Source organism: Tyto alba, unplaced genomic scaffold (assembly GCF_018691265.1).
Source record: "Tyto alba isolate M040663 unplaced genomic scaffold, T.alba_DEE_v4.0 Super-Scaffold_49, whole genome shotgun sequence".
Taxonomy (NCBI): domain Eukaryota; kingdom Metazoa; phylum Chordata; class Aves; order Strigiformes; family Tytonidae; genus Tyto; species Tyto alba.
In genome coordinates this window covers 3430352-3547368 of record NW_024881325.1, presented here as the reverse complement: position 1 = coordinate 3547368, position 117017 = coordinate 3430352, and the positions used below count along the sequence as shown (strand labels likewise).

The 117017-nt window shown below is 44.2% G+C and overlaps 1 protein-coding gene and 1 long non-coding RNA gene across 3 annotated transcripts; one reads left to right on the top strand and one right to left on the bottom strand.

Annotated features, from left to right (window-relative positions):
* Window positions 1-7986: 7986 nt before the first annotated feature.
* On the bottom strand, window positions 7987-12285 carry LOC116964370. Its single transcript, XR_004408728.2, has 3 exons — window positions 12041-12285; window positions 8785-9005; window positions 7987-8498 (listed from the first exon to the last, which is right to left on the bottom strand). It is a non-coding gene; the product is annotated as an uncharacterized LOC116964370 (long non-coding RNA).
* Window positions 12286-12844: 559 nt separating this feature from the next.
* On the top strand, window positions 12845-98573 carry PHF2 (PHD finger protein 2). 2 transcript variants are annotated; one of them, XM_033003864.2, is made up of 22 exons: window positions 12845-13113; window positions 54756-54841; window positions 59893-60007; window positions 62938-63098; window positions 65308-65449; window positions 68341-68527; window positions 69124-69286; window positions 70754-70841; window positions 71436-71542; window positions 72523-72614; window positions 73918-74007; window positions 75347-75718; window positions 76664-76783; window positions 78047-78165; window positions 78817-78995; window positions 79201-79274; window positions 80057-80214; window positions 90061-90338; window positions 92080-92175; window positions 93077-93186; window positions 94370-94631; window positions 97330-98573. In XM_033003864.2, exons 1-22 carry the CDS (start codon window positions 13016-13018, stop codon window positions 97416-97418), a joined length of 3186 nt encoding a protein of 1061 aa, XP_032859755.2. In that variant the 5' UTR covers window positions 12845-13015; the 3' UTR covers window positions 97419-98573. The 2 variants fall into 2 exon arrangements, with proteins under 2 accessions (XP_032859755.2, XP_032859754.2); XM_033003863.2 differs by lacking the exon at window positions 94370-94631 and having other exon boundaries at window positions 12905-13113.
* Window positions 98574-117017: the final 18444 nt, after the last annotated feature.

Here is a 117017-nt window from a genome sequence, read left to right as displayed (position 1 = left end):
TCAGATGTTGACGTTTAAGTACTAGGTGGTTAGTAAGATGCAAGTAAGACAAAACTAACAGAGGCAGTTGTTTAAAGAAGAAAAAGACCAACCACAGGTGCTTGCAGGGTTTGAAATACAAGATGATCGACCATGCCTGTATCTTAGCTCCTCGTGGCTGAGAATAAATTATTTCATTATGCAGGAGTTTTCTCTAGCTCATGGATCATACTGACATAACATCAGGAGTGAGAAATTTATACCTTGGTTGATAGCAGGAGAGAATTTTTTGTCTGGGCACGCCCTTATTGTCTGCTGCCTCTATCTGAATGTTCATCTCTTTACTCCAGTGCCTGACACAGGTTGTTAAAAACGGGTTTGCCCTGAGCGGTTTTGATCTCGTGTTGTGTCGACAGGAGTGGTGTTAGCAGCTCTGCGCTCTTGGTGCAGATGCAGTTTATAGCAGCATGGCTGTGTTTTGTGCAGATGGCAGCGATGGCTCTTCCTCGCCCCTTCCAAAGTCCAGAGGGCTGGAGAGGAGCGGCTGTGCTGGTGTCGTGGCAGCTACCCGGGAGATCCCGCTGCGGAATTGCCGTGGGATTGTGTCGCTTCCTACCCTGCACTGATGCAGTGTTATTCACCTCATCTAAGGGCTTGTCTTTTCTGGAAATAATATCCAACCTCTTGTTCTGGTGAAGGTCCGAGGCCCCGGCTGTTCTCTTTCCCAGCAGTTTCACTTTTCTAGCATAACCCGGTCACTGGCATTGAATAAACAGTCTCAACAAAAAATAAACATGCATGGGAGATTTCACCAATGTGCCCCATACTGGGAGCGTAAGGACTTCGCTCCTTTCCCCAATGTAACTACGCCAGCAACATTTTTTCACTGGCAGCCAAAGTGTGACTAAAATTTGGATGTGAAAGTGCAGCAAATTAGCTAGTTCGTTGGCCCAAATGTAAGGTTTCGGATTTACTTTTTCCAGAAATCACAGTGAAAAAGTTTGGCTTGGGTGACGTATGTGTACTTGACCTGGAGCACATATTTTCTTTGTGGCCCTTTTAAACCCCTGCTGTTACCCCAGGGAGGCTGAAATCCAGCTCCTTGGGCAGAAACTACACCAGGCTGGGAGGAGGATGAGCCTTCAGCTGGCGCTAGTGGAAGTAGCGGCAGGGACATCTTGCAGGTACCGGAGCTCCCTGGTTCCCTGGCTGGGAACACGGATGTCAAACCAAGAGCCAGCCCCGGGTTTGCTTTCTGCCCTCCGCGCCGGGTACGCGCCGCTCGGCAGCGGGGGGTGCGGGGGGGCTGGTGGGGCTGGGTGATCTCCTGTGAATCTGCACCTCTTAGGGGCAGGCACGGGGCCGCCTGTCTTCCCTCCAGTCCCGAGTAGCCTTCTGCAGGAAACAAGATGCATTTTGAATTACTTTAGCCCTCTTTCCGAAGGGTTAAATTGACTCTGGGATCAAGTGATCCAATGGAATGACCAGGTATTGCCTGGGCTTCCTCTTTGCACGTGTGTTTATACATCAGCCATTCCGTTCTGTCATGCGCTGCATTACCTGCACCTTTTAATGTGCTAATTAAAATAGTTAACACTTTTTAATAATTATTACCCATGTGGAGACAAGTGGCCTGCAACCCCCCCCCCCATAACACTACGGAGGACTGCGGGGTGACAGCCCCGGGCCCTGAGGGTGGAGGTGTGGGTGTTGCCACCACGCGTGGCGCTGCTCCTCGCTGTGGCCGGTCCCGGCCGGGGTCGGGGAGCTCGGGGGCCGCCGTGTGCCTGCTGTAGCAGGGGAACAGGGTGTTGGGTGTTGCCTGGAGGTTTCCCGTTAGCCACCCAGAAAAAGGTCTTGGGCACCGAGCGTGGAGGCTGGTCTTTGCATCTAAGCACGCCCCGGCGGGTACAGCGTCTGGAACAGGTGCCCAAGGACGGAGGGGCTTATTGTTAGTTACAAAGGCCAAAGGGCTCTACAAGAAGTGACCCTTTTTATTTCTAAAGTGAAAACATGCAAATGAAGATGATGGCTCTCAGACCTCTCAGCTTAGAATAGAAATTAGAATAGAATAGAATAGAATAGAATAGAATTAGAATAGAATAGAATAGAATACAATAGAATAGAATAGAATAGAATAGAATAGAATAGAATAGAATAGAATAGAATAGAATAGAATAGAATAGAGTAGAACAGAACAGAACAGAACATTACATTACACTTCAGTTGGAAGGGATCTACAATCATCATCCAGTCCAACTGCCTGACCGCTTCAGGGCTGACTAAAATTATTAAAGGCATTGTCCAAATGCCTCTTAAACACTCACAGGCATGGGGCATCCACCACTTCTCCAGGAAGCCTGTTCTGGGGTTTGACCATCCTCTCAGTAAAGAAGTGCTTCCTATGTGACCAATATTTCATTATTCATCCCCAAGACAAGAGTTAAACTGGGAGAATTTGCTATTTGGGTGGGGGCATGTGGCCACTGTCCATCCCATCACGATGGTCTTGGCTGTCAGCTGAGGGCAGAGCATCAACGATCCTTCCTAGGCTGGCCTTGCTAACTGTTTAACTGTGTTGTGTGTGCCACAGTCAGTCCCTTTTAGTGCATTTTTTACATCCAAGCATCAATGAGTCCTTAAACACAGGCATGTAGGTAATTACTGACAGTGGAGAAGATTTAGGGGTCTGGCAGCGTTGGTGCAGGGGGAGCCCAGCACAGGCATCCCAGAGTGTTTTCCGTTCCTGGCTCTCACATGTGAAGTGCAGCATTGTGTTACAGACAGGGGAAAATGAGATTTAAGCAATCTGCTAGACGGTAAGCGGCCACGCAGCCCCGTCCCAGCAGGAATGGCAAGCAGCGGGGGGGTGAGGAAGCACCGCGACCATTTTATTTCCTGCACTTGCAGTTGTGCTATTTAAGGTGGTTGTGTCACTGGATGGCTGCGTCACGGGCCGGCGGGGCGTGCGCTTGCCTGAGAGAGCAGCAGCTGCCGCTCTGTGTTCCGGATCCTCGTTCGGAAATCTTGAAGGTGCCAGTTTTCCAGGGTTGCGGAAAGCCCTGCGACCCGCAGAGTCCTGCGGCGGCAGGCGGCTCAGGAGGCTGTTCTCACACCCCTCAGCAAGAGGCTCGAACGAGCCCTCAGGAGCAGGGGCCCTCGGGCTGATGCGCGGGATGGAGACCCGGAGCCTGGTCACAGCGAGGACGGGGAAGGGGACGGTGCAGCCATAGCTCCTGTGCTGTGAAGAGCTTGAAAGTGAGATGGCGGGCGTGTTTTTCAATGCAGTCAGTGCTTAAGAGCATAATTCTCCAGACCCAAAGGAGGTGACAGGTCCCTCGGTGAAAGTCTGTATAATCCTTTTTATTGCACCGAAAGCCCATAAAACAACCAGAGCTGGGGTAGGCGGGTGCTGGCGGATGCACAGCCCCAGGGCAAGGTGAGACCTCCAGCATCTGTTGCCCCCTCTCCTGGGGAAGCCCTGTCCCCACCAGGTACTGCTCCCCCCTGGGAACTGGCGGTGTCGCACAGTGGGTTGGAGTGGGATGGTTCCCAGTGCCCCACTGGTGGCCCCCCCATCCCTTAAGACATCCAACCCACCCGTGGGTGAAGGCCTTGGCAACAGCAGCTCTCCCGGGGGTGGTGTGAAGGGCCAGGGCCACGCCAGCAGCAGGGACGCACCTCCACGGCCACCTGAGCCCTCGGGGTGAGTTTTGCAGGATTTAGTAGCCCCCCATCTCTAACTGTAACGACTACAAATTAATAAAAAGAAAGAGGTAGGTTTGCATTAATCATTCCCTAAAAGACTGTTGTTTAAAAGAAAATACGTTGCTTAAATCTGCTTGATGACTTCAGCAAAGCCAGTGGCAGTATCCATGCGGAGCAAGTGTGTAATTCCTGCCCGTGGTTACAGCAGGTTTTGTTCTGCTCCCCTCTGGGCATTGCCTCAGCCCTGGGGGTTTCCTTGTGACCCCTTTTTCCTCCGTAACTGATGAGTTACAGGGGCAACTCCCTCCGTTTCTCTGGGCCAGTGTGAGTGCCTGCAGCTGCTCCTGCAGTTGCCTCCTCCAAACCTGGAGCGGCCGTGACAGCTCAGCTGCTGCCTGATCCTCACTGGAGCCTCGTCCTAGACCTTCACCTGAACCAGGGGCCTGTGCTCTGCTCAACCTGCCATGGCCTGGGCCAGCACGCCGCGGCAGGAGGGGACGTCACGGCCGGAGGGGACACTGCGGCAGCACGCGGAGGATGCAGCACGTGCCAGTGCAGCCCAGCTGAGGGCAAACCCCTGGCCTCTGCATGGCACAGAGCCCTCATCCTGAATTTTGCCCCAAGCCACCTCTCCTCGAACCAGATGGAAGAGAGTGAGAAGCCCCTGAGCCCTTCCCCGGGGGCTTTGCCTTCCAGTGGCAAAGCAGCAAGATCTAAACGCTATTTATTTTTATTTAATACTCAAGTAGAGGATGCTAATGCTGCGAGGAATTCAGGGATTTTAGCAGGAAAAGGTGTTTTTCTGAAAGTACTATGGGATTGTAATCTGTCCTTGGGTTGGCATTTAGGGCTGAGGGCTCACTGGTGTATTTTGTGAGATAAATGACTGAAGGTGTGCCATGGTTTCTGGTTGAAATCTCAGCTGTTCACACACAGCTATGTGGACTAATGCAGCAATCTTAAAAAATCATGAGTGAAGGATGAAAACAATACTATTAAGTAAAAGTTGGGCAAGGTACTACAGAAAAGCAGGGACATCAAAAAGTGCTGACAAAATTCAGCTTAATTCATAGTGGTTGTATTCCAGTATTTGTAATAAAATGTAACCTTTAGTGACATGCTATCAGACATTAAATATCTGCTGGGTGCAGCTGGTGAGCTCAAAGGGTGAAAGACGCTGGTGAAGAGCTAAATAGAGGGAAAGGGAGAGGGAGATGAATGAAGACCTGTGTGACTGCCACTGCGGGGATGGGGTGGGGTGGGGTGGGGTGGGATGGGACAGGACGGGATGGGGTGGGATGGGATGGGATGGAATGGGATGGGATGGGATGGGGTGGGATGGGATGGGATGGGATGGGGTGGGATGGGATGGGGTGGGACAGGGTGGGATGGGATGGGGTGGGACGGGATGGGATGGGGTGGGATGGGATGGGATGGGACGGGATGGGATGGGGTGGGGTGGGATGGGGTGGGACGGGATGGGGTGGGGTGGGACGGGATGGGATGGGATGGCTGGCAGGATGCTGACTGGCTGCTGGAGGGTCGCACTGGAGCCAGGCGCTTCTGGGGGTGCTGGCTCAGAGGCACAGCACCCATGGGTGCCCAGAGCCTCTGGGAGGGTACAGTGGTAAGGACAGAAACCCCAGCCTGTGGGTTAGGCCGGGTGAGCTCGCTCACTGCTGCTGGGCTGGAGGTGTGCAGATCACACTGGGGTTTCATCTGCCTTTTCAGGTGATGCAGCGAGGTTGTGTCTTGGGGTGAAGTCTCAGTGGGTCTGCGGCCAGCAGCAGACTTTGCCATTCATTTCAGGCCAGGCAGCACCTTCCCTGCAAAGCTTCAAGAAGCATGCCCCCCATGTGTCAGTTCTAGTAAACCTCATCAATGCAAACATCCTTCTGCTTTGTGTATCTCTGTCAGTCATGTTCGCCTAACATTTAATTCTGCTTTATTTATATTCCCTCTTCTGTTCTGTAACAGGCTCTCGGCAAATCAAAAGAGAAATGTTATAAACACTTTGAAACTCTTTTACTTGGTAAACCTCTGTCTGCTGTGGCTTCGTAAAAAATGAGCTTCCCGATCCCTAATAAAACACAGCGATGAGGGGTGAAATAAATGTGAATTGGATTGACAACAGTGATAGGCTCATGCACACCTTCCTCCTTTATGAAGTTGCAGACTAGAAAATGTTTACGGTCCCGCTTGGACTATGCTGTGTGAGAGATGTAGACAGAAGGCAGCTCCCAGCACGGCAGCAAGTTCTGGGTAGAAAATAACAAAAATTGAGTCCGACTGCCAAGTTATGAAACCTTGTTTACAAATGGTTTAAATGTTTATAAAAAACATTTTGCATGAGGCTCCATGGTGGCCACATAACTTGAGTAACCGTGGCCAAAATCCTTTTTTAAATAGCATTTTTTGAAAGCTGCTGCCTGGGTTGGCAGCCTGTGTATGCTGGGGAGAGCTGTGGCAGTTGAGCCAGCGACGATGCTCCTGTGCCCAGAGCTGCAGCACAAGCCCTGGAGGAGCCTAGTATTTTCCCCCAAAAATGTGCCTTTTTCCCACAAAATGTGGCGACCAAGTACTGACTTCCAGCGATTGCGACTGAATCTCTTCTAGCAGTTTTCCCACTTGCTGCATCTCAGCCCTCAGACTTGGTCGGTGACTCCTGGTCTTACAATGGCAGTGATGAGCAGTCTGCCTGGCCCCGCTCCAAGAACCAACCAGAAAAAGAAAGGATTATTAAAACACATTTTAATAAATATTAACGTATTTTCCCTTTCTTTCCGCCTTTCGATTCTTTCTTTCTGCAGCGCTGCCCGCGGACTTCGTTCTGGGTTTAACTTTGCACTGGTGCTGGTGTGTTCAGGCCATTGTTCCGGGGGGCTCAGGCGTGGTTTGGGGGCTCAGGCGTGGTTGGGGGTCTCAGGTGTGGCGGAGGGGCTCAGACATACTGTGCAGCAGATGAAGGAGGGCCTTCGTGGGGAAGGAGGGGAAGGGATCCCTCCTGCTCTCCCCCAGCAGGTTAGTTTTGAGGGAGGTCTCCTTTTCGGTGCTGCCGGGGGGAACGCCGCCGCAGTCCCTCTCTCTGCCTGCGAGCTCAGTCATGCTGGTGGCGGAGGTTATTATGGTTTGCCGGGGGGTTATTGTATCTGCTAATCTGGATTTACAGCTGCTGTGTACTTCCCTAATGGGCCGTTGCTATAGAAAACAGAAGAATTTAACCAGGACTTAAGAAAGAGTCAGTAACTGGGGGTGGCATGAGAGGGATGTGTTGGAATATCACGTTTTGAGGAGTTTTAATTTTTTTGATGTAAATTAATGTGAATACCAGTGCTTCAGATGTTACATTTGCTCACAGAGCCTGAAGAGGGCTGCCGAGCCTAACCCGATTGTGCTTGATGGGGAGGGTATGGTGGTGATGGGCAGCATTCCTGGAGACAGGGTCAGGAGGGTGGAACATGTACACATCCTCCTTTTTTCTTTTTTTCTTTTTTTTTTTTATTTTCCCTACAACCTCTATCGAAACACTTCCTAAGCACCGAGGATCTCCTAGTGCGTATGAAACTTGGACACTGAGCAAACGATGAGGCCAGTATAATATCCATGCTGGGAAACCGCGTAACTCTTGGAGCACAAATTCAAACTCTAGCGCAGGAGCACCCTGTGTGAAGTAGAGCGGATTCGGCAGCATCCTTACACTGAAAGGCTCCGAGCACTGCAGCCATGGGTGCCACATGGGTGCTGATTTCCATGATTACAAGGGATTCTCAGGGCGTGTTTCCCGCCAGACGCCACCCAGTGCAGGTGATTAGGGCTGATGCAGGTTAAGGAGAGTGAGGGGTGGGCCCTGCCGGCAGTCCTGGGGTCCCTCCACTCCAGCCCCCTGCCGTGATGGTCCCGCAGGGAGGACCCCAAAAGTAACAGTGGTCCCATCGATCCACTCCCTAACCACAGGCTGTGGTGTAAACTGGCACCGACCCCAGCCACATTGTGGGGCGCCCTGAGGCAAGCAGCCCGAGGCTGTGGGTGGCCCTGGCCTCGCCGGGGGCTGAGCTGGGCTGCTGGCTCACAGGCATGCCCCATCTCCCCTCCATCCCCGCTAGCCCATGTCTGCTGCTCCCTGCTGCTCCCTGCTGCTAGCATCACCAAAGCAAACCTCCCACCCGTCCTACTCCTGCTCGTTTTTGCTCTTCCAAGGGAGGCTCCACAGCCCTTTTAACTCCCTGGGCGCAGCGTACAGAGGGTTTGCTTTTTAACCTGACACCCAGCACAGAGGGCATGGGGCACTCCTCAAGTCTATTTTTAAAATTTATTTTATTTAAGTTGTTCTCCTGAAGGCTACAATTCAGTGAAGAACTGCACACGTAACTTGAATGGTGAGTGAGAGGACGTAGCCGGCACGATGCCTCCTGCCACGGGGGCTTTGAACTTCAGGACCACATTTAATGGAAATATTTCTGCTGCTGAAATAAGCGTTTGCTTCTGTTGCTGACCTTGGTAAAATCTGACATTCATTTCACTGCTTTGCAGCCTGCTGTAAAATACAGGCAAAAACCACTTCAGAAATATTTCTGTACCCAATGTTCATTGAATTGTAGGAGGCTTTGGTTGCCGGGTTTTGGCAGTATCGTGCCCAGCCCCTGCACGAGGCAGCGCGGGGCGGCGGAACGGGCTGGCTTTGCTCAGCCACTGTGGAAAGCAATGACAGAGGTTTCTGCCGCCGCAGACCCGAAAGGCTGCAGGGCATGGTCTGGGAGATGCTTCGAGGCCTCCAAAAGCTTCCGTACGCGGCCGCTTAATCACCTATGCAGCTGTGGAACAAATAGCACATTACTTGCTTTCAATATTAAACGCAACATTCATGCTTTAGACCTGTCTGGCCTCTTCCTCCAGGTGCCTGCTCAGGTGCAGTGAACTAGCAGTAAGGTGCGTCTCCGCACACCGCGAGGAAGTGTTCTTCCACCGCCGTAACACAAAGAAGTGTAGACGTCATTCTCAGTCCTTTTCCCCCCCAAATACAGAAACATAATGACAAAGAAGTACCATGAAGGAACAATGAGTCCGCTAGCAGAGAGGACTTCTGGCCTGCTTGCTTACCTCTAAGAGTTACCCCGGCTGATCTCCACCGAGTAGAACTGGTGCCCAGATGGAGTGACCGACACTGCTCTCTACTGCGCTGCCAGCTGCTTCCCAAGGGCAGGCTCCTGCCCCGTGCTCCTGCCTCCTCGTGTGCCCCCTCGCCACACGTGTCCCCAGGGCTGCGGCACGGCAGCATGGGGGGCTACTGTGGATTTTCTGGGTTGTTACAATTGTTTTCCCTAAAAAAATAAAAAATAAAATAATAAAAATAAAATAAAATAAAACTAAACAAAACAAAATAAAACAAAACAAAACAAAACAAAATAAAATAAAATAAAATAAAATAAAATAAAATAAAATAAAATAAAATAAAATAAAATAAAATAAAATAAAATAAAATAAAATAAAATAAAATAAAATAAAATAAAATAAAATAATGTCTGAAAATTCAAAATCTTATAAGAGAGACTGATATATTTTTCATGACACCTGATAGGATGGTCAAAGTTCAGATTTTTGTCTATGTACCCTGTACAGCTCCTGGTGACCAAGAATAAATACAAAATGTTAATGTCAGTATGACACTGATGGTGCAGAAATATAAGGCAAGAGAGAAGTGTTTAGGTGAGAAGGTGCATGTATGGACTGCTAAATGCAAACTGCATTGAGAGTTATGGTTACAAAATAAATTCTTTAACTAGGTCTTTAAACTAATTTGTGACATGAAAGGACCTTTTAAACCAGTCTCCTTTTATGCCTTTAACTATTTTAAATAAAAAAAATGCTGTTTACATCCTTGAACGCCTTGCTTCAAACTGCACATCTGATTATTCCTCCTGGTTTGGTGTTTGGGCTTATTTGGGTATTTTTATTACAGATTTGAACTGCCACTTCTGGCTGGCAGGTATTGCTCACCCATTTGTGCCAACTGAAATGGGACCAAAATAGGACAGTACGGTGTGGTGTGAAATCAAACCAGTTACCAGGAAATCTGGTGTCAGAGGGGAAAACTGGAAGGGATATATGCTGTCATCTGCTGACCCCTCTCTTGCTGCAGCTCAGTGATCCCTGCTGTTTCAAGGCTGGTTTCACAGACTGCTTCTTTGCAAACATTTATTTAGAGTAGATAGACACTACTACCTGACTTGGTTTACTTCTCTACAGTGGCATGGAAATAACTATGGGGACGATGTGTTTAAAGCTACGGGGCATTGTAAAATAGAGGGACCTTTTACATACCACTGCAAAGGAAAACTAGGTGAAGAAAACTACAAAACGGTAAGAAAAAACAGGAAGCTCAAAAAATGATAGCAACCTTTCCCTCTGTGCTGATGTTCACGCCTGAACCCTTTTTGAGCACCACACCAGATGTGGGACCTGAGGGCTCAGTATTGTGAGCCATTACCGTTCAAAGTGAAGGAGCAGATGGAGGCTCTTCCAAAGTACCCAATTCAGGATATCACCGTCAGTGAGACTTCTGCTTCCAGGTCATTTAAATACTCCTGAGAAATCCCATCCTCTTCCGTGAGCTCCAGGATAGCAGCAGATCCCTTTGTGCGACGTAATCCCTGGTCTCAAGCGTTGTGTCTGCCAGTGTGGACGTCCAGCTGCTTACTGCCCACAGGGTCTTTGACCACCACACAGATGTTTTCTGGGTATCTATTTGGGCCCATGACGCTGATTTTTTGTTCCAAGTTGTTTAAAAGTAATTCTTAAAAACTCACTTCAAAATTTCAAAAAAGTCAGCTCAATGATCACATTACGTTTTGCTGAGGCATCGTAGCACAGCTCCACCACTCACTCCTCCCTACCCGAGAGCAGCCAAACACCCTCCTTGCACGGCTTCTGGGTGGAAACACTCATGGAAAAGTCAAGACAATGAGAAAACTTCACCATACCAAAGGGCATTAAAAATCTCTGCATGCTCTGTTTAAAGCCGGAGCTGAGAAATGCTGGTAGATGCACGAGGCATTGCTGAGCACTGAGTAGACTCTGTAAAGCCGTGCGCACCTCTCGTGATGGTTCTCAGGCCTTTCCTCCTCATCCTGCTTTACTCCCAAGACTTGCTCTTCTACTTTCTGGTTGAAGCTCCAAGCAATTAAAATCATGATAGATCACTTCAAACTTAAAAGATGTCTGATTTTTAGAGGGCGGATACTTATGCCGCTCAGCACAATGAATAAAATAGGCCCCAAATGTGTCATTCAAAACAACTGAGTCACGATTTAAAATATAGGCCTATAATCTTCCCCACACACACATTACCACACCTTGAGGTATGTCAGAAATTTAATTTCACTCTCATAAACATCCATGGTGGACCAGAGCGTGCCATTTCTGACGCTAGTTCAAAGGTAGCTCTGCATGAACACCAGCTGAAAGTCATTTCTGTGGCATGTAAATTCAGTGGGCAAGGCAAATAATTTTGACAGTCCCGCCTCAGCTGTCCTAGGCAGGTTCTGCCTATACCTACAATGTATATCTGTTTGGACCCTTGAATTTCCCATGTCACCCATAGATGATTTCTGAGGATTTTTGGAGACTGATGAAAAAAGGCAGAGAGATGTTCATTTTCTCTTTTTGCTCTACAATAAATATTTTCTTTTTCCCCTCAAATGAGATGGATTCAAGACGCTGAATCTGTTGTAACTGGAATTAAAATCACACCTCAGCTGGTATTCCCCTTGTGAAGACTTTGTAGGAAGCTTTCGTGCTTCTCAGCGAAGCGTACCAGCGGCTATTGAACACTCTTGGGACACAGATCCCTGCAGAACGCCCCACAGGACGAGCATTTTAACCACCTTCAGAGTCTTGGTGTTGAGGGGGGAGTGAGATTCTGCATCCTCAATCTTGGTCCAAGCTTGAGGGCTCCTCTGTTGCCTCCGCTGCTGCCGCTGACCCATCTCCGTCTGGGAGGAAGCCGGTGTCTGCGGGGATGTGCAGTCGTGGGGTACATGGACACGATGTGTCCAAGTGGCCCGTCACAGCACGTACCCAGCACCCTCACGCTTTCGTTTGGTCCATCGCAGGCACAAAGTATTTTCCCCTCTGGTGCAGCAGCCCCTACTTGCAGTGGTGAAAGGGCTGCCACAGGTGTAAGTGGGTAACTTTAAAAGCAGTAATATGATTCTACCAACTAAAAAGAAGGTAATATTTTTTTTTCTTTATGTAAATCAACACCCGTGCATGCTTATAGACCCTTACCCGCCATCACCTCCTAGACACCAGACCACCATGGTGTTATTTCTGCTGGTAGGGGCAGGACGATACTTACAGCTACTTTTAAGCGTGCCTGCTCCGTGATGGCTTGTCATTAAAAGAGGGCTTTTGTGCTCCGCTCTTGCAGACGCGCATTTCGCATCACCCCGCTCTGCCTTTGCGTGGAGAGGGGTGCGCAAACCGCGCTACCCCCGCGGGGTCCCTCCCGCATCGCTCCCTCTGCCAGGCACACACCCACCCCCCCACCCCCCCCCCGCCCTGAGGGGAACGGGGGTCAGAGCCCCGCCCGGGCCGCTTTCTTTAAAAAACTCCCTCTTGGCAGGCAGGGGGGATTAAAAAAAAATAAAATAAAAACAAACAAAAAAAAAAAACCCAAAAAACCCAAACCAAACCAAAACACCAACAAAAACCCCAAAGCCCCCCCAAAATCCCCCCGCGCCCGCGGCAGGCAGCGTTACCCGCCCCGCCGGGCCCCGCCGCCCGCCCGGCCCCAGCCCCGGCCCCGGCCCCGGCAGAGGAAATATTGCAATGTTGCAAGCTGACGTAAGGACATTACAAGGAAAGGGCTACATTTCGGAGTGTTTATGAAAAGCCTCGGTACTGTACTGTCACCAGGGGGCACGCAATAGAATGCATTTCGCCAAACATTTTGAATAATAATCATTTAACAACAACAACAACAAAAAAAATCCCCAGTCCGGTCGGCGCTCGCAGAGCCGAAGGAACCATGCAGCCAAACTTTGGGAAGCCCTTTATTATTTTTCTGACATTGATCGCCCGCCCTTGAGGAGCCGTAATTGCATTATCTGATTTTTTTTTTTTTTAATTTTTTTTTTTTTCCTCCTTTCCCCCCCCCCCCCCCCCCCCTTGCCCCCCCTTCTCCCTTCTCCCCCACCCCGTCTCCTCGACATCGCAAATTCGCTGCCGGTTCGCAGGAGCAGCCGCCGAGGCGACCCCGCGGCAGGAGCCGCCACCAGCCCCGCTCGCTCCGCTCCTCCGGGCGTCCAGCCTTGTTTTGAAGGGAGCTAACATGGCGACGGTGCCCGTCTATTGCATCTGTAGGCTGCCCTACGACGTAACCCGCTTCATGATCGAGTGCGATGCCTGCAAGGACTGGTTTCACGGCAGGTAACACAAAGAGATCGGGCCTTTCCCCCCCTTTCGCCGCGGTCCCGCCGCCTTTCGCCGCCTTTTCTCCGCCGCGCTGCGCGGGGAGCGGCGCTGCCGGAGCCGCCGCCGTGTGCAGTTTTCCAACAGGCCTTTTTGGAGAGGAGGAGGAGGAGGAGCCACTCTGCCCCCGTCTCTCGCTCGCTCTCTCCCCGTTGTATTTTTTTTGTGTTTTGTTTTGTAAATTTTGCTGGATTCCCCGCACAAAGCTCCCCACCCCCCCCACCCCCCCTCCGCCATCCCCGGGGCTCCGGTGTCACCGAGGCGGGGGGGGGGGGGGGGGGGCATTGTGCTTTCCTCGGGGAGGGGATCGCTCCCGCCGGGCGGCTGGGCGATGGCAGCGCGGCGCGGCGGCGGGCTCTTACAGCCGGGATGGTGCGTGTCCCGCGCCGCCCTCCCCTCGGCTCCACACTGCTTCCCCCACGGAGACGGGCCCCGGGGCGGCGGGGGGGGGGGGGGGGGGGGGGCTGGGGCGGCCCGGGGGGCCGCGGCGGCGGCCGGGGCTCCGGCGCCCTGTCATCGGGCTCCGGCGCCTGGCGCGGCGGGCCGGGCCGTCCTCTTAGCCGGGGAGGATTCCGGGCACCCCCCCCTCCCCAGCCCTCCGCGGCTCCCCGGGGCGGCGGGAGCGGGGAGGAGCGGGGGGGGCGCAGCCGGGGTGTTTCCCGGCTGACAGGGCTACCATCGCCGCGCCGGCCCTGCGGCTTAACCCTTGGCGGGGCGGGCGGCGCGGCGGGGCCCAGCTCCGCGCCCGCCCTGGCGGCGGGGCGGCAGGCGAGGGGAAGCCCTTCCGCGCCGGGAGCCGGGCGGGGCGGGAGAGCGCCTGCCCTGAGGCGGGGAGGGCCGGGCGGGGGAGACCCCGCTCGCCCAGAGCCCGCCCCTGAGCCCGGGCAGGGCACCCTCCCGCCCCGCCGGCCGGCGGGGACCGGCGCTGGTCGCGCTTCACGGTGCCTGACGGTGGGCGCCTGCGGGGCGGCCCGGGCAGGGAGCGGGCCCGCTGCCCCGGCCGCCGCCGCCGCCGCCCCCGGGCCGGCCCTGCCGAAGCGCCTGGGGCCGGGGCCTGCCGTGGCGGCGGGGGCCGCCGGGAGGGGGGAAGCGCCGGGCGGCGGCGGCGGCTGCGGCGGGGGAGGGGGAGCCTGAGCCTGGGCAGGGCGGACAGGGGCGGAGGAGTCTCCTTTTCGGCTCGTTTTCTCCCAAACCGCCCTCACGGAGCGCCGGTGCGGCAGACAATGGGCGGGCGGCCGCGCTGGAGTTGAGGCGGCCGGGCGCAACTTCAGCAGCGCGTATTATGATTTACTTCCTCCGTGAGAAATGGGGGGGAAGTTGGTGGCTGGAACGCCGAGAAGAGCCAAATTCACCGGTTTTCCCGGGAAGTCGCTTCAGCACCGTCCTGCGGGCGGGCGGGCGGGCGGCGGGCCCCGGAGCGCGGCGGCGGGGGCGAAGGGGAAGGTGCCGCGTCTGCCTGCGCGCTGCGGCGGGGGGGAGCGGGGGCTCGGAGGGGCTGGCGGGTGCGCGGGGTAACCGGGGCGGTACCGGCGGGCACCGTGCCGGAGGGGAGGGCAGCCGTGCGGGCAGGTTTCGCTTGCATCGGGTGTTACGACGGAGGAGGCTGGAGCGGTACTGGCTTTGCAGCAATTCTCCGTGAGTGATACAAGTGTAAAAAGTGAAATTAAAATCCGGTAAATCACCTGGATGAGCACTTTTTCTGACAGGTATTAAGTAAGGTTAAACTGTGACTCTTTCATCTTAACCAGCTCTGATAATTGCCTCAAAGTTGAGGACATGAAGGCGAGAGGCACGGCCTCCTCCCCTTGCAGCTCACAGGTGCCTGAGTAGGCCCTGGGTCAACTGCAGATCTTCCCCAAAACTACCCGTGAGCACAAAAGCTCCCCTTACTGTGGCATTATGAGGGTGTTCCGCCATTTGTTTAAAAAGCTGTGTAGAAACATGAAGCAGAATACTGAAATAAATAGTTCCAGTGCCAGCGTTGACAGTAGGGTGCTCTACACACGTGATTTGGGACATGAGCTTAAAGGCTGGGCACCTGTGTTGATTAAGACTTAGGCACAGATGGCAAGGTGAAGCTGATTTAGAGGCTGGAGAGAAGCTTTGAGTGTTGTGTGCTTGAAACTTAGAAAACTTAAGAACGTGAAAAAACAAAGGTTTTCATGCAAAGTGGTGACAGAGTGGATTTGTGAAAAGATAAACAGCAAAAGGAGTTAAGCTGCCTGCATACGATGGTGAATTTTGATTAAAACTGATGAAAAGAGATTAATTGTAACTGATCAATAAAATTATCATTTCATGGGCAGTTCAGGGGCAGTATCTCATGCACGCACAAAGAAGGGTATTTCATTTTGTGGTATAAAGGGACAGAATTGAATTGCAGCTCTTTTGCAGCGGTGTTGTACCCTTTTTGCTTAGCTTGCAGTGGCACCCAGAGATAGATTTTAAAGTAAAGAAAACTGAGAAGGAGGAGACTTCTCACCATGTCAAAACCTAAGATAATTGTATCGGAGAAGTTTGTGGAGTGATTTAACAGAAAACAGCTTTTATATGTACCTGTTTGCTTTTCTTGGTGTTATATGAACAAATACATCTTCAACAAAGAAAACTAAAAATCAGGATTTAGTTGTATAAAATCGTCCTGTCTCTCTCCTAGACACTCAAAGCATTCGTAGTGTTAATGTTTATATAGAAACTGTGCTGCAACCAAAAATAAGCAAGTATGCAAAGTTGCATACTGTTAAGGAGGCTTGCCCAGTTTTTTAATCATTTAATCATACTTGTATCTCTTTTTAACATGACAGACAGTGTGCATTTCAGAAAAAAAAAAAAAAAGTGTCATTTCTATTTTGATTTTGTAGAGGCAGATCAGGTGTTTTCATGCTTCCTTTCTGATGGTGGTTTCCAAATATTTAAAGAAATGCTTCCATCGTTTTATTCACATAGCAGTCATAGTCTCCCTCGCATCTGAAGCTGGGTAACATCTCTACAGCAACTTCATCAGTTCCAATGGTGAATTTATATTACAAAAATATCAAATGTATGTTAAACTTATTTAATGTGGTTTAGAAGTTGGAAGTGGGGAGATGGAGCCATCACCACATGTTGGATGAGCACTCTCCAGACCATTGCCGAGTACTTGGCACTTTGCTGATGTGCCACTGACTACAGTTTGGAAAGTACTGCTCTGTGCTGCTTCCCGATACAAGTGCCAGAGGGATGGATTTAGGGTTCTCTGGGGCTTTTAAATATCACCGATGCATTATTTTTATTGTCTTTTTCAGGGAGGATTTCTCTTGTGAAGCGATGCTAGATCTTTCTGTAGGGATCATTACTTAATCCTGAGACATATCAAGGTGGTCCCTTGCTGCTGGGTCTGAGCTTCTGTGTGGCAGAGAAGGCAGCACCTCTTGCAGGCTGCTCTTGCCCAGGCAGCTGTCATCATTGTGGTCTTAGGCCTGCATGCAGTGAAGCTGCTGCACTGGACTGTGTGGCTGAGTTGATATACATGCCTGATTGGTTTCTTCGGGTAGACAAAGATTAGGCATCCATGTGGATTTTGTAGGTCGGTAGATTGATAGTCTTGCTTGCGTGGTGTTGCCAGTCTATAGGAAGAAAGAGTAAAGAATTTACCATTGCTAGCTCTGTTCATTTCTTTCTGAAAGCTTTCTGAGCCCCTCTGTTACAACTCCATATGTTACCCATCATCAGAGACTCTTGGACGCTCTTTCTGAAGTGTGTTGAGGTATGGAGCCACCAGTATGTTCGCAGAACGCTGTTTGTGACTTCTTGTTAGGTTGAGTTTCAGTCATTTCTGTGCTTTCCGTTAGCCTGAGCAGCTTGAGACAAGCAGCTTCAAGCTCTGTCTGGAGAGGATGGAGATGATTTTGTAGGCAAAAAGACAATAACACTAAAGCAGACAGTGGGATTGTTCGACTCCTCTTTTTGTGAAGACAGTATGTTCTTTGATGTTGCTGTTTGGTCTAATGAAATCCCACATGCCTCAATTGCTTCTAGTCCTTTGCTGAAAAAGCCAACCTTGGTGCCCCATGCTTTCCTGGCTCCTCCATCGTTCTGTCACAGTACGTCTGTGTTATGTCCTCACCTCTCGCATCCCTTCCTGATGAGTTCCTGGTATGGTTCCACACGTTACCAGCAGCAGGACTGCAGGCAGTAGCAATAGCTGGGGATGTAGGTAGGTCTCTGCTGCAAAGGCCTGTTGGAATGGGAGATGGCTCTCTGGACTTTGAGAAGGCCAGGAGAGGAGGAGGGAATTGCATTGTGTACTCATAATGAAGCTGAGAATCAGCAGGTGCCCAGGTAGTCACTCGGCTACCTCATCTGTAGGCCTGGCCAGGCAAATGGCTTTGTGCAGGCAGTGCTGCAGGCTAAAGGAGATGTTTTCGGTGCCGTGGACTGTTCAGGCTTGTGTTAGGTGATGTGGGACAGGATGGTTCGCCAGCTCGGTGGAGTGGTTTGGCCAAAGCGTGTCACACCTGTGCTGTGTGAGGAGCACTGCCTTCTCCTCTGCCTCTCGGTAGTGATGCTGGTCGTGATCCCTGAAGCTGGATGTGGTTTGGGAGCTGCCTGCTTCACGGACACCCTCTGCTTGTTCCTAAGCGCCTTTGCTGAAAGCAGCAGGGGTAGGTGTGCTGACAGGTTGTGAACGTAAACTGCCGAGGGTTGGAAGAAGTCATATTTAACAAGTCTCTAAGTATCTCATCTATTATGGGCGTGTTACAGAACCTAATATTCAAGGCAAGGCAAGTCCTTTTGTACAAGTTTGTTCAACTAGAAATATGTACTGGGTTATTTATTACAGCTGTAGGTGAAGGAGGGTAAATTATTTATTTTCTCTGCAGTGGATATTTTGTTACAGGTTCTTATAACATGCACACAGTGTTGTAGGCTGTGATCATACAATCACTTGCTAAATAAAATAACAAGTATTTTTGTATTTATTTTTCTACCCCATGCATATTTAAACTTTGAAACTTATTGCCCCAGACAAGGCTGACGTAGTAACTTAGTAAAATGACAAAGGGTTTAGTTATCTAGAAGTAGTTCATGCGGTTACCATAGCAGCATAAAATTATGATGAGTGTTAATCAAGATGCCTTGATGCACAAAATGAACTCTGTCCAGGTTAAGAAAAGCACTGGTCTGTTACACAGCAAAACTAAAAACCCTGTGTATGGGGAGATTTTATTTTCCTGCTGGGGTGTTCAGCATTGTCCCTTTTAAAAATAGATCTAATTTTGCACGACAGTGTCTAGGTCCTCTTTTACATAGGCTTATCACTAGCTGTGGCCAAATTTGGGAATTTGGGTAAAATGTTAAGATTAGGATAATCCTTGCAATACAGTGCTGTTTGCCTTAGTATTATCACAGTGGAGGGAGTTACTAAGGTTAATTGTACCATTCACAGAATGATTTCCTTTAGTGTGTGGGGTTCAGATAGGAACAAGGTATGTAGGTTTTTCCAATAACTAAATAATAAAGATATTTCAAGTTTTCCTGAAGAGTTAGTCAACATTACAGCCTCAGTTATACTGGGAGGTTGACCAGAGCAGCTATCATGAGTAAGCCATGCTAACACCTATACCAGGATTCTCTCCCTTATGCTCTTTTCAAGCGAAAAAAAAAAGAAAAACAGGTTGTTTAGAAATTATTTTGTAGAGCACACAAAGCATGCTAATTATTCTGGATGAAGTGTTCACATGGACAGTGTAGTGGGTATTGCTTGCCTTAGAAGGTAAACGACCCAAACAAACCAAAGCACCTAGTTTTTTTTTTTTTTTGTTGTTGTTGTTTTTTTGTTGTTGTTTTTTTGTTGTTGTTGTGTTTTGTTTTTTTTTTTTTTTTTAAAAAAAAAGAGTTGTCAGTATGGAATGTGAAGAGGATTTGAACTTAAGAAAAAACTGTTAAAATCCTCCTTGTCTTCAGGTTGAAATCACTGTCATCTTAATCTTCCTTTCAGCAAACATAGCATTGTTTATTCTGTAAGTTGAAAGATGTTCAGAGAACATAAGAAGAGTTTTTAATTTCATATCCATTTTATAACTTTTTTAAAAATTCTTTTTAAATGTCCAGGGCTGCATAGAGGTGGAACCACGTGGCACACTTGTCCCAGTATGGATGCTGGGTTTATTGCCCTGTATTATTGTGTGGTCCCACAGTGATGATTAACACCAACTTCCAGAGCACCAGGAGTCTGCCCGGACGGTAAAGCCAGTCGGTTTTGCCTGTTGCCAATCAGTGTTGTGTTCTTGGCCCTTTGGCACAGTTAAATAAACTTCTTGTCTTACCATTTCACATCCATTTGTGCTCTGAGAAAAAGCCTGAGATTCAGAATGGAAAATATGTCAGAGTTCTAGTATGCCATTAAAACTTTCAGTTGACCTCAGAGAGTCTCCTGGGCCATTGCAGGATCAATCACAGCTGCAAGATTATTTTGCAAGTATTTGTTAAAAGTATAGTCTCAACTTGTGTAGCAGATTTCCAGATACAAAGTTTTATCTGCAGTTTTATTTTGTAGGGAAAATATGTTAGAGGGTTGAAAACCTGCATTTGGTATAAATTAAAAGAGTTGAATTCTTACTCAAAAAAAGAAGTTTGCATGGAAATTGAGGTTCACTCTTAACTTCTCCGTGGTGGTATTTTAATGCAGACAGCCCCAGCTCCATGTTTAGATATGCATGCAAAAAGCACATCAGCTTCCCCATTTCTGAGTCTTCTGTCTTCTTCTGGACCACTGCCTAGGGAGTGGATGCGTTTTCCGTGGATGCCCATGCAACATGTAGGTCTGCAAAGCTGGCTTTGAAGCAGAATGGACATTTCTCTTTTGATCAGTTCTTCACTGCAGGACTGAGCGTCAGTATTAGACACCTTTAGGTTTACACTGCCTGGGTGTCTTGTGTTTAAAGTTGCTCTTTAGAAGACCCCGAGGTTTCAGTTTGAGAAAGTGTTTAGCTGAGACATCAAGTCTAGTTGTGAAAAGAACTGATTATTCCAGTTTATGCAACTAGAAATTTAGGTATCATGAGTGCTTAGCTGGCCTGAACATCAAGATTTTGATGTGTCAGCTCAGAAATCATGGAGTTATTCTCCAAATTAAAGTAAGCTTTAGAAAATCCAAGTCTAAGTAATACTAAGTTTGGACAGTAATGTATGAAGAGCTGGCCTACAAGTAGGTTGTCTGGTACGCTGGTACCTGAGAGCAAGTATAGATCACAGAAGGGTGTTGTATATAAAGATTCTTTTAATTTCAGAGGGTTTTACGCAGATTTTACCTCTGGAAGGATAAAACGTTATGAATATTAAGTACAATTCATGTTTAATTAAAAGAAGAAAAATTTGAAAGACAGTATGAATTAACAAGTGCTCTTCAACATCCTGAACCTTTAGCTCAACTGTGTTTTGTGAGCAGTCCTGCAAGCACCCACATACCTGTGAAGTTCAGTAGTAGCAGGACTGCACCCTTACTGGGTGCTGGCTTTCAATTAGAAAAGTTAAAGCAATGTGAGAACAGAAAAATCAGTTCTGCAAGCAAAGGTCATTTTCCTCTTTTAGAAAAAAATTATGGTACATTTACCCTCAGGGAGAGCATTTTTCATTGAAGTTTTCATCTGGCAGACTGAAAGGATGTAGCAAGTGGAAAAAAAAAAAAAGTGAGATGTTTCTGCTAGGAGTCATTAGTTGTGATTTTTTGTTAAACCTTCTTTTTTGCTGTTAACATCCCAATGGAAGGTGATGGAAATGTGAAAATTGTCAGGAACACTCTTCGTATGTCGTATGTGCTATTCATTGGCCTAGGAAAGCTGGATTTGACATGGCCAAATTATAATGATTTGGAAAAAATCCTAGTTAATGCATACTCAGTATTTTTAAAAAATAATCTTCCTGTGTTCCTTTGGCACAATACCATCATGTCTATGCTCTGTGTGGATAGCAGAGCAATCTCGGTTGACCATATGATATCTTTGGTTTCATGGGATTTGCACATGGACTAGAAATTATTATAGTGTACATTTGTGATTGTTCATGTGTAGAAAAATACACTTATTAAATGTGAGCCATGTGGTTGTGATTTACCCTTTCAGCTCATATCTGTATTGTTACTGTTATGGTGCAAGAACAGTATCTCATTGTACATGCCTAGCGCTGGGCACTGCACAGCCCTCTGCCTTCTGATGCCAGATACAACAAAGACTGCAAATGGCTTTCATTATGTTTTTAGATGAATTCAGGATAATGTGGGAGCACATGGAGCAGCCAGTAATCGTTATTCAGTTATTCAATCCCCATAGCCAGAATATAAGCAATATTTAATCCGTTCTGTTGAACATCTCACCAGAGTCTCTGGACAGGGGCAGGAGGGAAAAGAGAAAGGGCCTAGACTTCTGTTGCTGTTTGGCCTCTGTCTGAACAAGGAGAGTGTCTTCTCTATCACTGTGCTATCTATTTGTGATTTTCTCTCTCTCCATTTGGATCACTAATACCTTAAATACAATTGCAGCAGTTGCGTATGAATGTAAAATTAGAGTGGATTGAGTGTACTTTTTTTTTTTTTTTTTAGCTAAAACATGTAGTTTATTGGTTGGAATTAACTGGTAGCAGGACCGCTTGAACATCTAGCTCCTTACAGACGGCTGTAGGTATAGCATATGAACTTCTATCCCAGAAATATTTTTGTAGAATTAAAGAATGCTGTCATGGTGAGGAATCCTGCTGGATACATGAATGAATACTGATTGAGCAAACAATGGTGAACTTGTAGGGCTATTAAGTTTTTTTTTCCATGGTCACTTCAGAAATCTAAGCCACAGAAGTAACATCAGAAGCAGCAAGACCCACAGGATGGCTAAATAACCTCAGGCTGCTTTCCCACTGTGCGTAATCTACCTAGAAAAGAAGTCCATAGGCAACCTCTTGGCAGTCTCAACTCGCTCATCCCTGCTCCTTGTGTATGGAACACTAAAGCTTCTACTCTACATTTAGTTGCTGACTAGGGATTAATCATTCTAAAGACTTGACTAGTTCCTGTCCTGGGGACAAGGCCTCTCAGTTAAGCGTTGCTATTGAAAGGCATAAAGATGGTAGAGAGCATTAGAGAAAGTCTGAAAAAGATGAGGATGCCATTTCCTTACAGCCAAACATGGGACTTTTGTTTTAAAATGGGTGGGCTTACGCTTGCTTGGATGGTTGAGATCTCGAAACGCTCAGGCTTGTTCTGAGTAGATCCTGTGAATTCACAGTTTTTATTGCCAAAATGGTGCTTGACAGCATTCTAAACTCTTACATAGATTAGCAGCCAACTTCTTTGCGTCAGAAGAAACACATCAGTCAAATGAAAGCACCTCTACTATTGAGGAAAAGTCAACAAATCCACTAATGAGCTGTCCTAATGGATTATTATTTCATTATTGAATAAGTCACACGTATTTCTAATCTAAGTTTGCTTATTTTCAGTTCCCAGGTATTTTCTCTTACTATTTTGTTAGTTGAGTTGAAGAGCCCTCTTTCTCATTCAGATTTTTTTTCTTTAATTGTGAGGTGATATAATTGTTCATTCGAGTTCTGCTGAGAAAGTAGTTGAACATTTCTTCTACAGTCAAAGAAATACACAGAATTTTCTAGTTTCATACAGAGACCTTTTAATTTTTGACCATATTTCAGTGAATGTTTCTCATGTATCTTCCACTCAGCATTAATGTTTCCCTTTTGCTTTGTCTGCATTTGTGGTAACTTAACGGGCATAGCCAGCAAATGTTTGTTATCTGCATTAAAATTATAAAGAAGCCAAATACAGGTTTACTAATTATTTTTTAAGCAACATGGTTCTGAAATTGGTTTTTGAATTAGTTCATGAATAATAACAGAAGACTGTGCTTTTCATAGAAAGAAAAACCCTCTCTAATATGGTGAACTAGCGCTGATATGTCAAAGTATGAGTATTTAAGAGAAGTATTTAAGCGTGGGCTCATGTTGGATTTAGTCACAACCATGGTGTGTAGCAGAGCTACAACCTGATAGCTTTCAGCGGTTGTTGGCTGTGGGAACAATGCATCATCAGTTCAGCAGGAAAGCTTGGTATTTCTCAGTCAGGCTGAGTAGGTATCATGACTCTAAAGCCATACCAAGCTGTCTGCATTTTTCAGGTGTAAAATGTTGTGGTAGTTGGGGAAAATTATTTGCTCTTACTACTACAAGGCATCATGTTCTCTAGCCAGTATGGTCTGATGTTTAAGAGAGGGTAAAACTTGATGATAAAACTTCAGAATACAGCGGGGCATTAATCAGTGCTGTAGGAGAGTAATCCTTCCTGAGCCCTGCAAAAGGCATGCTGGAATGGTGAAGGTGAAATGTCTCTGAAATACTTGCTTAATTTGTAAGACTCCTTTGTACGGAATTCTCTAGGTTTCAGAAGAATTAAGAGAAATAATGTGTTCAACTTCTTTGAAGCCTTCTTTATTCATTCAGAACAGAGTGTGTGTCCTGATGTACCATGCCTTCTGTACTGACTTTGTCTTCCAGTTTAAACTTTATAAACAGTATCAGAAATAGTAATGCTTTTTTATCCACAGCTGCATTTCACCCTGTGGTATTATTCATAGTCCCCTGCAGTTTTACTCCCACATCTTCAAGCAATCCTAGATTACTAATGGCATTGCTGTATTCATCAAAACCTACCCATTCCTTCCACAGCACCTGTAGCTATCATCTTCATAGATCCTGGGGATGAAATAATGAAGGCTGAGCAGTACTTGGATGAGAGACCCATAGTGTTGGTAAAACTAGTAATGAGGGTTCAGTGAATGACATGCTGCCTTTGGAGCGAGTATGAAACCAATTACCCAGCAGCATGCTAGAAGGAGCTGTGATGTCGAGCAGGTATCCTCCACAGTCAGCAGGAGGCTGGTGGTTTGGCCACAGCAGTCATTAGGGTGCTTTGTGGTGATTTGACCAGACTGGATTTTGTAATACTAAGTTCTGTTCAATGCAATAGCCTAAAAATTTATTCTGGGGAAAAGTTATGCATTTCTTTCTGCTTTCCTTGGTTCTTCAGCATTTTCATCTGTTGTTGCAGAGCGCCTGGTGTTCTGGTTGAAATGCACAGTGTGATGCAGCCCAGTGCTGATTTGCTGCAGCTGTCGCTGTGTATTTTGTAGAACTGTGGAGCATAAAGGTACTCTGGACTTAAAGCTGCTGTGTAAATTGTTATAGTCAGAACACTGTGTTAAATACTTGACATTTATATTTTCAGAGATGTTGGTTAAACACAGAGATTAAAGCAGAGGATAGAGAGACGGGACTACAAGGTTTTATTACTGGCTTTGCTCTTCCTTTCCTCCCAGTTTTTGTTAACTTTTAGTTAACTTTTCTGTGGTTGGCTTTGGTTTAACTCTCTCTCATGCATGCATGTTATTTAATGCATGATTATCTTAAAGGTAATACATCACATAATGAAGAAAATGAATGGCTTGTCTGTGGAAGAGGAAGGGGAGTGAAAGTTGTTCTGGAAGACAGAGTCAGAAGAGGACCAGAAAGGTTTGGTAGCAGTGCCGTGGTCTGTTTGCTGGATTTCCCATCCTGACCACTTGAGTTGCCTCTGAATCTGAATTTGCTATTACAGGCATCCCTTAGCTTCTCTTCTGTGTGACAGTGACCAACACCGTATGGCAAGTATGCATCAACAACCTTTGCAGTATTTCTACGTTGTAGAAGCCCAGCAAACTTGGAATTGCACAGAGTCTTCCTCTGTTATTTGGTATCTTAAGAAAATTACTCCTTTAGGGCAGAATGTTCGTCAAGAACATACTGCGCTCCTTTGCAGGTTGGCAGTGATATGGTGTAGCAGATAAGTGACGATCCACTGTCGTTTTTCTGAGTGTGTGTCAGAATGTTTAGCTCTTGTTCTATGTGCTATTTGAATCAACAAATCTGTGTACAAGTTGCAGTTTCTGGAATGCTGCTATCAAAAAGGCAGGTAATGTGATTTGCTCGCTTTTTTGGAGGTCTTTTAGATTTCATTTTGGGTTTCATTTTTTCTGAGCAAAATTTACCTAATTTTACTTCTTGTGTAACTCAAAGATTTGGTTTTGATCAGCTGTGTTTCCTCCTGCATGTTCACTGGTCACTGTAACTGGGAAAAATTACGTGAGCTGGTTCTCAGGTGATGTGGTTTTATTCTCTAGATTGTCAAGCTGAATGCAGTCCCCTGTCTTTGTTGGGTACTGTGGATATTACTACTATAAAGTAGATGTTTGTGTTTCAGATTCACTTTTGATGTTTGCAAGCTGTATCATGTGAGGAGAGTAGGTTAGAAAACTGGTGTCTGTAGAGTGGCAATGGTAGACATCCAGAGAAGCCGTGAGTTAAAATGTGCTGAGCAGTGATGGTGTAAAGCTCAGGCCTGTGCTGCGTTTGTTACTGGCAGTGTGCTCTGGTCCCACTTACAAACTGGGCCTGCTCTTCACTTGCATCAGCTGCCCACACCAGTCAAGGACGGCCCAAACACTGGGACATTCACTGTCTCTGTGCACTTTGCTGGAGGTGCCCTGGAGTGGTCCGGGGGGGTGAGATGCTCTCGCTGCCCAGCCAGGGTCCACCACGGGCATCGCGCTGTGCAGACGCTTCCCACGGGTGAGCACCCGTGGTGTGCAGAGTGCAGGAGTGGGAGAGGAGCAGAAGAGAAAGGAGCAAAACTGTTACACTGCGTGTGTAACTCATCTGCAAGATAACTACTAGGCTGCTCACCAACTCTCCAACTACTCATATACCTTTGATGTCGCTTTTTATAATGCTGCTAGATTTTTCCATTTTAAAAATGCTGAAATTAAGTAATTGCTGAAATTAAGTTACTTCAGTACTATTTGAAAAATACACAAGGGTCTGAAATAAGCAGTAGTTGGAGTTGCTCCCTTATGCTTCCGAAATACAGGACAGTGGGAAGTGATCAATTCAACATAGCAGTTGTAATCAGAGGTACTTCTACCCATTATGTTAAAGAAATGACAAGCCAAGCCTTGAAGTTTTTACTTTGTCAAGCCTCTGCTTTTTCTTGGCAGGCTTTCCTCAGGGAGGGGCTGACAGTTTTTTTTGTTTGGTTGCTTTTTTGGTTTGCTTGGTTTTTGTTTTTTAGGAGGCAGAACAAACAGAGTGATCATTTCATGCTTTGGTAAAAGGAAGTTTTTCACAGATACTAAGTCCTTGCTGCAAATGGTATTCAGAATAATTTTTTCTGCATTTTCATGGTGAGAGAGTTGGCAAATGGTGTTAACAAGAAAAGCAGGCTTCAAGGAGGTGTTTCTGAACAGCGCTTAAACTGAATTTAGCAGCGAGTGGGAATGTATTATGTTTTCAGAGCCCTTCTGACTGCTGACAGTCACAGTCTAAACCTGCCAGCTGCTGCTACTTTTTCTTTGTTCTTTCTGAATTTTCTGTTTCTTTGCATTTTTGGAGATCCTATAATTCTGATCAAAGCAGAACTTTTTGCTTTAAATGCAAACCACGGCTGGCAGGACTTGCTACAGGGGTGGTTCAGCCGCACTGGCCCTCTGCCTTCTCACCAAAGCCTGTGGCAAAGTGCCTGCAAGAGTGGTAAGCTCTGTCCTAGGTCTTGCTCATGCCACAGGTCTTCAGGGGGGACAGAAATTTCACAGAAAATGTCACAGACATTTAAGGAACACTTAAGGAGGAAGTATCTTAGAGGAACCCAGCCTGCGTGAACTGGAAGCTTTCACTCTGTAGGTAAGATCTTTCCCTTCAAGGAGAGCAAGGCTGAACTCTAATTTTGTGTTGATAAGCCACAAGCAGGGAAACATATTAACACTTTATGTCATGTTTGTAAAAAGGCATAAAAGCTGTCTGGAGAAAAAGAGCAAATTTATTACTTCCCATATAATAACTTAAATAGCTTTGGAAATAAGTGCCATCGATAACAGTTTGCATCTTCCTACTCCTTTTATAAATGACTTCCAGTAAATGTGCCATCTTGATATGTACAACATAATTTTTAAATTATGATTGTAAAGCATAATGTTAAACATAAATATGATGTTAATTGTGCTTAGAAATATGTATCAGAATGAAAACAATACTTCATCTAAGACTTTGCAGAAGCGTGGCTGAATCTCAGTACCATGTGCTAAGTATTGTAGACTGAAAGACCCAGAGGCTCCAGGTGTATGAACAATCAAAGCCATTCACTGTGTTTATGGAGACATTTAATCCACATCTCAAAATGTAACGTGATTACATTTTTTTACAGTTCTTTGGTAAATGGAAATCTGCTTCATAAATTGTGTGCAGTAAGTGTTTGTTGATTTGCAGACGTCTGAATCAGCTGAAGCAAATAGCAATTTACAACAGCATAACATTACACCCATAACAATGTGCAGTTTTGAGAGCACATTCAGTTACTAATGACACTGAATGTTGCTGTGTATTTTAGGTCCTGTTACTGCTCCGCCACGGTTCAAAATAATGCGTTATTAAGAAATATTTAGGGATTCCCATGTCAGTTTGGACCAAATTAGTTGCAAAAATACAAAGTTCCTAACACATTTGGAGTAATTTGAAAATAGACTAAAAATTACAGGAGACTGCAACATATGTTTCCTGTTGGAAGCAAATGAATGTCTCCATTCTATTCACTAGTAATGGCATCATATGACACTTAGGGAAATCAGTTTTAGACAGGTTACTTTGAATGTTACTGCTTATATTTGATTTCAAATTTACTTCTTAAACTTTTAAACATTTTGTGCTTTTAAATGGCAAAAACCCACATAAAAGATTTGATAAGAAGTGAGAAAAAAAGCATCATCTGAAATGTGTCCAGTTTGACTGCCAGAATAAGACCATTATGGCCCATGAGTGCAATTTAATAGCTACTTTTGAAGCTTCTGTGTTGCTTTCCCTCAGACTACAGAAAGTATTTCAACATTGTATCTGTTCTGGCTGGCCAAGACAGGCTTGTGCAACAATGTCAAAAAGGTAGCGATCAGAGAGATTAAAAAAAAAAAAAAAAAAAAAAAAAAAAAAAAAAGTCATAGGAGTACATTGGCACAGAGGAGCAGGGAATGAGGAGTAGGAAGATTCTATTTTAAGAGTTGATTAGAGCTTCATTGAAATACTGTTTTGTTTGTTCTTTTCAGCTGAATTACAGGGATATAGTTTTTGTTTGTTTGCTTTTTTAAATAGGGAAATGTTGAAGGTGTAAGCTGGGAAGTGCTGGTAGCAGCCAGTGCTGGGAGTGGTGGTCTTGGCTGCCAGGCCGGATTGCTGCTGCTGGGGCCATGTTTGCCACCCTGGGCAGAATGCCACGTGTTCCCAGAAAAGGAGCTGGGAACATGGTAACATTTAAAATGCCCGGTTAAATCAAATCCTGATACTTACTGGGTTTATGAATTCTTTCTTCCATGTATTCAGAGGAGGTTTGAGTCTGGCAGGTGTCTTGCCCAGAACCTTGAAAACCCATATCTGCTTCCTGCTGTTTCTCTGGTTTGGGTTACATTTCAGTTTAGGCAAACTTACCTTACAGAGTACTTGTGTGTTACTCTGTAAGTTTGTTTAAACTTCAGCTTTACATGGCATGCATGACTTTCACAAGTGTTCAGTATTGCCCTGCTTCTGTACAAGCAGCTATGAGACCAGCAATTCCTTATGGCTTTTGGTTAGACTATTGCGTGTTAAACAGTTTTGTAAATCCCACCACATGTCTTCCTAGGTTAAAATGAGCATGACCCTCTCTTCCCTCCTTGGGAAATCGAAATCCCCATTGCTGCAGTCACGTCTGCAGTCAAGCCATGATTCTCACATGAGTAAGCTCCAATTCACCTCCATGTCATGAGAATAATGCTGTGCGTTTGCTAAGTCAGGCTCTAAGACTTCATCCCAAAATAGGTCTTAAAAGAACAATTTTGTAAAATGTGATGTTAATTTCTAGTGAATTAATTTTCTAGGAATAGTTTATCAGGTCACTGAGAGCTTGTACTGTTTACAGTGCCTAATGGGCTACTTTTTTTTGCAAGGCATGATGTCTTTGGATGTTGGGAAAGCTCTAACAAACAACTTACTGCAATGCATGTTGATTTGATGTATAGCTCTAAAATTGCTGATGAACAGTAAACCCCAAACAATGCAGTACACAGAAGGAATCCTCTCAGCAGCGGTGCCTTGGGACCTATTTCGGTAAATAGAGGTTCTACTGAAGTCAAAAGGGAGAAGAGGGGCTCCAGGATCAAGCCCTGTTGACTGATCCATTATCAACAACATATTATGTCATACAGCTTGTAAAAGTGAAATCGACCCCTTTGCAGACCAGTAGTACCAGTTAGCCAGTGAAGTGTGTACATTCAGGGTTGAATTACCAGGTGGAACAAATCATTATGACTCCAGGGACATAAAGGATGCTACTTCATTTTGTATCAGCCTAATGATTAATCTGAATGCCTGGTCCTAGGAAACCTATGTAGTTTATGCTTCTGGATAGTATAAATATTACTACTGTATTTTTCTTTCTAAATGTGCAGGTGTGCTTTTTTTCCCAGTATCATGTATGTTATCCATCATTCTGAGACATATATGCTATCTGCAGTATCCAAGGAGAAGATGTGCCATCTGCACAGTGGCTGTCTTCAGCAATGGGACAATTCAGGGCACTGTGTGGGCAGAAGGATCATATATTGTCACACTGGTTAACTATGATTGAGGTGAGTCAGCCAGAGTTGGAGAGAACTGCATGGGAAAGACATTCAGACAGCAGTACGGATGTATATGTATAAAGCCGATTTACCAAGTTGGAATAGGAATAAAATGGGATAAAACTGTAATCAGATCATTTTAAATTTGGTGTTAATATTTTGAAAAATGTATTTGAAGTGCTGAAAGCTAATGAAATAAAGATAAAAAAGCAGGTTATGCAACTCAGCAACAGAAATAGTCAAGAGTGGCCTGGGGTTTCTGTTAATAATTTATCATTTAAAAATTGTATTGTTGTTGGTTTTAATGTAAGTTCTTAATAAACATGACAGTGAAAATCATTACCTTGCCTTCTTCCCTCCTCATTATACTATTGGTTCATTGTTGGAGCTTCCCCTGTGAGCATTACAGTTGGCTCAGATTACCTGACGTGCAAAATAGAGCATGAAAAGGTAATGTCAGTTTACTATCATGTCTGCTGTGTGTTGATAAATATATATAGATATGTATATAAAAAGAATACATAAAAGTAGTGTGAATGAAAAGGAGAACCAACCAAATGTTGATGTGTATTTTTAGTGAGATCTTAGCATAACAATGCCTGTGCAAATTACAATTATAAGTTACCTCAGATTTAAAGCTAAGTTCTATAAATGGACATTGCAATTAAAGCAAATCAGATGCGTGCCGTACTCAGAATTGTATTTATGTATATTTTGGTACAAGCGGTTATTGTTGTACAAAGTTAATGATGTTGCCTGGGGCTTTGTTGACGTTTAGTTTATTTATAATGTGTTTGTTTGCATTTATCTGTAGTTTAGTCATATACATATATCGCACATCTCCAGTGTGCTCTTGCAGTCCGTATGACTTTGTATGCACTATGCAGAATGACCAGACCCTTGATGTGGTGGATGGGTGGCTAGAGGGAAGATGGCAAACTCTGCCTTCCTGAAACAGTTTCCCCTGCATGTTACAGTGTATGGTAGCTGCTTGAGAAACGAGCACCTGATCACTTGTTTAAAGAGTGACTGACTTGAGGTTGGCAAAGTAAACTGTTCCTTTTTCTGGGGTTGTATCTGTGGACAAATGCTTGTGAAAACAGTCCTCTGGTCTCAGCAAGGAAGAAGTGCTTTCTGAGCCTTTTGAATGGTTTCTTTGGAGGGCAGAGCAGCTATGACAGTCATCAGTTGTTCTATTTTGAAGTATTTATGTAGCCGCAGTAACTGTAGTACTAAAACTTGGACTTGATGGTCGTTCCGTGTAGATGTTTAATCCAGAAGATTGTATACCAGTGTAACTTCAGCAGTAAAATTGCTCATACATTGCTCTACATAAATGAGCCCTCAGACTGATGTGCAGGAAGGCAAAGACATAATTTAATTTCAGTAAGCTAAAAACATCTGATTCAAATGTATTTCCCCTCTTCAGAGCTTGCTTATTTGCAAACCCGCCTTTATCAGTGTAAATGTAAGTGCAGCTGTGTCCATCCAGGTTGAAATCTGAACCTATTTTGTTATCTGTGCACAGGAAAAATATCTGAACTCTTTTATAGGAGCAGGAGAAAGCCCTGTTTCCTCTCTGATTCTTGATTCAAAAGGCATGGAGATTTTCTCTCAAATTATCCACAGAAACTGAAAATTATTCCCCAAAAGAAAACAAGAGTGAGGAAGATCAGCCCGAGGCACAGCTTTATGCTACTGAAAAGGTGGGTGTTGAAAATGATAGACAAGCATGGCAGTTTTTCATAAATCACGGTCTGTTGGATGTTTTTTAGCTGGGCCCAGGGAGCAAGTACACAGGCATGCCTGTGGCCACCTGGGCAGGTCCTTCTCTTTCCCCCCTCCTCCTCTTGCACACCCACAGCCGGCAGTCTAGGAAGAGTAAGACGCGTTTAAAATTCGGTAGTAGTGCTGTGCGTGGGCGGCCAGGGGTTCAGCGGCGGCACGGCGGGCCGGCTGGCTGCGTGGGACAGCCCTTGGCGTGGGGGGAGCCCGAGGCCACGGTGCGGCCTTCCCGCCGGGAGCAGGAGCCGCTGCTGGGCCCTGGGCAGCCGGGGGAAGGGCACGGGGGGGGTCGCGTGTGCCCGGCCGGGCCTGGGGGTAGGAAACGAAACAAGTGGGAAGGAAAAAGATACGGACTTGGTTTTTTATGGATGCAGGCTTCAGTGTGGCTGGGCCAATTTACGCTGGCTGGAGGTGTGATCCATGTGTCTTTCAAAGGAAACAGGTGTTTAGAGAAGAGAATGCAAGTTTTTCACTGCAAACGGTTGGATTTAGTAGTCTAAATTTTCTGTTAATTTCTCTTAGTCTTCAGGCTGCAAAATTACTTGCTTTCAACCGGTTGTATCAGAGGGCTGATAGTGCGGATATGCACAAGGGAAGGGACAGAGCAATTTAAGCACGGGTCCCTTGCTTACTGCTGGAAAGACAGGAATGTAAAATAGCTTTTGCACATGGTAATGATCATGTTAATAATTGTAAACATACTTAGTTTGCATAAGGTACCTTGTTTTTATAAATAAATAGCACTGTATCATGGTTCAATGTTTTGGCTGGAGTGTCTCAATGTATATTTTTCTAATTTTGTTTTCAGCTATATGGAGTTTGCCTTTAAATTCATACTGGTCTCTTAATCACTAAGCAGAGCTGATCAATTGGAAATTTTCCTGCTGTTTACCAAAGCTAGCAAGTTACTTTGAGACGCATCGCAGAGTACTAATGGAAACCTTCCAGCCACCCTGATTGCCCGCGTCCCTGAGTTCCAACGCCTGCCTATCCTGAGGTGCTGGAAGCCTCTCAGCTGAAAGCAGGAGCAAACGCTAAGCCCATGAGCAGTGAAACAGGCATCTCCAACAACAGTGGGTGTGATAATCCCTGTTGTTCTCATCTGGCTGAGCTGTGTCGTGGTCAGGTTTAGAGCCAGTATGGTCACAGTGTGAGGGAACGGTGTTGCTCTGAGCACTATAGCTTTTGGAGGACAAGTTACAAGATGAAAAATTACTGAGGGATCTACTGGATTGCAGATGTGAGTTTATAATAGGCCAGTGTTACAGATATTTTAGTAAGTTGTGGATATTGCGTGGCTGGTTTTACTGTGGGGCCAGGGCACAGTTGCAGTAGTGTTTGCAGTAACATTCCTGTTGGAAGGAGAAACGAAATGGCAGGGTCATAGCAAGACTGCGGTTGGTTTGTAAGCTTTTTACATAGTGGTTTATTTCCTGATATGTACTTGCTTATTTTTAAAAGTTAATTCCTAGAATCATAGAGGGCAAGAAGTAAGGAATATGTTTTACAAGGTGGTACTTACATGTTGCAGTGCTGCGTTACAGGGGAAATTAATTAGTTCAGCTGGCTCAGCTGAACCCTGCTCCCACTCCTTGATTCTTGATTTTAGCCCAGCTTTTGGTGTCCTTTCTGCCTCATGTCCTTGAGGGCAACCTCTGGGCTCTCCCAGGAAGGTGGTCTGCCTACTCAGCAACTTGTGAGGTGTCACCCCTGGTAGAGATGCTTTTCATCTTTGAATCCCTGGGACATCAAAGAAAGCCTGAGGCTGTCATCAAGGGTTGTTCCCAATGCTGTCTGCTGCGGTGGTGGGCTGGTGTCAGACCAGTCTTTCACTGGAGTCTGCTATGGTTGTCTGTGGGGTCTTGCATACATCATGGCTAGATAGCTGGAAGTGTCCATCCTCCTCGTCCATTGTTTGTGTGTGGTGTGTTATATTAAACCTTGAGACTGTGACCTTGGTCTGTGGGGTCTCAAGAAACCGAACAGTGTGGTATTGCTGATGGTTGGATTTCTGACTTTCAGCTTTGGAAAATATATTTGCTGGCATGCGCCAGTTCTAGGTAGGCCACTTAACAGTATGATGCTGGCAGAGATTTTGATTGTGCAGTAAGTTTAGGTTGCTGTGATCTAGAAACTTCATTTATTTTTGTTTGATTGATTTTCTTTTCTTCAAGATATGTAATATTACATTTATATAACAATACCAGTTTGTTTTTGCTGAGGAACAAAAGGCACTTGCCAATAATAGACACTTCTCTAAAGAAGTTTTGACCTGTACTCAGGCAGAAGGTGTCCTATTAATGAAAACAAATGAAGGCTAAATCGCCTTTGTGGAGAACAGTTTATGCTGGTTTTGTTATGTGGCTGTAATACAGGACTGTTTTGACAGTAACTTTCATATGGGCTGCATACTGAAGCTTTTTATGGAGCAGTGGTAAATAGCAGAGGTGACACGTCGAGTGAGGAAGAAGTGCCAAGACACTAGTATTATAGAATTTTGTTGATCATACAGTGTAGCAAGGATGATTTTTTTTCTCCCCAAGGCAGTTCCCTTTCCTTCCGGCTTCTGCACTGGACAGAATTTAGTCTATGGTATCCAATGTGTACATGAAAATGAGTACATTGCTATTGTTTTTTGTTTACTGTTGTGCTTGACTCTCAGGATCTATTAGAGAACACACTTCATCACTTGATTATTTGCAGCCAATAAATAATGACTTGTTTTGATCAGTACCCGATTTTGTATAGAAGTTTTGATGTGTGTGTGGAGATAGACAGGGGACTTGGAGATCTGTAGCCTGGTAGTGAGCTGGGAGCTGGAGGGAGGAAGGGTAAAGGACAATTTTATGTGTGAGTCCACGTTTTCATTTACTGCCACTAAAACAACAAAGAGTTTAAATCCAGACTGAGCCCCTTGACCAGTACTCAGCTTGCAAGTGCTCTTTACTCATGTAAAGTTCTCAGTGACTTCAGCAGGAGAGCTTTAGTATTTACCCCATGTGTTTTTTAGATCTCAGCCATCAAGAAACTTAGTGTGATCAGATATTCTGCTGACAAGAGGCTTTTATAGCAGTATCTTGTGAGGATGACAGGTTTGAAGGCATCGTGCCTGTAAGGTGAACATCAGACTAGTCTGTGTCGTAAACTGGTAACAACTACCAAAGCCACGTACTTCTCTGAAGAGTGGGAAGCTGCTGCTTTCCTGAAGACAAGGCAGAGGGGGTTGACTGTCATTTGAAGTGGCTGCCATTGCATGAAATGACCTGTCCTTGAAAGAGGCTCAGTCTCTCCTCCGTACACAACAGAAACACTCTTCAGATTCCAGGGTAAAACGCTCTACTTCAAGCATATTTTCTCTCTAAAAAATATTTTCTCAAGTGACTTCCTGTGCTCCTTTCTGCTCTGTCATTCTTGGGAGCTGAGTTGTTTCTGCTCAAACTCAACATGCATAACAGGATGTAGTTTGAAGTCTTGCACTGGTCCATGGTTTCTGCTGATTTGTAGGTCACAAATGAGGTGTCTGTACTGAAATGTGTGAAGAGCTTTATGAGACCCTGCAAATATGTGTAGTGTTTACTTTTTGCAGTCTTGCATCTAGTCTTCACCTGAGGTTGAGGTCTGCTGTGCTGAGGGTTTTTTGGACTAGAAGAAAGTCTGTCGTCAACAGTGCTTATCATCTGTAAGATAGAACCAAAATAGAAGATTTTAATGTCATTTTATGAAAATTACTTATACCTGGCCATTTTGTTGCAGATGAGGGTGTTTTACTCTTTCATAGTTTTCTTTTCTTCTTTCTATGTTTCCTGGAAGAATATATGCGTCACCGCTGCCAACAAGAGCCACTTGGTCCACATGTAGGAGACAAAGGCAAAAATGCTTTGGTTTTATATGTATTGAGCCAACAAAAGTTGGATTCAAACAGTATGAGCCATCACATGTGTAAACAAGTAGGCTAGGCCTATTGAGAAATAAATTTATTTGTGTTGACACAGGAGACATGACTGGTGCCTGCAGAAATAAACGGAAACACTTCAGTGCTTTCAGAGATTCCAGACCAGGAGAATGTTTTCATCCTATGGGATGCTCCTGGGCAATCATTAAGCTCTTTTACCTGAACAACCTGAAATGTGATGCAGAGATACAGATGAGTTTCTTGCTGCTTTAATCCTAGGTCTCACGGTGCTTGATGGCCTCTTCTCTAAGATCTTGGACAGGACTGTAAGGAACGAATTTACGTGAAGACCCATCCTTATGGTGTGGTTTTGGAAGCAGATTTAGTGATTGTGAATGCAAGTTTGATTAATAAAGATTGTATTTCACTACTACATCTGTCTTTAACACTCAGAGAAGCTTCCTGAGAGAACAAATACACTTGCAGAGATTTCGGCATTTTTTCACTATTAGAGGTACAAGTATGTGTGGGGGTTTCGTGCTCTACTTCTCTGTATTGCTTAACATACATTTTAAAAGATGTGAAAAGTCACATCTGAGAACATTTATGAAGAGTGATCATGTTAGGTGTTCATTCTGTTGCTGATCTGCGGGCCTTTGTCTAAAACTTGAGGTAATACTGACCTATTTATTTTAGTGGAAAATTCCTACTGATCTAATGGAGTTTGGACCAGGCCACTTTTGCTTATCTAAAAGGCGGTTCAGATTTTCCTTACTGGTTCCTGCCATGTTGCTGTTACTGAGGTTATTGCCTCTGTCTCTTGCCTACTGGGTCAAGAGACCTACATGGGTCCCTATGTGGAGGGAATGCTGTGCTGGTCACAGAGCTGAGTGCCACCAGGATGAAGAGATCATTTTTGGGGAAGGGACCCTGCACTGCACCTGGGCGTAGCTGGAGCATGTGTGCAAAGGGAGGTAGGAGGTATGCAGCCCATTTGCGTTGATTTACTTTTGAATTCTTCTTCCGAGTGCCCAAAATGGTCTGTTCAGGTATATCTCCTTCATATTTGGAACAGAGGAACTTAGATGCTGTTACGCAGTCAGACGGGTGTCTTGGCGGGTGTCTGTTTTGTGGTCATTAGCTAGCACCTGGCACATCAGTTGAAGATGAAATGGAAAACCGTATGTAAAGAACAGAAGGTAACTGGCAAAAGGAGTGGGAGAGAGAAAGAAAGCAACAGAGAAAAAACATGTGTGCAAACCAATTCTTTTTTCACACCTGCAAGCTATCAGCTTACACCCTGAAGCGGGGAGCTTTGTTGCCCTCATCAACATCTTTTGCTGCAGATCTCAGATACAGGGTGGTGCTTTTGAACAGTGGCGTAATGGTGCGGTCTGCCAGCCAGCACATTGGGTTCTGTAACCTTCCCCATCTACCAGGTCATGATGAGCACTTCTAGGCTCTCTGCAATTTCCTTATGTCCACATAGCCTGGAAAAAAAATGCAAGTTTTATTACTGTGTGTGGCCAGATTCTTTTGTGGAGCAGTGCCACTTCTTTCAGTTGAGTTACACAAGGAATAAATGAAAAAATAAGAGGGTGATTTTGAGAGAAGAGTTATTTTTGTGTTATTTTGTTTAATGTACTTCTTGACCTTTTTGTTTTAATTTGCTGTAGCTTTGCAAATTTTCCTTTTTTGTTTTGTTCCTGCTTTTTACCACTGACTCTCTCTGGTTCCTTCCCTCTTGGCTTATTTCCCGTCTGCCGTTGGGAAATCCAGTAAGGAGAAGGGGCAGAACAAGAATCAGAACAGCTGTAATCACACAGGGCCGAGCAGCTTCTCTGACAAACAGACTGCGTCTGGCAGAGCCCCGTTTTCAGCAGTGAATCCTTGGCACAGTAACAGGTTATCTCCGCAGATGTTCTGCGCCGAGTGCAAGTACTGCATGTGGCAGAGGGTGGAGCGTTCAATTCAGGCTGGCACTGCCAGAAGACAAGGCGAGAGGGCAACAGTCAGGCAAAGCAACTCAAGGACAAACTTTGTAACTAGGGCACAGATTTGGGAAAGAAACTGAAACAGTAAAATCTAAATTCTAATCCCAGTTGGATTTGGATGAGTCCCTTGATTTCCATTAGTATTGGCCTACATGGCAGCCTGGCGTTGCTGAAAACAGAATCAGGCTCTGATTATCCAGTCGTCATGGGAAGATGATGGATTTTGGATATAGATGGGAATATGTTGCTGTGCAAAAAATTGCGTAAGCCATTCTCCCTGTGTTGTCTCTGGTAAAGGTGACCTCTTCAAGGTGTTGCCTTTGGTGTCACCCAGATGACAGACATTGCAGTCAGCTGGAATTGCGTGACTAAACATCGGGGTCAATCTCTAGGCCTGTAATTATTTTAAATTATATGACAGTGATCTGAATTAGAATTTTGATTTGATATAAAATAACAAGGGGGGAAAAAGCCTAATCTGGCACTTTTCACGCCCACCCCCTATTTAGAAACCTTCTCAGCCTAAATTTACTTGTGGTTCATCTATTCTCATGAGACTGTTGTCTTTCAGCAGTAGGAATTGGGAGAGCTGGACTTGCTTCTTAAGTCTCCCACAGATTTTATGTATTTTCTGCTCAGTAAGCCCCACTGAGTGACTTTTCTATTCAAAGACTAAAACTGATCTGCGACTGCAGACAGTCTGGCCTAAAATGGCAGACATGGATGGCTTGTTGCACTACTGAGGTATCTCCACTGCACAACACAAAGGATGCTCTAGGACTGAATTAGCCCTTGGCTTGGAGCTATAACATCACTGGTGTACTTAATGTCTACCTTAGCTGATACCTCCTCAAGGCTGGTGTGTCTGACTAATGCGTCCTCAATGAGCCTCTGTTCCTAGAGAAATAAAATAAACTACAAGTGCTGTAACCTGGGCGACTTCTCATCAGAGTTGTGACGTTACATTTTGCTTCCCAAAATCACAACCATTTTTGTTACATGCAGCCCATGCTTCTTTGTTTTCCTTTCTTTCTTTACTGCTATCAGTGGAAAAAAATTTCATAGTAAACTCGATATTAATATAAGAGCTAATGAAAGATGTCATACCTCAGAGCATATGAAAAAAATGTCAACTGGAAAGAGTCAGTCTGTGGTGTATTTCCTTGGTCCATATGTTGCCTTACTGGGAAGAGGTTGTTGGAAAATGTCATTCATTTTAAACTAAACAGTAAGCCTCCTTCGAATTATATCTTAATAAAAAAGAGAACATCTTGGGTAGTCTTTGATTTAGATGTGCTGCATTTTAAATGTGTCCTAATTATAGTGCTCATCGCTTAACATTAATTTAATGAACATCCTCATTTATATGGACAAGGTTGGCAAATAGGAATTAATGCCATTAAAACCCGCAAGTCTCCCAAAGGAAAAAAATCAAAAGATCTATGAAGAAAACATAACCTTATTATTTATTACAAGGCAAAGCACAAAATCACCAGCCGTACATTTCTGTATGTGTCTCAGGGGCCCTTAGCACATGCAGTTTGGAAAGGACTGGTGCTGTGCTGCAAGCGGCTGCTGCCTGCCCGGCGCGTGGCTGGCAGGGACCTGCCCGTGGGCATCGCCCTTGCTCAAGCACAGCTTACTTTGAGGAACTTTCAGTCTAAGGTTCCAGACTTGCAGGTAGACCCTTGGCTTTGTTTTTGTCTCAGTTGTCTGGATCAAGACCAGAACTCCCCTAATCAGCTCCAGAATGATGAGAGGATTCACGGGGGCCCAAAAATAGGGACTGAAGGAAGACATCATTGTTTTCTTGGTGCATCTGGAAAAGCGTGGGTGATGCACGCCTCTGCTTTTGTCGTTTAATTGCATGCTGAGGTCAGAACTGCTTGATTTTAAGAAACACTAGCTGTCAGATTTTCTCCACAGGCATCGATTTCAACACACAGAAGGTGGATGGTCCACTCACTCCTTAAAAACTCTTGTCGTCCTGAACTGTTTTTCAGAGAAGTTATAGGAATTCAAATGTCAATGACAGTTATTTACGAACCAAAGAGACGTGAGGGTACATGATGTTAAAAAAGGGATAGTGTGGACCTACACAGACCCTGCAACGCTCACAGATCATCCTTTTACAGGAGGCTTGGGGTGTGGTAGTCGTCACAGCCACCTCATCCTATTGGCTTTAATGGGGTGTGGTTCATACCACAGTGGCTAAGCTTTCCACCTAGTCCAGCTTGATTGAATTACTATACTGCAGACTCATTTTTCTCCTTAAATATGATGGTGATCTGAAATATTTAGCCCTTTCTTACTGAGTGCGGTGAGGAAAACTTTCATCATCCTTTTCCAAGGTTGTTTAATATACAGTTGTTTAAGGGGTGGGGGAGCACAGCTGAGCTTTAAACAAAGACGTAAGCGTTGCCACTTGGAGAGTTATGCCTCATACAAGTGCTACTCTGTAGAAGAATGCTGTAATTGCAGGCCCAGATCGTGCAAAATTTTCTTACACAACTACAAGTACATGCTGAAGGACTGCTTGATATGGAGACTGAGTTTATCAATAACTGATGTATCTGGTGCTTTATTCTTAGATCTCCTTCATCTGCCACTTCTGCTTTGTCAATCTCTACCCCCAAACTGCAGCTAGCATTAATGTTAAACAATGAGCCATGGATGTAGCTAATATTTACAATCTTACTGACTGAAAATGAGAGGCTTACATTGATCTAGTATCTTCTGCCTCCAGGTCTTATCAGTGGTGCAGTTCAGTACGTGTTGGCGTGAACGTGAGAAGTCTTGTCCCTAGATGGGTCACAGCAAACAGTTTAATGTCTGTCCTCTACATATATAATTTTAGACTCTTAGGTTCCTCTTAAATATGGTAGACTCTGAGCATCTCCCAGATAAAATCAATAGTAATTTTCTGGTGAACTTCTTGGAGTTTATTTAGGGTTAAAACTGGTTACATGAAAATGTTTTTTATGTCTTTTTATGTAGTTTTATACAGGTATGGGTGTATCTGTGTCTACAGTGGTGGATAGATATAGAAGTGATTTTATTTATTTATTTATTTATTTTTAATTCTGAGAGGATAGGTGATAAAATTGACAAGTTCCACTATTGACACCAGAGGATCCAAGTTTATAGAGTTTTATTTTGGACACTGAAGTGCTTTGTAGTGAATTTAAAGAAAAAAATAAAATTATATAACTTAATAAGAAGCCAAACGGAAGGGAAAAGTTGATTTGAATATTACTATGATAAAAGGGACTGTAAGGTAGAATTTCCTCTGAAACCCAGGAAAATGTATTTGACGCAGAATAAAGCATCCAGTGATGAGAAGACATGGGGTAGATCTGTGTATGCTTTAAAACTAGATTTAGGATTACTAGCATACTTTTACCTTGTCTCAGTACAGATGCTTTTCCCTTTTTTGTTTCATTCGTATTTAGGTTTCTTTCTATTAATAAGACCTAAGTAGATCCAAATTCGGCTCCCCCATGCCATACAAGAGGATGTACTGTAAGAGCAGAAATTGACTCAGATTATTAAAATTTTTGTGTGAATTTACATTTTGCAAGGCATTTTAACTTAACAACTTTCTGGTACTTGGAAGTGTGTTGTTTCTATGGTGTCTAGAAGATAGAACACAATAGGAAATAAGCATCTCACATTCTTTATTTGAATAGTCATTTATGTTACTGCACCAGGAAATGTGCAATAAGGATGTTTCACAGTTTATTTATGTTAATATTTTGTCTTCTAGGTGGGCTTCGTCTCTCTTTGGTACTGTTTTCATTTTGTAAATTTACATGTTCTGCTTAAAGCAAAAGTGAGAGCGAGATTACATCTCAGCTTGTCTCATGACCTATTTATTGTTGCTTCAAAAAAGCAGAATTGTGTTTCTCTGCCTCTTAGCTTCTCATAGAGTTCAAAAGTAAGGAACTGCTCAGGTATTCAGCGGCAGGGGATGACAGCCAAGGTTGTGCCTCTGTTCCTTGCCACCCATTCCTAACATCAGAGCCAGTTGCACTGAAGAAGTTACCCGAATCCAAACTAAGCTGGGGCTTCAGAGTCAGCATGGGCTGCAAAGTGAAATGATTTATTGGCATGCACACCGAAACAGAGACCACTGCTTCCTTGGTGAATTGCTTGCCTTTATAAAAGGAATGTTTTGCAACTTAAAGCAGTAATTAGTGACCTGTATCATGTTGAAATGAGCACGGAGACACCTGTGACAGGACACTGAGTTTTATATTCGATAGCGGGCTTTTTATTCTGCTCATGATAAAGATTGTTGTTTCTCTGGAAGGACATCCACAGTGTTTATATTGCTGTCTGCAATTTAGCAAACATTCATCTTTAAAAAACTCTTATTTTCCTGATGAAATAGTAAGTTCCTGGGTACTATGAGAAAGGAATGGGTTAGCCTTTGGAAATCTAGAAACTTACCTCTGTCTCTGAGTACTAGGTTTTCGGAGCATGGACTCTCAGGAGGGGCTTCAGTCTGCCTGCACTACAGCCAGGCTGCAGCGTACGTGAGCTCAACAGCCCCAGTTTGAGTACCAGCATGAGTACCAAGTAGCACAGGTTTCGCCACAGCCCAGAGCCCTGTGTAGATAGATGCACAGGGTACCAGGTCAGTCTGGGACCCATTTGCAATGGAGTCATAGCCTCTGTTACTGTCAGGGCTGCAAAAGCTGAACTTAACCTTTTCAGTGAATGACTAGTGATTCTTTGAGCTCCTAACTTTGCAGGATAACTTTTGGACTGGTGGACTGGTGGATTTTGAACAGTTGTGTCAAACACATTCAATATTCAAAGTTAAATGTATCCTGGTTGGTTTGACCAAACTGTGACAGATGAGAAGACGATCTGCATTGATTTATTAAGAATCACTTTTAATAATTGCATGAATAAGTGAGAATTTATTGGATTATCAGAATTTTTCAACAGCTGTACTAATTTACCTTCAGAGAAAGGCTTTGGAAGAATAACCCAGGACACTCTGGCATGCCCCAATGTGCCCTTGAAAAATAAGAGGCAAGCTGTTTGCTCAAAGGATCCTTCTCTTTTCTCAGGCCATGTTTTGCCATCCGAGGACTTAGAGATCAGAACTTTAAACCCATTGAAACACCTTCTTAAGAGCAGAGGAGTGGTGGCTTTCAAGTTACTTAGGGAGAAAGCATTTCTAGGGTAGGAACGGTTAAGGAAAGATAGGTGTGCAGTCAGTTTGGAGGGAGGCTTATTTTAAATAAACAGTACTTGCTTTCAGGAGGTTATTTGGCCACTGCTTACAGTTTGTCATTGCTCCCAAGGGGAACAGAATTGCAGGTCTGAGCATGCATGAGGCTAGCTGAGCTAATTATGGCTCGCAGGGCAGTGCTGCCAAAGCGCGGGGGCTGAGCGCAGTGCCAGGTTCTTGTGCTGGCTTGGGTACTGCGAGGGGTGCAGCTGCACAGTGCCAGGTGCAGTTTCACCAAAGAGATAAGCAGGCTGCAGTTTCCTACTTTCTTCCACCCTTGCTTCAGGGTGCGGCGACGACCATTTGGCTGCTCCCCCTCCCCAGGAGCATGAACTTTAGGGCAGAGTTTGTCCCTAAATGCAGCGTTCCCCTGGTGTGATGGGTCCACTGGAGCAGGTTACGTGAGCATGGGCAGAGCGTTTGCTATTGAAGCTGTATTGTTCTAGCACGTGAACAAGCTCTGTGGCACCCTGTAAACAGACCTGAGAGAGTCATTTGATTCCAGCCTCGGCAGAGAAGCGGCAGGTAAAGCTCTTGTCTTGAAATCCAGTGCTCACAGAGGAGATCAGGAAGATGTCCAGATAACCACCTGGTAACTACAGCACCAAGACACTCTGTGGGTCATAAAGTCTCTTCATGTGTGTGTATATCATGACTGCACAAGTATAACTCCTGGATGTGGGCAAATTCTTAGAATCAGGTTGTACAAAACCTCTAGTCTACAAGTTAAAAATGCCTTTTCTGGGGACAGTCTCAAACATAAATCTAGAATCTGCTTTTTCCATGAGTTTCCCTGACACTAAACACCTCATGTAAAGATTTGTGGTTCCTAGGCACAGTGGGGGTTTAAATACAGAACCAGGAAGATTGAATTCTTATGCAAGCTGATATTTGTATAATAGTCTCTCCTTCCTGGAGGCTTTCTTGATAACTGAGTGAGAATAGTGATGTTGGCTGGCTCTTGCAACAAGGAAGAATTTGGCGTGCAAAGGATGGATAGCAAGGCCAGAAGGAAGGTGTGGACTGCATGTTGACTTGTGTTCAAATCCCAGACAGCTGCTGCAATAAAGAAACAGTTTTCCAGGAAGACACTTCACAATAAAACTAATACAGCAAAGTTATTAACATCAAACCTGGATAGTTTGTTAAGGGGGAAAATGGTATTACCATGTCAAGTTGTTATACCATCAAGTTGTTCACAACCATCAAGTTGTCAAGTTGTCAAGTAAGTGGGACACATTGTTGGTAATTGCTAAGTATTCATTTGGACAGGTAAATTTTATGCTACAATGGGGTCATGTTAGCACAACTGTGAATATCCAGATTGAGTAGCTGAGTGCATATTGACAGTGTTGTGTTCAGCCACTGACATCTCTGTAGCTGTGTTTGTGCCTTAATGCATGTGTCGGTATGGTTGTAATCACTGGTGGATCTCCTAATTAAAACAGTTTATGAGATGTTCCTTCTTTCTTATAAGATTGGGTGGTCATAGAGTGTTTCATAGCTTTTTGAGTTTCTCCAGTTGTCAGAAAGAAGAGTCTTCTAATTCAGTATGTTCCAGGAACCGCTTGAAATCATTGTCCATTTTTAACAGAGTTTTGATCTAAGCAAAATTAGCCTGATGTCAATAGGTTTAAATTTGCTTTACAGAGGACATCAGGAAAACATATGGGACTCCACAGACCAGCAAAGGTCGAGAAACCATTTTTAAGTAATTACATTAGCTAAACATGATTAAAAGAGATAAAGAGACCTTTTTGTTACAGCTTACCAGGGCTCCAGTCCTCTTTCTATATGGTAAATATGTTAAGATCATGGTTCTCTGCATTACTCCAGCTGGGAGAATTGTATGTTTTTAGGAAAGGAAAATTAAATTAGTCTTGTATTCGATACATTATTGAGCACTTTTGTTACCTGATATGAAATTAGTTAATGTGGGCTGGTTCTTTGGCACCCAGGCATTCCCATGTGCTGGAGGAATGCTCAGCTGAGCAATTATGGCAATTTTTTTATCCTTTGTGCCCCAAGAGCAGCCCAGAAAGACTAAAACAGCATCCAGAATCTGGCTCGTAGTTGAAATACAACTGCACAACTGCAGGAAAGAAAAATGCAGCCAAACCTGTGGTGCTTTGGAAGGAACTTGGCTCTGCAGAGCCTGGAAGGGGTCAGGAGTGAGACTGAGGGATGGAGAATTGTGGTCGGATGGCTGGATGGCAGAGCTCACTGTTCATTCACTAATAATATTAGTTCATTCACTAATAAGAATATGTGGTAACTATCATACGGCCCAGAGGCTTCTGAGTGTGAATACCACTAACAAAAATCAGACCTGGGCTTCCAAGTGGCTTCAGGGATGATTTTAAAAATCATAACTATTTCCTCAGCTTCATTCAGCTGCTTGCTTCAAGACAAAAAAATCCTTTCTCCTTTTTTTTTTTTTCCCCATCATATAATTTTTTACTGCTTTTTTGGGGGTGAAAAATTACAATTACTCTTCTAACATCTTCTTTCCTAAGGTGAAGTAGTGGCATAGTATGCAGTATATTTTAAGGACTCATCTTCTTACCATCAATTGAAAAGAATCTTACAGTATTTTGAATGTAGGTAGAGTCTGAATATGGGTTTTATGCATCTCAGACGCTGGAATAGTTTAGCATTTGAAGCCCATGACTAACAACAATTCAACCATGTAAAACCAGTAACTCTGCAGGTTGACAGGGTGATCTGAACTTTTGTATCCTTTGTAGTCTGTTGAGATTACAGAAATCACTGGGGGCTTCAGCGAGTGGACCAGAGATAAGGCCTTCAAAAAACAAGATGTCTTTTTCCACAACAACTAACCAGCTTACAAAAATAGCAACTGAGAACAGATTATCATTAACTGTGTTCAGTATAATAGAGACAAAACTATTATACTTTAGGGAAATATATCCCATAATAATAGCCTCAGTTGCTAGATATGATTTGTTTCTGGTGTTTTTAAACTTGTTTTATGACTCAGGCTTGAAGAATTGGGATATTGTTGATTACATAAAATATGTAATTCTCTGAATGTAATTTAAGTTCTCAGTGTCTGCATTTTGTTTCTGTGCTTACTTTTATTTTATCTTTTCTTGCAATTTGGGGTGCACCTTCTGAAAAATGTTTAGTCCAAATTTTTAAAACTCTGCCTGTGATTTTTGCTTTCTGGAGAAGCTCGGTGTGGATTGCCACTTTCAGCAAGGGCAGCAAGCCCCTGTCCCAAGCAGCTGATCATTTCACATCACTGGGGTTTGAGATTTATGTTAAGACCTTTGCCGATATGGGTCTCTGATAAACATGTAGGTGGACTGTACACTTGAATGACTACATACTGCAGAGATAGGTTCTTTACACCAGAAATAGGGCAGATTATTATCTCTTAATCAAGGAGGGGCCAAGCATCTGAATGGGCCAGTAACATCCATGCAGTCCTTCAGCCTTGCAATTACAGAAATACTCTACAGCTGGCTTAGTTGGCGGTAACATTTGTTTTTCAGGGAGGTCCCAATTTTGCTCACTTTTACAAATAGTTTTATAGAGGTCAAGTATTTCATGCTTTCTCCCAAAGGGCTAATTCTCAGCTGCATACCACAACTGCAAACAAGTTTAAAAAAAAAAAAAAATTGCAAAGTGTGGTTCAGTCAACGGAAGAGCAAAGTTTATTCAAGACAGCAAAACTTGTACAACTGGCTGAAGTGCAGGGATGTAGGAGCAGAGAGAGCAGCTCCTTGCTGTAATTCAATCCTGTTGGCATTTCTCAGCTGAACTGTAGCAAACAGACTTACTCTGTTCCTCTTTCTAAAAGGAAAGGGCACCTACTTTGTAAGTACAGTTGCAAACACCAAAAAGAGTGGGCAACATCCCCATGCCCCAAAGAATTCCCGAATAATAAATAAGGTAGAAATGGCGATACATCCCTGATACATGCCCCTGAGACAGCACAGCCCTCCCTCTGGGTGCTGGAAGGGGTGGTGGGACCAGGCTTTTCACATCAAAAGAGAAGCGTATTTGAAGAACAAGGAGAGCATCACTTGCAGTCCTCCCTGATTTTAGTGGTTCATGCCCTTTTCTTCATCGGACTTTGGAGGTGGGTTTTGGGAAAGGCTGGTTTGAAACTGCTCTGGGGTGCTACCACTGACCCCGCATCCCGCCTGGACACCGGGGCCAGCCAGGGCTGGGGCCCTCCGCATGCCCTCCTGATCTGGGGGGCTGGAGCATACCGCACCGCCCTCGTGCCCTGCGCCTGCTTTTAAGAACACACAGCCAGGAGGAAGCTGCAGGACTGGTAGTGTCGTACCTGTGTGCTGGAATAAAAGTTTTTTAATGCTGTGTCTCCAGCCCCCAAGTACTTGAATAATTTTGTGGGTTTAATGGGCATGGAACTATTCAGAAGCATGGGTGGTGGTCAAGTAACTTGATTACATGTCCTGTGTTAGCACAGTATTCCTGGTGCATGCTGTATGTACTTGTAGCCTGGTGGCAATAGTTGTGTGGACATTTCCCAGCTAACGCACAGTCTAGGGCTATTTGTCCATAGTTAGCATCCCTTAGACAGTATAAAATCACCAGGAGTCAGTCTCTGATAGCTGTAGCGCCTGCACCTTCTCCAGTTTTTTTCCTCTAATATCTTCACATTGAAGGAACATGGTCAAAATTGTGTAGAACAGGAAAGAAGCCTCTTAAAGATTTTTATAAGCTGGAGGAGAATAATTCTTCCTGTTTCAAATAAACAGCGTGTTTGCTTTAAACAAGATCCAGCCTATATTTCGGGCCTGTAATTGTGGAGACCCAAATGTAAATTTTAGTTTAAAAACGTAACTGAAAGTGCACGGGGTTGTGAAGCCCAGGAAAGGCTAATGTCACAAGGAAAACATTTGTTTGCAAATTCCCACACGAGAATTTACAGATGGTAGAGAAAAACCTCTAAAAGAAAACCTCTGTGTGTAGGTAGCACAACCCAGCACTTGCAGAGATTGTCATCTTCAAAGCACTGAGCAAATGTTTGTTAATTATACTACAGCAGCCTTTGAGGCTATCAGGCAGATATATATATTACTGCTTTATAACTGGAGAAATTAAGTCAAAGAAGTTACATAATTTTCTTGGGATTAGAGGCAAACATAAAAATCCGATGAATAGTGCAGGTTTTCCTTGCCTTTGTTTGCGTGTTTCTGAAGCTTCTGTGTTCCTAAGGGGGACCGCACAGATACAGTTTGGTTTGGAAAGGAGCTCTTTCCATCTAGATTTATGTTTCTAATGCACCGAGGGTGAGCATTATGTAAGGTGATGTGAAGTACTAGCTATCCAGTGTAGTTAGGGTTCTCTCTCATTTAGGCCATAATTCAGTGAGTCCCATGTACTGGACACTTGCACACATGCCCAAGCCAGTATACATAGGTTTTCTTCTACCATTGCTTGCTTTTGGGTCTCCTACTGAAGTGACACTGATGTGTGTGTCTTTCTGGTTTCCCAGACTTTTGAACTTGCTGTTTAGCTTTAACCATATCTGACAGCAGGCTTGAGGTCTCAGAAGTTCCTGTATGTTTTGTGAAAATATGTGGATGATTTGACAAGACAAATCCTTCTGCTTAGGGAAAGGCTTGTCTGTTTGTTCCTTAGGCACCAGAGAGTGTACATGGAAGAGCCTTGGTCAGAGTTCACTCTGTAACAGCCACCAGAAGAATAGCATGAGATGTAAATCCAAGGAACAGCTTGTTTCACTGCCCTTGAAATGGTTCTTTCTCTCCCTCTTTTGTCTTTTCTTAACATCTCTTGTGCCTGCAATGTTGGCTGTTGCATTTCTGGATGCTGTGATACGAACAGAAGAAACTGCTGTCACTTAACATTGGTCTGGCATCAAAATGTGAAGTGTGAGTCTCTCTGCTGCTGGGAAGTCCTGATTTTCCTGCAGTACCTGTAACTTTATTCAGACGGTGAAGGCTTCTGAAACTGGATGGGTATCTTTGTTACAAGCAGCACCTTGTTGTTAAGGAAGAGCGTTATTGTGCAATGCGTGATAAATGACACATCAAGAAAGTATACCAGTTGTTAAGGGATAGGGATGAGCTCAGGTTATTTACTAATTATGACCTTTATTACCTATAAAAATGCCATGAATACCTCTTCTGCACTGTGATAGCTGCCCCACCCAGAGCTTTGATGCTTTATCCTCACGTGCTGGGGTGGAGCAGCCACTTGCTGTTTGAGAGCCAGCAGCCGGCCTTGAGCATCCCTGCTGCCTGTATGCCTGCCAGACCCTGAGCGTGCTGGAAGAGGGGCCCATCACCACAGCCCTTTGCTCTCCTGGCTTAGAGACCGCTGGTACTACCTCCAGCTTCTGAGAGAAGAGAAAAAGGAGTGCGAAATCGATCACCGCTTTCTAAGACAATGCTGGTACCTCAGGTCTGTGCCTGGGAATAAAACATACTTGGATTTGGACTGATTCAAGGAGAGAGGCAAATACGTGGTTGTGTGAAATGGGTTGGAGTGTCATTTTTTACCAGCGTTAAAATTCCCTAAGGTTTCAGCATGCTTCTGGTAAAGTGGTACCAGGGGGGTGAGGTGGGAGTGAGGGTGTCCCTTCCTACCTGAAGACAGTCCATGGCTGTTCAGCAAAGAGCAAAGGATAGATACAGCATCACCCTCAGGAGCATGCAGGTGCAGAGCATCATGCCCATCTATGCTAGCTTGTAACCTGTCTTACAAACCCAATTGTCTATTTGAACACCTTATATTTCATGTTTGTGCTATATTTGAAGAGTGCTTTTCAGGACCAGGTTAAAAGTGTGGCTTTGGTTTGTTTTCAGAAGTTAAAATATTTGCTTATTTTTCCTTCTGCTCTATTTATATATTACTAAATTTTCTTTTCTTTCCCATAAAGTAGCCTTTTGTTTGATTGTTTTATTTTCTGATATTTTTCTAGTCTTGTCTTCTGGTTGGTAATGGAGATTACATGGTTTTGATAGAACGGATACTAAGTGGGTTAATATTTCTCCTAAAATTACTTAAAATGTCATCTCACTGAAGATGACAAATCAAGGTCCTTATAAACATTCACGCTATAAAAACAGTTCCATTTTACACACCTTTTATTTTTTGTTGCCTGCATAAAAATAATGTTAACTGTATCATTATACTGAAATTTTAACATCTCTTCATTGTGAACACAGAAGCAATTTCATTTTAAAGTGGCAAAGGGCAGAGTTTCTAATAAAAATGTAATCTGTAGCCTCTGACTGCAAATGCTTCTGTTTGTGCTAATTCTCATGTAAGTCACTGTAAAATGTATGATATATCAGTTTAAACAGATGTAATATCAAAGTCTTTTCATTATTATTATTTTTTTCCAGTAACAGTTTTGGTAAAATTCAAATACATCAGTAATAATGTTTCACTTTTATCTCATTATCAAATTAGTTTTACACTGCCTTAACATGAGTTAAATCACATAAGTACCATTTAGACATCAGCCATCAAGTTGTTTTAAAGTGTTCCAATGAGATATTCTTGGATGCACAATGATTAACCTCTTATGCCATCTTTACTGCATTTGGGCAAAGAGGTGGAATGAGGTTTCTGTAGCTGAGCACGGTGGTGGAGCTCCGGCGTCCTGCATCCCCGGTTCCCAGCTGGCACGGCGCGGCTGCAGCCTCTCATGCCTTGGCACTCATGGGCCAGCGAGCGCGAGGCTTTGCAGGATGTCTGGGTAGAGTTTGCTTTCCTTGCTTCCTTATCCTTCACCAGGTAGAAGTTTTCTCCTTTTAATCTGCTCTGGGAACCTGATGCTTTCCCCAATAATGTGTTTGGTCTTGCCAAATGTCTTAATTGTCACACAGTTAAAAAGCAGCAGCTAGAGATAATTCACAGACAGTTAGAGACATCCACTTCTAAATACTTTGTTGAAGGACACCCTCTTTATACCCACGCACACCTCCAAGTACGAATCTGCAGTGCCCATGAGGTACCCTTGCTGTGCAAACGGGAGGACGTGTTTAGCAATCTCTCACAGACTGCCAGGGCATAAATGCTGCACTATTGGATTTGCGAGTTCTTGCAGCAGAGTGGGATCTTGCTGGGATGTCAGCATACTGTTTTGGGGTGTCTGTGGGCTTTTTGAAATGGATTCTTGGGCTGCTGGTACAAATCAAGCAAATAAATTGGCTCCTGCTGTTGTTCACAAGGCTGCTTCCAGCTCTGCCTCCTGCCGCTTGGCCCTCTGCTCCCTGCCCGTCCTTTGCAAGCTCTGCCTTGCAGTTCCTTTGCTGAACCTCTTATGTCCATTTTTATCTCACTGGCAGATCTGAATAATCATACAAAAGTGCTACTGAGAGTTCTTTTCCTCTTCTTCCTTGTTGACGGTAACGCATCCAGGGCTCATATTGACAGATTAATGCGGGGCTGGCTGCAGCAGGGCCTGTTGCTGGAGGCAGCTCCCGAGCACACTGCCTGTGATTCTGCGCTGTCTGACTCTGAACCCGTTTGATCATTGTAGGGGGTCAAATGCTTGGCTTGAGTCTTTTTTATGTTTGTGTTTCTCTCGGGCAAATGGGGCTGAAAGAAGAAACTGGAGGGACCAAAGTGGAGTGCTCTCATGAAAAAAAAAAAAAAAATAGATGCAAAACACAAAGCACCATTTGTGCTCGAACTGGGGGGTTGAGGGGAAGGACAGCACTGTTTAACTGCTATAGATGACTTGGTTTTCTTCAGCTGGAGAAATGCTTTGATTCTATTCTATTGTTAATTAACCAGTCTGAGAAAAAATACATTTGTAAATTAGGCAGGAGACCACTTCAAGACTCTGCACTGACTTCTACAAGGCTGGCAATCTCCTTCTGGTTCTCATTCACAGGTGCAAATGCTCTGGAGACCAACACGAGGGTAGGTCACTGCTGTGAAGCTGGTAGCCCCCTGCTACCAAAGCCTTGCCACATAAACCCAATACACCCAGCAAGACATCCTCATTCCTCTTCTGGCAGGAATGTTCTTGAGGGGTTGTCTATGTCAATCTGTCTTTAGCTATGGCAACTCAATTTTGTATGCCTACATTAATGTGGAAGCCCACTAACAGTTCTGCTGGTGGAAATACGTAGTGAGTCAAGCTCTATTCATTGAGAGACTCTGGAACTGGTTCATATTTTGGTTAAAGATCACCTGAGGCACTTCAATAGGGTGATCTCTTGGACAGTTTGTTCTTGCAGTTTCATGTACAATGAGGATAGCAGCTTCTGCCTATGAGTAGCTATAAATGGCCAACCTTATTCAAAAGCCATGTCGTAGTTGGAAAAGTTGACTGCGTCTTCTAGATGACTGTTTAAGGTCAGTTATTTTTACTTTTCCGCTTTGTTCTAGTTAAATATTTTTACTTGCTCTCAGAACAATAGCTCCCACCACACTGAAGCCTTCACCCAGTGCAGTTGCTTTTCATACCTCTTCCAGTTGCAATCCATGCAGCGCCCAAGGGTCTCATCTCCTTAGTTTAGCTAAATATAGACTTTTCAAGCCCTTGTATAGAGTCTAATCCATACCTTTACTAATCTTAACAAGCTGAATCCAGTGGCATAAGCAGCTGACTCAGGTTTGTGGGTAGAGTCTATATTCTCTTACACTTGCTCTAATTTGCCAAGGTTTGTTTAAATTTTCTACTGCTTAATCTGGTATTTTATTGCCTGTACATACTTGACTCTGAGGACTGGATTGTTGTGATGATTTTTCCTGTCTGCAAACTTACTCTTCAGTTTTCCATGCTGTTTGCCCAGGGAGACCCACTAATTTTGTATTTTTTCAAGTAACTGTTTAATACAAAAACATCAGCCAAATCTGAAGTTGCTTTTACACAATTCCAAAATAATGCCCTGTTTACCAGGCAGTTCACAGATTGAACTCAGAAAAATTAGTTTCTCTGCCTTCGGTTGCAAAGCTTCTCTCACCCTGTCCTCTTTGGTTTGGAGGGAGCTGGGTCCCATACACACTCTGGCAGCTGCAACAGGATGAAAATATCCACAGAGGTTTCTGGCAGAATCTTATTGTGACAAATCATTTACAGTGGTTCCAAAAAAGATTTGTTTTCATATTTTTGCTTGGCTTTTTCCAGCTTGATTGCAGACTCGGTATGGGTTTTGTTAAAGCTCTTTTCTAAAACCAGGTAGATTTGTGGTTTGTGATCGTGATGCGTGCAGTTACACATCACTGTGTGCCTTTGATTCAAATGTGGTTTCAAACCCACCTTTGTAAGCAGGGAGGGTCATAGTGTGTTTTAACAGTTTCTCGTTTGTGTGTGTGCTCACGTGCAGCATGTTTATGCACACAAGTGCACACCCCCTGCCAAAGGCATCAAAAGGGCTCTGAGCTTCATGGAGCCAGTTAGCTGGTTCACAACAGCAGTGACTTGCAAGGCTTAAAAGAGCACAGAGGAGGTGGGCATGCGTGATCACGCATTATCCTTCCATTATCCATGCATCTTCTTGTCTGCCAGCAACCAGGAGTTTAGCGCCTTCCTGCATCTAGACCATCACGTTGCTGGTGTATCCAACCTACACGAATATCTCTAGTTATTTAACTTGGTTGTAATTTTGGACATTTTGGTATTGTCCTAAAGAGCTTGAACACAGTGAGAGTGCTTTGAGAGATTCTCTAAGATGCTTGGCACAACCGACCCACCCTGTTGTCTGTGGGAGAGGAACAGACATCCTCTCCTCTGCTTCCTATGGGTCAGAACCAGCAGCTAAAAACTCTGAATTCGTCTTCCTGCACTAATCACCACTTTGCACTGACAGTGGGTTGCAAAGAGGCTGAACACTACCATATGCATGGAGATGGCATCGCCATGGCCCATGCTTAGACCCTTTCTCTGGCAGAAGAGATGTACTGGTGTTTTCTGCTAACTGAAGAGTACTGAAAAGGCATTTCAGGTGGTGGAGTAGAGAAACTTCAGGAGTGCTTTTATCATGATGTGATCTAGACTTGTTTGTGCAGGTGGTTGAGGTGAAGCTACTTTTGTTGTCTGTCTTGGATCCTCTTGCCTAGTTGAGCTCCCATGGAGCTAAGACACGAGGACTGTAGCTCACAGCACCTAGCTGAAACTTTTTTCTGTGATGCAAATGTGCCTTGCAGCCTGGGCTAATTCAGACCAAGCAAGCAGGAGCAGATTCCTGTTTGCTTTTTCTCCATTGAAGGAACAGTGCTGTTCTGGAGTTTGATTGTTTGACTGGCTGCTCGGCACTTTGACTGCACAACAACTTCTTATCTTGGGTACTTCATTCCTTTCCAGTTTAGTTCTTTTCTTCCCCAGTTCCGTGTTCTGCCATTGGATTGCATTAATGCAGTGTGCCCACAGGCTGCGCTGTATTGTTGCATATGTTGTGCTATTCAAAATAATCTCAGTGGGTGTTCTAAGTAGCTGCCATGGTACAACCCATCTTCTTGGCAGCCAGAAGTGCTGTGAGCTATATGTCTTATTTTCCTCTTTATCTTCATATATTGTAATAGAGACGGAACCTATAGAAGTCTTGCATATGGTATACCTTGCCAAGATACCTTGTTGGTACCTAGCAGCTGTCCATACATGCTTGGTAAAGAAGATGTGTTTTGTTAATTATGTTTACATGGGATGGTGCTTGGAGAACTCTATGTAGATACAAAATGGTCTCCCTGGGAAAAAAAAATTCTTCGGGACTCTTTGCCGCATTTTAATGGAGGATCACAGTGAGCTGGTAGTGGGCTTCTGACTGACACCTTTTTTAGCATCACATTAGGAATGTAGGCTGCGAAAAATCCAGTCTGTCTCTAGTAGTGTAAAAAGCATGTAAGCTTTGCTTTGATATATCCGTTAGCAGTGAGCATAGCTGCATAGTAAACGCACAGTTTATTGAGGTTTGGTTTTTTTCATTTTTAATTGCATGCTTGAATGTTTGGAGATGGACTCAAGCTAATGTAATGTTTGCTTTCATATATTTCAGCTGTGTGGGTGTTGAAGAAGAAGAGGCACCAGATATTGACATCTATCATTGTCCAAATTGTGAGAAAACCCACGGAAAGTCTACTTGTAAGTATACTCACGCAGCTGGTCCTCAGATACATATCAGATTCTGTATGTTTAAACAACAGAAGCTTTTTTTCTTTTATTATTACAGAAAGACAAGCCTAAATATCATATGTTAAAAATATTAGAATTCAGATCATGAGGTAAAAAAATATGTTAGGGGGAGAAAGCCATGGGTTGGATTGTGAAGCTTTGGATGCAGCTCTCTGCCTGGCCTCAGGCAGTGTGCAATGAACTAATGCAAGGCACCTTACCTGGAGAGCTTCAGTCCCCACTGCCAGCAATGAACACGATGCTGCCTTCCTCACATGAAATTAAGAATTGTGAAGGCACCTTAGTACTGTGGGCTAGAAGAATCCTACAGAGACAGCTAGTTTAATACAGTGAGTTTTGGAAACTACATGGTGTTTTTTGTCTTTGGATGAGAAGCGTAAGAAACAGTATGTTATGCTTGGCCTGGATATAAAACTGTGGTGATTTAAGTGGCAGTCAGAATTGTAGGATGCACTGAGGGTGCCAATGCTTGCAGTTCTTTCACAGGAAAAAGTTCTCTTGAGTAAAAGTGACAGTTGATCTCAGTGGGAGTTTTGTCTGGGAAAGAACTGTAGGATGTGTTTGCTTTGGTCAGATTAATTCACAAATTCTTTCTATTATACAATGGGAAGAAAAAAAAAAAGAAAAGAAACCAATCTCTAAAAGATGAAATGCTTTACTTGGAAGCCATTTATTGTAAATAAGCAATAATGATGCAGAGGTTCTCACTGCTTTGCAACCTTACAGCAATACACAGAGGAAGAGCATTGTGCTTATCTCTCAAGAGCCGAACAAATCATAATGTTCCTTGTTTAGTGCAAAATAAGGGATGGCTGGAAACTGACTTCTGTTGTGTTAAAATTCAGTAATTTTAACATCAAGCAATTATTTCTGCACTGCCTTAAAAGTTTAAAAAATTTCTAGGGGGAAAGGGGGGGAGTCTGAAATGTTCGTTTTGGGGCAAAAAATGGGAATAATTTTTTCACTTTGACTTTTTCAAAATCAAGTGTGAACAGGAAAACAGTATGACCTGTAGCTATTCCTTTCTCCCAGATGGTCTTTTAGCAACTTTGGCCCAAGCAGGGCACCCACAAATTGGTCAAGCTGTCAGAAAACCCCTTGGGAGGCTTGTTCTGAAAGACTTAACAAAATCAATATATCCCCACAAAATGTTTTGATTTAAAAGAGTTAGCCTTTCTAATGTTTTATTGGAAGATTTCTGACAAATGCATTGGAAATTGGTCAAACAGATAACCTCAAATCATCGTCAGGTGAACAATTTGGTATTAGAATGGGTTGTGTTGAAAAGGCAGGTATGACTGCAGATACTCCCACGCTGTTACTGACCCAGCATAGAAGCAGCAGCATAATATTTCTGTCCTCTGTGAGTTTTGTATAACATTGCGTTGTGTTTGATGCTTTGATTTCTTTCACTTTTCTTTGAATTATGGGTGATGAAAACCACCTACTTTTTAGTGTGAGGGGAAAAAAAATCAGACAGAAGCAGCAAAAGTCTAAATACCTGTTTTCTGAAAACTGTGGTGCATAATGTTAAGAATTCCAGAAATGGCAGTTTTGGTAAAAAGATTACAAGTTTAATATACCAGTTAAGATGAGGAAAGTTGAATCAACAACAACCTTGTGATACTTTAAGAAGGTTTTTGGCTGTCCGTTTCTTTTTATCCCAATAAAAATGTGACTTGGCAGTATGTCCCTCAGTCTGCTTTGTGCAGCACAGCAGAAAGTGCTGCTGGAGCGGCGTCACTAGTTATAGTCTTATCAATGTATGAGGTTATATGTGTGGTAGGAATACAGGACTTCAAATCATTCTGCAGTACAGTAGAAAGACTTGGTTTTCTCCATTCAGATGCATTACAGAAAGATTAATGACATACAAGACCAATCATCAAAGTAGTCGAGCGTAAAAATTTCAGGAGCATTTACACATTAGTTATTGACAAGCTTACCTTGAATTTTGGTGAAGTGCAAGGTCACAGGTTCTCAAGCTGTATAGTCATTTTCACCATTAACTTGCAGAATTGTGGATCCTGTTGAAAACTGACGCTGGTATTCTGTAGCCCCTCCTTGCAGAGTGCAATAGGCCAGGGAAGTTAAAAGGCTGATTAAATGAAGGCAGGAACAGCTTGGCTTAATGTATTTATTCTGTTAGGCATTTGTATGCAGGGTGTCCTGCTGAATGGCACTTGGGTTTTGCTGGGACTTCTGTGAGATGATCACTTTTGTTTGTTTATGGACTGTTACAATATATGTTTAAACTAGTTATCTAGCACTATCAGTTTTGTAATAGGAATAAGAATTGTTCCAGAGCCAGTAGTTCACTGGTAGGATTTAAATATTGCAAGATTAGCAAAGTGAAACACAGACACCTATTGTCTGTTATGCAACTTGTCTGGATTTAAAAATATATGTGTATTTCTGGAGCATGCATTCCACAATATATGCTTTCCAGATGTCAAATTTAAAAATCATTTTCTCCTTCTTACATTTTTCCACTTTACCAGTGTGGCTTAGTGGCTACTATTTCAGAAGATTGCTTTCTGTCATGTGACATTTTAAGCCATTTTGGTTTAATGAAATTTGTAGGGACTCCGCTTTGGGAAAAATTGTACACATTCATACAAAATTTTCTGATATCGTTTAAGTAAAATGGAAGTGTTTTGCTTAGGCAGACTTGATTCATTTTCATAACACCATCTGAAATGTTCAGTTTGATTGCTGTCTCTTCTGCAGCAGTGAAAATCAGGAGAAATTCTTTGGACTCAGTGAAGTTACATAGACGCAAGCAAACCAAAGTCAGGCTGAAACTGTTTTTAAGTAATTACAACCTTTAATATAAATCAATAGAGAACTAACAGGGTGCTTCTAGGTATCCCTTCTTCATAAATACATTAGAAATAATGTAAGTATACCTTTGAAGCCTAGAATTAATCATTTTGAGATACAGTTTTGATAAAAAATACATTCCATTTTTCCTCTAGAGGGTTTTCTGTAGAAGGAACGGGTTATACTTTCCAAAGGTCAAGTTTGGATCAGAAAGTTCTGCAGAAAAAGAAATCTGTAATCATTTAAGAAAAAGTGGCCTTTCTGGCCAAAGCTAGTATTTGTTGCACATGTTAATGGGCCCTTTAATCCTTACTGTGGCGTTTGTGCTAAAGATGAAACATAAAGAGAATGGCTGAAAATGGGCCAAATGTCGATTGTTTGAGGTAGTATAATAGGCTACGGCAGCTGGCTTGCTGTTGTCCAGGAGATAGCACCTCCTGGGGAGTGTTCTGGTGGTAGAGGCATCTTTGTTGCCGCTGCGTGAGAGGTGGATGCGAGAGGTGGATGCCTGCTGGTGCTCAGTGCTAGGTGAAACGGCTCCCCGGTGCTTTCTGAAGAGTTGCAGTGAATTTCTTAATTCAGCACTGATTTGCCTCTTTTATTTCTCAATGCTCTGTGCTATCTGAAGAGTAATAAAAGAACACGCTAATATGATAAGCTCTTTAATTTTCACTGTGTCAAGTGACACCTGTTTCCCTGGGACTTGTGCTAAGAGTCCCAGTGTTGGTTTAGATCTGCTGGGGGGGGGGAGGAAGCAGTCATTGGAAAGAGAAGGAGAGGAGGAAGGCTTGGCATTCATGTAGGGCTTGTTTCCTTTGTTACCAGGAGCATTGAATTAATACACTAAGCCTGAGAGTCATTAAGATAAAGAACTAGGAGCTTTAATGAATATATCCAGCTAGGCTAGAGAGCTGCATGGAACTAATAAAACCAACATGCTTTGTGCAAAACCTGGGATGGATTCTTTGGGAGAAGTCTTTACTTGAGTTACTCCAGGGTTGTGGTCGGGAAAACAAGGTTAGCTTTTTTTGAACCTTATGTGTTATAACTGTGGCCTCTAGATTTCCTTCTTAATGAAAAAGTGTGTGGATCTGTGTGTGAGTGCAGGTGCAGAGAGCAAGGAAAGAGTGCCATCCGTGCATGGTTACTGAGTTCCCTAGCTGTTTTGAATAGTAAGAAAAGGATAATAGGTCTTGATTTTGGGGTAGAGTACTGAATTTCATTATGTAAAACAAGGGTGAAAAATAAAAGTAAGTTGTGACATATGAAAATCCTACTAACAGAGGCTTGAAATGATACAAATATGCACTTGGGCCAAAAAATAATTTACTACCAAAATGAGCATGTGTAAACAGACTGTGGAAGTAGGAAGAGCTGAGAGAGATAGTGCTGACTAAGAAAAAGCTGGACGAGTTTTTCTTGCTCTGTGTTATCTGGCTGTCAGAAGCAAGGCAGAACAACATTGAGATTTAACTTACTTATTTGTGGTTATTCCAGCTGACCTTTTTTCCATGATGAACTAACTTGCCTATATGTCTGTCACCCACTGGGAGCACATTTGAGGGGCCTTCAGTCTACTGTCATCAATTTAAGGCCTAGGCTTGCCTTTCAAAACCTAGGGATAAGAGGAGTTCTAAAAATTGCATTTGTGGTGCCCTTGCATCTTTTTTTTTTTTTTTTTTTTTATGTGTGTGCTGTGTGCAGGGCGTAATTCAAAGCCCATCAAAATTGATGTCAAATCTGCCACTGCTGGACAGACCTTTAGACTAAGGTAATTCATGACAAATACATTCTTAAAGTTCTATACTGCATATTGAGAAGGCAGGAAAGTGGCTTTCTAAGAGTTTTTTGTTAAGGATTAAGTGTGTAATCTCGCAAGTAAAAAATGTCCAGAGCCTGTGTTTGCATAAAGCCTGCAGTAGCTGTAAAGCTCAGTAATTATCTGTCTGGTTGCCCTTATGTTACAAAATGAACACTGTTCAGTATATAATAGATCTTCAGGCAACATTATAATTGTCTAATGGTGAATTGAGAGCAATATTAAAATTTGCAGTGCAGCATAGTGGGGGTTCCCTCTTCTCTGGTCTCGTAAGAAATGAAATGAAGATTTGTCTTTCCTTCAAATGTCTTAATAATTCTATTTAACATACAGTACTGTCCAATTAATTCCTTTTTAGTGAAAAAGAAAAGAAATTGGCATAAACACGATACTGGGCAGACAACAGAGGTCAAACCTGTACAGAATGGAAGCCAAGTCTTTATAAAAGAACTTCGAAGTCGTACTTTTCCAAGGTAGGTTGTTCAGCTGCACGCATGGACAGGACTGTTGAAGTAAAGCATATATAGCCAGTTTCCTATGTAACTGATGATGATCCTTGCTGAAAGCATTACATAGTACAGAACTTTGAAGTTTAAATGAATGCTGTTTTATTGCAGATGTCCCAGGCTCTTCCCTTTTTTGTATTTGTGCAGCCATATTCAAATCTACTCTTGCTTGAGCCCAGTTCCTCCAGATTTCTATAGAAGCTAGATTTGTGAAGACAAGAACAAGAACATTTTTGACCCCTACAACATTCGCTTGCATAAGAAATTAACCAATTTATTGCATAGAATTATCCAGTTCTCAAAAATACTAATGAAGTCTGTCTCCATCTTGAAGAGAAGAACAATGGCATCCTCAGTTGCTACAGTGACAAAGGCTCTCTTATTTGGGGTAATGAATAGTGCTAATTGTTAGGTGACATGTTCCACACTTTATTAGTCTGCTTCACAGCCATTTTTAAGAGTGATGATTTTCTTTTGGTTCTTTAACATAGGCCTTAGTCAAATAAATCCTTAATTATTAATGACTAATTATTTTAGAAGAATCCTTGAAGACTGTTAGAGTGTACTTGGTAAACACAAAACAACTTCTTTTTACAGAGAATTTAATTGCACATTTAATTTCAGATACTGGTCTTAGGCTGGTTAAGGAAAAGGCTGAAAATACCTATGTAAAGTGTTTGCAGTGCTTACAGATGTGTTTCACAGACTCAAGATCCAGTGGTTTTACTTACCTGGCTATTTATATTTGGGCGTGCTAGATTTGTCTTAGCCTTTTTTATTATTATTTTTTAGTTTGTTTTTGTATACAGAGCAATTTGACAGGTTGCAAAGCTAATTTCTTACAAAAGGTTTAAGGCCTAGCAGAATGATTTCGATAACCTCAGATGGCCTCTGTGATTGCACTCACATGTGCAAAATCTCTGAGTTACTCCCAAATTGTAAAAATATATGGAGCCCCATTTTTTTTTGTTTGATTCTGACGTAAAAGTGCACATAAGAAAATCCTGCTGCCACATTGAAGTTTCTGAGAAAGAAGGGTTTGTAGCCAGAAGGAGTGCCTGCAAGATTCAGGCCTCTGACATCTACACTTACGCCATTAGTAAAACAAAATCTTGTTGGGAAATTTTATCTTCTGAAGAGTATTAATGAAATCTGCAGATGTTCACAGAACAAAACCCAAACTCATCAGTCAGAATGTGATGAACAAAAAAAGGGGGGCTCAGTTCAGAGATAGAAACATCATTGCTGATTCACAGCACACAACAGTAAATTATAACCCACGGTTAGTCTCTTGGTGAGGCTCAGATCAAAAGGAACAGTGAAGAGAGCAAAAAGGAAAAAAATATAATTCATGTCATTCCACTCCTGAATGTTTAATACCAAAATAGCATTAGAGTAGTAATAGTAGTAGAAATAATAATTAAATTGATGGTTCACATTCTTAAGTGTAGGTGCCAGACTCTCTATTTTGGCATGATCAATATTAGTTGCTCTGGTACTGATCTTTCTTTACAACTATGTGTAAGTTTCTGTGGCACATGTAGAAGGAAATTGGACTTGAACAAGTATGTGAGATATATATGGGCACTGTAAAGTAAGTGCAGAGGTTTAGTGGTAAATCATGGTTTGCTTCTTGCTCCTTAAAATCTCCGGCCTAATTTGCACATTGCTGGCGTACAGTACTAGTGCTCACAAAAATGATGAATGCTCCTTTTAATTAATTATAAATTAAATTTGCCTCCTGATCCGCCATTGCCAATTCACTATGGCTAGGGTGATCCAGAAATAGCTGGGTTTCTACAGCTTATCCCTATTTGCGTCTGGCCATCCTGTTCTACGGGGTTCAAACCCTACTGGGGTGGCCTGAGCAGGCCCAGGGTGGGGGGTTCCCCCTGCGTGATGGGGTCACAGGAGAACACCCACCCCACCCCCACCCCCTCGAAAAGAGGGGGGGGGAACCCCCACAGCTGAAGGGTGCCAGGGGCTCTGCCACGGGCTGGGCTTCATGGGGCAGCAAAGGCAGGGAGGCCCAAGCGTGCTGGCTGCCACAGCGGCGCTCAGAGCCGTGTCCCCTTTCCCACCCGCTTTTGGTGCCATATCAAGAGGTGAGCTGTAGTTCAGAACTGCTGCAGGAGATGGCAGTCATGGATTAGGCTTACCTGCCTGGGGAGGTGGTGCTTTTCGGGGTGAGCACCCAAAGTTTTGCTGTTCCCTCCGCCAGCAGCCATGGCCCCAGCCTGACAGACGGATTTTGGAGCCCAGCTGACGAGCAACACATGGCAGCAGGGCTCTTTGGGGACTGATGGTCCTTCATACAAAGTCACTTTTCACTCTGACTTCAAAGTGGTTTACTCTTGAAAACATCTAGAAATTGGACTTGAATTTCCCTTGAGAGTTCTTGGTGCACATAGCTGGTCATCTGATGAAGCTGCCCTTTCCTTAGTCCCTTTGAAGCCCTCCCAGTGACTTGAAAATTATTTGCAGAATATTTCCCAAGCAATTTATTTGACTATTTAAAAATTATTTGCAAAGTGTTTCCTGGCCAATTTATTTGAGATTATGTAATATTTTTAATCTTGCCTTCTTTGGAGTGGAACATTTAACATTGATCACTGGTAACTCAACAGATCCCTATAGTTGAGGAAAATGGTCTTTCACCAGAAGCTGTTATTTTAGAAGTTTCCCACAGTTGGTGCATGAGGCTCAAGCTAGTATATTCCAGACAAATTTAGTGTGCCCTGCATGCTTTGCAATAAATAGCTTTTTGGCTTTTGTCTTATGCACCTAGTTTGCATATAAATGCTTATTCATAAATTTTCCTCTCTGTAGTGAAATGCAAAATATGCTGAACTCTATGTGGAAGCACCTCACCATTGAATCTGTGTTTATTTTTTCAGTGCTGAAGATATAGTCGTGAAAGTGCCAGGTAGTCAACTAACAACAGAGTATTTGGAAGAAAATGGCTTTGTGGAGCCCATCCTCGTCCCAAAGAAGGACGGCCTGGGTTTGTCTGTACCTGCACCCACCTTCTACGTCAGTGATGTTGAAAACTATGTCGGTGGGTATCTGGCAAGCAGGTGGCATTGTACTGTTTGGAGCTCAGCTGCTTTTTAAAAAAATACATTTATTATTTGTATAAAAATGTTTAAAATATATTATTAATTATTGTCTATGTCTTAAGCAATGCTGATTTCAGTATTTGTTATGTAGTGGTAGCTTGTAATTAGCAATTCGCTCTTGTTTTTTGTACCAACTTGAGAGTGAGCCTGAACCAGACTGCACTGTAATCCGTAGCGCTGCATTAAAAGAAACAGTCATAGTAGCGTCAAGAAGTTGTTTCTTCAGGCCAGGTCTTAATTGATTACTGTCATCTTGCTTTGTATTGAAGGAAGTACTGGACTGAGACTCATATTCTGCAAAGGCAGTCCATTTTTTAACACTGGTGTCAGTGAGAGCTTTTTTCATTGCTGCTGGTCATTTGGATTCATTTTGGCACCTTCCTGTCTCTAACCTAAGCAGGGTATTCTACTGCATCTTCTCACAAGTCATCACATCATTTGGAAGACATACCCTGGCCAAGAGCCATGGAAGTACTCTGAAGTCATTTGTCTCTGAATCCTCCTTCCTTTAGCATGTGTGATCTTGTCTCTTGTCCTCTCTTGCTCTGTCCCTCCTTTGTGTCACTTCTGATCCAACTCTTTGTCTTTCCAGTCTTCTGTCAAGGAATCGTCCTTTGGGAGCCATGACTCCAGCTCCAGTGTATCTGTCTGCCTTTCATGGTCCCTTTATCTCCTTAGATAATCTGCTAACCACCCCTTCCTCCTGCACTGCTGTTCTTGACTCTATCTATTGCTTTTGCAGTGATTGTGTGCTGTGAGATAACTATGAATAAAGGAGAATTGATTTTATTATTTTCTCTATCCCATTGCTTCTACAGGAAACATACTTTCCTTGTCCATCTGCTACACTTAGCAGATTTTCCTGTATGACCTAGGTGTTCCTTATGCATCTGCTGGCTTCTAGCTGAAATAATCCACCCTCCCAACAGAAATGTTAGTGAAGAGCTGGAGGGAAGAACACAGGTTGTTTAATCTGAAGCTGGCACCAGATTTGAAAGTGAATGGCACAAATACGTGCTGGTCTAACTCCCATGGGGTTAGTTAGCTTGAATGAGATTTCCCAGTGAGATTAGTCTCTCTGTTTTGTAGTTTATTACACTGGACCAAGAATGTCTTTTAGAAACAACCTAAAGTAAGTAGCAGAGCATGAAACACCACAAACAAGACTGCCAAATACATCATTACTGTTCTGGCATTTCATGAAAAAACAAGTTGATTTTTTTTTTTCTCCTTCCTAATGTGAAAAAAGCTATCAATGAAATGCTGGGAGAGGAAAAATACGGCCAATTAGAATTGAAGGGAAGAAAGACTGGAGAGGTGATTTTCTTGCAGAAAGGATAAGAGAGTGTGCTTAGAAATAGGCACTCTTTATAAAGCTCTGACTCTCTCCATGCGTTCTCTAGTTCACTCAGTGTAAAATTCTACTACTTGAATAGTTCTTTTAGTATTAACACTGGAGATTTGTATTCAACAAGGTCTGTCAGAGGAAATGTACTAGCAGATTATCCTCTGTACTCTAATACCTAGGAAATGGATTTTTGATAGGTGTAATTTTGGGTAAAATAACAAAAATTAATTTTTTTTGTAGCACACCTGAAATGCCATGTTAAAAAATGGGAATTCTCCTGCAAAACTCCTCCTCGATTATAGCTTTCATAAGCAAAAATTTTAATAAAGCATAAGAGAACTCAGAATTTTGGAAAATCAGTATGACAAGATACTCTGTACCGTATTACACTCTGTCTACAATCACATGACTTTTACAGCGTAGTGGATAGACAGCATAGGGCTTACTCTGCGGTTATACGGGTATTTACATATAATTCTCACCAAGCAAATAAAATCAATAATGAAATTAATAGATTCAAAATAACATGAATCCTTTAAAGATAAAAACTACAGAAATAATTATGGAAGAGGCATGAATGCAAAAGCGCCATTTTATGCATATACATTTTATGTATATACATATCTTTTATATGTATATGTGTATACATACATAAACAATAGGAAAGATACAAAGGCTAAGAAGATCAGAAAATCAAAAGATTTAGATGTTTCTCAAAATGTTAACTCACTCTCAAGCATACAAAATGGGGCAAGTCAGGCTGCCCTCCAATCTCTCTTCTTCATTGAATTAATTTGTAGGACCAGAGAGGAGTGTTGATGTCACTGATGTCACCAAGCAGAAGGACTGCAAGATGAAGCTCAAGGAATTTGTGGATTACTACTACAGCACAAACAGGAAAAGGGTCCTCAATGTGACTAACTTGGAGTTCTCAGACACAAGGTAAGAGTACAGCCTGCTGCACGGTGCAGCGTCTGGGGTATGTGGCCGGCTTCGCCTGGGGGAGTTTGAACAGCCTCTGCCTTCTTCAGTGGTTCCTGCTTTAGGAAGTGCTGTTTAACCCTGGGGTAGTGGCTTCTTGTTGCTTTGACTCTCCAACTGCATCGTCCATATACAGCCAGTTGAGGCAGAGCACAGACGTCAAAATGCTAGCTGCTATATGAAGAGAATGGTATATAGCAGACTAAATGGGCCAGCGTTTGCCATAGTAATTTGTGCCTGCATATCATCAGCATTCATGTGCCATCAGCATTCACATATCAGAACAGAACATTTTGGAACCTTTCAGTTTTATTTTAACTCCGGTAGTATAGGTATAGTCTATACCTATATACTAGTCTGTACCTATATACCGGAACATAACTTGATGCTCCAGGCACCAATTCTCTGCCTTGTCCAGGTAGTGAATGAAAACGTAGTATGCTCCTAGTAAGATCTTAGGTAGTTAGGTGCAACCTGATAAATACCAGTAAGACCAAAGAAAGGAAGACAGAGATGACCAAAGAGGTATGATAACCCTGTATGTCGGAGAACATGGACATAAGGCATCTTATTTTTTAATATTCTGTGTTATTTTTCTGTTGAGATTGAAATCCTGATGGATATAAGGCAACGATATCACTTCTTCCAACTTCAGGTGATCTTGAAACATGGTGATCTCATTGGAGCATTCTTTTTTAATACATGTTGTACAGCAGTGAGCATCCTACTTGTGTAGCACTGATTTGAGTGCATCATATATTGCTTACTGAAATTTTCCATTTAAAGTAGCAGGAAGTGAGTAAATAGATGAGGTCTGGCTTTAGGTATAGCATAACATGTCACTGGACAGCCTTTAACGAGAATAAATTTGAAATTATTGTAATTTTGTAATCCTATGCTATGTGTTGTAGTTTTAGTTTCAGTGCTTTTGTGAGTTAATCTGTGATCTGTCTGACAGCAATTCAGAACTAGAGTGATGCTGATTTACTGGAGCCATGAATCCTGTTCCAGTGTATCTGTCTATGTTTCACGGTCCCTTTATCTCTTTAGATAGTCCACTAACCAACCCCTCCTCCTGCATTCTCCTTACCAGGAGATGGTACCACACCTTACCAGGTGTGATGGTACAGACCAACTCGGAGCTTGAGGATGAGATGCTTTAGTGATGCGGTGAGCCAGAGGTGATAGTGCTGGCTATGTGAATATCACCAATCCTCAAGGACAGGAAGCTTACTGTTCTCATGTTTTGTCTTATACATTTTATATATAGGATGATTAGCTGATGTAAATGCCTAAGAGTTCAAGTTATTGCTTTGTGCTTTATATAGTTGTATTCATCAACGGAGCTGTGCTTTTATTCCGGAAGTAGGCAGATGTATCTGTAATGTATTGAACTTTGTGCAACTGTGCAGATCATTTTTACAGTTCTTGTAGTCCTTCTGGGTAGCTAGTACTTCTAGAAGGAAAGCGTCAGAGAAGGAAAATATTCCTTTATAACCAAACACTACACAGAAGATGATGAGTGTCAACATAAAAATAATGGTTGTTTTGGGGAGCATTCCATTTTAGCGAGAAGATTTAAAGTACTTTTAAAAAGGAAAGCTGATGAATAACTACAAACTCATTTTTTTTTTTAAAGCCATTACCTTTAGCCCTGTAGTGTTTTAGCAGAGCAAAAAGCATCTCTAATAATTACAGGCTTCAAAGATTACCAGTATCTCCAGTTGAGATTTTTTTAGATTTCTGCCATTGTCCCAGAATAACGAGAGGTCTTTTGTTCTGAAGGACTGCTGGAGCCATCACTCATATGCTGCTAATTTGGACATTAGCAAATATTTTATTTCTTAATGTAGACAGTGACACTTTAATGGAATGCACTGCTCCATCTTTTCCTGCCATTTTAAATGAAGCTATTGTTATCAGTGTTTGACAGTAAGAATAAATGACACATGGGAGCATTTAATTTTAGTTTGAAATGTAGATACTCTTACTGATGTGATATTTTAGAGCATCCAACAGTGAACCTCCACCTCCTGCAAATACTAGTCCAAATTTTGGAGTATTTAAATATAAAATTTAGCACATTCTGGGATGAAACACTTTTAATACCTGTTTATCATGCCATTACATCATTTTAGCAGTGATTTATAGTATTTATTATATATTTAATATAAACACAATATTAAAATTCTATAAATAAACATACACAATATATGCTCAATGTAAATAAAGATATTCATTTGTATAAACTATATAAATATTATGTGTATTTTAAACATATTCACATTATCAACCCAAATTAGACTTTTTTTTTTCTTCTATGCTTTTATTGTAATTGAGTCAGTCTAAATAAAAAGATCACTGTTATTTTCATCATCAGATCAAGACAGACTTAGTCCTTAAGTATGAATGTTTTTGTTATTAGAATTTTTAGTATTCAGCTTAACTGGCAAATGTTTAAGATTTACCAGACCATTTATGTAAGAGCGCACGTTTCACTTTTTCTTCTGAAGGCTGGAAAAGTGACTGTAATAACCGTGCTGTCGATAACTCAGCCTCCATAGCAAGAGGCAGGGACTGGAAACATGCAAACAGTATATACTTGATCATAAATACTGTTATTGAAAGAAATCAAAGGATCATTGCTAAGTCGTCATACTTAAAAAGCCTTAAATCTCTGTCTGTAAGCCATTTTCACAAATTTTCAGAATGAAGAACAGTTCCACTGACACATAAGGAGCTGCTTCAGATTGCCATGCAAGTAATAGAGCCACACTCTGCATTTTGTTGTAGGAGGGTCCTGTGCTCTTTTTTAAAAAGAGGCATGTTTGTTTTCAATTCTCTCTGTAAAGGATGTCCAGTTTTGTAGAGCCTCCAGATATAGTTAAGAAGTTGTCCTGGGTGGAAAACTATTGGCCTGATGACGCTCTTCTGGCTAAACCAAAAGTTACCAAGTACTGCCTGATCTGCGTGAAGGACAGCTACACAGATTTCCACATAGATTCGGGAGGAGCTTCTGCGTGGTACCATGTGCTGAAGGTGAGGTGTCATGCCTTTGCAGTGTATCTAGTAATGAACTACATTTTATATGCAAAACCATCCTAAAATTCTCTCAAAAATTCAGGCCTCTGTTTTTTTCCTCCATGGTCCTGTTGTATCTGTAAGTAATATGCGGAGCCTTAGCTGCTGTAAGTGGGTATGCTCTCAGCAGTGCCAGGGTCTACAGAGTGAGGAAGCCACTTCGAGTGTGGATGTTGTCTGGGTATTTTCACTGTATTAGGATTTTAATATTTGTTTAGTGCCTTCTGCACATATGTCACCTCAGGCCTGAAAGATACAATGTCCTGCTTTTGCAGGGTAATGGAACCTGGCGCTGTAAACTTTTTGCACCGTCAGTCCCACAAATCTGAGCAAATGTGATCAGCTAGTGATTTATTTATTATTTATAATGAATAATTAATAATTATTACAGCCATTCTGTACAAAGCTGACTACTAAATTTTATTTCAATAGTGTTAAAATATGTAATGCTATATATATACTTAGATAAATACTTGTGCATGTGCATGTATCTGTGCCAGTGCAGCATTGTTTGGTTTAGCTGCTTGTTGCTAATTTTATATTTTCAAATACAGGGAGAAAAGATATTTTATCTCATCAAACCAGCTTCTGCAAATATTTCTCTTTATGAACGCTGGCAATCGGCAGCCAACCACAGTGAGATGTTTTTTGCAGACCAAGTAGATAAATGTTACAAATGTACAATTAAACAAGGACAGACACTCTTCATTCCATCAGGTGAGCAGGCTGTTGCAGGTGAGGTTTGCTGCTCATTTTAGAGCTGCTGAAATAGCATGTCCAAAATGCTGGAGGGATGTGATTTGATGATTTTCTCTGACAAAGTATGAAGTCTAATTCTCAGTAGATGTATAATTTCATATGCTTACCAAAAAAAAACCAAAAAACAAAAAACAAACCATAATTTTTACTGCTTTCTATTGATATTCTAGCAGCCTTTTAAAAATACAGCTAGTAGGTAGAATGTTCCACTCTTGGTCTAGGTGGGTTGCTCATGAGTTCTCTCTCTACATCCAGCCACGACACTGGTGCTTTTTGCCATCTAACAGAGAATTCATGTTCAATTACTTTTTGACCATGACTTCCCTTGGAATCCCCTTGGACTTCTCACAGCCATTGATTCCTCGTGACACTAAGGAACTATAGGTGCCTGCATGTGTGTGAGTGTGAATTTATGGTTTCACATGAGGCTGAAGACCTGGGTGTCATGGGTTTTTTACGGGCTTTTATTGCAGGTTAGGGATGGTGGATTTTGTTTGTCTCAGTTCCTGGGAGGGTCTTCGTAAGGACAGGGAGTTGATCAGAAGATAAGGCAGAGTTTTAAGTGAACACCGTTCTTCTCCTGCCCCTGTTCCTCACCTTCCTCTCACCATGAACAATTGCATTTGCATTGCTGTTTCCAGCACTCCCTGTTGCCTGTTGAAGTGATAATCTCATTGGGACAGGGATTTTCTCTCTCTCTATGTGCCTTTAAACGATGCACTGCCCACTTGATCCATAATCCGAGTTGAGGCTTCCAGGCAGTGTGAGAAGGTAACAGCACTGGTACTTGTGATTTGGAGGCAGCATCCAGTAGTGCCATTTTTCTGTGTGTGAGTGTATTCTTGCACAGAATGTTTACACACTTGAATTTTATTTTGACTGTAAAAGTGGAAGGCAGGTATTTCTCTCGTGACCATATGTGAAGCAGATGGAGGATTAAACACTGAGCAGTTTATAGATTCACTGATTTGAGTAGATTTTTGTATGAAAATAGATGTTTAGAAAACACCTGTTCCTGACATTACAATACAGATGGTGTCAGGAGCTGTCACAAATTTTTATGGTGATGTGAAAGCAGCTACCATTACGTAGCTGTTGCTGCTTTTCACAATAACAAGAAAGTAATATCACTGTGGGCAGTATGTCACCTTTCACTGTCTGCCACCATTGAAGGTAGTCCCAGGACTGGGAGTCAAAGGTGTGTGGCACCTTCCTGGACTGGGCCTTTATCACGCACAACAAAAAAGGGGCCAGATGCAACTTTGTTCAAAGCGTATGTGGTTCTGATGCTGACTTGGTCTGAAGAGCTGTATTGGTATTTAGGAAGTAAGTTGCTAAGTGAAGTATAAACATCATGTTGTGAATAAAGCTTTTGTTATTGTCACTCCAGTTTTTATCCTTAGGACTCTTGTCTTTCTCCTTCAGGTTGGATTTATGCAACTCTAACACCTGTAGACTGCCTGGCCTTTTCAGGACATTTTCTACATAGTCTAAGTGTTGAAATGCAGATGAGGTAATCTGTCTTTTAAAATCTAAAGTTATGTAAAGGCTCAGTTTTTAATAAATTGGCCATCCTCTCTCCTACTAATTAGCCTACATTTTCAGTAATGTTGATGTAGGTCTATTGGGCAATTTTGAAAAGTGTACTCATGTTTGTCCCCTTCAACTGTGTTCTCCCGTGCTGAGTTATTCCAAGCTGTCTTTGGACCTGTTGCATAGTGCATGGAAGAATATGTGAGGTGCTTCGATTGATGTGGCCAAGTCCTGAAGGAAGAACTGTTAAAAACCGTCAGGAGCTTTACCCTAGAATGTGCCATTCGCCTCCTGGATAAGCCCCCACCTGCTCAGCTGAGGTCTTTGCCCAGTGTAAGACAATACAAGTAGTTCTTTACTGATGCTGGAAGAATAATGCAATAAAACTGTCTTCCATCTGTATCGCACAGTTTCTTACTGGTGTTTTGGTTTTGGTCTGATGCCGGATACATGGTAGCAGCACAAAGAAATGAAGCACTGCAAAATGAACCTCAGGCATTTATGAGCAGTACTTGTCACTGCATGACATACTCGTGACTTTCTATGTTTAAGTTCATGTGGTTTTGTATTGCAGGGCGTATGAAGTGGAAAGACGATTGAAAATTGTTAGTCTGACCCAGTTTCCAAACTTCGAAACTGCATGTTGGTATATGGGAAAGCATCTACTAGAGACATTCAAAGGTAAAACTGCCTGCCTTGATTACTTAGCTTTGGGGACCTGAAAGAAGTTACTCTTAATTTCTGCTGATGTGCCACATATAAGATGGACAGATGGCCAAAATCAGTCTTGTTAGTATTTGAAAACTTCTTTTAACATACCAGTAGAACATGCTAGTCTGGTCCAGCTCTCACCTTAATATCCTGCTCTAGGAAGGACATTAACTGTCCCTCTTACCTATGCCTAAGGGAAGGTTTCATCTTCTTCATAAAATGTACTTCAGTTGCCTCACAGGCACTGAGAATCAAATAAAAGTTTTCTGTGAAATTCAAAATCCTTCACATCATACTCCTTCAGAGTTGATCCAGACATTCATGAGTGTCATGTTCTTTATAGATTCAGGCTCGCTTTGCTCTTTGCCTCTATTTCTCTTACTACAGAATGTATCTAGAGACACCCACCAGATCCTTTTATAATGAGAAAAATGTGTCTAATTAATAAGCAAGGTGGGGGGTCCCTCAGAGGGTCTCCTGGAAGGGACCCCTTTGTGACTGACTCTCTACAAAAAGTGTAATGAGGGGAGAAGTTTAGGCAAGCTTGTACTCATGCAGAAGTGAAATGCTTTGCCAATACAAGCTTTGTTTCCACATATTGATACTTGATTTTTCAGTCAGAATAAAAGAACTGCTGATGGTACCTTTTTATTCCCACAGCCTAGGATGTATGAACATGGAAGCTAGCTTGAGTGTGGGACCAAGAAAGGAGCCGGAAGGATTGCCAGTGTAGACATAACTTACAGGAGCACAGTGTAGGAAGGCTGAGTTGGATTTATGACACAGTAAATATACTCCTTATTACCATCAAGTTATAACAGGGATTCATTTGTGGTGACCAACTTTCAGAGTTAACTTTCACAGTTAAACTTTTTCAAATTAAAGACTTTATATAAAACAATTTTAGCTATCCATGTTTGAATCAAATTGTTTTTTTTTCCTTTACTTAGGTTTGCATAAAGCTGGGCAACAACCTCCTGCTCATTTACTCCAAGGAGCAAAAATTCTCAATGGTGCTTTCAGGTCATGGACTAAAAAACAGGTAGGAAAAGCAACTTGTTTTAATATTGTGTGTTTGTCAGGTTTGTCAGCCACTGGAACAGACAGCAAATGCTAGAACAAATAATGTCTCCATAGCAAACCAGCTAATTCTGAAATTCCAAGAAGGGACTGGGAGAACATGAAGGGAGGGCAACAGCTGGGATTTCATAGTGCCACATGAGGAGTCAGCAGAAAAAAAGGTACCACTAGAGTTTTAAAAAAATGTCAGTTCTGTACACAGCCAAAAGGATACTAAATGAATGTTCTCCCTGACTCTGAGCATTTTCATGTGCCAAATCAGTTAAGCAAGGATGTGTATGTGAGTGAGGCCTAGAACAACACCTGCATTTTTGTGTGCAACAGGTGCCCAGTTCCTGCAAATCAACATGTTACTTGAGCCAGGAAATACATATTGGTTGGAGAAAAGGGTTAAAGGGATTCGCAGCCTGAATTTCCTGCTGCAGTCATTTCAGAAGTGTTATTCTTGCCTGAGTTGTTCCTGAAGCTTTGGGGAATTAGCTGCAGGAGATAGGCTATTCAATCATAAAATGTGAACAGGGGAACTAGCAGCTTTAGTATCTTCTGACATTTTAAGAAGGGATGAGAAACTGAGTACACAGTACTGCATACACAGTTTGGTCAGTTAGGTGGCTGTCCTGGTTTTAAATGTAGTCAGGGACTTGGCTGCTCCCTACTGCAAAAAGACAGTGCTTGAGCCTAAATTCAGAATTGCTCCCTGATTACCTGTAGAAGGACTGACTGTTGTGGAAGCTCTCTTCTCCATGTCACCCTGTTTATTTTTCCACTTGCCATGTAGTTGAGAAGTAGTGAGTCAAAGTCAGGCTGCGTTGGCATTTAGGTAAAGTTGAACTTTGAATATTATAACATGACATGTGAGTGCAAATGTTGTTAGTCCTTTCAGGGAGCTCCCAAACCACTCTTCTGACAAGGTATATGCCTGTTATACTCATTGAATACACCAGCCCAAGATCTTGTTGTAGGAGTAGAAAAGGAATTTTTCAAGGAATCTTCATATAAGGGGTTGAGCAAAGTGATATTACAGTTGTGAAAATGCAATAATACCTGAAAAACACTATTGACTTTGTTGTTCTCTCAGGACAACAATTTACAATATCATCCTGAAGGAGGAAAAAGTATATTTTTTCCTTATTTGGACTACTGATGCAGTCAGTATTGATTTCAGTACATAGGAAAAATATGGGCCGGTCACTTAAAGAGGGTTTTTTTTTATATTTTATAAAAAGCATGCACAGAAACAGCAGTCTGCCTTTGTTGTGTTTTAGGCTTTAGCAGAGCATGAAGATGAACTGCCGGAAAACTTCAAACCAGCACAACTTATCAAGGACCTTGCCAAAGAAATAAGATTAAGTGAGGTTTGTGCTCTTTTCATAATATTAACTATACTGTGGATCTTTTAATAATCTAGGTTATTAAATGGATGAATGGAAATAAATTAATCTTTTTTTTCCATTCTCTTCGTTAAAAGAATTCATATGGGGTTTCACAGAAGGGGGATTGCTCAGGACTCTTGTCTGTGGCTGACTTGCCACATGTTCTGGGTTCCTCTTTGCTTTCTCCTTGGCTTTATGCTGTGTCTGCCTGTCCTACATCCTTTCTCCTCCACCTTCGAGCTGGACTGGCCACACTTCCCTCTCCATCCTTTTTTTCTCTTTCAGTTTAGCTACTCCCTACACAAAAATATGATAGAACTCAAAGAACACTGTTGCCATCCTCATGATCATGCTCCCTATGTAGAATCTCCTTTCCTTATGTTCATCATGCTCATCGGTTTTGTCTGTGACATTGTCTGAGCCTGGGACTATGATTCTGTACACTGTCCCAATGAGGAGGCCTTGCTCTTGTCTGGATTCTAGGCAGAGTTACTATAACAAATGCGATGATAATTATAACACACACCTTGCACCACCCGCCCCGCCCTCCCCCCAAAAAAACAACCCCAGAAAAGGAGGTTGCATGGAAGTATCATCCATTAAGTCTGGTATCATATTCTACTTAGTGGAGATGTGTGACAGTGTGACAGTGCAAGGTGACAACAGGTACTCAATTGTTTTAAGAAGACATTGTGTTACATTCCACCCTCTTTCTAACTATGTCAAAAAACCTCAAAATTGAAATTTATCTTTTCCTTTTATCCTCTTGGTGTAGTATGTAAGTGTACTGATTGTCAGAATGGCAAGTTAAGCAGAAAATAATTTCTTTTTAATTAGTCAGACAGTGTTAATTTTAATTGGGTAGTTATTTTATGGCTTATTTTTCCTGAGGGCATGAAACATGATTCTGCTGCATTTATCACATCTCAATTAAATGGAAATGATTTGTTCTCAAGCTGATTAGCATTTTAAACAAAAGACCATTCACTTTATACATTTATTTATATGGGCAGTCCATTTAACAGTCCTACCTGATGGCATAACCTGGTGAGAGTTACATTCCTTACGAAGTCACTGGAGTTTCTCCAGGCCAAACTTGTGCTTGAGCAATGTGGAAGCACGAATGAGTGGTGAGCAGAGCGTTACTGCGGCGTGTGATGTGGTCTTTGTTCCCTGGCCAGTCTGACCTGTGAATGTAGTTACCCCTTTATTGAAGGGGGAATCTTTGGGGTTTGTTTCCCCAAGGAAGGGAGGGTGCAGTTGAATATCTAACATGAAACGGGTGGGTCTGAATGCCTTCTCATTTTGTGCTAAACTACAGAATGCTTCGAAAGCCAGCAAAGCAGACGTGAGTGCCAACTCCAATGCTGAGGAGATCTGTCCTGTGGAGAAGGAGGAGGCACCATCACCTGTCCAAATGACGCCTCCGCCCCCACCTGTAGAAAAGCTCCCTAAAAAAAAGACTCCTAAAACTGTGAAAACCCCCAAACAACTGAAGCCATCCAAACCCCCCAAACCTCCCAAGGTACCCAAACCCCCTAAGCCTCCCAAAACACCAAAAGTTAAGGGAGAAGGAAAAAAGAAAGGAAAGAAGGCAAAAGAGAGTCCACCACCAGCCATCCCAAATCTCGACTTGCTGGAGGCGCACACAAAGGAGGCTTTGACAAAGATCGAGACGCCAAAGAAGGGGAAGGTGGGTCATATTTTAACCTCTCCCTGTTGTCTCACCGTAATAGGGATAAAATCACTCCTTAGGTCTCATGAAAAAAAATATTTAAGCAACACAGTGTGAAACCTTGTCTCCACTGAAATAAATGAATGGTTTGTAACTGCTAGCTTATCGCTCTTTTTTTACCTGACTGTTCAATTTGATTCGACTGTTTGCTTGGTTATTCATTTTATACGGAGTTTCCACGAAACCTATTGATTCAGACTGAGTCTGGCGTATGACTACTAGTTGCCTGCCCAAACTGAGGCAAGATGAAAATGAAGACATTTTTTAATGGCGTTTTTTTTTTCCCCTTGAACTATTATATTCTTATTTCAAGTGTTATTAGCACTTGTGTGCACTTTCATAATCAGTTATCAAAGATGAAGGAACTCATTTCTAAAACATCTTATTTGCATGAGATTTTGCTCTAGAATGAGTGTTTGAAGATAAAACAGTGGTTTGCTTCCATTTTTGCCCATGTAGGACAAGTTTCATTTTGATGTCCTTTAATTTGACATGAATTTAGCTGCTGACTTCAGTAGGGGCCAGGATTTCATTAAGGCACTGACAGAGTAATGTATTGCACACTGTTTGTTAAGAAGTATCTGTAAGTCTTTTCTAAAATGCTTCTGAATTTCCTAGTACTTTGTATGCAGTTTGCAAAACCTGACCATGGAGCAATAGGCAGGGATATTAGCATGGTTTTGTATGCTCTTTTATGTTGATGTATCAAAGAGAAATGCAGCCGGTCTTCTGCTTTATCTGACACAGCAATATTTGATTGAATCTCATACTTAGGTCCAAAAAGAATGAATCAGAAGAGGAGTTTTCCAAAATATATCATGTTATATTCCAAATAAAAAATGTGTTTCTGTAACATGCCAGCACTCCATCCTCATTAAGAGTACATACTGACTTTTTCCCCAGGCTGCAAAGAATGTTTTAAGTGTTCCCAATAAGGAAACTGCTAGTAAGCAGAATGAGGTGGAGAAATTTGAAGTTCGAGAGCAAAATAAAAGCAAAACAGAAGCCAAATGGAAGTACAAGGTAATGTCTCTTGTTAAATTCTGCTGCTGATTCTGCCACATAGTGATAAGTCAAGGGTGGAGAAATGCTCATAGGTCTACCTAAGCAGAGAGTATGAGGCACCAATTTTCACTTCCCAAAGAAGAAATTTTGAGCAGGAAATAATCAAGTAATCACTGATAAAGGAGGAAGGGCAGATTCTTCAAAAGTATATGATGAATTGTCCATCTTCATCCTTGGTGAATCCAGTGGGAATGCTGTTAATAGTGAGGTTTTTCAGTGCTGATCTCTTTAGTGATTCTTACTTTACCATAGTCATACTGCCTTAAGTCTGGAGTAGTTCCAGATAAATGATAGTATAAAAGTAGAGTCAATGAAATCTGAATTATGCCACATTAATTAAAAGCTTGCCTTCCTGGAAGGCTAATGTAGGGTGAATAAAATTCATTCATAGAGTAATACATTTTTTCTCCAGGTACCATTTAAAACAAGATGACACTAGGCTTTCTCACAGAAATAGCTGTCTGCATTTTGCCTGCTTTGTGAACTTCTGATGACAAAGGTGCAAACAAATTCCTCAAAACAAAACAAAAATATATACTTTTTCACGTGGGGAAACTACTTAGAATCATGAATTATTAACATTAGAGACATTAAATTTTTTGTGTTAAAATAAGTCGTGGTTAATGTGATTAGATCAATACCTCCCAATTAATTCTGCAACCAGTACAGGTTAGGAAAGTATTAAGGCAATGCTTAAAAAACAATCAAAGGTTTTCCTTGCACTGAATGACTTTGATATGAAATTATTAAATTCATAATTCAAGCTCTTCTGAAGATGTGAAAGCAACAAGTGGAGCCTAGTAATAAAATGCAGTCATATTTGCAAGGTTACAGACACTGTGCTAGATTCCCTCCTTAGCCACACAGGCATGATGCTGCTAAGTAGCATGCTTAACCTGTGCCCTGATTCACAAAATGTGTGATTTGTATTTTACCTCAGTCTGTGCCAACTGAAGAGTAATATTTAAATTTGGCATCGTGTTTGTGGCGGGCAGTGCTTAAACTGGTGCTAAAGTGCTTCTTGAATGGGGACAAGTGCCTGAACTAAAGCCCATATTAGTCTATGGAAAAGTGTAATCCTCTATTACTTACCACATCTGGGGGAACATATTTTTCTCTGCATATAGATCAGTGGATTCTCTGAGGTTACCTAGGAATCTGAAATACCAACAAGTCATATAACTGATTTTATTACTGTGTTTTGGGTCTTCTGCCTTTTAGAACAGTAAACCTGATTCACTTCTTAAAATGGAAGAGGAACACAAATCTGAAAAGACACCTTTATCGGGAAATAAGGACAACAAATTTACATTTTCTTTCTCTAATAAGAAGTTGCTTGGGTAAGTAAAAAATATGACAATGCACATCAACTTAAAAAACAGATTAAAAAGTCATTAATTATGGGTTTTTTATAAGGTGAAAATCTGCCTTTCTCATCATTGTAGAAAATACACTTACGGAAGAAGTTCTTCAGTGTAGAATTGTTTTTCCTAGAACTCAACTTAATTTGCCATAACAGCAAAGGCCTATCTTTGAGGCTGGTAGCTTGCTTGAGAATAGTGTCTTCAGTATTCAGGCAGTGTCACATGTTTTGTCACTTCAGGTTCTTACCAGTTGAGTTCTATTAGGTGGTTTTTGGGCAGATCCTATTTGGGGTACATTTTTAAGAAACTGTTATATTAACTTTGCATACCAAAATTCCATGCTGTGTATGCATTATGCATATCATGATATACTTTGAGACAGCTTTAAATAATACAGTGCTTATTTGAAACCAGCCAAGATGACTCTAGATGGCATCATATTTTGAGATATAAATTGTAGGTTCAGAAATACGTTTGTAGAATTATTTGAATTGCTCTGGCACCTCTGAAAGTATTCAAGTTGACTGAGATTTCTGCATAAAGATATTCATTGTCGTCTTCTTTGTCAACTCACAAAGTGTTTTCCTGTCAGAGTGTTGTATTGATTTGTAATTTTTTTTTTTTCAGTTCAAAGGGAGTCAAAACTCAGCTGAATACTAGTGTGTTTGGGTCACTGCAGAATTTTAAAGAAGACAAAGCAAAACCTGTGCGAGATGAATATGAATACGTGTCAGATGATGGTGAACTAAAAATTGATGAGTTTCCAATCAGAAGAAAGAAAAACACTACAAAGAGAGAACTGCCCTGTAAGAATATTTCCTGTTTTGTCTGTATGTGCACAAAAAAGTCTTAGGTGTTGATTGTCCAAAACTAGTCTTTAAAATCTATGTGATTTATAATAAAGCAAGCTATGTTATGGCTGTCAGTCAAATATAAGTGGATTAAGACTGCTATTTTTTGAAGGGAAAAGAACCATGACTTTGTTTTTCTTTTTTTTTTTTTTTAATTCAGTTTTATCAGATAAAAAAGACACTCTACAGCACACTCCTGTTAAGAAGCCAAAGGTGGAGTCGGTATCCTACAAGGTATGGTTATTATTGTACCTATCCCAAGAAAACACCCATTGTATGTCTCTAACAGTGTGGGGGGCAGTACTGTGATGGCAGTAGTGAAGCCTTCTGACAGGCTGTTGTCACATCCTCTCCTTCATTCTGCAGTCACAGTTTGCCCAGAATAGGTAGCATTCAGACGTTGTCAGGACTAAGCAAAATTTGGTACTGTGGCTTGAACTGCTTGTACATGATCAGGCCTGATGGGAAGCTTGTTAACACAGGACTGTAGGTGACTGAAATGTTTGGCCCTAAAAACTAAGGAATCCTTTTCATCCTGGTTTGGCCCAGGGACATTCAAGAGCAAGTGCAGACAATTGGCTGTGTTAATAGTCTTGCAAAATACAGACCTATGCCCTGATGCATATCTGGGCTGACAGAGATATGGCCACACATTCACTTCTTTTGCTACATGGGTCGTGGTCTCAAGGAGAGGAGCAGAGGCTGAGAAGGCAGCACAGCACCTGGAAACACCACTGTGACAGTGGTTTGATCCCATGCACAGGATCAAATCTTAAACATGGTTCTCCAGGGTTGGAAGGGGAAAGAAAAACCCAGCATGCCTACAGGCTGCGAGGAAACTGGGTTTTTTACTATGTACCTACTATTGTTTGGGCTTTTTTTCTTTAATTAAAGCACATTACGAATGCTAGCCTAGTGTCTTTGGAGGAGCAGCAGGCTACAGAAATTTTGGTGTTGTTCTTGTTGACTAACTCAATGAGTTTCCACTTTTTTGAGCTTTTTCCTTGTGTTTTCAGAGCGATGACTCGTCAGATGAAGATTTGCTTCACATTGACACAGAGGCAAAGCCAGGACGCAATTCCAAAGTAAAGAAAGAAAGTGGAAGTTCAGCAGGAATTCTTGATCTTTTGCAGGCAAGCAAGGAAGTTGGGGGTTTAGAGTATAACACCAACAGGTATGCACCACAGGACGTTTTTTCCTCTTACTCATAAACAAAAGTGCTCTTTTGTGGTTGTGTGTGTGAGTGAGAGAGAATTAATTCTGCATCTTAGTAACTTCTTTTTCTCCAGTAAGCAAATTCTTCCTTTATCCTGTGATCTGGAGGGAGAAGTCGGAAAGTGTGTGGGAAAGATTTTGGTGGTATAATTTTAACAAAGAGAGGCATTTCACATCTGTAAATGCTGAAAATCCATTTTAGCAAGAGTACTATAATAGGTGAATCATTCAAAAGGAAGAAAGAGTTCAGTGAATGCAGCTTGAGGGGATGAATAATGTTTTTAAATATAGTAATAATGTAAGTAAATAATGAATATAGAATAATGTAAGTAAAAGTAATCTAAATTACCAGCATTCCTTCCATAAGGCATTGTAAGGTGCTGTGCAGTTCCCCAAATGTCAAATGTTTGGAAGAAGAAAATAGGAAATGGCCTACCCTCCCTCACAGCTGTGCTCATCATTCTTCTACCCACCAAAATACATTACTTGGAAGAAAACAAACTCTTTTCTATACCTAAAATGGAAGTGCTTGCCTGGGCTTGGTTGTGTTTCATATGGGACCACTGTAGGTGCACACTGAGTTTGACAGTGGATGTTCTGAAATATGGTTAATAAGGTACAGCACTAGATCTTCTAGTAATCCAAACAGTGAGCAGTGAAAATTAATGCAAAATTGGAAAATATGATTCCTAGACTCAAATCCTGCAGTTCAGGACTGTCTGGAACAAGGATTTTGTTTGGACCCGTCTCAAAACAAATGTATGGGTTCACTACCTCGACTCTTTACAGGCCAAATCTGATCTTAAACTACTGGTAGAGAATTAGGTAATAGAAACATGTGTGTCATTTTGAGAGAAGCTAGTGGGGCTCTTCACATGTGGAAAAGTCTCGCTTAACTCCAAACCTTAGGAACAAATCCCCAGGAAGGGGTTTTGGGAACGTCAACTGAGTTTATGGCTTCCATGCACATACTGGCACTGCAGACATTCTGCGTCTTATGCCCTGTGCTCTTTAGTAGTCTGATGATTAAATAGATCTTTGCTGCTGCAGTCCTAATTGTATGACTTGTCCCCTGTCTTTAGGAAACCAGAGGTATTCACCTACACACTTTCCACTGCTCGACAGGGACCACAGCCTTGGTACTTTTGGATGCTCTTGGCTGTTGGTAAATTGCTGGCACAAGTTTATAGCCTCTAAATATGCTTGTTGTGCAAACAAAGGAATTACCCTCTGAAGGGTGAGAATGACAGGTTAGGTGGTGATGTGGGTAATGATGTGAAGTGTACGGTAAGGCTGTTCTTGTTTGCCATTTAATAAGCCAGTTCCATCTCTGCTCTGCCTTCATTGGAAAACCACCTTCACCAGGCAGGCAGGTCATGTTGGTTCTCCAGGCTGGCTGCTTGAAACAGCATTTATCATACTTGTGATTCCTATAGCAGATGTTGCATGGAAGCAAGAGGTCTGCTGCACTGTTTTATACGTGCAAAACAGCAAAACCAATCTGCTTTGAGTAGTAAAGCCAGATACCCCATTCAGTGGTTGCTGGGGTTCCCCAACAGCTTCTTTTTCCTCCCTGCTTTCTCTAGGTCTGCCTTGGCTATACAAAGCCACAGAACCTGTGGAGGAAGTAGAAATAGCTGTAGGAGTGGTCTGAGAGTTGAGAACAGACTGGACAAAGAGAGAGACTGGTGCTGGCCTTCTTGCCTGGGCTGTGCCCTTGATGGGTGTTTGGTGTGTGTGACCCAGGAAAAGTGCAGCTTGCAAATTGGAAAGGACCTGTTAAAGTGGAATGAGAAGGTCCCCTCAGAGAGGAAGATAATATCTAAACCTGGGAAAGACTGGAAGTGAAAAGCCATAACTGAGAATTCCAAAACATGTGCCTCATGGTCAAAGGGGAACATACAGAATAAGTTACCAAGGGAAACCATAGAAGCAGATTTTATCGATGAGTTTAAAAAAAAAAAAAAGAAGGAGATATTTTTGTTGTTGTTGTTGAGAGAGAAGATGGAATTTTTTAGGGTCACAGTGTGGTGACAGAGCTACGGAGAAATCTAAAGGAGGGGATGTTGCTGAACCAGAGACAACTTCTGGTTCAACTTTCTCAATTTACTAGGGAATTGTCTGTTTCACAGCTTAGATAGTTGCAAGAGATTAAAGCGCATATAGACTGGTTTCATGCAGGTTACATCAGTTATGAAGTACCAGGCAGGTCTGTGAGAGACAGTCTTGTCTTTGTGCATCAATATTTAGGGTTTATTACTTGTGACAGCACAGTGACAGAGATCCTCATCTCTGTGTGGAACAGAGGTGTGAATGCGGAGTCTCCTATAAGAGAGGTGAAAAAGCCAGTGATTTTAAAATCAAGTAATATAGTCACTACAAATCCTTAGAAGGGTTATTTTGACAAGGCTGCTACTTCTATGGAAGATATATAATCTCAGTTTAGTCCTGGTTTTCCTCCATTGCTGCCTTCCCCCTAGCACAGAGTGGTTGATCGAAAGAGCCGACCACTTGCTGTGATTGCAGAGGATATGGGGAAAGGTACTAATGTGTCTGCAGCTCCCAGGACTTAGAATATTTTTTGTTGTTTGAGCTCAAGTGGGTCAGTGGTTATAGATTTTCCTGATCTCTTGAGATTTGGCCCTGACTCTGCACCTGCTCTTCAAAAGAAATAATCACATTGACATTTGTCTATTTGACTGTTCCTGTGAATTCCTTTTCCATTCTGTGTTATGGTGCATAATGGAGCTAGTGTTTATATCAAATTTATACATATATTTTGGCAGGTAATTAGACATGTCAGCAAGTAGTTGGGTGTGTCTAACTCTGGGAATATAGTTGCCAGTGTAATATGATTCCTGTGCTTGAAATTTGATGTAAAATAAGAAAATTTATCAACCATTGTAAGAATTAAAATCAATCTGCCTTGGCCATGTTTACGCTACTAACCATTCCATGTACAACATGGTTTGCTGCCTGCTTATGATGTGCAGAAATGCAGGGGTGTCCTGGTTTGGACTGAAATAGAGTTAATACTCCTTTTCGGGAACTAGATGAGTGCTGTGTTTGGGATTTAGCTTTGGGTTTGGTATGAGAAGAATGCTGATAGCACACTGATGTTTTCAGCTGCTACCGAGACTTCAAGGACTCTCCGACTCCCCATGTCCTGCCCGTGCGCAAGGGCACAGGGAGCAGGGAGGGAGCATGGACAGAGCACCAGATGCAAACTGGCCAGTGAAATATTCCATATCATGGAACGTCATGCTCACTAGAGGAGGGGTGGTCGGGAAGGGGCTCACTCTCTCTCGCTTCCGGGATTGCGATTGCGGGATCTTGGTATTTCGGGATTGCTGGCCGGGAACGGGCTGGGGATTGGTCAGTACGTGGTGAGCAATTACATTGTGCATTGCCCGTTTATATTTTTCTATTACTGCCATTGTTCTTGTTTTATTACCATTATTAAACAGTTCCTATCTCAGCCTGCGAGTCTCCCTTTTCCCCTCCAATTCCCTCCCCCATGCCCAGGTGTGGGGGGGGAAGGGTGGGTGAGCGGCTGCAGGGTGGTTGGCTGCTGACCAGGCTCAAACCACGACAAGGGGTAAGTGGAAAAAACAGGTCAAAGAAACGGTCTCAAAGATTCTCTTCCTTACTTGGGAGGTGTCTTTTGCTATCTGCAGCGGGTTAAAACTGCCACTCAGTAATGGGATAGGACTCAGGCCTTTCGTTTTTCCTCCCTTCAGCCAGGGCTCTGTACCTAGTGTATTTGTAGACTTTGTGGTTTCTGAAATCAAAGTCACAAACACAGTCATGTAACTAAACTCTGCATAAATTGCTACTCTGTGTGTGGTGGTTCAGTGGGAATGTGTCATATCAATTTTGGCTCTTGTATAAACAATTAGGCTTTGACAGCATGTGTTGCAGCTTGATTGAAAAAAGCTCCCAATAAATGAAATTACTGTTTCATTTCATGATTATGCTAGGCTTTTTAAATGGCCATAACGCTTTTTTTTTTTTTTAATGGAAGAAACATGATATGCAAACATACTGTGTCTCAACATAATGCCAATGTGGTCATGTCTGACTCTCAGGAAAAATTTCCATCTTTCTCCACTTGTAAGGCAGATAAAGGGTAGGCATATGTATGCATTTATATATGTATATACACATATCAATATATATATATATATGTATGTTCATTCTGAATACTCCACACAGCTGTAGTGCAGGTAGGTCTATGTGGAACTCCTTTGCTTACACAGTGGTCTGTGCAGATGAGACAGCTATCAAATGGGGAGCTCAAGCATGGAGCCCTGTCAGACCAGTGCCAGAGCTACTGAACCCCAGCAGTAACTTAGGAAGCAGGTCAGGGCTTTTTGTGATAATGACCTTATCTGAATTGTGTGAAACTTCATTCTGTAAAATATTGGACTGTCATTTGCAGCTGACCAAACCAAATGCCTTGATGGCATTACCTAGATTGCTCCAAAGAGCTGCATCTCCTGTACTTACATCAATGGTAGTGAGATGCGGAAGGATAATGACAGATACCCTGCAGAAAGGCTGCTGTAAATGTGGAAACAGCCTGAAAGAACTGAAATGGAATATGGAAAAAAGCTTGCAGGGACTGGTAGTCACATGATCTTGAACTGAGCGAAATTATTTGTTGTTTCCAGGTCTGATTCAAAAATGGACAGAAATATTGGATTTGTACTTGAAATTTGAATTCCATAGTTTTATACAACTGTGACTTCTCCAAAATATAGAGAAGTCATTACTGTCTTGGCTCCATTTCTTTGTGGTTCATTTGTATTTGACCATGGGTGGGATGAGGGAAAATGCATAAACGACAGGGAAATACTGTCACAGAGAGAGGATGGTGATTTTTGGTTTTCCCCTCACATGCTCAACTGTATTTCAGTGGTTCTTACCTGCGGTATTCCAGAGCAATGGCGGTTGGAAGGGACCTTGGGGAGTCACTTAAGTGCAGCTGCCCGCTCACAGCACAGCCAGCTGCAAAGTTTGAGCTGGTTGTGCGGGGCATTGCCCTGGTGAGTTTTAAATATATTCAGGGATGGGGATTCTGCAGCCTCTCCATATGAGCTGCTTGGCCACCCGCAGTATGGACCTTTTCTTCTTGTGTTGGGCTGGGATTTCCCCTGCTTCAGCTTGTGACCACTGCCTTTCATCCTACTGCTGTGCACCACTGAGAAGGGTCTGGCTCTGTCTTCTCTGTAACCCCATGAGATAGTTCTTGGTTCAGGTTAGTTTTTATTTCCATTAATAAGATGCTCAGTGGTTTCTTTGACTTTCCTTTGCCCTTATCTGTTTTTTCCCTAACCTTAAGATGAGACTGGGCGATAGTTATTCAGAGGCAAGATGAGACATTAATGAGCTTACTGTGTCTCATCTCCGCCTTGCCCTTCAGTGCCTTCAGCTGTCTGTGTAGGCAGCATGAAGAATGGAGAAGCCACCCCTCAATGAGTAATATTCTGCTGAAATTAATAAATTCAGTTTCTAAACATGAGGATACAGGTGAAAGGCTCAGTAATTGCTTATGAATAGAAGGAGATGATCTGCCTAGAGATGCTGAACCCTCAGAGGCAGATGACAGTGGTAGAATTGATTGTGAAAAGTGAGGCACCAGCTTCCTGCATGATATCCTCTCCTAACGTCTGGGTGTTGGGATTGTTCCTGTGCTCAGACAGCACAGGGGGCACCATCGACTAAGGAGGTGATTTGAGCTCAGAGAGAAACTGAGCACCACACAGCCGCTCACTCCCTTTTCCCCCCCCAGTGCTGAGAAGGAGAAAATAAGACAAGGCTTGGGATTCAAGATAGGACAGAGAGGGATAAATCACCCATTACAGTCACAGGCAAAAGATAGACTTGTTAGGGGAAATAAAAAAGAACATGAATTAATCACAGGCACTAACAACGACACTTAACAGAGTAGGACAGTGAGAAGCATTGACACATCTTGAGGACACTTTCCCCCCACCCCTCCCTTCTTCCCGGGCTCAGCTCTGCTCCCGATATCTCTACCTCCTCCCCCAGCGGCGCAGGGGCAGGGAATGGGGGGTGCAGGCAGTGCTGCTGCTTCTGCCATCTTAAGAGGGGGGAACTTCTGGAGCTTCCTCCCCCTGCTTCAGCGTGGTCCCATCTCACAGGAGACAGCCCTCCACAACTTTTCTCCAACTGGATTCCCTCCCACGGCTGCAGCCCTTCCCGAGCTGCTCCAGCGTGGGACACCCCCGCATGCTGCAATCCTCCCAGTGCTGAATTACAACAGCGGGGGCTGCTTCTTCCCTCAGAGTCCCAGCCTCCTTTGGGCACATTCCCCTTAATTGTTCATATGGGAACCCCCACAGACTGTATATCAGTGTCTGCTCCACCGTAGACCTCCATGGATGTTAGGGGGTAGGGGCCATCTCACCACAGGATACAGGGGGGTCTCTGCTCTGGCACACCTCCCCCCTCCTTTCTTCCTTCGTTCCTCCACTGACCTTGGTGTTCACGCAGCTGCCGCAACTCTTCCTCACAACTCCCAACTCCTCCTCCCAGGTCCTTTCTTAAATACGTTATTGCAGAGGTGCAACTGATTGACTCGGCTGACCTGGAGCCAACTTTGGAGCCAGGGAGGCTTCAAGAAGCTTCTCACAGGAGGCCACCGCTGTCTCCCCCTTCCCTGCTACCAAAAAACCCCACCACTCACTCAAACCCAGGACAGGAGGTAAAACCTTAGTCTGTCAGTGCTGAACTGTACGTATTCTTGTCACGATTGTGGCTGTTTGCCTATTGCCACCTGCTGTGGAACATGCTGTCAGGGAAAGGATACTCTTGTCAAACCTAGTCAGGTAATGCAGGCAATGTGAAAGCCCCAAAATGTAGCCTGAAGAGCTGCTTTAAGCTCTCCTCCCTGATGAAGATACTGCTAGCCATGTCAAGCTGTTCTGGGGAACTGAGGCCCCAAGGCTTAAACCCAATACAACAAATAGTTGCAGAGAGAACTGTGTGTGGGGTGCAAAGCCATCTGTGCCATACAGACCAATGTCTTCTTCCTCAGGTTCCCACTGGGATGAGTTACATTTCCCTGCTCCTCATCACACTGTCCTGACCAGCTCTGCAAGGCTGGTCAGCCCTGGGGGAGCTTTTATTTGGGATTAATTTTGACAGCATGTTTTCCCTTCTGTTACGGTGCTTCTCTGTTAATAATGTGAAAATGTGCTGCCAGTTTCAACTCTTGGGGAACAGCAGCAGAAAAGCTGGTGATGATGGTGCGCGTGGCTTGTTAGCAGGCTCGGGAGCTCAGGCTGCTCTGTGTGGGTACAGGCTTTGCCCATCAGGCTCTGTTCCAGCTCAGAGTGGGCTCTGGGTGGGAGCTGGGCCTGGCATACCTCAGACTTGTCCTCCACAGCTCAGCCTTGTGGGTCATTCATGTGGCCACTGTGTTTTGGCCATGCCTTTTTGACCGTCCGAGTGGTTCTTTCGCCTGTGGACCATGCAGCAGCTGCACCAAGGTTTACTGCACGCTACTGGGTGTTTCAGGGGAAGCTGGCAGTTTCCACTGTGGACCTCTTTCAGTTCCTGCACTATACGCAGCTGAAAATCACCAGGTGCTTGCTAGGCAGCAGTTACTACCGTAAACTAATCTCTCAATCATGTGTCCACGTCTTTACAAGAGTTAAAGTAAACAATAAAATCCTGAAAAGGAAGGCCATGCAAAATGCTGAAGTGGAGCCCACTGCAAAAAGCACAAACTACTACCAGTCAGTTTGTTAAAGTGTCCTTTTCCTGGTTCATCCACATCATTTTTTAGCTTGAGGAAAGCAAGGCTGCCAGGATTTGCAGAGCAGTGGCAGAGTCTGTGCTATCGCCAAGTGCCACCTCACTTTGTGTTCGAAGGGCCCTGGCCAGACGATGGCTGGGAAGGGAGCACAGGGGCAGAAGCACTATGACTGCTCTGCTCCTGCTCTCACACTCATTTCAAGTGGTTTTTAAGTCATAGCTGTAACCCACAGATAGTTTACTTTCATAAATGTTTTAGGTTTTGCTTTTTGTTTGTTTTTTTGTTGGGTTTTTGTTTGTTTTTTTTTTAAACTTTGCTGAAGCTACAGAAAGGGGAAATGGCCTTCCAGGGCTTAAAAGTTTCTGATTCTTCTTGATTTTTATTTTTTTTTTAATTGGCTTAGAAAGCTGAAATAATTCTAATGGAAGTACACGCAAGCACATGCCCTAATGAGAAACACTTTGCTCTGTGTGCAGCTCTGCCTTTTTGAGACACGTCACCCACACATTCAGATTGCAGTTTGACTCTCAGGACCACTGGTTTTGATCATATTCCACAATTTATTTGTTGAAGCTTGTGTTGCTTAAGGCATTTCCTCTCTGATATGCCCATTTAGTGGTCAGTGTTTGATGGTCTGTTTGCAGTGTTTTGAGAGTCCAGTGTTTGTAAAAGCAGTTGGGGAAAAAAAATTGAAAGAAAATATGTTAATTTCTTATAGATGGTGCAAAATATGCCTTTGACAGGCAGAAAGCTGAGGCATCTGGCATATGATAATGAAGGGATTAAAATGTCTCTTTCCTAAATACGTTTTGAGATGTTCTTCTGTTTGTTGAGTTTCTAGCTGCTAACACCAGTCTTAACTCATTTTCAGGATTATTTATAAATGCAATTAGTGTCCAGAAACTCCCATTATGTCTTGTACGTTAACTCTATCTGGAGTCCTGTAATGGTTTAAAGTGGATTAAATTAAGATCAACTAAGAGAAAGTACTGCTAATTTGCTTGGGAAATGCTGTATGTTAGTAGCTTCTATTGAATAACTAAAAAAATAGCATTACCACAGCAAGTTTTTTTGCATTTCACTATATGTCCAAACTCCAAAGTTCTGGAAATATTTGATGATGTGTTCTGCCTGCCGCAGAATTCATGTCTGGTGGTTTTGGATGAGATTATCGTTCTTCTATGTTCTTCTATATTGTGGGGAGCGTGCTTTCCCACTCACTAAGTGTACATGCCAGTCAGAATTTACACATCATTTGACCTCAGCCTGCTCTGTGGGAATGTATTTCTTTCTGTAGTAGATGTGCCATGCCTGTTGTCAACTGGTAATAAAATACCAAAACTCAAGTTCAATGAAAGCAAGGTTTCCACCCACCCTGTAGCCCATCCATCCAGTCCATATCTCTCCAGCATCTCCCATAATCAATCCATCCCACATCCACATCAGAAAACCCTCCTGATGCACTGCAGAAATCTCTTGAATTGCTTGTGCCCTACCATGTTGCTTCTTCCAGCAGATTCTGGAGTGGTGACAGCTCCCAGCATGAACAGCCTGTGATCATGAGCTTCCTTACAGTTGTTCATATTCTCCCTCCCTTTGCTTGGCAGTATGTAGCCACCATGACATCCCCCTCCAGCACTGACCCATAAGCCCTCAGAGTTGGTAGTAGAAACATTGCGTTGTTGGGAATGCTGTTATAGACTTTGAAAAGTTACCTGACCCCTGTTCTTGCCCACCAGCAACAGCACCTCCGGCCAGGGAGCTGCCCACCGCATGCCCGGCCACACAGCACACAGCTTCCCAGCTTTGGGGGCAGCAACCCCAAATCTAACGCGCTGTCTGTGATATTGCATAAAAATAACTGGTGTCACTCGTGGCGTGCCCAGCTGCTCAAAGGGCAGTAATCGGGAAATCTCCTCTAACAACACCGTGCAGTGAAAGGAGTCAACTGTTTGTGAGGGGGTTTGCGTTTTTCTGGAATCGCTAATAGCTCCTGTATTTCTCAATGTTTCTCCACAGTCAGCCACCTGCCTCACCCAGCACACAAGAAGCAATCCAGGGCATGCTATCGATGGCAAACCTCCAGTCGTCAGAGTCCTGCCTCCAGACATCATGGGGTACCAATCAGGCGAAGAGTAACTCCATCTCCACACAAAACTCTAAAAAAACAGGTGGTGGCAGCAACAAAAACACCAGCAAGCGGTTACTAAAGAAAAGCACAAAGAACAGTATTGACATCGAAGATTACGACGAAGATCAGGATCACTTAGATGCCTGTTTTAAAGATTCAGACTACGGTAAGTGCAAACAAAGTCTTCTGAGTGAGTGTGTGCCTGGGTATGCAGTTACATATTTGTGCATGTTTGCAGATACCTCCTATGTTTCCCACGATACTCTTGCTTGCTTTCTGTCACATTGTAATCGACTGGGTATTTTGGTAAGGAAGAGTGCAAATAGCAAGAGGTCTGCATGGCAAAATTAAGCAAACACAGTATGATAGGTAGACTGACTACAGAGCTGGTGATGATACGACTATCTGAGTAGACGGTGTTTGAGGCATGACACAATCAGATCTTAAGAAGCATGAAGGCCCACTGAAACCGCAGGAGTCAGTCAAGAAACAGGAAACTGTCCCAGAAATGTGTGTCAGGTACTGGTACTTATGACAGAACTGTCTTTGTCTGCCCAGTAGCAATAAAATATCTAACTAAGATGAGAGAGAAGTTGAATTTGTACTTGGGAAAGGGATCCAATTGTATTTTGAGTGTTGGCAGAGAATGCAAGCATCTGAAGCAGAAATGGGCACAAAGCCAGTTTGCACCAGTTATATCAGTTCTGCCGTAATAATCTGCAGAACCATTTTTGTGTATAAGTGAGGAAATGAAGAAAAGTAGTAATGTGAAGACTGGTAGGGACTGGAAAGCCTGAAGTCCCAGAGAGGGCAGGAAGTTGGTAGAGATTTATGCTTCATAACAGGAGAGTCTATGTGTGTCTTCAAGTCTCCCTGGCAGGTGTGGCCATCAGAAATCATTTGTTGTGATTGGAAAAGTTGGGTCTGTCTTTTCATGTTATTAACAGAGATGCCAAAGAAAAATGGAGGTGCTGTGACGTGTTGCAGAAGGCTGCCCAGCCATTTAGAGTGCACTGCATGCACTGGGATGCAGTGGTAGTGTTTTGGGAAAGGGGAGCTCCAAGAAGCTGTTGGACAGGGGTGTGGTTTACAGACAGATGCCACGCATGAACAAGGCTCTACTCTGCTGAAGGGTGGATTTGCTCATTATGTGCCTGTGCTGCCAGTGAACGGAGAGTCTTTGTTGTGAGCAGGCTTGGTTTTCAGAGGCTCTGTTTGTGCCACATCTGATCAGCAGACTTCTAGTGTCAGTGGCCAAATGCCACAGTAATGCCAAAATCACCAGTGATGTAACAAATGGCAACTGGCCAGAAAATCAAACGCATGTGAAAAAAAAAAAAAAAATACAGAAACTTCATAGTACAGGCTGGGACAAAGTTTATACAGATAAATTGGTGTTTATCCCAGAGGCCTGTGAAGGGTCGTTTGATAGAATGGTTCACATTCATCTTTTGGATACCCACACTGTGTCTCATTTGTCTCTGCCTAACTGTGCGGGAGTCATACGGGCCAGGACAGTGTGGTGCTGAATGAAGTGGTTGGCTGATGTGTCTTCAGTACCAGTCTAGCTCGAGATAAGGAAACCTGCTCATGTCTCTTCTAGCTGTGCTGCTGCTCCACAGACAAGAGGAAGACTGATTTTTCCTGTCTGAGAAGTTTCACTGTGTATCCTAAAAGTACCTGGTCACAGTTAAATGACAGCAGCTCCCAAGTGTAGTGTGTAGAGGAGAGCAGGAGAAAGTCTCCTGACTGCTGCAGCTGTGTCACCACTCTGTGGTACTTCTGGTGGACCTTGCTATTCTAGCTGTGATGCCTGTAGTCACCACAGCTGTACAGAGCAAGTGGGCCTTTATGCAGGGTAGTGTTGTTTCCTACACTGAAACAATTGCCTTTGTTTCCTACTGTAGTTTACCCTTCTCTCGAATCAGATGAAGATAATCCCGTATTCAAATCCCGATCAAAGAAAAGGAAAAGTTCAGATGATGCCCCTTACAGTCCAACGGGTAAGTCCATACGGCCTGTGCTGCTCAGACTCAGGCTAAATTGTGTAGGTCCCTAAAAAGCAGCCATTTTTCAAGGAAAGTGGTTTCTTTATCACGTGAAGGATTAATCCTTTCCAGCGCAGTGGGAGGTGATGTAATGTGCTGGGACTCATGCTGAGCAGTGTTAGCCTTCTTCCATCAACCAGTTAGTAGAAAAAAGTCATTTCTTAGTGGGTTGTTAGTTCATTTTTCTTCACACTCTTGGTGATGGAACAATTGGTGGCCACCTTAGCAGTGGTATAACAGTGAAACCACAGACAGCTGAGTAGCCATGGCTTTTAGGTGTTGACTGTGTGAAGATTAATGAAAGAGAATGTGGGAATAGTCTCCTCCAGGCTCAGCCAAAGCTAGTGGTCTGGAAGGATGTTTCTGTTGCGGCTCACCAGAGGCAGTGACAGCCAGGGGGATCCTTAGACACCTTTGATGTGGCCCACTAACATTGGAGTCTCCATGGCTTGCCATGTGTGTGACAAGCAGCCCATGTCTCATCAGCCAGTGGCACTGCATGTCCACCCCCAGCTGATGGGGCTGTGAACACTGTCCATTTGGAAGTGATGCTGGAGTCACTCATACCTGTAGTGTCAGTAGAGCCCTCCCATGGCTTTGGCTTTAGGCAGCTGCAGCTGCCAGAAAAGTTGCTCGGCTGTGTTACATCTTTATTGGCAGCTTCTCCCCAGGCCACTGTGACTGGAGGCTGTTGGCACCTCCTGCTTTTGCACACATCCTGGGGAAGGACAGACAGAGGCTGTGGCATCCCTGGCCCTCCCTGCTCATGAGGACAGAGCCTCACTGCCCAATGTGTGGTTACGCTGCTCACACAGGCACATTCTGCTCATCTGACCTGCATCTGCTTTCCTTGTAGCACGAGTTGGCCCCTCGGTGCCTCGACAAGACAGACCAGTGCGAGAGGGCACGAGAGTTGCCTCCATTGAAACTGGACTTGCAGCTGCTGCCGCAAAGTTGTCACAACAGGTGAGGTTGCTTGAGAAGTAGTAGCTGTCAGGAAATGAAAGCCCTCTCCCCCAGGGTCATGCCCAAATAGCAGTGCAGTGCCAGTCCTCCTCAGTGTTTATTCATGCCAGTGACACAAGGCTCAGGGGAAATAAATGGGTTGAAAGTCCAGTAGTGTCACGAGATACCTGACAACGCCGCAGTGCAGAGCAGGAGTGTAGAGATGTATGAGCGAGTGAACATAGCTACCAGGCTAAGACAGAAAGAGGCTGCCTGAAAGGAGTGTGCATGAACAACGTATCGATGAGTATTTGAGAGTCTGACTGGTGTGATTGCCTTGTCTGTGGAAATCAGCTGCTGGGAAGCGTAAGGATTTGGTGAACCGTTGGTAACTACGGGTCAGTTTAGCAAAGATGTCGAGGCACTTTGGATGTTGATAAGTGTCTGGTCTCTGAAGAATTCAAATAGATGCTAAGTGCCTAACACACATAGGCCCCACAAATGTGACACCGTGAGGCACGAAGGTGACAAGGTCTGCTGGAGCAAGGTTGATGAGACACCTTGGCAAGTTGCTGGAGATGCAAGTTTTGGTGACATTGCGCTTCTGTGATGTGTACTGTTGAGCAGAAGAGCTCTAAAAACGGTAGCAGGGTTTTGTCAAGAAGTGAACTGAAGGTAGGCAAGGGAAACAGGATGGTGATAGACCACTGTACTCATGGTGTGTATGTATAAGTGCAGTTGCAGGTTGAGAGATGATGTTTGTGTCCTAGCGGGAAGCAGAGCTTGTGAATCAGTGGGATGTTTAATATCCTCCATGCTATTGTGAAAGCGTATGAAGATACCTGAAGATAGGAGGTGCCAGTTTTTGTGGAACATCGAAAGCTTTGTTCATGCAAAACCACGCTGGTTTCCCAAGGCAGGGTCGTTTTGGTCCTGGCTGGCTCCCACTCACCAAAGTGTATGCAGAATTAACAAACAAGGAGGCTCTGCACAAAGCGCATACATAGATGCAAGAAAGGCAAACATGTGCGTGCAGCAGGGAGAGCTGTGAGCGAGATGGTATCGGAACAGACCCTGAGCAGTTTGTACATGGCAAACTTCATGGGGTTTCGTTGTATCAGGACCCTAAGCAACACCGCTGGCCCTTGCCGTAGCTAAAGGTCTTCTGGGGATTAATCTGAGCTTCATGTTTGTCATTTTAAAGGAGGAACAAAAAGGCAAGAAGAAAAAAAATACCAAAAAGAAGCTGTCAACCAACAACGCGAACAAACCGGCTCAGGAAGGCAGCTCGCCAGAGCCGAAGCTGGAGTCACATGCCAGCAGCCTCACAGATCACGAGTACACCGCAGGGGCCAGCACCTTTGGGGTCGCCCAGCCTAACAGGGGATCGCAGCCGATGGCACCCGGTGTTTTCCTCACACAGAGGAGACCCTCATCATCCTCGCAGAACAATGCCTCTGCCAAAGGTACCAGGAAACGCCTGGGGTTATGGTATAGGAATGGGGAAGGGTGAATCGGTCATGTAATCCATGCCTTTTGCAGGGCCCTCATATGTTGTGTCTCCCATGGGTGTGTAGAATTGCTTCGTCAGGTCAGATCTGGTCAGAGGTAGGGCCCGTGGCCTTGGCTGTCCTGGCACTGTGCGCCCAAAGATGTGTTTTGCTGCTGGGCTGTTAGTTGCAGGGTGTGAGGCATCCCACGCTAGGAAGTACTCCTGCCCCAAGGCTCCTGAGTAACACCTGCAGTGGTCACATCACAGTCCAGCCTGCCCGGTGAAGCCTTGTCCAGGGGAAGATGCGTCCGTGAAGGCTGTTCTGCCCAGGGCTGGGTCAGGCACTGCTGTGGTTGGGTTGTACACCAGTACCTGTGCTGACATGCACATAAGGACATCCTACCCAGTGGGTGTAGAGCAGTGCAAATCTGCAAACCTGTCTGGAGAGTTGTCGCAAGGGAGCAGAGGAATATCAAACCTTGAGAGTAGCACAGCTGCACAACCAAAGCCAAGAGAGGGGGAGAGGTTGCTTGTTGTCTGCTGTAGGGAAAGGGTTAGAAATCTGAGGCTGTCCTGGCATCTGGGCTAGGACCTCCTATTCTCTGAACTTTGCTTAGAAAACATGACAGAGGCAGCTGTGTGGGACAGGCACCACGTAGCATGAAGATTAAGTGGGAATTTCTGGAACATCTGGAACATTGTAGATGATTCCTGCATTCCCCTATATTTGAGTGAAGCAAATCAGAGGTAGTGCATGGTGTCCTGGCAAACAGTAAAACATCAGAGCAGCTTGAATGGTCCATACAGGAGGAAGTGCATAGCCTGTGGTAGGTGGTAGGGTCCTGCCAGGAGCTGGCGATACCTGTGGCTGTCTGCAGAACCGGAGTGGAATGAACGTATTTGCCTGGAATTGTGTCTTTGTGGTGAAATGGTGGCATTAGTGGAACAGGTCCAAGCCAGTGGAAGATGTGATGGGGAGTGCTGAGTAGAGCCAAACCCCAGCCGGGCTGGTGAGCTGAGTGGCCCTGTCAGGCCATTGTGAAAGGAGCCTGAGCAGTCATGTGGATCACACCTTGCCCGTGGTATAGCTCAGTCCTCAAAGGAGGGAAGGAGCCATGTGCCAAGAAGGTGAGTGGCTGACCTCACAGGGAGCGGAGCACTTTCAGGGCCTCCTGTTCAGGGTCTTGGGACAGCTGGGGGCACCAAGGAGACTTCAGGGCGTCTCTGCATGGAGCACAGGAGAGTTCTGAGCCTGGAGACTACCAGATTGGGCATCACTAGGAATGATGGAACTGTGGAAGGAGATGGTGGGATGAAGCAGAAATGAGGGAGGTCTAGGACCTCCTTAGCAAAGGTGTCTCAATCTTAGAGTGAGGCGAAAGGATGAGAAATGAGGAAACTTCCCATGGAAAGTGTCACCCACACTGTTGTGGTTTTTAAGGCTGTGGCACTTAATGCAGATGAGAAAAGTGGACAGCAGCTAGGTATCTGCAGGTATTGCACAGGAGTGCACCAATGGTGGCACAATGGGAGGAGAACAGGCTGCGTGGCGTTGTGTTGTACCTGGCAGTCCGAGGTGCCTTGGTGACCGGGGATGTTCCTGGCCATAAGGTGTGAGCTGGCGAGCAGTGGGACAGCAAGCAGTAGCTGCACCAGCCCCGGGACCAGAGCACAGGGAGCACAGACCTCACTGGACCGCATAGCTCATGAGCAAGGGCCTGGGCTCGTGGTAGTAGTGTCCTCTTGTTGGTGTGGGGACAGGGAACATTGTCCACTTCGGGTGTGTTGTAGTGCCTTGGTGCTAGCCTGGCTCTGTAGGAAGGAAGTGTGTGTGTGAATGAGTGTCTGTGTGTGCATCTTTTCAGTGTCCTTCTGACAGGGCTGGACGCAGGTGGTCTCTCAAGTGCTAGGGGAAGAGAGAGTAAGGAGAAAGGTAGAGCTGCAATGGCACGTGGATTGGTCTCAGTGCGGCAGGCAAGGGATTAGGCATTCTTGGGGCAGTGCTTGGCCCAGGATTCATGGTGGCATGTGAGCTCAGCATCCCTGTGCCGCAGGTTTCCCTTAGAGGATGGCAGAGGGGTGCCCAGACATCCCTGAGGAGTGTGTGGGTGCATAGGGGAGGTGGGCACTATAATATCCCGCCAGGTGCGAGGGTCTGTGGGGTGCTTGTGTGTGCGTGCGCAGCCTCCCTCTCCCGTGAGGCACTGAGGAGCAGAACGGGGCCGGTGTGGCTGGGCTCAGACTGTCACCCTGCGGGCAAACGGGTCACCCGTGAGCAGGGAGCCAGGCCGGGTGTCAGGCCAGGTGCCTGGCACTGTGGAGACAGAAGTCCCCAGCAGAGAAGGGGTGAATTGAGCCTGCACCCTGAGTGGGGTGTGCTCCGAGGGATGCGTGTGGGTGAGCAGCGTGCCCCAGCCGCGGTGGGGCTGGCTGCGCAGGGGTTGTGCTCCCCGCCGAGCCCCGCCCGATGACTGGGGAAGAGCCCCCGCGCTTGAGGGGGTGGTCGTGGCCGTGGAGGTGCTGGGCGGGGGGGGGGGGGGGGGTGCAGGGCTGGCTGCGGGGCAACCCGGAGGAAGGAGGCAGCCGGTGCACCGGGGCCGGGGGGGCCGTGTCGGGCAGCCGGGAGCGGGGCGGGAGCGGGCGCTCACCCCGGTCCCCCGCTCTCCTTCCAGGAAAGCGCACGAAGAAGGGGATGGCCACGGCCAAGCAGCGGCTCGGCAAGATCCTGAAGATCCACCGGAACGGGAAGCTGCTGCTCTAGCGGCGGGGCCCGCGGGCAGCCCGGCGGCGTCGCGCCCGGGGACGCTGCCGCTTGATTCTTGGCCACCACGACAATAATCCCTTTAACTTTCGGCGGTCGGAGTGTACAGAATCCTGCTATAAATATTTTTTAATATAGATGTCCTTTCTCAGAGTGCTGAGAGTGACTAGCCGCAAAAAGTTAATACTAATCTCGGCCGCGGAGGAGCGTGCCAGCCGGGCCCGGCCGCGGGCGGAGCCGGCGGCGAAGCAGCAGCAGCAGCGAGGCGGGAAGGCGCCGCGCCTCTTCCCGCCCGGGGCGGGGCGGGGCGGGGCGGGGCGGCAGCGCCCGTGTGGGGAGGCGGGGGCGGCCGCCGGGCTGGGGCGCCGGGCCGGGCGGTGCGGGGCCGGGCCGGGCCGGGCCGTGCGGTGCCGTGCGGTGCGCTGCCGTGCCGTGCGGGGCCGGGCCGGGCCGGGCCGTGAGACGCCGGGTTGTGAGGCGCCGGGCTGTGAGGCGTTGGGCTGAGGCGCCGGGCTTTGAGGCGCCGGGCGCGTTTCTCAGGCAACCCCCTGTTGCCCTGCGTAGCTGCGTTTCCCGAGACATCCTTTTCCTAGAATGTAGCTTGTACATAGCTTTTGGAATAACCACCACCGGTTTTTTATAAGGGGAAAGTCTCTCCGGGGCGCCGCCCGCCGGTACCAGCTCTTTGCGTAACTTCTTGTACGAGGAGGGAGACAGTTATTTTACTAGCACCTTGTGGAGTGTTTCCGTGTTTTGTGACGATGTAATTTATTAATGTTTGTAGCTTTTTATATTTGTACATTTCTTATGGGCTTTGTTTATATACACACATTACCAGGGCGCGGCGCCTGCGGGGAACCAGAGCCACCCGCAGCCGTGGGCGAGGGCCGCGAGGGCCGCGCCAGCCTGGGTGTCGCGCCGGCTTTTTTTATTATGATTATTATTAGTAGTATTATTATTTTTTCGCGACATGTACATTTCTAACAAAGTTTATCGTGGCTATCTATCTATGACGGTGTTTTATTTACCGATTCATATCAAATGCTCTTGTATCGAGTTCACAAAATCTAAGTAAACCTAGAGCAAAGTTTAAAAAAAGAAAAAAAGAAAAAAAAAAAAGAAAGTAAAGTAAACTATTTCAGGTTTTGTACACAACTGCCTGGGCCTGGCCTTTTTGTGGGGTTGGCAAGGGGCAGTGCGTGGGCTCGGTGGGGGAGCAGAGGCAGCCGTGGGCTCCCTCGGGGTGGGTAGAAGGAGCAAGCAGGGACCCACAGCAGGTGAAGCAGGGCAGGCAGCCCAGCGTGGTGCTCTACCCTATTCAGCCCGTCCCTCAGCAGGAGCAGTCAAGCAGAGGGGAGCTCCACTGCCCTTTTGCAAGCGCACCATGGAGTGCTGAGCCAGTGCCCCATCTGCTACCCGAAACCCTTTCCAAGACCTCTGCTTGCTGTAGCACCACAAGAAGCCCTGGCTAATTTGGCATGACCGTGAGTGTCCTGGTAGGATACCCCACGGTCCACCCAGACGTGTCTGCCCACTGCCCAGCACTGCTCTCATCATCCACCTCCCTTGGACAAGCATACACGTTTCTCTCTGCTTCCTCCCTCCATCACAGAGGTCACCGGGTGCTGCAGGCTTTCCCCTTGTTTCCACTCACTGAAACACCAGATACCTTGCCATTTACCTTGGACCATTTCTCCAGATTGACCTTCCTGTCCCTGGGACCATTTTTCAAATACTCCTTGGTTATCGCAAGGGGGACTGAACATGATGCCCATCGACATATGCAACCACTGCTGTTCCTGCAGTTCTCTTTCCTAACACAAGGCTGTTCACATCTCCCACACCTTGGCTGCTGCCTAGCCCTTGGCCACCGTATGCTGAGAGACACGAGTCAACTACAGCCTGCACAGTTAACATTACCCCTCCTGACAGCCCCAGCAGGCTCCAGGTTAGTGTTGCAGAGTCCTCTACCTAGAAGTAAGCATGAAGTGGCTTCAAAACCCAGTCATGCTGTATTTGCTTACCAGATGACAAGGGCACAATGAGGTAATACCAGTCTTTTCACTGGCCACATCTCTTCGAACAGGTTACCTTTTGATGAAGCTTCATTGTAAGTAATTCTTTAAGAAAGAAGGTCAGGTGTGCTGTTGATGGATTGCTTCCTTTTTGGGAGGCTTTGCCTCTGAAATACATACCTTGTGTCTGTCCCGGGTCTCTGATGGCCAGCAGTCAAACACAAAGGCCGTGTGTGCACAGAAGAGGTGGTTACCTGATATTACGTGCAGTACAAAGCTTTGCAAAACTCATCCCAGTTAGATGTTGTCAACTTTCAAAGGAGGCAGCCAGTGGTGACATGTAGTCAGTGGATGACGACAGTGTTCCCCGGGGGGAGGCTCTGACAACCCATTTGGATTGAGGAGTCTGAAGGAAGGCTGAGAAGTTACTTTCATCCAAGGGTAAGCTTTTGGCTAAGGACAGCATGACAAGTGTATGCAGGGGCGCAGGGAATGTTCCTGTGACAAGCAGGGCACCAGGCCCTCAGAGGATGTACCAAAAGAGGCAGCAGTTTGAACCCCTCTCGTTGCCTTCCAGCAGAGAATTCAGTCAGATGTTGGCCATTAGCTCCTTACAAAGTCACAGGCCAAAATGGTAGTGCTTTGATAGACACCAGTGCTTCCCAATCACATCTAGTTCCCTCCTTCACTCAGGAATTCCCTGCAAGAGTGGGGAAAACACTGCCAGCAGGGATGCATCTTGCCTGCATCCCCACACCCACAACTTCTCACTCCTTGCCTGTGTTTTCCCACCAAGCATCTGGCATTGGCTTACCGATCTCATGAGAAGCTCGCCCAGAGCCAAAAAAGGTGTTTCATTTTCCTGTTGGAAAAGTGTTTTGGCTCCTGGCAACCTCCACGTCCAACAAGCGCCAGAGCAGGTGGGTGCCTGCATGAACACAGCGTGGATCAGGAGTACAACATTTGCTGGCTGCAAACGCCTACCCTGGCACGGGCACTGGCAGATCTGCAGCAGCATGATCAGCTTCTTTAAGACCATGTGAGGGTGTGTGCTGCTAGGCAGGTGAACAGCAGTTTCTCTGATTATGCTGCCTTCCCATTTATGCTGTGCAGCAGCGTTCCTGACACTTTATGTGTTAGGGATAACCTTTAAGCTCCATCAGGGATGGTCAGTGATCTGTTATCTCTTATGTACAAAGCTCAAAAGAATGTGCAAGTGACATGAAACTTGTGGCACGGGTCAGGTTTTGTGGCTGTGTTATCTTGAAGTCATACTTTGAAGCAGTCCGAGTGTGATATTCCCTCATGGATATTGATTGAGCATTGATAGAGAAACCGCTGTGCCCACAGGTGCTGGGGATTTGGCTCTTCCCACATTCCTGTCCGGCATCCCACAGTGCTCAGCCTTTGTGAGACAGACAAACCCCACCAAGCGTATGATATCTGTAAACGCGGGCTGACCTTGTTTCCCTTCACAACCGCCAGATGAGACAGTCGTGCTGCTGCACCGCTCGCCTTGGTAGGCTACGTCAGCACATGCTCCTGCAGATGCGCATCGCTCAGATTTCCCCTCCGGCCTCTGACTGTGCAGACATCCCCGGATGCTGATGAGTTGTAGGGGTTGGTCTTGCAACATGTCCTCACAGAGACATTTTGGACTGGAGGGAAAGTGGCTGCTGGTAATAGCAGACGTTCACCAGCTGGGGGAGTTCACAGTTCAGAAACAATCACAGCCTATAAAAACAGGACCTGTTGTAATAAAATGCCTAGCACCTCTTAAGGCTCGGTGACACGTACAGCCTTTGTTAACAGGGTTTATTGCAGTGCAGTTGAGGATGCCCTGTGACTCACTCCAGTGCACACCTACCAGCAGCCTGAGGAGGCCACTGCAAGGCTCTGGTTCAGTCTGTGCAGAAAACACTCTCAGAAATAAGCAATAACAGAGCGTAGCTGCAACAGTCCAAAGGAGACTGTGCACTGGCAAACAGGTACAGAGCTGCAGCTCTCACCCAGTGACAAGAGGTAGCAGTTGATGCTCTTGCGTTGCTTTGCAGTAGCGCAGGGCTGGTATTGGGTGATGCAGCGTGAGACCTGGTGGCCCCTGTTCCTGAGTTCAGCTGGGAGGATCCTAGCTTTCAGGAAGGTCCTTTTGCACACCTTTAGTAAGCACAGGCAGGAGAGCTCAAATGCTTCATCCTAACCAACAACTCAGGCTGGCCTCATTTACACGCCCAGAGGCTTTTCCAGCAACACAGGCCCAGGGCTGCCCACAGGCAGTGCAGTCCCTGCGCATTCCTGCCGAGGGACGCTGGTCAGCCCCTCTGCCTTCTGGCCTGGGGTGCCAGGCACACCTCCAAACAGCAGCAAGATGGGCAACTTTAATTGGTGGGCAACGTGGTTTCCCATACATGCAGCATGGCCATCAGAAATTTGAACAATGTCATTGCACTTTCCAAAGCATTTCTTACCCTTCCCTATCCGTAGCCAGTAGCGAGATTTGAGGCATGTGCTACAAACACCCTTCACATGCTGCTTCTCATGTATTTCCATTATGACATTTCAGAAGGGACTGCCTTGCTGGCCTCCTGGGTTGATAGGGGCTTCGTGCGATTTTACTTCTGATTTATCTTGGCTTTTTCAGTCTTCTCCCTAGGAAGAACACACAGGGGCTTGTTACAAGTCATTCTTCAGTCCATGATTCTGCCCAGTCATTTCAAGTCTCTTGCCTACTTCCTGGATTGTTATCGCTTCCTTTGCCGCACGGTTTTTGCCCTTCCTTTGTGCCCCCAAATAGTCTGTGTCTTTCAGTCATATGCTTATGCACCAACTGATGGGGTGTGTAGCTCAATCCTGGCATTCCCTATGCTACACAGGGTCGGTAGAAGTGTAATAGTGTCTTTGTCTCTACAGATGGGCTGCTGACCCTGTGCACTTAACACCATTTCCAGGCAACTCCTCCACCCCTTCTTGGACAAACTCCAGAGGGCTCTGCATTTGACAAGTTCTTATCCTACACAAAAGTAATATAAAAACTAGACCACAGACAGGAAAATGGGGGGGGGGGGGGCAGCCCAACTTAACCTCTGGCTGGCTCCGTGTGTCCCATCAGCACAGCAGCCTAGTGCTGACAACAGAGACAAAGCATGCCTGGCCCAGGTCTAATCTCTCTCCTGCTTCTCAGCAGGGCTCTCCAGTAGGCCTATGAGCAAGCACAAGTGAAAGATGTTTGGGTGCCAGTGAGACAGAAAAGTCACTTTTTTTTCCCTTACAGTACCTCACACTGAAAATACCTCCTGTATTCAGCAGCTTGCAGTCGGCGTGCGATACCTCTAGCAGCCCCCTGACTGTCATAGCCCCTCTGCCTTGACGCTGTGCTTGGAGAATGGTGCCCCAAAACCTCTGCTCCAAGATCAGCTGTGCGGAGATCCTGCTGCCCTCCACCTGCCCAGCTCCACATACAGCAAGGGTACACTTAAAGTCCCCCACAGGCATTTGACAAGGCCCTAGTTGTTTCACATTTACTCCTGATAAGTTAGCTGAGGACATCTAACACCCTCGGACAGTCTCACTATGCTTAATGGGTGCTTTATTGGGCACTTTTGCAGATTCAGGTGAAATACTTTTTAATTATTTTTTTTTCCAGTGTGCAGCTACCTGCAGGAGGGACAATAAGTGCACCTTACATTTTACTTTTACAGTGACTGGCGACTGGAAATTCGTAAATCTACTGCTCAATATACAAAGGATGCCATTGCCAGGGAGGTATTTTCTGCACATGTGTATGTAGAGAGGCTCTTGGCTGCTCCAGGCAAATGATTACAAACAACATTTGGGTTTCTACTGTTTCTGTCTTTAAACCGACAATAATCCTTCAAAAACGGACATTTGGCACAGCCCCACGTTAATCTTGAAAATGCAACATTCATCTTTCATCTCTGGTTGGGGCAGACTCTGACTGCACTGCAGAGAGCAAGTTTGTTACTTAAGACAGTGGCACAGTGCCATCTTGCACTACAAATGCCATTCTTTCCATTAACATCTGACATGGATTTGTAGTACCCACCCCGCAGAATTCACAGGATTTGTGTAAACAGTTTCGAAGTTGTTCTTTGTGTATCATAAGAAAGTCTGCTTCTCCTCTTCTCTTAAAAGGGTAATAATTATAATTAATTAGATTTCCTTCTGTTTCCAGTCTGCTGGGAAGACACACTTTGAGACCCATTTTTAGGTCACTCTTCTGTCAAACTTTACATACTTCTTTCCCCCAGCTAACTGTATTTACTAAACATTTAGCTCCATGGCACACTTCTCGGGGAAAGGCACAGAACAGCCGATCGCTGCCAGGCAGAGCTTGGCTCACTCCTTGGCTCGCCTCTTCACACACTGGTAGGCGTTTGCAGACTGTGTGCAGACCATGAGTTTTCCTCTCACCTTCAACTCCGTCAAATTAATAATTAGCAGTCACTTAAGTGACAAGGAGAGACATCTTAAAAGGCTTTGTGTTTACACTACTCCTTCATTTACTGTTTAAAAAGCTTTCTTTGGCAGCCCAAGGAAAACATAATGCACCTTTTCTTCCTGAGGTCACCAGGGCATCTTTGGTTCAGCTCCTCATGCTGGCCTGCACACGAGCCTCGAGCCTCGTGCCTGTGCAGTGAGGGTGTCCATCACTCATTTCTCGCCGTTAGCGGAGAGAAGGCACCGGGCACCACAAGCCAGACTCCTGCTATGACCACAGCTCTTCTGCAAGATGTTGCTTCATGGCCATGCAAAACCTGCCGTCATTTCACAAAAACCCTGCACTTACGCTGCAGAGGTCTGTGAGGACTGCACGGGTGTGCAGAGCCTCTTAATGGTGACGGTTCAGTCAGGGGGGTAGTGCAAATTCTGTGTGTTGGTTTCTTCAGCACAACTGGAGGACTTTTAGCATAAGGCCATATGTGTAATCCCGCCCATTCATCTTCATTCTTGGTCCACTTTACAGTACAGGGACTACCTACCTCAGAGAGGATTTGTTTTCCCTTCATTTGTGGAATGGCCTTCTCCCAGAGCTGAATGCCTCTTTAGTGTGGTGCTACTCACAGACCTATTGAGAAGTCCCTGACCCCCAAAATTCCTTTCCTTCCTTTCCTTTCTGCCCTTTCTCTTTCTTTTGTAGCACCATCATGTACCTCCAGCAGACCAATACCCCCCTGTCATTTGCTGTCAGGCTGAACAAACGAGATGCTGCTGTGTAGGAACATCTTGCAGATGGCAATCTGGGCAAATAATGTGAGCATGACTCCTCATACACGGGAGTCTCTATAGGGTCCGGGCTTTTCCTCGGTGAGTGGACAATAATAATTTAACTGGTTTCCCCTGGGACACCACAGCATCCTTTTTAACATAGGTGTGCCACTGGCCATAACGCACTGGGATAATGTCATCCAGTGATACATGAGCAGAATGCTCAAGAGGTCCTTAACACAACAATGAAAGAGCTAGTATATCAATGTCATGGGAGCCATTAGATGGATTAAGTGCCTTTCTCTCTCTCTGTGCACAGCCAGGGAGGGCTTTCATCAAATTGCACCCGATAAGCTCATAGGTAAACCACTCAACACATAGTGGCATCATTTTTCTTACTGTACCTCCAGTTTACGAGTCGGAGATCTGTAATTACTTTGCTCTCTCTGGCAAGCTGTATCCTGAGGAATTACAGCTGGATTAACAGACTGCTGCCTAACCTGTGGCAAAGTGAATGCAAAAGAGCTGGACCAAGCCTCTCAGCTTTGAGACAGTGACATAGACATCTGATGGCTCCAACCAACTGAAGCTTTGCAGGGCCTCCCTCCTTCTCTTGCTCAGCTCCGGGGTGCAACTTCCCTCCACAGCCGGCGCATGTCCCCTTGGCCAGCCTCAAGCAGCCTCCGGTGAGCCCCGACACAAGGCAAAAGCTGGAGATGTGCCGCTGTGCCGCCTGGCTCGGGCAGCGTGGGCTCATCCCGGGCTGGCAGGCTGAAAGCTGGATGATATTCCCAGGTTGGCCAGCGACTTGCTGTAGAAGTTCAGAGAAATCACCTCTGGCTGTTTTGCCAGTAAGCAGCATTTCTTTTTTCCATTCCCTTGGACAGAGTACCCTAAAGATGAGGATGAGTCCCATGATGAGTGACACAGTTTCATCCTTTAGCTGTTTAGGTGGTTATGGTCTTGCTGGAAATGACTGATGTGATTCTGTTATTGCAGTGCCCGGCGCACCACACCCATATGGCCCTACACCCGTGTGTCACACAGCTCTTTGCCATGAAGACTGGATGACCACCAGCCCGCTTTATCTAGACTCCTTACACTTGCTGGCAGCAGAAACTGGCCATTTTTTTTTCACTTTCTTTGCTGAACTCAGCAGTTCCAGCCACATAGCCACTGTATTTTATTACTGTCATAAAATGTATTTGGTGGGTTGGTTTGGAAAACAAACACCTCTGCAGAATATGGAATATTAGATGCCCCAGTCCAGAGGAGGTAGAAAGGGAAGAAGGGGTGAATGTTTCCTACCAGCATTTATGAATAAATTTATTGGAGCAGAGCATAAAATAGGACATAGAACAAGTTATACAATAAAAAAGTGCACTAATACCATATGGTTTACATGTCCCTTGCCCAAGGTTAAAGACTGTAATAGCTCCTTTCAACATACTTTCTTAATTCAAGCTCACCAGCCTTGTTACTTTGCCTAAAAATGTGCAAACCTTTAACTTCTCTCAAGGGATAACTTGAAACTCACTCTGAGAATGAAATATTAATTAGACTAAAGAATCTCACTGTACACCACATCACTGTGTGGCCTCTAGGAAGCCAGAGGAAGCCAGACACACTCCAGACCTAAAGTACTCCCTTTGTGTGGGGCTTTTGTTCCCCACATTCCACCCGTTCTGCCCTGTCACAGCTGATAACAGCTCCCCAGCCCACTGAAAGAAAACTGTCATAGCTAAATGTACCTTGGCCCCTTACAGAGAATATAAGCTATTAACAAGCTTGTTATCGAGCAGCTTTTACACAAATTGTTCCCTGTCCCGAATTTGGCATAAGCAGTGATGACAACTTTTTGACAGATGCTACTGAGATGAAAATAAAGATGCTGTGGCTTCAGACCATCTGCAGGGATTAAACCTTCATCACATTAGGTGACTTTTCTGCTCTTGAGACAAAGGAAACTTTTATTTTTCTCTAGCTACACACCTCAGTTTCTCCAAGACACTGTTTCACTGCCAGATACTTTCATCATAGCTTGTCTATCACAGAGCCATTTGAAAATCACTGTAAATTGACTTTTTGCCCCTCTAACATCTGGGCAGATTTAATCCATGATGCTCATTAATGCTTTTCTAAATCTCCATCTATGATGTCCTGCCTGATCCAGCGCTGTTTCAGGAAGGTTCTGGATGCTGCTTAGGCCACCAGCTTCCAGCACCGGTGAAAGCCTGCACTAGTCACAAATGTCCAAAGAGAAAGTAACTCTGCTTTGTAATGTGTGACCTTAAGAGTAACTACTTTTCATAAGCTTCTGAGCTATGTGCAAAGGGAAAAAAAACCCAAACTGTAAGTCACCAAGAACACTGATTCTCCATTTTCTGCACAGTGTCACAAATACTATTGGAAGAACAGAAGGGAAGATTTCCTATTTTAAAAAATTGAAATATTAATCCTAGAGTTTGTTTGTCCCATGCATAAAATTGAACAGGAAATTAAGCACATCCAGGCAAAGCAATTAACTTCAATTAAGAAACTCTGCTATTAGTTTTCATTATGTTTTATCTGGGTACAGTAGCATACGAAGAAGAAACATCATCATCTGGAGCCTGTTTATCTGGTGGTATATCTCATGAAAATTACTCCGTCCTGATGTCTGATGCTTCTCAAGATGCTGTGGCTTACTCCCCTTCATTACAGTCGTATTTCCATTGAGCTTCTGATTATCACTTTGCGCTTTTATTCCTTCCAGAGCCCTGCTGAGTATTTTTCAGGTAGGACTACCAATGTGGTTAGCAGGATTCCTGCAGATCTCAACTGCTTAGGTATCACAGACTGGTTGGCAGTAGGACACTGATGCATGTGCTGTTGCTGGCCAGAGCAGATGTCCTGACTGTGCTACGCTGGATGAACACATCATACTAGTAGTAGCACACACAGCTCCTTCTGACCAGTTTCTGTGCACTTTCCAAGTGCACTTCCCATGTGAAAAAGCCATGAGAGTGTCCTCTTGGTGCAGTCCAAGTACCTACCCTTCACATTTTACAGCTCTCCTGGCTCTGCATTTAGTACTCTCCTCTTGATAAAAGCGACCTTTCTCATTGCTCTTTAGATGAAAAGGAAGAAAAGTACAATTACTGTACCTGAAGACTGCCAAACCCCCAAACTGACTTTTCATAGACATAATATGAACACAGGTAATAAAATATGTCTCCTGGAGATGCTGTTGTGGCAGATATTTATGCTAACTGCTCGTGTGTCCATGGTGGTGTGGGCTGCTTTCTCACCACCTGTCTAAATCCATTGAATTACACAGGAAGCACCACTGTCAGAGTCACCCTTCACATTCAAGCCAAACGGGCACTTCCCAAAGCACTCTCCAAACTCTCAGCGTTGTGACCTAGTGACACCACGTTGCCAGACTCACAGTGCTGAGGATTTCCATCAATCTCAATGGACTTTGGGTCAAGGAAGGTGCCAGCCATGGGCTTCATGCTCTCCAGAGGTCAGCTCGGTTCACCATGCATCTCCCCACAGAAACAGGAGTTATCTGGATGGTACCACAGTGCTAATGCCACCTATAGCGACTCACACTGACCTAATTCATCCTTGCGACAGAAAAGTTCTTCTTATTGGTTACAGGTCTTCCCACAATACTCAGACCTCTCTGGAGTCCACCCACATGCGTTGTAAGGGTCTGGTGCCATCATCCTGGGTGGGTAACCTGCTACCATGTACAAGGAGTGAAGAGATACAAAGCAAGCATATAAAAATCTCACATTGATAAATCTCACATGTAATAGATGGTGTTCTGCCTGTTTTTCCAAATGTTTTTCCTACCCTTTCTATTCTGAAGAACCCAATATGTTGAGAAAGTCAAAACAGACCTTTCAGAGGGTGAGACATGACTGTCACAGGAATGTTACTCCACGTACAGAAGGGAGCTTGCAAGAAATAAAAAAAGGGGGAAAAAAAAAAAAAAAAAAAGAAGAAGAAAATAAAAGATTGCCTGGGAGAAGCAAACAAAAGAATATTCACAGTGTTGTCGTTTGCGGAATGAGACCACAAGGTGGGAGGCTGAGTTGGCTATGGGGTAAGACTGGGTATGTGAGGAAGGGCACAGGTTTTGCGAGGTCTGACAAAGAGTTGAGTGCCTTATCAGCTGTTCTGGCAGGCCAGAGCTATTGAGCTATGAGCCCACAGGACACCAGAGAGATGGGACAAAGCATGACATTTCTCCAAATAATACTTCCATATCTGAAAATAGGGCTCATTCCTCTGAGCACATTCTGTGTTATGCAGAATATCAAGTCACCTATAATAAAAGCAAATGAGTAAGTAAACCAAAAGTCCTCGTTATTTTGGTGCCCGGAGTTAAAAAGAGTAGACTATTTTGTTTCTACAGATTCTGTGTCTGCTGTCAAAAGAAACCCACTGTTTGCATAGTGCTATTGATACTGTAGTTTTGTACAGTGCTGCGCTGCAAAACCTCCCACCGGTCTCTCAGCAATGCATTAAGGAACATTAATAACAGATGACTGTTGACAAAGACCTCAGTTAATCTCCCCATCCCCTCTGCTTTGGCAAGGTTGGATAACCTGTAACTCGCAAAATTAGATGGCAAAACAGCTATACCCTCCCTAGGCCATTTCTGACCTCCCTTGTCTATAATTTTTATTCGAGAGCAACACCAACTCAATCACTACCCAGCAAGAGCCTCATGAAATATTTTCCTGAGTTTTAACAATCTTGGTTTGCTAAATGAGGAGCAGGGGGAGAAATAAACCTGTAAAACTTGGGCAGCAAGTGGTTTTTTGATTCATGCTTACCTTGCACTAGACAAAAAAGCTAGTGAACTGTTAGCATGTCTCTTCCTGTGTCTGCAAATGGATATCCTTGGGTTTTGGAGGGCTGACTATGAGCCTAAGAGCATCTGCTTCCAGTTGTTCTTGGCAGGGCTTTTTGTCTGCAGTTGCTACCATTAGAGCCGCATCTGGGGGTGGACTGCCAGCCACATCACAGCACCACCAGCATCACCTTCCCACTGCTGCACCTCCTCTGACAGGGTACGTACGTTGGCTGTGCCTCTATAGCATGTGCTCCTTCGCAGCATCAGTTTCTGGCAATAGAGGGGAGAAGGGACTGGGATGGGGTTCAATATAACTGCACGTCAAGGAGGAAGAAGCCCACAGAAGCTGTCTGTCTCATCAAAATTGTTTCTTGTGGATTGCTATTTAACCCTGTTAAGTGGAGGCCACATATTTGTACACTGCCATGAAATGGCATGCACCCACCAGCACAAGGGGAAGGTCATGCAACCCAGAGTCCTTACAGATGGTTGAGCTGCCCTGTGTGTGCAAGGAGGAACTCAGTAAATACAATACTAAATGGGCAAGTAAGGGACTGTATAAGGAGCAGAGCTTCAGCCTCAACCCCAGGATCTCACTCCTTAGGATCAGCACGGTGCCTTCCAGGAAATTCCCACCCAACCATCATCTTAATTCATTATTGTGCTGCAGGCCAGCCCAGTCCAACAGCACTCACAGTCTCATGCACCCAGAGCACAATGTCCCCGCAGGGTGCAACACACACTACCGGGCATGCTGCTGCAGAGAAAGCGGCAAGAACTATGTTTGGGACATTGTCAACAGATCCTCTTTGTAGCCCATTACTTGTGCACAAATCCATGCATCTTAAACTGAAAATAAATAAAAATTACCCAACCACAACCTCACAAGCCTCTGAAATGAAGCTGTCTTGCCGTGTCACCAGGTATCCAAATAGATCCCAGTTTTCTTTTTAAAATATTTATTTTTCCAGCAGTGTACTCTATGCTTCATAGTATGTTGTCCTGCATAACCCAATTTCCTTTTAAAGCAGAATAACTGAGCTTGAAAGAAAACATGACTTCGAAGATTAAGAGGTGGGATCAGAAGTAAGCCACCTGTCAGACAGGATAAGAACCCAGGATTTTTTTCTTTGGATTTAACCAGTCATTTAAAATGTAATAGTCATATGTTTTAGTGTTCTTTATATGGTCTAATTTTAGAGTATTTGTACAAAATAAAAGGGTGCCTCATGTTTAAAGCCATATTTTCAACTATTATCTTCTTCATTGTGTAGTCAATAATGACAAGGACCCAGACTCTATTATAGTTATTTCTTGCCAGCAGCAATTTGTTTTTATGAAGAAATCAAGGGAGATTTCTGTCTGAAAACTGCCTCCACTCTGGCCCTAAATGGTCAGTAACTGCTTGGCCAGGCAAAGAACTTCATATGCACGCATCTGTCCTGGAAGTCACATTAATCATGTGCACAGTATAGGTTTGCATAGGCATAAATAAATAGATCATTCTGTGCCCACAGTCCTCAAATACATGTGTCTTTCTCTATTTGCACGTTGTGCCGAGTGAGATAAACCTTGGCCCAGGTCCCTTTCCCAAGGCAGACCCTGGCTTAGGCATCAGATCTGAGCAAGGAGAGAAGAAGTCCCAGCTGCATCTCCCACAGGCTGTGCAGCACGACTCCCTGCGTGCAGCCCTGAGAGGTGAGCAGAGACAGAAATAGTTTGTCTATGCAGTGATTGCCATAGAGAGAAGTGTCGTTGCTGATGCTAGTTAAAGGTTTGCTGTTTCTTAGAGCACTGTTATTGCCAGCATCCCATGAACAAGCATCTAATTTTGTGTACCAAAGGCAGACTGTCAGGACATGGTATTTAAGAGGCATTCCTCCTGGAAAAATGCGTGCTTAATTCTGCTATGAGCCAATGCGCTTGTGGTTGATGGACCCATGTGTGATTTGGCTGCAGCCCTTCTGCATGGCTCCGTGGTGGGAATCCCCAGCTCAGATCTACCTACAGATTTACAAGACACATTACACTGCTTCTTAAACATTATTTTCCATAATGAGTGACTAGGATAAAAATATCTAGAATAGTTAGGGGGTTTTGTCTGGCAAGACATGGCTTTGTGCTTAGGTACATTCCTTTAATATATATATACTTATTTTATTTTTAATATATATATATGTATTTATGTATATGAAAAGCACACTACCCTTAGACATAATAATAGCTAAAAGTCATACTTCAAATTGTTATTCATTGTTATTGCTATTAAATGGCTGTTATTCATAACACAGCCCTGCAGTACTTTGGATCTTAATCTCCTTTTGTGGTATAAAATGGTCCAAACAGCTGCTAAATGGAACAAAAGTGTAATCCATCAGTATCAATTTGAATAAACATAAACATCCCATTTCCTTGCAGACAAACATGGCATGGGCTGAGCAGCTTGCTTTGACCATCAGAACGATGCTCCTAGAGCTCTAACAGTGTGCCAAACTGGGGTATTAACCCTAGCCTGGCACGTGGCACTGTTCTGGGGAGTCTGGGAGCATGTGAAAGGCTGGAACACATCGTGCCTGTGCTTTTGGGGAGGCTGGAGGTTGGGAAAGAAGAATCTGTGAGGCTGAGTGCTGCTGGCAGAGCTGCAGGTTGTGAGTGCTACTGTCGGCAGTGTTATTCCACTGCCCCGGTGCTGGCTCCCCGGCAGCTCATGCCTGCTCAGAACACTCTGCAGCATGAGAGGAGTGTCCCGGCTGCAACCAGAGCGTGAAAACCCCAGCAGAAAAGGGTGCTCCTTGTGTTTGCTGCAGAACAAACCACACTTCCCTCATTTTCTTCACGAAGAGAGTGGCCAGGGTGCGCCTGGCAAGGTCCTTGATCCAAAACTGAGGGGACCCCAGCTGAACACCTGGACACCAGGCAACTGCTCATCTGGGCTTTTGTGTGGGGAGAGAGCTTTTAGTGCCTTTCCCCTGTGCAGTCACCCCCCCCACCCCCACCAGCATGGGGTAGGATCTGTCCCTGGGCAAGCTGACATTTCTAAGGACTGCCAGGGAACCTGGAGGTGTCTATCGATATTTAAGTGCCTGCAGAAGATGGAAAAGCAGTGACTCAGGGTAAAGACAACATGTTCTTTTCCAGATCCATTGTTTTTCCACACACAGGTACTTCCACCCTGACTCCTTCTTGCACTGACACAGCTCTGGCTTGCTGCTGCCAGCACAGTCCCAATGCCCTGGTGAGGAGGGGGGGAATTTTTCCTGACTTTTTTGTTCCCCCTCCTCTGTGCAGGAAGTCTGCAGCAGACCGGGGTGCTGAGTTCCACTTCCCAGACATCACACAGGGTTGTGTTGTCTTTATTTCTGCTTCTTTCTGCCAAAAGTCCTTCCCTTAGTGATGGTTGCATCAATTAGTTTGGACTAAAGTGTGAACCAAGCCTTGACAGAACCCCCTGAAATGCCATTTTTCTGGGTAAAATCCTCCAAATCTCCCCAGAACTCAAGTCTTACTGTGTTGAGTTAAATCTGGAAATTGTCTGATTTTTCTGTGCTGCTGTTCTATCCCTTTATTTTCACAGATCCAGAGGTAATCCAGATTACCTTTTAGGCAACTAAAATTAAAAGTGGAAACTATTGGCATGAGGTTCCCCTAGAGACCACACTGCCCAGTGCTTTCTAAGCCCCTTCCTCTGTAGCAGCAGCACTTGCCAGCATGCTCCTGGTGGCGTAGAAATGACCATGACTGGAGGAAGAGGAAGATCAGAAAAGTCTGGTTTTAAGAAGCAGAAAATCTGTCTCTGATTGAAAGTTATAAACCTCAACCTAATCAGAAAAATGTTTCTCCCATTAAGATGCACAACTATTTTGAACACACACACACACACATTTCTGTTCCTCTCGGGTTCAAAGCAGGCACTCAGCATTCAAATGCCACTTGGCCAACAGGTTGGGGTAGGATGGATGAGGTCATGCTTCTCAGCCCCATCCCAGTACATCTCCTATATGCTGTACCTCTACACTGAAAGTGAGTCTAGAGGCAGCTAAGAAAAGGAGAATCAGATACATAGTGGGCAACTTATACTGAGCTGCAGACAGACTTCACAATTTGGGGATCTGCTAGGGAAAGGAAAGAGGGAAGGGAGGAAAGGAAAAATAATGGATCCAGAAAAGAATGTGTTCTCTTTGCCCACAGATAACTGCTACTTCCACCCACTGCCCTGAACCACTGCTCTGTCATCTTCTACAGGCACTTAGATATGGATAGACACCACCATCAGGTAATTTCTCAGGAAGTCTGTGTTGCTAAAATTACCCCAAAACAAGAGTACTGCACCATTCTAGCACACGCCTGGCTCTCCAAGACTACCCAGGTGACTTGCACTTTGCCATGAGTTTCAAATAAGATAGTGGCTGGCACTGTGTCCCCTCCGTCTCCTCTGGAAAGTGCACTCCAGGTCTTGGCTTGCACTGTCAGCTGTGCCTTAGTCAAGTCGAGGTAGAAGTATTAGCATCTGTTAACACTGTGCCATCGAGAAGATACACAGCAAAGGAAATATTATGGGTTTGGGTCTGAGACTACATGGGAGTTCCTTTTTACCTAAACAGCCAGGCCTCTAAATCTTCCCTTGCAAAAGAAAATTATTAACAAAGTGGCTTTGTTAATAACGAAAAGATTCCAGTGTATCACAAGTGCGTGCAAAAAGTCCATGTGCTTTCAGCTATCATCAGTCCAGACTCAGAGTCCCATTTGAATGTGATCTGCTTATGAAAGTAATTGGAAAAATATGTCTAAAAATGTGTGTGTACACATGCACATAAGAAAAACAGCTTTCATTAAACAGCAGTAAGCATAGAAACATGTGCCAGATTTAAATCACAAAAGTTTCCTCTGATTACTACAACCAGCACTGGATATATGGAATCGTACCTTGCTTAGCCTGATTGCGTGCAATGCTGATATCTCCAAGCAAAGAGGTGAAGTCAAAAAAGAGAGGTGGGTTGGGAATTTGGAGACTTACAGCTGATTATTGTGGATCTTCACCAGATCTTGTATTGGCAGCTGCTGCCAGAAAATGAGGTCTCACTCTTAGAACTCCCATGGTTTTCCCCTGTGATGATGTGTCCTAGTGACTTGGCACTAATTTCTATTTGAACAGTGAAGATATAGACTGATTTATAGCTTCATGGTGAAGAGACAAACTGATTTTTTTGTAATAAATATGCACCTACACAGGTAAGCACAAGTTGGGTTTTCTCTCAGTTTTCTGCCTGATGCTGCTCACTTGTGCCTATGTCTGGACACAGGTTGATTTTAGAAAAGCACTTGGAAGGGAAGAAAAACTCTTGTGAAGCTCAGAGGGCCCGAAGAGCATCCTGGGCTGCTAACCCTGGTCAGATGGGTGAGGTAAGGGCACTTCCATTCCCAGATGTCCCCTGAGCCTGACAAAAGCCTGGCAGCTGCAAGGGCAGGCAGGAGCTCGGGCCCCAGTGGCCCTGCTGGGTGGTTGCCCACAGAAGCTTTCATCACCCTTTCTGACACCAACCACCTCCAGTCCAACGTTCTCTATGACCCGTAGGCCATGTCCAAGTCTCCAGCAGGAACAGACCCCCCCAAGACTTAGCGGCTCACCTCCCCATGTCAGTGACGAGGAGGGCGGTAAGCCGTGCACCAGCCCAGGCTGAGGAGACAGCGATGCTTTTGAGCGCTCCACTGCAGAGCAGCCACCTCGGCGCGGTGACCTGCCTGGCATGGACATCATCCCCGAGCCCAGCAGCTGTGCGCCAGCACCCCAGGGAGCACAGCCAGATCCACCACTGCACAGGAAGGTGTTTTCAAAGCCCAGCTTGTACATGCACTGCTACAAACCTGGCAACCAACGATAACCCCACGTATGTGATTAAACTGTGTCTAAGCCCCTCTGTGTACCCTCAGTGAGCCCATGCCACCACCCCCCTGCCCCACATCCTGGCCTGATGAACTGGGCCGATTCGAAAGCAGAGGTGCCATGCTGCTGCACAGTGCAGCGTATCCTGTTTACAGTAAGAGAGAATTAGCCAATCTGGCTGTTTATGCATGAGGTTAGCTGGCCTGCTGCTGTAATGGGAGTGCAAAGATCAGGGGTTTAGTCTGTAATGTGTTTAACTTGTTTGTTTTGAGGCTAAATTAACAGACCTTTATGTTAGGGAAAAAGAGAATTGTTCTTGAGGGGCCTCTTGTAACATGAACCCAAAGGTTAGACGTCCTTTGAATGTAGCCTGTGACTAGCTGAGGTTCAAAGATGATCCTTTCCTTTCCTTTTTCCTTTCCTTTCCTTTTTCCTTTCCTCTCCTTTTTCCTTTCCTTTCCTTTTTCCTTTCCTCTCTTTTTTCCTTTCCTCTCCTTTTTCCTTTCCTTTCCTTTTTCCTTTCCTTTTTCCTTTCCTTTCCTTTTTCCTTTCCTTTTTCCTTTCCTTTCCTTTTTCCTTTCCTTTCCTTTTTCCTTTCTCCTTTCCTTTCTCCTTTCCTTTCCTTTCCTTTCCTTTCCTTTCCTTTCCTTTCCTTTCCTTTCCTTTCCTTTCCTTTCCTTTCCTTTCCTTTCCTTTCCTTTCCTTTCCTTTCCTTTCCTTTCCTTTCCTTTCCTTTCCTTTCCTTTCCTTTCCTTTCCTTTCCTTTCCTTTCCTTTCCTTTCCTTTCCTTTCCTTTCCTTTCCTTTCCTTTCCTTTCCTTTCCTTTCCTTTCCTTTCCTTTCCTTTCCTTTCCTTTCCTTTCCTTTCCTTTCCTTTCCTTTCCTTTCCTTTCCTTTCCTTTCCTTTCCTTTCCTTTCCTTTCCTTTCCTTTCCTTTCCTTTCCTTTCCTTTCCTTTCCTTTCCTTTCCTTTCCTTTCCTTTCCTTTCCTTTCCTTTCCTTTCCTTTCCTTTCCTTTCCTTTCCTTTCCTTTCCTTTCCTTTCCTTTCCTTTCCTTTCCTTTCCTTTCCTTTCCTTTCCTTTCCTTTCCTTTCCTTTCCTTTCCTTTCCTTTCCTTCCCTTCCCTTCCCTTCCCTTCCCTTCCCTTCCCTTCCCTTCCCTTCCCTTCCCTTCCCTTCCCTTCCCTTCCCTCCCTTTCCCCCTTTCCCCCTTTCCCCCTTTCCCCCTTTCCCCTTTCCTTTTTTCTCCAGATCAGCCAAGGGCAGAAGTCTTGGCTACTGACAGTCAGCATCTCCCCAACACCACACAGCCCAGATGCCATGAAAGAAAATTGCTTCAGAGACACTCAGTCACTTCCAAAGCAGCACCAAGGACATGGGGCGTGGAGTCCCGTAACCACATCAGGGCAAGAGTCAGTCCAGAGGAGCAACTGCAGAAGATAAAGGGTGGAACATGCAATCTTTGGAGGTGGAAAAATATGCAGTTCATATAATGGCCCTACAATGTATAATGTTTAGAAACATGAAACCAACAGAGCCAGTAGGGTTTTTTAATTGGGAGTGTAGAGTTTTATTATTTAAAAGGTTTTATAAAGGAGTTTTAAATAGACCATGGAATTGCAATAGCA

Bases quoted from the DNA above. Each gene is read 5' to 3' on its own strand.
- PHF2 (XM_033003864.2), top strand. From the start codon at position 13,016: ATGGCGACGGTGCCCGTCTATTGCATCTGTAGGCTGCCCTACGACGTA. The intron at 54,842-59,892 runs GTAAGTATACTC...ATTCCTTTTTAG, and splicing joins AACCCACGGAAAGTCTACTT to TGAAAAAGAAAAGAAATTGG. The intron at 60,008-62,937 runs GTAGGTTGTTCA...TTATTTTTTCAG, and splicing joins CGAAGTCGTACTTTTCCAAG to TGCTGAAGATATAGTCGTGA.